This window comes from Bombina bombina, chromosome 3 (assembly GCF_027579735.1).
Source record: "Bombina bombina isolate aBomBom1 chromosome 3, aBomBom1.pri, whole genome shotgun sequence".
Lineage (NCBI taxonomy): Eukaryota > Metazoa > Chordata > Amphibia > Anura > Bombinatoridae > Bombina > Bombina bombina.
Genome location: NC_069501.1, coordinates 97178131 through 97322309, shown reverse-complemented (window position 1 = coordinate 97322309; position 144179 = coordinate 97178131). Strand labels below are relative to the sequence as shown.

The following is a 144179-nucleotide window of genomic DNA, read 5'->3' as shown; positions in this document are numbered from 1 at the left end:
TACATTCTGGGTGATAACTGGATGATTAGCAAATTACCTTACTGATTACTTCACAAGTATGAACAGCCAGTGAATGATTCTAGAGTTATATCATTTAAAGGGACACTGAACCCAAATTTTTTCTTTCATGATTCAGATAGATCATGCACTTTAAAGCAACTTTATAATTTACTTCTAATATCAATTTTTCTTCCTTCTCTTGCTATCTTTATTTGAAAAAGAAGGCATCTAAGCTAAGGAGCCAGCAAATGTTTGGTTTCAGAACCATGGACAGCACTGGTTTATTGGTGCTGTCCAATCAGCAAGGACAACCCAGGTTGTTCACCAAAAATGGGCCGGCATCTAAACTTACATTCTTGCTTTTCAAATAAACATACCAAGAGAATGAAGAAAATTTGATAATAGGAGTAAATTAGAAAGTTGCTTAAAATTGCATGCTCTATCTGAATCACAAAAGAAAAATTTTGGGTGTCCCTTTAACCCCTTAATGACCGCAGCACTTTTCCATTTTCTGTCCGTTTGGGACCAAGGCTATTTTTACATTTTTGCGGTGTTTGTGTTTAGCTGTAATTTTCCTCTTACTCATTTACTGTACCCACACATATTATATACCGTTTTTCTCGCCATTAAATGGACGTTCAAAAGATACCATTATTTTCATCATATCTTATAATTTACTATAAAAAAACATTATAAAATATGAAGAAAAAATGGAAAAAAACACACTTTTTCTAACTTTGACCCCCAAAATCTGTTACACATCTACAACCACCAAAAAACACCCATGCTAAATAGTTTCTAAATTTTGTCCTGAGTTTAGAAATACCTAATGTTTACATCTTCTTTGCTTTTTTTGCAAGTTATAGGGCCATAAATACAAGTAGCACTTTGCTATTTCCAAACCACTTTTTTTCAAAATTAGCGCTAGTTACATTGGGACACTAATATCTTTCAGGAATCCCTGAATATCCATTGACATGTATATATTTTTTTTTCAAAGACATCCCAAAGTATTGATCTAGGCCCATTTTGGTATATTTCATTCCACTATTTCACCGCCAAATGCGATCAAATAAAAAAAATTGTTCACTTTTTCACAAATTTTTTCACAAACTTTAGGTTTCTCACTGAAATTATTTACAAACAACTTATGCAATTATAGAATAAATGGTTGTAAATGCTTCTCTTGGATCCCCTTTGTTCAGAAATAGCAGACATATATGGCTTTGGCTTTGCTTTTTGGTAATTAGAAGGCTGCTAAATGCCACTGCGCACAATACGTGTCTTATGCCCAGCATTGAAGGGGTTAATTAGGGAGCATGTAGGGAGCTTCTAGGGTTAATTTTAGCTTTAGTGTAGTGTAGTAGACAACCCCAAGTATTGATCTAGGCCCATTTTAATATATTTCATGCCCCCATTTCACCACCAAATGCGATCAAAGTAAAAAAAACGTTATTTTTTTCACAATTTTAGGTTTCTCACTGAAATTATTTACAAACAGCTTGTGCAATTATGGCACAAATGGTTGTAAATGCTTCTCTGGGATGCCCTTTGTTCAGAAATAGCAGACATATATGACTTAGGCGTTGCTTTATGGTAATTAGAAAGTCTCTAAATGCTGCTGCGCATCACACGTGTATTATGGCTAGCAGTGAAGGGGTTAATTAGGTAGTTTGTAGGGAGCTTGCAGGGTTAATTTTAGCTTTAGTGTAGAGATCAGCCTCCCACCTGACACATCCCACCCCCTGATCCCTCCCAAACAGCTCCCTTCTCTCCCCCACCCCACAATTGTCACCGCCATCTTAAGTACTGGCAGAAAGTCTGCCAGTACTAAAATAAAAGATTTTTTTTTTTTTTAAGAAAAAAAAAAAAGCATATTTACATATGCTGTGTTTAGGATCCCCCCTTAACCCCCAACCTCCCTGATCCCCCCCAAAACAGCTCTCTAAGCCTCCCTCTCAGCCTTATTGGGGGCCATCTTGGGTACTGGCAGCTGTCTGCCAGTACCCAGTCTGAACAATCAAATGTTTATTTTTTTTTTATTTATTTTTTTCTGTAGTGTAGCTCAATCCCCCAACCCCCCCCCCCCACGGACCAACCCCCACCACCTAAATGACACCTAAGGTTTTTTTTATATATTTAAATTTTGTCCCACTTTTATTTTGGGACACATTTTTTCCGTAGTGTAGCGGTTCCCACCCGCTCCCTCCCCGTGCACGCGCCCGCCCCCGCCCCCTCGTGCACGTGCACCCCCGGACTTACCCGCCCACGATCCCGCCCCCCTCCACATGACCAGGGCCATCGATGGCCGCCACCCACCTCCCACACCGGCTCCCACCCACCAACGATACCGGCCATCGATGTCCGGTGCAGAGAGGGCCACATAACAGGATCGCTTCCAGCTGCTTTCCACACCGAGGACGTGCAGGGTACGTCCTCAGGCGTTAACTGCCTTTTTTCTGAGGACGTACCCTGCACGTCCTCGGTCGTTAAGGGGTTAAATATTTTGGCCTGTGGGCACTGGGCATACTTCAGGATGGCTTCTGATTACTAGTCTGGAATCATCTATTACTTCAGAATAACTCCAGGAAGATCATCTTTTTTGACTTGGGTATGGTAAGTTAGCACATCATTTTGTGGTGGTGTTTGATATGGTGTGGTAGTATATGATTATGGTAAATTAGCGCAATATTTTGTGGTAATGTGCGTTATTTAGTGGTAGTTTATAACCATTGTAATTTATCACAGTATTTTGTGGTAGTTGCTATTCAGTGGTAGTTTATAAGTATTGTAATTAAGCACAGTATTTTGAGGTAGTGTGTTATTTAGTGGTTGTTTAGGACTGTGGTAATTTAGTACAGTATTTAGTGGTAGTGTGTTATTTAGTGGTTGTTTAGGACTGTGGTAATTTAGTACAGTATTTAGTGGTAGTGTGTTATTTAGTGGTTGTTTAGGACTGTGGTAATTTAGCACAGTATTTTGTAGTAGTGTGTGTTATTTAGTGGTAGTTTATAACTATTGTAATTAAGCACAGTATTTTGTGGTAGTGTGAGTTATTTAGTGGTAGTTTATAACTATTGTAATTAAGCACAGTATTTTGTGGTAGTGTGAGTTATTTAGTGGTAGTTTATAACTATTGTAATTAATCACAGTATTTTGTGGTAGTGTGAGTTATTTAGTGGTAGTTTATAACCATTGTAATTTAGCACAGTATTTTGTGGTAGTGTGTGCTGTTCAGTGGTAGTTTATAACTATTGTAATTAAGCACAATATTTTGTGGTAGTGTGTGTCACTTAGTGGTAGTTTATTAATATTGTAATTTAGCACAATATTTTGTGGCAGTGTCTGTTATTTAGTGGTAGTTTAGGACTGTGGTAATTTAGCATATTAAATAATGTAGTAGGTGGGAGGGACCCACAACTTCAACATATATCTGGAGTACCATCTAGAGCAGTGTTTTTCAACCAGTGTGCCGTGGCACACTAGTGTGCCGTGAGAGATCCTCAGGTGTGCCACGGCAGACTGACAACAGTGTGAAATATTTTTTAAACTTTGCTTGTTTTTTACTCCCAGTGCAGGGGTAGTTTGTAGGAGGCATGGCATAACAGCACAGTACATACAGTATGTGTATGTTTGTGTGTATGTGTATATATATATGCTGTATTAGGCTACAATGTGTGATTTTTTTAAAATTTTGGGATGGTGGTGTGCCACAGGATTTTTTAATGTAAAAAAGTGTGCCACGGCAAAACAAAGGTTAAAAATCACTGATCTAGAGCATAGAAATAATAAAGAAAAAAAACAATTTAAAGAGATAGTTAACACCTTATAATTACAAGACATTTCTGTTCCTTTTCTATAGAATAACAAATCAGCCATATTGTTTGCTTCAATTATTTTCAATACCCCCATTTGCCTTATCTGGTGAAGAAAATCAGGGCTTGAGTCTGCAGACAGCAAGGCTAGCTGCTGTCAAATTGCTACTGTAAAGTACATTGTGTCCAGTTATTTTCTGTTAAAACCAATTAAGGAAAGATATGTAGCAGGGTTGGCCTTGATAAATCTATAGTGTGCTTTTTTCATTTCTAAGCTAAATTACAGAGAGCAAAATAAATTATGAAAATATAATAGATGAACCCAATTCACGAACATGATAACGAACATGATAAGTTTCATCAGGAAAATATATCCATTTTTAATGAATTGGCATAACTTTGTAGATGCTAAGATATCAATGTAAAATGGGAAATATTTTACAAAGCTTTGCAAAAAATGTGTATTAAATCAATAAGATTTGTTGAGTAAACAAAAAAATAAGATTGCTGAGTATGGGCAAGTTGTCTGTACAAAAAGGAAATTTGTATAAATAAATACAATTATCCGCTATTTACACCACAATGCTCCTTTGTTTTTATTTATGTATGTATTTATTTATTTATTTTGTGCAGCTCTTAGCAAATTCTTAATGCACTTGATTACTTATATAGAGCTTGAAGATTTATTTTGCAAATGCAATAATTGCGGTCTTGTTTTGTCATTCAATATTAAAGGGACAGTAAAGTAAAAATTAACCTTAATGAATAGAGCATTCAATTAAACAGCTTTCCAATTAATTTCTATAATCAATTTTGCTTATTTCTCTTGGTATTCCCTATTAAAGAGTAATCCTATGTGAGCTCAGGAGCGTGCAAGTGTCTTTAGTCATGTGACAGCAGTGTTTGCAACTGTGTATAGCATTGCTATACATATTGTTACAAACACTTCTGATAGATGGCTAAAGACACATGCATGCTTCTAAGTTTGCCTACAATTACTCTTTAACAAAGGATACCAAAGGAGCTAAACAAAATTGATAAAATAATTAGACTGGAAAGTTGTTTAAAATTTTTCATGCTCTATCTGCATCATGAATGTTTAATTTTATCTAGACTGTCCCTTTAATTTTGACTTTACTGTCCCTTTAACAGTCTAAACTGAAAAAGGTATTGAAGTTAAACTATGCTGAGAGCATAATATTTAAATTGGCTTCTTTAACTTGTCAGTTAAGTCCAGTTACATATAGGAAGGATTAGATGGCAACATAAATGTCTTTGCAGATGATACTGTGTAAGGTGAATTTAATTGCTGATATTATGATCTGGTAAACAGCAAAATAGATTTAACACTCATAAATATAAGCTTTTACATTTCAAAAGCAAAATAAGCACGTTACCTATTCAGGGCTAGATTACAAGTGGATCTCTAATGTTAGCGTTGGCGTAGTATTTAAATATTGTGATTGCGCTAATTTGCCGGTGTATTAAAAGTTGAAAATAAACGCGCATCGCTGAGTGCAATCTCGTCGCGTTAGCGGAACTGAAGACCTTGAGTAAAGTGTTAGAGTTAAAAATAAATGTGCACCAAGCACAACATAACTAAAAAATAAAATGTTACACTCTTATCTACACTATCAATAATATATATATATAAAAAAATATATATATATTTATATATAAATCTATTCATTTTATTTTAATAAAGGTTAAAAGGTATATGGTATATGTTATATGACAAGGTGTTTAAATGGAAAGGGATATATTGTGTGTAAATTTATATATAAATACATTTTTTGTATGCATTTATCTATTTATATATATAAATATATATATATATATATATATATATATATATATATATATATATATATATATATATATATATATATATATATCAGGGATGTGCACTCATAGGAGGCAGGGGAGGCAGTGCCCTAAGTATTCTGAGTGCTCCCAAGCTCTAGTATTAATATATATATATATATATATATATATATATATATATATATATATATATATTATATATATATATATATTAATACTAGAGCTTGGGAGCACTCACAATACTTAGGGTGCTGTGTTATGTGCTTGCAATCCAAATTAGATATATAATAAATTAGAGAGAAAGAGCTCTGCCAAATCTAGAGAGCTAAAGCGGATTATAGGCTGCACCATATACCACCCACACTTATATTAATAGAAACAATATCCTAAACAGGTATGCTGGACATATACATATTTATTAAAACCTCAGCCAAAAACAAATGCTGAAAAAGTAGCCAATAGCAAAAAGTCAAGTGTAGTGCACTACTGAATTGTGATTCGTGCTAGCATATTGAAAATTGGAGCCGGCTCATGAGAAGTTCTCCTCTGTTACCGGGCACTTGAGTGTTAAAACACGCTCCCGTCATTAATACACAAATTGCCTTTCTTGATTCCCTTAAGTAATTTTGTTTCTCATCCAGTACCGGATTCCAAATAATTAAATGAGAGTCAATGTGTGGCAAATAGCTATCAGTCACTCCAATCACATATGTAGTGTTTACAACAATCTTCAGGGTGCAAGGCTTATTGCTGCACGGCTTACCTTCACTATCTTCACACACTCAGCGGGTATTACCTGACCAGATCTCTTCCGCAGTGTGTCTCACTGTGATGTATGCGGCCAATGCAGCTCTTCACTTGCCCAAATTATTACACTTGAAATCGATATCGCCAACTTCACAGCTCTTTGGGAATTGTAAATAGCCATATTTGTATTGTTTAGTTGTATATAATTAACTGCCGTTATTAATTTGTAGCCATTGTATTCAACATGCATAACATCATTCCCCTTTAAATCTCAGAAGGGGTTGTAACATTGTATCTGCACTAACGTTTAAAAACCTGTTCAGTTGTCTAATTTGACACATCTGATGAAGCCCTGAGTTCAGCCCGGAAAGGGGGAGGGGCGAAACGCGTAATGTTTTGAACAGACACCGAGTGGAGGACGCCAGCATGCTGAAAGAGCTGTGAAGTTGGCGATATCGATTTCAAGTGTAATAATTTGGGCAAGTGAAGAGCTGCATTGGCCGCATACATCACAGTGAGACACACTGCGGAAGAGATCCGGTCAGGTAATACCCGCTGAGTGTGTGAAGATAGTGAAGGTAAGCCGTGCAGCAATAAGCCTTGCACCCTGAAGATTGTTGTAACACCACATATGTGATTGGAGTGACTGATAGCTATTTGCCACACATTGACTCTCATTTAATTATTTGGAATCCGGTACCGGATGAGAAACAAAAACAACAAAATTACTTTAACACTCAAGTGCCCGGTAACAGAGGAGAACTTCTCATGAGCCGGCTCCAATTTTCAATATGCTAGCACGAATCACAATTCAGTAGTGCACTACACTTGACTTTTTGTTATTGGCTACTTTTTCAGCATTTGTTTTTGGCTGAGGTTTTAATAAATATGTATATGTCCAGCATACCTGTTTAGGATATTGTTTCTATTAATATAAGTGTGGGTGGTATATGGTGCAGCCTATAATCCGCTTTAGCTCTCTAGATTTGGCAGAGCTCTTTCTCTCTAATTTATTATATATATATATCTATATATCTATATATATATATATATATATATATATATATATATACATATATACACTTTTTTTAATTATTATTATTATCGGTTATTTGTAGAGTGCCAAAAGATTCTGCAGCGCTATAAACATAGGCAGAACACAAGGAAACATTTATAGGGATCAAATGGGTAGAGGGCCCTACCAAGAGTCGCACTGTTGTAGTCAGCTCTAATGAAGGTGATCTACAAACAGCATGGCTCTTAGGCTTAATCAATCAAGGGGATTGCAATGGAGAAGAAGAAACGGTATACAGAAAGGTTAGTGTAGGTTGTATGCATCCCTGAACAGTAGAGTCTTTAGGGAGCGCTTGAAGTTTTCAAAACTAGAGGAGAGTCTTGTGAAGCGGTGCAGAGAGTTCCACAAGATGGGAGCCAGTCTGGAGAAGTCCTGTAAACGGGAGTGTGAGGAGATAACAAGAGAGGAGGAGAGTAGGAGGTCCTGAGCAGAGTGAATGGGACGGGAGGGAGAGTATCTGGAGACAAGGTCCGAGATATAGGGGGGGGCAGTGCAGTTAAGGGCTTTGTTTGTCAGAGTGAGAATTTTGTGTTTAATCCTGGAGGCAAGAGGAAGCCAGTGAGGGATTGGCAGAGAGGTGCAGCAGATGAAGAGCGATGTGTAAGGAAGATGAGCCTGGCAGAGGCATTCATTATGGATTGTAAAGGAGCTATGCGGCAGCTGGGGAGACCAGAGAAGACAGAGTTGCAGTAATCGAGGCAAGAAAGGATGAGAGAGTGGATTAAAGTCTTAGTTGTGTCTTGTGTAAGGAAATGTCTAATTTTAAAAATGTTTTTAAGGTGGAAGCGGCAGGTTTTATCCAAGGACTGAATGTGAGGAGTGAAAGAAAGATCTGAGTCAAGTGTGACCCCAAGACATCGGGTATGCGGGGTAGGGGTAATGATGGAGTTGTCCATAGTTATAGAGAGATTGGGGGTGAAGATTTTGGAAGAAGGGGGGGGGGAATAAGGAGCTCAGTTTTGGAGAGATTTAGCTTGAGGTAGTGAGAGGACATCCAGTAGGAGATGTGAGAAATATAGTTAGTGACATGGGTAAGCAAGGAAGGAGATAGGTCTGGTGCAGAGAAGTAGATTTGGGTAGCGTTGGCATTCAAATGATATTGGAACCTATGGGACTTTATTAGGGAACCTAATGATGACATGTACATTGAGAAGAGAAGGGGACCAAGGACAGAGCCTTGAGGTACCCCAACAGAAAGTGGTGACGGGGCAGAGGAGGCCCCAGAGAAGGCTACACTAAAGGTACGGTTTGACAGGTAGGAAGAGAACCACGAGAGGGCTGTGTCAAAAATGCCGAAGGATTTGAGGATTTGGAGCAAAAGAGGATGGTCAACAGTATCAAAGGCTGCGGACAGATCAAGGAGGATAAGCAGAGAGAAGTGGCCTTTTGATTTTGCTGTAAGTTAGTCATTGGTAACCTTAACGATTGCTGTCTCTGTGGAGTGATGGGGATGAAATCCAGATTGCAGTGGGCCAAGGAGGGAGTTTAATGTAAGGAAATGGGATAGGCGTGCATATACTAGCTTTTCGAGAAGCTTTGAGGGAAGAGCGAGTAGGGAAATAGGGCAGTAGTTGGATGGGGAGGTTGGATCAAGAGACGTTTTTTTTTTGAGAATAGGTGTGACCAGTGCATGTTTCAGAGATGAGGGAAATATACCGGTGCTGAGGGAGAGGTTGAAAATGTGTGTGAGTATAGGAGTAAGGGTAGAAGAGAGGGAGGGGAGCAGCTGTGAAGGAAAAGGGTCAAGAGGACAAGTAGTGAGGTGAGAGCTCAGTATAAGTGCTGAAACCTCTTCCTCAGTAACAGGGGAGAAAGAGCTAAATTTATGGCTATGTGGGTTGTGGTTGATTGAGAACATTTGAGGGGGTGAGAGAGTGAAAGTATGTTGAGAGCTGATTTTGTTTCTGATGGAGTCGATTTTGTTATTGGAAAGGCTGGCAAAGAGCTGACAGAGAAGATGTATTAGGGGGTGGGCGGAGAAGAGCATTGAAAGTGGAAAACAGACGTTTTGGGACAGATCTGCCTGACAAGGCTTTTCTTCTTGGAGTACGGCTGTGATGCCGGTTTGAATTTTTGCAGCGGCTAAGACAGAATAACATATTTCTATTGGAGGAGGCCCAAACAGGGGCCAAAACGTCGACTACTACATTATGAATTAGATATATGACTAATAAAAATGTATGTGAGTGAGTGCCCTTCAAATTCTTTGGTTCATATATATATAATTATAAAAAAATAATAATATTTTCTTCTATGTGAAGAACATTGGATTGTAAAATAGGAATAACTAACGTCGGGTTGAGCGATAAGTAGAAGGGTTTTTTCAGCAGTGCACGCTATTAAAGGTTATGGGGAGCAGAAGTGTATGCGGTTATGGTAATCTAGCCCTTAAAATTGTTAAATATTTACATTACTATCCCAGAATATATATTGCTTATTTAACCTTGCGGAAAATTATCAGAAACTGCATTAATGTTTATGATTACTGCAACAGTGTATATATTAAAAATATATTCCAGATATACCACAGCACATATCCAAATAAAGAGATAAGTGAGTATTTCTTGTTACATCATTTATCATTTCTAATTTCTGCAGTGTGTTTGGAGACTCTGCACCGGCCACTGTTACCTTACAGGGAGTGCCAAGGTTGTGTAAGAGATAGATATATATATATGTATGTATATATATATATATATATATATATATATATATATATATATATATATATATGGCAAAAAATTAGAGATGGCATACACAGTTCAGAACAAATTGTGGGTTTATTATTATTATTATGAATAATAATATTAATAATAATGCATGACAATAGATTACTGGGTGTTAACCCTTTGCACTCCTATTTGTCCTGTGCATTCCTTGATGCAAATCTTACATTCCCTCCTTCTGCCCTAAACGTTCATCAGTATTTTCCTCACCTGCAAATCTCTTCCCTGCACAGACTGCCTGCGATCACACCCTTACTTTACACACAAACAATTAACCACCCATCTCACACCCTAATGTTCACTCTTTTATATAGCCAACACTTTAATTGCTATCAGGTGTAATTGTCACAGTTAATACTGCAGTCCCACATTTTCTTGTCATTGCCTCTGTATTACAACCCCTCTATATTTTGCCACACCTGTCTTAATACCTTTCCTTGTTGACAGCATACTGATTTCCTATCCTTACTGTACATATAGGCCTCTAGTTATCAACGTGTCTACTTACCTGCATTCGCCGGCCTCAATACGCTCGCCTAAGCTCACCTAACATCGCCGCCGCAAACCTGAATACGTTCGCCAAAGTTATCAAGAAAGCTGTCAAAAAGCTGCGCACCAAGTACGACGGTGCGATGAGCAGCGTACAGTTGTTAATTGACAGTCATCGATCTCGCTGCTCATCGGCTTATTTGCAGCTTTCTTGCTAGCCTGTCACTAAGCACCCACACTATACTATACAGTTTTAACCCCTTAACCGCCGCTCCTGGACCCCTCTGCAACTATAATAAATATATTTACCCCTAAACCGCCGCTCCTGGACCCCGCCGCCACTATAATAAATATATGAACCCCTAAACCGCTGCTCCCAGACCCCACTGCCACCTAGATTATACCTATTAACCCCTAATCTGCTGCCCCCTATACCGCCGCCACCTACACAAAGTTATTAAACCCTATCCTGCCGATCCCGGACCCCGCCGCAAATAAATTAATTGTTTAACCACTAAACCGCCGTACCTGGAGCCCTCCGCCACCTACATTACATTTATTAACCCCTATCCTGCCCCCCTACACCGCCGCCACCTACAGTACATTGATTAACCCCTAATCTACCCCCCCTACACCGCCGCCACTATATTAAATGAATTAACCCCTAAACCTAAGTCTAACCCTAACACACCCCTAACTTAAATATTATTTAAATTAATCTAAATAAATATTCCTATAATTAAATAAATTAATCCTATTTAAAACTAAATACTTACCTGTAAAATAAACCCTAAGATAGCAACAATATAACTATTAGTTACATTGTAGCTATTTTAGAGTTTATTTTTATTTTACAGGCAACTTTGTATTTATTTTAACTAGATACAATAGCTATTAAATAGTTATTAACTATTTAATAGCTACCTAGCTAAAATAAATACAAAATTACCTGTAAAATAAATCCTAACCTAAGTTACAATTACACCTAACACTACACTATCATTAAATAAATTAAATTAAGTAACTACAATTACCTAACATTAAATAAAATTAACTAAAAATAACTAAAGTACAAAAAAACCTCTAAATTACAGAAAATAAAAAAAATTACAAGAAGTTTAAACTAATTACACCTAATCTAAGCCCCCTAATAAAATAAAAAAGCCCCCCAAAATAATAAAATTCCCTACCCTATACTAAATTACAAATAGCCCTTAAAAGGGATTTTTGCGGGGCATTGCCCCAAAGTAATCAGCTCTTTTACCTGTAAAAAAAAGAAATACAACCCCCCCAACATTAAAACCCACCACCCACACACCCAACCCTACTCTAAAACCCACCCAAACCCCCCTTAAAAAAACCTAACACTAACCCCTTGAAGATCACCCTACCTTGAGACGTCTTCACCCAGCCGGGCACAAGTGGTCCTCCATACGGCAGAAGTCTTCATCCGATCGGGGCAGAAGAGGTCCTCCAGACGGTAGAAATCTTCATCCATGTGGCAGCTTCTATCTTCATCCTTCCTGAGCGGAGCCATCTTCTATCCAGCCGACGTGGAGCCATCCTCTTCAAACGCCGTCCTAACACTGAATGAAGGTTCCTTAAATGACGTAATCCAAGATGGCCTCCCTTGAATTCCGATTGGCTGATAGGATTCTATCAGCCAATCGAATTAAGGTAGAAATCAGCCAATAGAATGCGAGGTCAATCGCATTCTATTGGCTGATTGGATCAGCCAATTGGATTGAACTTCAATCCAATTGGCTGATTACATCAGCCAATCGGATTTTTTCTACCTTAATTTAGTTTTTTTGTACTTAGTAATTGTAGTTAATTAATTTAATTTATTTAATGATATGTAGTGTTAGTGTAATTGTAACTTAGGTTAGGATTTATTTTACAGGTAATTTGTATTTATTTTAGCTAGGTAACTATTAAATAGTTAATGACTATTAATAGCTATTGTACCTAGTTAAAATAAATACAGTTGCCTGTAAAATAAAAATAAACCATATAATAGCTACAATGTAACTAATAGTTGTAGCTATCAGGGTTTATTTTACAGTAAGTATTTAGTTTTAAATAGATTAATTTATTTAATTATAGGAATATTTATTTAGATTCATTTAAATAATATTAAGTTAGGGGGTGTTAGGGTTAGGGGTTAATTCATTTAATATAGTGGCGGCGGTGTAGGGGGGTAGGTTAGGGTTAATAGGTATAATTTAGGTGGCGGCGGGGTCCGGGAGCGGCGGTTTAGGGGTTCATATATTTATTATAGTTGTTTCAGGGTCTGGGAGCGACGGTTTAGGGGTTAAACATTTTATTTAGTTGTGGCGGGGTCCGGAGCGGCGGTTTAGTGGTTAATAAGTATAAAGTAGTGGCGGCGGTGTAGGGGGGCAGATTAGGGGTGTTTAGACTCGTACATGTTAGGGTGTTTGTGCAGACACTTCCCATAGAAATCAATGGGATCGGGCAGCAGTGAACATGAGCTCTCGCTGCTGTCAGACTCCCATTGATTCCTATGGGATCCGCCGCCTCCAGGGTGGTGATAACACCAGGTACGCTGGGCCGGAATAGTGCGAGCGTACCTGTTGTTCTTTGATAACTTCCAAAAGTATTCAGATAGTGCCGAACTTGCGTTCAGAACATCTGTGACGTAACCATCGATCTGTGTCGGACTGAGTCTGGCGGATCGTAGTTACGTCACTAGATTCTACTTTGCCGTCTGTAGGGCTTGATAACTATGGCGAATCAGCCTCGCCACAAATACGCTGCGGAATTCCAGCGTATTTGAGGTTGACGGCTTGATAACTAGAGGCCATAATCTCCTGGTTTTAGATCACTCTAATCATATACAGTATCTGACTTTCTCTGTAACCATCTATGGTCCAGATTACGAATGGTGTGCTATTGTGTTTATCGCGGCTGTTTGCGGGCGTCAAAGTAGCTCGCATATTATAAATTGAAAATAAATGTGATCACTTGAGAGCAATTTAATTTAACTTGCACTGGGATAGTGCAACATAAGAGCTCTGGTTAATTATTATGCTTGAATAAAAGTGTCACAAAACAGATCAAAAATAAATTTAAAAGTACAGTTTCATGCATAATAACACTATTAAATAAATTTTTTAAAAAAAATTGCATAAAAAAGTTATAAAGGCTCAAATACTTGGTACTTATTTAACTCCTTACAGACTTTCCACACGCAAATATAACTACGGCGAACTAATTAACAATTTCAATCCTGACCTCCTCCTGGTTATTAAAAAATATCTCTTGGTTGGGGAGAATCCAAGCAGCCAAGATGGTTCTGCTGCCCAAAGCTCTGTATTACTCCAGACAGTCCCCATCCAAAACATATCTAGAGAGATAGATACTTACAAAAAATAATAAATGATTACATTTGGCACCGCAGACCACACACATTAATAAAAGCACTATATAATATTACCTACCCAGGTCGTGTTGGCGTTCCTCACCTTAGTTCATATAAGTTAGCTATATATTTTCAAAGAGTTCTGGACTGGTATGGGTACGATGGAGATAAACCTAAAGGGTGGTGCAGATAGAAACCTTTTTGGTGGGCACAGACCATATGGAAGTAAACGCTGTAATTTTTTTGCACTTAAAAATCCAACAGTCTCAAAGTCTTACATATCCAATGAAACGTGGAAGGCTGACTGTTTGTGCCAAATCATCCAAAATGTTTCTACAAAATACTCCCCACTAACTAATCTATTACTAAATCCTGAGTTCCTCCCCAGGTCTCAAAGCGGAGAATAGAGTTGGTCCAACGTTCTTATCTTTAATTCCCATCCATATTCTATAAGATAGTAGTAAAACAAGAGACTAATCTTTTGTTTGCTCCGTGCAAAACTTAGATAATGACATACTGTATAATGATAAAGTGTAACTATGTTTCTCTGCTTTTTTGTTTACTTTTATATATGTGATCTCGAATAAAGATAATTAAAAAAAATGCACACAAACGTAAAGGGCTCAAAGATATGAGATGTCAGATATAAAAAAAAGGCAGGCAAAGATGATATGTATGTGTGTATATATATATATATATATATATAATAATATACAGTATGTATATATATATATATATATATAATTTTATATATATATATATATTTGTGTAAAGATGTATTTATGTATATACACATATATGTATACACATATATATATGTAATATATAATATATATATATACACATATAAACAGCATAAACACATACTATGTATACATATATAGACATATATATAAGTGCATTGAATCCTATGGGGCCGATTTTGAAGGCGTTAATCTCGACGCATTCACGATGGGCTATACGTAAATATTTGTAATATTGTAAATAAATTATTATTCTGAGCAAGAATACTTGCAAATATAACATGTGATCAGTGTATCATATGTTTTTATTTGCAAACAATGAATATTTTAAGAGCTGGGCCAGTTTTCTTTCTGCACCTGTTTTATCACTTCCTAATTGAAGTCTAGTTTTAAACACCACTCCTACACAGGGTTAAAAAATGGGCTGGCATTTAAGATGACATTTCTTAATGAAAATTAAATTCTACAGAAGGAAAATAGGAAGAAATTAAAGAGGTGATTTTAATTTCTGGTGTATCTAATTCATGACAGTTTAAGGATAGGTAGACTATCCCTTTGAGCTATCAGTTTAAGATATATTGAATCAAAAATCATTTGATTATTAACCCTTTAAGGACACAGCTTTCAGTTTGCTCAATTGTTTTATGACGGAAAAATTCCGTCATATGTCCTTAAGATTAAAATTGTTGTCAAAAATATTACACTGTGTGGCCTAATGTCGTCATCATCAATGTTTATCTTTAATACTAATTTCACATATACATACTTTGAAAGTATAATACACAATGTAACAAATAGCACTTACAAGTTATGATGAGTGACACAAGAATAGATCTATTTGATAGTTAGTGATAGTATAAAATGTAAATTTAAATCATATTGTCTGATTTCATTAATCGCGTAATTATGCATTTCCCAATAAAAAGTGGTTGAAAATTTTACAAGTTTGTGATTTATTTAGGAATTTGAGTATTGCATCAAATTTGGTTCAAAGTATAGAGTGGGACTTGTATTACATGCGTTAAACATGTAATGTTGCAACAAGTTTATTCAATAAGATTTTAGTTCATGAACAAGTTTTATTGAATCTAGGCCAATGAGATAAACTTTATGAATATAGACCTAAAAGAGAGACAAACAGTAATGTCATAAAGCTCTACGGCAGTTATTTAAGGCATACAGAACTTACTCTCTAAGCACTAGTCCTGTTGAGAGTCCAGCCATTACTACTATGTATATAACTGGTGTTACTGGGTGTGAGCATGCTACCTGTGATCTAGGTAGTCTTAATTCATTTTAACAATTTATGCATGTTCCTACCACTGTTCAAAATCACTCAGCATGGCCAAAAACAATTAAAAATAAAATAAAAATAAAATATGTGTACCGGGACATTTCCCATTGATTAACTTGAAGCCTTCTTCCCTATGTGAATGTCACAGACCCATGTCGCTGATAACTACAGATATTAAAAAATATGCAAAGATGAGGGCGGAGCCGAGTCCTGAAGCAGCAGGACGCATCTTAATGAAGCTCTCGACTATAGCTTAGTTTTGCAAGATATTTATTATAAAATATTGACTTTATTGCATTGTAATCTACACATATGAAGCTGGAAACTTGTTTCTACTTTTGTCAGGCTTAGAGAGTGGATATCCCGACTGCGACCCTGGCCTATGCGCTTTAGGAATGCCACACGAAGCAGCCATTAATCAGGTCCTGAAAGTTACCTCTAGTGAAGCTCCATGTGGCTAAGGCTGCCCACTGAATCCCCCCCCCCCCCCCAGAGCTCTGGGTTATAAAGTACTGAGAGTTCAATATTTATTTATTTCAGCAACAACAGATATGCCTAATATGAGAATACTTTTCTACTAAGAGAATTGCTCTTCTCACCAAATTTCAAGAGACAATCACAAAGTCCCTTAGAACAAAGTTTAATCACTCTACCTCAACTTTACCTACTGGGATGCCTCAAATTCCCTACACCACTGAGCAAGATGATGACGCCGGTGCCTTGGGGCCCCGGCACTCGCCACCTATTGTGCCCGCGGATGCTTGGATGCAGTGGGAGAGGTCTCTGATTGGGTCGCAGCCGAGGAGCGATCGAGTGGTAGGAGCTCTCTCCACCACTAATGGGGTCAGCTATACTGGAAAAAAACCTGGCAATTACGCTGAAGATTCAATGCAAGGTGTTATGCAGCTCCTTGATGTCATTGGGGAAACGAGTGTCAGAGAAGTGACCCCCACAGGGTCTGCTTTCTACAATGAGAATGTTTGTGAGACACATACAATTTCGGACACTGTGGGGCAATGTGTGAACAGAAACACAGTGTAACAGTGATATAGGCCGATTTATCAATGATGGACGGACGTGATTTGCTGCAGCCAATCACTGTATGTTTATACATACATACACATTTAGACATGTATATATATATATATATATATATATATACTGTATATATATAATATATAATATATACACATATATATATATATATATATATATATATATACCCTATACCTTTAAAACCTTATAAAAAAAATATAATTTTTTAAAAATTTTTTATCAGATAGTGTATAAATGATTGTAATACTTTATTTTAATGTTTTCTTGTTGTGTTTAGTGTAACTTTTTTTAGCCCTAACCCTTTATGTGCAGTTTTCACTAATGCTAACATGAGAAGCACAAATTTAAATGGCGGTGTGTGTTTACTTTCAACTTGTAATATGTGTGCAAGTTAGCGCTGGTACAATATTGCTTATTGCATCCCTTGTTAACAATAGCTTGCCACTTATAATATAGTCCTATAGTGGGTTACTGAGAAATTTATGTAGGATCATATAAATACAGATACACATGTCTACAGAGAGTAATGTGCAACAACATTCAATGCCAATAAGGTATGATATGGACCGATATAAGCTTAACAGTAATAAGCCAGTCAATGTTGCCTCAAATATACAACTAAAGATACTCTCCAACCTGTCTATGAGGATAACAACTAAAAAATAATGTGGGACACCTGTGGTAGACCTTTACAGTATCTAGAGGAGACATTAACCTGTTTCTGTATATCAGTATATAAATGAAAGAAGAAAAAGGTGTATTTTTCCGGACTATGAATTTGTGAAAAAGTTATATCTTGGGTTCATCCTCAAAAACAGAGAATAAATGTACAGTAGATGACCAGTCCTAAACCTTATTAAAGTTATAAATGTTACCTTATGAGCGATTGCTGGCTAAGGTATATTTTTTCCTTCTTTTCGCCTAGATTTAGAATTTTGCGGCGTCTTTTTTTTCTAGCGCTGCTTCTAAACAACGCTGGTATTTAGAGTTCTCTGAAGGGCTGCATTAGGCTCCAAAAAGGGAGCGTAAAGGCATATTTACCGCCACTTCAACTCTCAATGCCAGCGTTGCTTATGGTAGCGGCTAGCTGGAAAAACGTGCTAGTGCACGATTCCCCCATAGGAAACAATGTAAAAAAGCAGCGTTCAGCTCCTAACGCAGCCCATTGTTTCCTATGGGGAAACAGTTTCTAAGTCTGCACCTAACACCCTAACATGAACCCCGAGTCTAAACACCCTAACCTTACACTTATTAACCCCTAATCTGCCATCCCCGCTATCGCTGACACCTGCATTATACTAGTAACCCCTAATCTGCCGCTGCCGGACACTGCCGCCACCTACATTATCCCTATGTACCCCTAATCTGCCCCTAACATTGCCGACACCTACATAATATTTATTAACCCCTAATCTGCCCCCCCAAAGTCGCCACTACCTAACTACACTTATTAACCCCTAATCTGCCGTCCGGACCTCGCCGCTACTCTAATAAATGTATTAACCCCTAAACCGCCGCACTCCCCCTCACAAACACTATAATAAATTGTATTAACCCCTAATCTGCCCTCCCTAACATCACCGCCACCTAACTTAAAGTATTAACCCCTAATCTGCCGACCGGACCTCGCCGCTATCTAGTAAATGTATTAACCTCTAAAGCTAAGTCTAACCCTAACCCTAACACCCCCCTAAATTAAATATAATTTTAATCTAACAAAATAAATTAATCTTATTAACTAAAGTATTCCTATTTAAAACTAAATATACTTACCTGTAAAATAAACCCTAATATAGCTACAATATAACGAATAATTATATTGTAGCTATTTTATGATTTATATTTCTTTTACAGGCAACTTTGTATTTATTTTAACTAGGTACAATAGCTATTAAATAGTTATTAACTATTTAATAGCTACCTAGTTAAAATAATTACAAAATTACCTGTAAAATAAATCCTAACCTAAGTTACAATTAAACCTAACACTACACTATCAATAAATTAATTAAATAAATTACCTACAATTACAAATACGGCGTTAGGAAGATCCCATTGAAAAGAAGGATACGCAATTGGCGTAAGGGGATCTGCGGTATGAAAAGTCACAGCTTGAAAATGAGCATTAGACCTTTACCTACACAACTCTAAATACCAGCGGGCAGCCAAAAGCAGCGTTAGGAGCCCTTAATGCTGCTTTTGACGGCTACCACAGAACTCTAAATCTAGGCATTTGTTTCTATATTTAAAACTTTTCTGGAGTATCAAGGGTAGCTCAGAAATTATATATTCAGTGGAGTTTGAGCTGTTTGGAATTATGCTTTACAAATTTATACTGTATATATATATTTATATATAAGAATAAGTTTGGATTTTGGAATTATGGATTTTGGGATTTGTGCCTGTATTTGCTCTAAGTTAGGATGAGCAGTGACTTCTCCTTTGGAGTTCGCTTTGTTCTGCAAGTAACTGGTGCTGGCACTATATGCAACGCAATCCCGTATATCAGTCCAGCTACATGGATCCTTGTCTACAGATCCCTGCCAGAACTGACGTACTCCATACACCAACTTGTCCTGCAATACAAACCTACCAGATCTGAGACAGACTGAATTTACAAATCAGACTTTGGAACAATACCTGTGGTGTTTTTGCTCATATTTGCAGGATAATTGACTTTACTTCCTACAGCCGAGTTTGCTTACCATAATTATATTCATCATTCCACAGGGATGTCTCCCTTCCTTGCAACATATGGCTTTCATTCTAATGCTCTTCCATATTTACCTGATGTGTCACCTGTTCTAGATCTGAATGAAAGACAAACCTACCAGTCTAAGAATGTTCAGTTGTTATGGAAGACTCTGATTCAGACCAAGAATTACCAGAATTTTGGGGGGATAGGTCTTGTTCTTTTGTTCCTTTTAACATGTGTAGTAGTAACAAACTGTGGCTTTCTTGTCCATCTGTGAAATTGGTGCCACATTTTGTCAGTACTTTGTATGCTTGGACATTCTCTCTAACTGTCAGATTCATCCAGTTTTTCATGTGTCCCAATGCTGTATTTAAAATCTTTTACCTCAATGTCATTCCCCTCCTTCACCACCTGTCTTTGTGGAAGGGTCTGAAGAACTTGAAGTGAAGAAGAGCTTGGATTCTTAAATTTATAGAGGTTGATTGCAGCACCTTATTAAAGGGAAGCATTATGGCTTGGAAGAATGTTCTTGGGAAACTGTGTCTACATACAGTCTCTTTACCTTTTACATGTGTTTCATAGAAAACATCCTTCTCATTCTGTAAGAAGCTGTGTCCTGAGGTCAGGCTTTATGAGGGGGCTATGTCAGGTTCTGAAGCTCTTACTGGGTTGAGACAAGGGAGTCGCTAAAAAAACCTGTTATTAGTGCCATCAACACCAAGGAGGGCACTGGTGTTTCTGTGCTTATGGGAGTGAAGCTAGCTTTGGATGATGTTCCAGGAGCAGGGAACACTCAAGAGGCCTCTGAATATCTTCTGTATTTGTGACCTGTGCTAAATGGTGCACTATTTGTTACCACCAATGTTGGAAGTGGTCCTGTAGCTGACATTATACCAAAAGTTGGACAGGAAGTCTTAAAGGAGCTTTGAGATTGCTATTTAATGCTCAGTTTTCATCATTTAAGTTCCCAGTGTTCATGTTCCTGTTACTTACCTGTTATAATTCTGGCTTGATATAGACTTTGCTCTTTGCTTATCAATCTAACCTCTTTCCTTATTCGGACTGATTACTTTTCTACTTTTTACTGACCCTTTGAAGTGCTCTCTGGACTTCTCTCCTGCTTATCTATAGGGCCTTGTTGCTTGATTTCTGGTTCATTCTAGTTCCTGCCCTGCCATGGCTTTTTACTGCTCTTCTGCTCTACTGAACTTACCAGACAACTGACTACAGACATCTTACGCGGCTGAAGATTCCAGTCTATAGCAACATCTGACCTACAGCAAATTGCCAGCATTAGTGGCTCTGGCCACTCAACAAGGTAATTTTTCAACTATCCATATTTCTACTAATTTGCAAACCTTCGTGAACCTATCTTGACTTCATTCCCATGTCCAGGTATTGTTTACTGTGTATAGAGTTGTGAATTTTGATGGTGTATTACAAATAATTAATCATAATTTTCAGTAATGTTTCCTCTTTCAAATAAGTATTTGTGTATTAGGCTGTTTTTACGAGATAGGATAATATATACAGCCTACAGTCCCAATAAAATAGAACTTCCTGTTGTCTCATTTTTAGGTAATCAATTTAAAATCAATAACAAGGAATGTAGGTGTATTATATAAGTACGTTCCTTATTTTATTAAGAACTTATCATCTAGATAGTGCCATTAGTTAGATAAGAGCTTAGAAAGAACATTTTGTATTCTTGCACCCCTCCCTGGTGTCTAGTGGTGAACTTTATGTCAATTGTTAGTAATCATCTGAGTTTTTGGGTACACTACAGTATTAGAAGGATATTGTATGGAAATATGGGTCTTGAGTCCATCCCCCTTGGCAAGAAACAAAAAAAAAGTGAAAAAGATTTTTAGAAGTCAAATATCCCTCAATCTCAATCTGCTAATGGCCTTGGGCAAATCTGACTCTATTTTGAAATGTAATGAGGATAAAGGTCATAGAGGGGTAAGAAAAGTTAAAAACACACACACATGGAACAGACTACTCTTAAAAGGGGTGACGTGTACTAATCACATAATAAAAGCTGATTTCCTGAGCCAAGTCAATTACAGTTTTAAAGGTACATAACATGTAAAAAGAAAATGCTCTAATGTGTATCTGCATTGTATTATTGTACTTTTTCTTGCATATAACCCTGGGGTTGATTAAAGTCCTTTATAAAAGCTTATCTAATAACTTTTCTATAAAACTCACCTTTAAAATCCATGAGATCTTTTGTAGATAAATCAATTGATAATCTGTTCTAAAGGATCCTCCCCTATGTGTTTAAATCTTTTAAAACGTTCAGCTATAGAGAAAAAAATGTGCTATTAGGATCTAGCGGAACATATCTAGTGAGACAATAACAAAGGCATATGTGTATACTCACCAAACACTAGCTAGCTCCCAGTCATGCAGTACTGCTCTAGGTAGGGTTTTCAATAAAGCTTACCAAGAGAACAAAGTAAATGTGATAATAGGAGTACAATAAAAAGTCTAAAATTGAACACTATATCTAGACCACCAGTTAAAAGGATACTAAACACACAAAGGTAACGACTTTTTAACATGTAATTGTATGCAACTTTCTAATTTACTCCTATTACCAACTTTTCTTTGTTCTCTTGCTATCTTTATTTGAAAAGCAAGTTTAATTTGGACTTTCCTCTTCCTTTAACTGAAATATTACAAGTGTAACTGAATCTTGCTTCTCACTTAAATATGTAATAACAAAACTATTATTATGAACTAGTACTAAAGCCATGTACACGGGCAATTTTTTGCAGTACAGCGGTCCCACCCCTTGCTCTCTCCCCTCTCTCTTTTGCTCTCTCTCCCCCCTCTCTTTTGCGCTCTCTCCCCCCTCTTTTGCGCTCTCTCCCCCTCTCCTTTGCGCTCTCTCCCCCTCTTTTGCTCTCTCCCCCTTTCTTTTGCTCTCTCTGCCCCCTCTTTTGTTCTCTCCCCCCTCTTTGGCCTCTCCCCCCTCTTTTGCTCTCTCTCCCCCTCTTTGGCTCTCTCTCTTTTGCTCTCTCTCCTCTTTGGCTCTCTTTCCTCTTTTGCTCTCTCCTCTTTGGCTCGCTTTCCTCTTTTGCTCTCTCTCTCTTCACCCTCTTTGGCTCTCTCCCCCCTCTATTTGGCTCTCTCCCCCCCTCTATTTGGCTCTCTCCCCCCTCTATTTGGCTCTCCCCCCCCTCTATTTGGCCCTCCCCCCCCCTCTTGCTCCCTCTCTGGCTCTGTCTTTCAAACCCTTTGCCTCTCTGGCCATGCCCCCATTGCGACACCATGCCCGGCCACGCCCCCTTGCGGTTACACCCCGCCCGGTCACACCCCTCTCAGTGCCCGGCCACGCCTCCTCGCCACTTCCGACCACGCCCCTCGCCGCACCCGGCCACTCCCCCATTGCGACGCTCCCGTCGGTCATGCCCCTGACACTCCGCTTCAGCCTTGCTCTGAGCTGAGTGCTGAGTGTCAGGATCCAAATGGCCAGGTATGTTTGTCACGTGCAGTCTCTACTGCGCATGACTGCATCTGACAAACATACTTGGCCATTTATTATTAGGATGAAATAGTGGCAATATATGTCACAATATTTTTTTTTACAATTAACCATTTCTATGACCCGTGAGAGATCAGTGTGTCTCGCAGAGGGGTGTTCCCTGCTTTTAAAGGAATATTACTGTAAAAATATAAATGCACATGGATTATTACATCTTTCAACAGAAACGTATACGTGTATTGGCAAAATGCTTCTAGTAAAAATTACACTGATTTACTGTTTTTCTTTGCACGTGCATGTGAAGCATAACTAGATATTCTCCAGCATTTTAAATACTGCAGCTGCTCAGAGTGCAAGTGGGGCATGTATCATGTCATCAATCAACAAATTGAGTCAAGTTCCTTAGGCTCTCTGAGCAAGTGCTGCGTTTAAAATGCTGGTGCACGGTGCATACATAAATACACTTTTTAAACAGCTATAGCATTTATTAGAAGTATTTTTGCTAAAACATGTATATTACAAAAATGCTTCTATTCAAAACTGTAATGTATCCATGTGGATTCAATTTTGGCTGGAATATTCCATTAAGTGTGTGAAGTTGATGCATACATTACAATAGGACAAAAAATTGTATAAAAATGGTATAAAACCTCTCTGGGAGCTGACTCACGCTGGACAGCAACCCAACAGTTTTTGGCGAAGTTAGACCTTCAATCCTTAGATGCGGATTCAGTAGACGACCTGACTGCTCCTTTCACCCTAGAGGAAATCAAAGCAGCCATTCTGGCCTTAAAGCCCCATAAGGCTCCGGGTCCGGATGGCTTCACGAGCTTATTCTATCGTACCTTTGCCCAACTACTATCACCTATATTGCTTCGTCTTTACGATGAAGTTGTGGGGACAGGGGTCTTCCTCCCCGAATTCCTGGAGGCCAGTATCCTGACTATACCCAAAGAGGGGAAGGATCCAATGCTCTGTGGGAGCTATCGGCCTATCTCACTTATTAATGTGGACGTGAAGGTCTATGCCAAGGTTCTGGCAACCAGACTTGGAAAGCACTTACCCTCGCTGGTCCATTTGGACCAAGTGGGATTCATACAAGGTAGGCAAGGTACAGATAACACCCGCAGGTTACTGAATATATTTATGGAAGCGGCGGATATGGGGCTGCCCCTCCTCACCCTGTCTATGGATGCAGAAAAAGCGTTTGACAGGATGGGGTGGGAATATATGTTTTGTGCCCTGGAGCGCTTTGGGATCCCCAGAGTTTTTCGTACAGCTGTTGCTGCTCTCTACACCTCCCCGACGGCCGTGGTCAAGTGTCTAGGCTTCTGTTCTCCTAAAATTACTATCAGGAATGGGACCAGACAGGGATGTCCCCTGTCTCCACTCCTTTTCGCGTTGGTTATGGAACCGCTTGAGGAGGCAATTAGGAAAAATCCCAGGATCCAGGGTCTTCAGATACATGACACCCTCCAGCAGTTAGCGCTTTTTGCTGACGACCTCACTCTCTTCCTAACAAATCCTGTAGAGTCGCTCCCCCCCTCTTAGAGACCATTGACTCCTTTAGCAGAATATCGAATTATAAGATTAACGTGTCTAAAACAGAGGCCTACATTAGATTAGAACAGGCAAAGCAGAGGTGTCTTAAGCGACTTTACTCGTTCAAGTGGTCGGTGGACAAGATTCGACATCTAGGTGTCTACCTGTCGCATGTCAAAGATACAGTGATACAGGAAAATTATGCTGTCCTATTAAGGGAGGTTGATGCCAGATTGAAATCGAAGAAATATGAGGAAATATCGTGGATGGGCAGAATTGCTGCTCTAAAGATGATGATCCTCCCTAAGTTAACTTACATCATGCAATGTATCCCCATCCCAGTACCGGAGAAGATGCTGCGTAGCTTCCAAGCATCATTTAATTCCTATATTTGGGATAATAAGCGACCGAGAGTCGCAGCAGCCACTCTCCAGGCCCCGATTGACCGAGGTGGGCTGGGCCTCCCCAATGTCCAGCTATATCACCAAGCAGCGATGATCTCACATGTCTCAGCCTGGGACCAGCCCTCCCTCCCACAAGATGGAGGAGTTAGAGCAGGCATCCCTCCCAGCATACATTGACCTCTCGGACTTGTTGTGGATCCCCCCGCACTTAGCTTCGCAAATAACTGTCTCTAACCATCTCATTAAAAACTGTCAATCAGCCTGGTTCCAGTTGAGACACAACCAGTTGATAGCCCCGCATCCTTCCACTATCCACCCGGTCATGACACTCTTGCAAGGGCTACCTAACATCCGGTCACCTCTTTAGGTGACTTCTACTTAAACAATAATCTTCTCTCATCCCAAGACATGATAGCTTTGATTTGACATTCCTCGTCACCTAGAGTTTGACTTTATGAGACTTAGATCCCTTATGAAAGCGTGGGGATTCCTGATCGACAAGACATATGACCTCCTGGGAGGCTGAATTGAGACTTACCTACACGACTCTTGACTGGTCCAAGGCGATACAGATGACTAAAGCTGCGCTCCATTGTGTCACTATGTACAAACTTTACTTTAAGATCATTACCAGATGGCACTTAGTGCTGGCCAAACTTCAGACTCTGTACCCTGGACATTCACCCCTATGTTGGAGAGAGTGTGGAGAAATAGGCACTCCACTTCATGTGTGGTGGTCATGTGACAGACTCCGACTGCTGGGGTCTAAAATTTGTGCGACCTGTACGGCCTTAGAACTCCCGATTCCGGACACACCGGGCCTAGCTCTCCTACATATTGGAGTAAAAAAGCTGCCGATGCATAAGAGATACCTACTTGTTTACTTGTTGACATCGGTCAAGATGCTAAAAGCCAGGAACTGGAAGAAACAGAAGCCTCCAAGATGGCAGGCTGTGGTTGACTACCTACAATACATTAAATCTATGGAAGACTATGTCTTTCGGATGAAAAACCAACCAGGTACCTTTAACCTAATCTGGGGACCCTGGGAGACTTACCTGAAACGTACTCCATAATTGCCCTCTCCCCTGAACACTGGCGACCTACCTCTGACTATATTCCTTCCCTGTCCCTGAGGATGCACCTCACTGTGACTGTCCCGAGGTGCTCCTCATTTACGGATGGGGTCCTCCCCCTTATTAGCCCCCCCCCGATAGTATCCCCTCCCCTCCCCAGGTGCCTTCCCCTCCTCCCCCTGCACCCCTCCCTTCTCAAGGGGGTATGGGTGATTGAGCCCAACAGCATTATTTCCATATATACATACTGCGTATACCTTTTGTCTTGTCTCTCCTAACTGTCAGGCCTATTGAGTATGGCATTTATTGCCATATACTGTCTAATTTACAAAATCTTAAACATTTTCTCAGAATAGCCAATACATAACAAGTGAATTGTGCAAGTACGCACCAGATAATAATTAAATGTTATTAATGACCTCCATGCCATGTTTGCTGATCCTCTTTGAATGTCATTTCTCTCTTGAATAATCGTGTGTACTACTACGCTACCGACTATGTAAAGAGAAAAATGTGTTGTTATGTGGTTTTCGTATATAGTTATCAATAAAAATCTATTTAAAAAAAAATATGGTATAAAACAAACAACAGTAAAATTAAAATAAAAATACACAGTAAAAAGTTGTATAGTTTAATCGCTTAAAAAAAATCATAATCAAATATTGTATTTCATGGAAAAATTCAAATTTCTATTCAAAGTATGCAGGAAAAAACTATTTAAGGTGCACAATAGAAATTGTAATAAAACTACACAGCACATGCAAAAAACACCTTGAAATTAATATTTATATTATGAAACTTAAAATGCATTGTTTGTCTTCTTGTTTAAATTAGTTTCCCCATCTCTGCTAGTGGGGCTGAACAGGGGCATTCTATGAGTGTAGCTGAAATGTCTCCTCAGGTGTGGCGTATTATCTAAACATTTTCCCCTGCAGCCCTTGCTGTTTTTTCTCGCAGATTGTGTCAAAACACAGAAAACATTTAATACCCTAATTAAAAAAACAAATGTATACGAAACTAGAGGTGATTGTAAAATACTATACACTGAAAACAGAGTTTATATGATTTGTATTTCCCTTGTCAGTGAACTCCATTACATTCTAAGGGAGACATCTTGACATTCGCATGGACAGACCCTTTTTTAGATAATTCCATGAGGGCTGCACCTACGAGTGTTAACTTTCAAATGCCTGCCATGGGGAAGAGGTCTTTAGCAGCTCATTAAAAAAAAAATTCAAAGTACTAGAGACTGAATAAAATTTATTTTGCAGTGGACAAGTTATATTTTTAAATAAATATGGAAATGTTGTCAGAATAAACAAGCGAAGTATTGGTTGCCACTGTAGTTTATCTCATAGCATAACACCATAAAGTTTGTATATGGGCCTCTCTTTCAAATATGGCTACCCTTGATGACAATGTAATAGCAACAGTGGTCACCTCACTATTTGCAAAGCTATTTACTAAAATGTTAACACAAATATACTTTTTTTTTTACTTTTTTTTCTGAAGTCTTCTGACATGTCATGAGGAAAAAATAATAATGGCATATTTTTAATTTGATGGTCCTGCTGTTAAAAACAAACAAAAACAATATTATTTGTGTGGGTTATTTACTTGAAATTGGTCTTACAATAGTTTTAAAATGTAAGCAGCAAAAATGTGCTTAGCACAGGGGTGTAAAAAAAGGTTTAGCATTGAAGTGGTTAAAAGATGCATTTAAAACAACATTGGAACTTACTAACATTTCTGCAACAACTGACCCCTAAGGGGCAGCTTCTTCCGCATTCAGATACTAACAAAGTATATAAAGCAGTAGTGTTAGGACCAGTTAACACTGGGACACCATGTAAGTTGGTAACTGCTAAGCAGAATATGGCCATATTGTGTGACTTAGATCCCCATTTTATTATAAAAGTATAGGTGTTTTTTTACTGGCAATATTTGCAGTATTTAAAAATGTTTTGTTAATTTGCTGGTTAATGTTCAAAGCCACCCTGTTTTGTGAAACTATTTGGCCTCATTGGCGGCAACCCCAAAATGGTATTTAAACTCTTTGTGGGCTAAACCAAACTTTGTAGATTTGTATATAGCTAATGGACTTTGCCCCCCACCATATGTTTAACTCCTGCAAAATGGTTAAACACATAGTAGAAGTAGCCGATTCTGCATAAAATGGCCAACTGATCCAATCAGCAGTGCTAGATATGTTTATTAGCAATGTTGACTCGATCAGATGGCAGTTTCTGTTCACCATCAGTGGTACTTCTACTATATTTTGCAGTGGTTAAATACATTCCAGTGCAAAGCCACTAGTCTAATATGATTTCATGAATGGCCCTTAAAGGGACAGTTAACACCAGAATTTTTGTTGTTTAAAAAGAAAGATAAAAAACTCCCCTTATTACCCATTCCCCCAGTTTCGCATAAACAAACACAGTTATAATAATACACGTTTTACCTCTATAATTATCTTGTATCTAAGCCTCTGGCATACTGCCCCCCTTGTTCAGTTCTTTTGACAGACTTGCATTTTTGCATTTTAGCCAATCAGTGCTCACTCCAGGTAACTTCACGTGCAGGAGGCTCATGTTATCTGTATGAAACACAGTGAACTAATGCCCTCTAGTGGTCAAAATGCATTCAGATTGGAGGCAGTCTTCAATAAATTAGCATATGAACCTCCTAGTTTAGCTTTCAACTAAGAATACCAAGAGAACAAAGCAAAATTGGTGATAAAAGATATTGGAAAGTTGGTTTAAATGACATTCCCTATTATAAATATGAAAGATTTTTTTTGGACTTGTCTGGTCCCTTTAAAGTACTTACTAGCAATAACTAGCCAATCATCCTAAACAGAATTACCCCCTCAATCTTTTATACTTTGTGACCTGTTATGATGAAACAAAATATATTGTATCTTCAACAAATTTACATACATAATTCAATTCTTGCTCAGAGGGAGCAGTTTTTCCCCACACATTAACCTCTCTATCATATGGTTTCTCTGCATACTTCCCCGTTACAAAAAAAGAAAAGTAAAAAACTAGTTAAAACCAATACCCAAGACCAACCACATTCCTTCATCATTTCCTTGGAGTCAGGGTGTCTGTGAGGAGCAGTGCAGGGTGGGTTGTTGATTCCAGTAGGTTCCTGTAATAAAACTAAAAGTGAACTAGGCTGTGCCTCTGCTGGAGACTCACTGCTGACATCACAGTCACTTTAATCAGATTCCTTTCCTCTGCTGAGCTTTTCTCAGTCAGGTAATTTTAAACTCCAAACTTGCACTGACTTGTTTCCACAGTGAGTTTAGAAGTGGACTTAGAACTCACCTCATCGTTTACAGAAAAGGCAGGTTTGCCAGTCATGGATTAACTTCTAATGTACAGTGACAACAGACAGGTAAGGGATGACAATTACAGATGTTTAACTTAAAAACAGTTCTTTAAAACAATGAATATTTACATTATACTAAACACCAGTTTTTTTTCTAAACAAAATACAATGAATTTCCAAACAATGTAAATATTCATGAAACTGAAAATAAATTTTATTTCATTTGTATTTGATACAATTTTAGTATTACATGTCTGCTTTGTTTTTCTTTCAGGAATATAGATTATATTTCTACATTGTTATGTGTTACATAAAAAATATATTAAGTCATGTTTTTACTTAATGTTGTTTAGCAACATCCAGAGGGTTTGGTACATTAGGAAATAAGCAAAAAAACATTCACTTAATTTAGCAATGGTGTGAAGAAATCTAGAAAAAAAATATTGCCAAATATATATTTTTTTAAACTAGGTGACTGAAGGTAAACAAGGTGTTGTTTTGATAACTATTGAAGTGAGGGAATTGTATAAGTTGAAATCTTTACATTAACCTCATATTATGGAGTCTGAAGATTTACTAAGATTCAGAGAAATCAGGGTAGAAGAAGATTACTAATTCATAGCATTAAAATTATGAGGTAGCTCTGTAGTATAAGCTTGGAAATTAAGAACTTCTGAGACTGCAGAACTGTAAAAGGGCATCTGTAAAGAGATTATCTGTGATAGATCTTTTACACATTACCTTATTTATAACTTTACCTGTCCTATTATGTTTTGATTATTCTATTCCTTCCTATGGCTGTTATTTCATATGCTTTGCTTTGTCAGTGGTATTTTTATTGGTATTTATGTTTGCTTATGGATGGTTACAATGTTTCAGCATTTTAAAAGTTGTACGTGTTTTTTTTTTTTTATTGGAGAGCATGAAAGTCTAATTATTTGTTATTTTATTAATAATGTTTATAAATAATGAATATACATATTGATGATAAGAATTGTATGAGAGCTGTTTCACCAATACATTTAGTTAAAGGGACATGAAACCCATTTTTTTCTTTCATGATTTAGAAAGAGCATGCAATTTTAAAACAACTTTCTAATTTACTTCTATTTTCTAATTTGCTGCATCTTTAGATTTCCTTTGCTGAAAAGCATATCTAGATAGGCTTTATAGCTGCTGATTGGTTGCTGCACATAGATGCACTCGCTGGTGATTGGCTCACCCATATGCATTGCTATTTATTTAACAAAGGATATATCAAAGAATGAAGCAAATTAGATAATAGAAGTAAATGGCAATGTTGTTTAAAATTGTGTTCTCTATCTGAATCAGTAAAGAACATTTTTGGGTTTAGTGTCCCTTTAAAGCAAATGGTAACTAACAATTAGTAACAAAGTTTAGCAGGTGGAATATTATTTACAACCAATTGTAAATTATTAATATCTTATTTGTAATTTGCCAACAGTTTCAGCAACAGTATATTGGGGGGTACAACAAGAATAGACAGGGAAGGAAACTTGGTCAGAATGATTATTGTTGTATATAATATTGTAGTCATTATTATCACCTATATATCAATTCCTCCCTGGCTTCTCAGTATTCTGGTTGGCTCCAGACTTTCATATGTATTTGGTTGGAGGCCTGGAGCTAAAGTATTCCCTAACCTGTAGAGCTGATAGTCTATTCAGTACTAGGAAGGGTTACATATACCTGCAGGGAGGCAATATGGATGCTTAGGATATTTTCTAATACTGTTAAGTAGAAATGCTACTAATTGCATTTTGAAGAAGAAAATGTCTAGAAAACTATTTCTTTTAAAGTAGTGGTGTGTCTTTGGGTGGGTGTGAGTGAGGGTATGTCTGAGTGTGCTCATGAGTGTTAGTGAGTCATTGTGGTGCACATGTCTGTGGTGTCCTCTGTGGTGAGATGTGTTTGTGTGTGAGTGAGTAATTGTGTTTGTGTGTGGGTCTGTGTGTAAGGGATTTTGTGGTCTATGTGTTTGTGTTCATGAGTGTGTGTGTGACTGAGTGTATGTATGAATGAGTTTGTGTGTGCGAGCGCATGTCTGTTAGTGTGAGTGTGTGTGCTGTGTGTGTGTTTTGTGAGTGTATGTGTGAGCGCATGTCTGTGAGTGATTGGTGCACGTGTCTGCGTATGTGAGTGAGTGTGCTTGTGTGTGTGGTGAGTGAGTAATTGTGTGTGGGTCTGTTGTGGAGGGGATGGGTGTTTGTGCCTGTGTGTGTGCGTGTTTCGTGTGTGTGAGTTTGTGTGTGTGACTAAGTGTAGTGTGTGTGCGAACGATGTCTGTGTAGTGAGGTGTGCGTGTCTGTGTGTGGTCTGTGTTTTGTGTGTGAGTGTGTTTGTGTGAGTGTGTGTGTGCGAGCGCATGTCTGTGTAGTGAGTGAAGTGTGTGTGTGTGTGAGTGTGAGTGTGTATGTGTGTTCTTTAACCATATATATTTTAAAGTAAGATATTTTTTTAAATTGACTTCCAATAGCGATGATAAGGATAAAACATGTAAGGGAATTCAGATATGGGCAGACTTTATGGGCCTTATGTTTGTTAGCATTTGTTCAGTGAGCCAATCATGTAGTGGCATAGCAGGTAGCTGCCAAAAATATTGTCCTATCCAGGACTCAACACTGGAGGGTGAAGAGGTTGTAACTGTGTTTTACCTCTTTGATGGGTTAATCACATAATCAACAACATGATTCATATAATAATAACGTGCTAATAAATGATTTTATTCTTACATTAGATTGTATCTTTAAAACAAGGATACACAATATGATGCAATTTGTCTGACTTGTTTTCCTACACTTTTCACTACTGCAGGATCTTACAACATTCTAATAGGAACACAAAACAAACCCTGCCAGTGCTTGGCGAGGTGGGGGGAAAACGTCACTAACTCTGACTTTAGTTTCCTACATTAGGATGCAAACTTTAGATAACAAACCCTGAAATTCTTGTACAATAATGACTTCAGGGTGTTATCGGTATTAAGAGGTTGTGTTGTAATCTGTTCTCGTGTTGTCGCTAATGATGAATTATATTCTGGTAAGATTACTGTCGGGTGGAAGAAATAAGAACAATAATTAATATGGCTGTAATTAATTAAGGCAATACTCCAAATAATAATAAGCATATCCCTTTTATGGTTTATTGAACAAATTATTATAATTTAAGTTTGGAAATTGATCTGATGATACCAAACCCCATTAGAGATAAATTGTATTAAAACTATAGTTTACTTGTCTGTCTGTCTGGTCTGTCCGCCTGTCCTTCTGTCTGTCTGTCTGTCTGTCTGTCTATCATCTATCTTTGTGATCTGTCTGTTTGTCTGTCTATCATCTATTTGTCTGTCTGTCATCTATCTTTGTTTTTTTATCAGTCTGTCTGTATATCTGTCTGTATATCTATCATCTTTTTGTCTGTCTATCATCTATCTATCTATCTTTTTTATTTGTCTGTCTATCATCTATCTGTCTGTCTATCATCTATTTGTCTTTTTATCTCTTCTTCCTGTATATCTGTCTGTCTGTTTATCATCTATCTAATCTTTTTATTTGTCTGCCTGTATATCTGTCTTCCTGTCTATCATATATCTGTCTGTCTATCATCTATCTATCTTCTTTATCTGTCTGCCTGTAATTTGTCTGTCTGTCTGTCTGTCTATCATCTATCCATCTTTTTTATCTGTCTGCCTGTATATCTGTCTGTCTGTCTGTCTGTCTATCATCTATCTATCTTTTTTATCTGTCTGCCTGTATATTTGTCCGTCTTTAATCTGTCTGTCTATCATCTATCTATCTTTTTTATCTGTCTGCCTGTATATCTGTCTGCCTCTCTATCATATATCTGTCTGTCTATCATCTATCCATCTTTTTTATCTGTCTGCCCTGTATATCTGTCTGTCTGTCTGTCTGTCTGTCTATCATCTATCTTTTTTTATCTGGTCTGCCTGTATACTCTGTCTGTCTGTCTATCATCTATCTTTTTTTTATCTGTCTGCCTGTATCTCTGTCTGTCTATAATCTATTGGTCTGTCTATCATCTATCTATCTATCTATCTATCTATCTATCTATCTATCTATCTATCTTTTTTATCTGTCTGTCTATCTATCATCTATCTATCTGTCATCTGTCTTTCTTTTTTTGTAAATTATTTTTATTATTGGCTATCTGTCTTCCTATCTATCTCTATCATCTATATGTCTCTCTGCCTATCTATTATCTGTCTATCTATCATCCATCTATCTATTATTATTATTATTATTATTATTATTATTATCAGATGTCTGTCTATCTATCTATCTATCTATCTATCTATCTATCTATCTATCTATCTATCTATCTATCTATCTATCTATCTCTATCATCTATCTGTCTGTCTATCTATTATCTGTTTTTCTATCTCTATCATCTGTCTGTCTATCTATTATCGGTCTATCTATCTCTATCATCTATCTGTCTGTCTTTCTATCTATTATCTGTCTATCTTTCTTAATATTTATTATTATTATTATTATTATTATTAAATAATAATTGGATAATCTGTCAGTCTATCCATATTTTTGTCTGGTGTCTGTCCATCATCTGTCTGTATATCATCTGTCTGTCTATCTGTCATCTATCTGTCTGTCTATCATCTATCTATCTTTTTTATATGTCTACCTATCTATCTATCTATCTATCTATCTATCTATCTATCTATCTATCATCATCTATCTTGTATAATTTATGTTGATTATACAGTCACATCAATCTACTGTTTGTAAATGTATCTTACTATTATTAATTACACGTTTTGCTACTTCAGTAACAAATAAGTATGTTATTGTATAATTTTTAGATATGACACTGACAATTTAGCCTCTCTATGAGCTCGATTATCAAGCCCTTTTCCTCCCTTCGACTGCATGTTCTCACAAGAAACCTGCCGTCAGTATTTATCAAGCAGCGGTCATCAGACACAAAGAAACCTGCAGTCAGTATTTATCAAGCAGCGGTCATCAGACACAAGAGACCCTCAGTCAGTATTTATCAAGCAGCGAATCATCAGCACAGAGAACCTGCAGTCAGTATTTATCAAGCAGCGATCATCCAGACACAAGAGAACCTGCAGTCAGTAATTTATCAGCAGCGGGTCCCTCAGACACAAGAGAATCTGCAGTCGGTATTTATTAAGCAGCGGTCATCAGACACAAGAGAACCTGCAGTCAGTATTTATCAAGCAGCGGTCATCAGACACAAGAGATCCTGCAGTCAGTATTTATCAAGCAGCGGTCATCAGACACAAGAGAACCTGCAGTCAGTATTTATCAAGCAGCGGTCCTCAGACACAGAGAATCTTGCAGTCAGTATTTATTAAGCAGCGGTCATCAGACACAAGAGAACCTGCAGTCTGTATTTATCAAGCAGCGGTCATCAGACACAAGAGAAACCTGCAGTCAGTATTTATCAAGCAGCGGCCATCAGACACACGAGAACCTGCAGTCAGTATTTATCAAAGCAGCGGTCATCAGACACAAGAGAACCTGCAGTCAGTATTTATCAAGCAGCGGTCATCAGACACAAGAGAACCTGCAGTCTGTATTTATCAAGCAGCGGTCCATCAGACACAAGAGAACCTGCAGTCAGTATTTATCAAGCAGCGGTCATCAGACACAAGAGAACCTGCAGTCAGTATTTATCAAGCAACTGTCATCAGATACAAGAGAACCTGCAGTCAGTATTTATCAAGCAAACTGTCATCAGATACAAGAGAACCTTCAGTCAGTATTTATTAAGCAGCAGTCATCAGACACAAGAGAACCTGCAGTCAGTATTTATCAAGCAGCGGCCATCAGACACAAGAGAACCTGCAGGTCAGTATTTATCAAGCAGCAGTCATCAGACACAAGAGAACCTGCAGTCAGTATTTATCAAGCAGCGCGTCATCAGACTGCTGCTTCCCTACCCTCTTCTCTACCTCTTAGGTGGAGAATGTCAATCTCCCCGGTCCTCGTCTGACTGGGGAGATTGACAGCTCCTTCCCACACGTGATTGGATGTGCGCGGGCATGGGGCTGAGATGCAGTGAGCGCGAAATTAGCACTTGTGTGCAATGTTAAATTCCGGCAGCGGATTGGTGCCTGCAGAGGAGAGCTGGGGCGGACAGGGGCAAATATAAACCGCCCCATCTGCCCTTAATTAATAAATCGAGCCCTATAAGGCATGATTCTGACAATTGATTTATGAAGTGTTCTGTATCATAGTTTCTTCTTCCATTAAACATATCAGTAAACATCCATTTGTTTGCAAAGGGTTCAATTACAAATGCAAATTAGCATAAATCATTTTTGTTATATGAAATACAGTTTAGCTCTTAAGTCTTTTCGCTTCTAGATGATGCTGCAGTATAAGCTTATTGCGTTGTTTGGAAGCAAAAAGGTTAACAGGCAGAATCTGTTGACGTTTATCAAACATTTCTCATGTTATTTCCTTGGAATATGAGTATACTTCATGTCAAAGAGCAGTGTTTACAAAGGTGTTCTCCAGAATTGCACTTAATTGTGTAAAACATTGTACTTGGTGGCAGCTCATCTCACAGGTAACATTTTCACTGGTTGAGCTTGTTTCAAAGTAACTCTATTTTTTTTTTTTTTTGCTTTAGGTCCTATGTATTTAAGTATATTGCCACAATGACTCACCAAGTGAGCTATTTTATTCTAAAGCTACCAATTATAATAAACCATCTTTAAAACCCCAAAACTGCCTAGTGTAGTTATTTTTGTAGCTTTTTTATTTAATCAAAAAAACTATAAAGCCCGCTATTTTAAAGGGCATTTTGGGGCACTTTTAGAAAATTAACCAAGGTCTAATCTCTGGTTGATTTTCGGATTGCTAATTCATAGGTAGCCATAACCAGCCACTTGTAATGACTGGTTAATTATTGCGTGCCTGCAAATGGACAAATTTGCCCCGTTTGTGTGAGTACAATAATTTAGCGCTCCACTTGTAAATCAGCCCTATATCTGTATATGGCACTGCAACACTCGTAAACTTTGCTACAAGAATGTTTACTTATGGAAGTTTACTGCAGTAATTTTTCAGTTCTGTCTGGCAGTTAAGGGGTTAAAATTTACAAATTGTCACAGTCACCTACACAGAACAAAGTGCTATTTCCTGTTTTTTCTCTTTTTTTTTTAATGAGTAAATATAATAGCCAGACTGTATTCCTTGGAAACAGGTTAGACGCACTCTCTTTGAAGTAACAGACTTTACTAATAGACAGGGCCAATAAAAGCATACACTCTAATTATTTCATAGAGAACTTTGGAAGCATCTTGAACCGGTCTTGGATTGGATTTTTATGCTGTAAAATAATCTTTGATTTGGATTTTTTCTTTGATGTCTCAATTAGTATATTTTAGTTTGCTCCTGCTCCACCTCAACATGCAAAATACTGCTGGAACTATCAAATCATGAAAGCCAAACACATTCTGCCAGAGAGAAAACCGTAAATGTCAAGAATTAAAAATCTGCCTCCCTGTTGTGCTGTATCTTACTATTAATATGGCAAGTCTGAGCTACAACAATGTATTTACCGGTAGCAAGAGCATCATTATCTGTATGTAACCAGTTATTTTATCAGCTTTTACTGGGGATAGATATGCTGCACGTACATCAAAAGCTTTAAAAAATAACAAAAAAAACATTTTTGTTTATTGTTTTTTGTTTATTTTCACTCTTGAAATTACAACACTAATTATCTTTTTACTGAACTACAACAATGGTATCAGAATAATGTAAAACAGAAATGTGATATATAAATTGACAGTAGAAAGGGATATTTACACTTATGCTTCTTTGGGCTAATTCTGCCCCTTCTTTCTAGATTTATCAAGATCCCCTATCATATACTTGATCCACATATGTAGCAATGCATTACTGGAAATAACAACAACTTTAAATCCTAAAAGTGTATTCCTTTTTTTAATTGGTTGAAGCATTTTAGTGTTGCTCTGTCTGTGTGCCTCTGTATATTACCACCCCCCCCCCCTCCCCCCCAGTGGATTAAACACATTAAAACTGCTGTGAGCAGGCAATAGTGTCGCTACTAAACTTGATAAGGCCGGTGAGCCAATCATGAATATACATAAGCGCATAACCACAATCACATTCATATCCAGCACAGGTGCAAACGGTATTGATTACCTAGAACAGATTTAATTGTTTTTAACTTCTTTGAAGGGCCAAGACACAGAACAAAGTAAAAGAGCTCTAGTGCATTACATGCTTTAATATTGCACTTTTATGTTGTTTTAAAGTTTTAAAACATGAAGTACAATGTGCAGACACCCATATAAAACCCTCCATTGTGCTTGTCCTAACACCTAAACTTTCCTTCTTAATTTGCATAATAGTTGCCCCCCTTAACAAAATTCACTCTTCCCAATTCAGAGAAGAGTTACTTATAATCCACCATTAACTGAAATACCAAATTGCATAAGGACATAAGAGCAATCTCCTTGCTATTATGTCCTGAAAAAAATATAACAACTTCCATTTTTTTTCCTCTTTAAAGCCAGTTGTGATGTTGTGTCCTGAGATTCTGTGCCTTCTGAGATTATTCTGTTATGATATTCCATTGCATTGAGGAATTGTTTGATATCAGGTTAGGTTGGGGTTATGGTCCTTTGTAAGGTCTAGGGTGAGATTAGGGATAAAAGTTAGGTTCGGGTTGAGATTAGGTTAGAGTTGAAGTTAGAATAGAAATTAGAGTTAAGATTAGGGTTAGGGTTAAGAGTAGTATTGAGTTTTGGAGATAGGATCAGAAATCAGAATAGGATTATGCCGGGTGTTAAGTTTTAATGAGAGTTCAATCCTTAGGGGCAATATCACCTGTGACATCCTCAATGTCAACATTGCTGCAGCCAGATTCTAGCTAAAGTGACAATGGGGCAGAATTATCAAGCTCCGAATGGAGCTTTATGCCCCTGTTTCCGCACGAGCCTTCAGGCTCGCCGGAAACAGAAGTTATGATGCAGTGGTCTAAAGACCACTGCTCCATAACTTGTCCACCTGCTCTGAGGCCGCAGACGTCAATCCGCCCGATCCTATATGATCGGGCTGATTGACCCCCCTTGCTAGCGGCCAATTGGCCGGTGAATCTGCAGGGGCCGTATTGCAACAAGCAGTTCTTGTGAACTGCTTGTGTAATGATAAATGCCGACAGCGTATGCTGTCGGCATTTATCGATGTGCAGCAACATGATACGCTACATTGGTATGATGTCCTGCTCGCACATTAATAAATTGGCCCCATTGTGTGTAAACTAAAATGATGTTAGTAGTAGTTTATCAAGGATGTAAGATGTGTTCCATGTGGTCTCACGAGTCTATAGTTACTAGTTTGTATGTTATTTTGAGGTATTTATTTCTGAAGTGAGAAATGGGTAACTTTAGTGAATCAAATGCATTAAAAAAACATTGGTGAAACTTTATAGATTTTTATCTATCTATCTATTATATCACTTTCCAGTTTGTTAGATTATGCATTTTTCATGAGTTAGCCAATCAGAGACTGTGTCACCTGAGCCACTATTTTAATGGTGTGTGAAGCTCCCGCAATTCATTGTCAAGAGGGATTGCTGAAACTTTGCAAGAATAGTAGAGCTTTGGTATAGAAACAAGCATTTTACAAACAAAAAGGGGACTCCATTGGCATTTAATTTTTCTTAAACAGTGACAGACAACAGACACAATGTGGGACGCAGTTCATGTGAAGATTTAAGAGATTACATATACATTTATGGCTATTAAACACACAAATAATATACATCCTGAAAATGCCCAGTGACAAAGGACCAGATTTAAGTAAAGCTGCAGACCACCCTATGGGCTTCGTTTATTAACGGTCATATGGACATTTGCTACAGTGAACATGTTCATTGGACATTGCAGTGAGAGGAAAGCACATTTAACTTTGCACAAGCATTTGCTTGTGCTATGCTGCCCCTGCTCAATGGCAGTCAATCAACCACAAGCAGGGGCTGTCAATCATCCCAATTGGATCCGGATTTTTTTAAATCCGCCACATTTTAGGGTGCAGAGAGGTTAACAGTGGTCTTAAGACTGCTGCTACTTAGCTATTGTTTCAGGCGAGCCCACCCACCTGAGTCCCCGAAGTGCACATTTTCATCTGTGTTTTTTCCCTGGACACGCAGACGCTAATGCAGAGGGTGGCTTATGGTCCATGGGCTACAAGTAGATATCCTTGTTTTAATAAAATAAAAATAAAAAAATGAATTTCCTTGTCTAACTATAACTATTAGTGCCCTTTGATAATTCCCAGAGTAACTCTTTGAAATGAACACTGAAAAACAAGTACACCCTTCCATATTCAGATATGTCTGTATTCTAAAATGCTGAAACATGAGAAACCAGTTAGACAAGCACTTCAGTGAATCACTTTACAAAGGAAATTTAGTTCAGGTTTTGTAGAGTGAAAAAAAGGTATAAAAAGACATAAGTCACGTTTCTGCAAAGAAAATATTTGATAAAACGCTGTAAGGATTAAACAAGTTTAGTTATTGTGGGCTTTTTTAATATTTTCCTAGAATATTTTTAATACGCAACTAATGAATAATACAAAAAGATAAAATATTAAAGGGAAAGGTTATTGTTATGCCTGTGTGCAATGGTGTTAACCCCATAGCTGCTGAAAAGAGCTGCAAATCACAGAAATCAGTTATATAGCTATTTTATTAAATCTGTTCTTTATTTGTGTGCTTAATGTTCATGTATATCTACAGCTAAACACTGTGGCTTAGTTGGGCAGCCAGGCTGTGTTCATTTGCTAGCAGTAAAGTGTGTATATTACAAGACTACAGTACCCAGGGGCAGTTGTGGTGAACCTTGTTAACCCTTTGGATCCAAGAAGATGAACACTCCTTTGGGAAACATTGCAGCTATCTCTGGAATCTGAACAATTCCCTTAACAATAACCCTAAAGGGACATAAATGTGCAAGAGTATTGACAAGTTAGAACATTTTATTGTTGCACTATTGCTTGTGTAACCCATCCAAAGGGATTAAACGCATAGTTAAAGTAAGCTCAAGAGCACCGATGCACTACTGGGGTCTAGCAGAACATGTTTGGTGAGCAAATGGCAAGAGGCATATATGTGTAGTCACCAATTAGATAGCTTCTGGAATTGCACTGCTGCTCCCTGGACCAGCATGTAAAGGGATTTCATAAAAATGTTTAAGGTGTTATGTTTTGGCAAACGGAGAAATATGTACATTTGATAACTGAAAATGTGATATTTTGTAATTGTGCACTCTTGTCTGAGTCATAAAAGATTAATTTTTATTTCTGTGTCCCTTTAAAAATATCAACAAGGAAATGGCTCTATCCCAAAGAGATTACTGTAACTCATGAGTAAAGGAGGACATCAGATAAACAATATAAAAACTTTGTTTACCTGATTCCTCACAAGGAGCTAAATTAGACCGTTAGGCCATTAGACCATATCATTTTAAGACTATCATCTGCAAATGGCTTAAACACACAGTAGAAATACTGCCTGGGACATGCAGAGCACCGCTCTTCCCAAGTGGAAAATGCTGCTGATCCAGTCAGTAGTCACACAGCTCAGATGTTGAACAAGCGCTGCGGAATCTGTTGGCGCTCTACAAATACCTGATAATAATAATAAGTGCTGCTGATTGGCTCAGCTGTGTTTTCCGCTCATGACCAGCAGTGAGCTGCCTTTGCAGGGGTTAAACACTCAGTATTCTAGGGTTGATAGTCTTAAAGGGGTATTAAACAGTATAAGATTGACATATAACATGATTAATTATGTGTATTAAAAAAAAAGGTTTTGCAATATGCTTTCATTATTTATTTTGCCCCCTTTTCCTGTAATTTAACTATAAAAATTTGCAGTTTTCTCGTTTCCACTGTCTCTAAAAAGTAATGGGCGATGCCATGGTTGAACTTAAGTTTTCTAATTATATATCTTTTCTTCTGATGACAATTTGTGGAAGATAAAAAACAGGCAAAAAGAGAGACTGCCCAAACAAGGCTGTGTTGTTTGCGCAAACAGAGATAAATAGAAAACTAGTTAAAAACGGTGGCTCCCATTACTTTATACAGGGAGTGCAGAATTATTAGGCAAATGAGTATTTTGACCACATCATCCTCTTTATGCATGTTGTCTTACTCCAAGCTGTATAGGCTCGAAAGCCTACTACCAATTAAGCATATTAGGTGATGTGCATCTCTGTAATGAGAAGGGGTGTGGTCTAATGACATCAACACCTTGTATCAGGTGTGCATAATTATTAGGCAACTTCCTTTCCTTTGGCAAAATGGGTCAAAAGATGGACTTGACAGGCTCAGAAAAGTCAAAAATAGTGAGATATTTTGCAGAGGGATGCAGCACTCTTAAAATTGCAATGCTTCTGAAGCGTGATCATCGAACAATCAAGCGTTTCATTCAAAATAGTCAACAGGGTCGCAAGAAGCGTGTGGAAAAAACCAAGGCGCAAAATAACTGCCCATGAACTGAGAAAAGTCAAGCGTGCAGCTGCCAAAATGCCACTTGCCCCAGTTTGGCCATATTTCAGAGCTGCAACATCACTGGAGTGCCCAAAAGCACAAGGTGTGCAATACTCAGAGACATGGCCAAGGTAAGAAAGGCTGAAAGACGACCACCACTGAACAAGACACACAAGCTGAAACGTCAAGACTGGGCCAAGAAATATCTCAAGACTGATTTTTCTAAGGTTTTATGGACTGATGAAATGAGAGTGAGTCTTGATGGGCCAGATGGATGGGCCCGTGGCTGGATTGGTAAAGGGCAGAGAGCTCCAGTCCGACTCAGACGCCAGCAAGGTGGAGGTGGAGTACTGGTTTGGGCTGGTATCATCAAAGATGAGCTTGTGGGGCCTTTTCGGGTTGAGGATGGAGTCAAGCTCAACTCCCAGTCCTACTGCCAGTTTCTGGAAGACACCTTCTTCAAGCAGTGGTACAGGAAGAAGTCTGCATCCTTCAAGAAAAACATGATTTTCATGCAGGACAATGCTCCATCACACGCGTCCAAGTACTCCACAGCGTGGCTGGCAAGAAAGGGTATAAAAGAAGAAAATCGAATGACATGGCCTCCTTGTTCACCTGATCTGAACCCCATTGAGAACCTGTGGTCCATCATCAAATGTGAGATTTACAAGGAGGGAAAACAGTACACCTCTCTGAACAGTGTCTGGGAGGCTGTGGTTGCTGCTGCACGCAATGTTGATGGTGAACAGATCAAAACACTGACAGAATCCATGGATGGCAGGCTTTTGAGTGTCCTTGCAAAGAAAGGTGGCTATATTGGTCACTGATTTGTTTTTGTTTTTGAATGTCAGAAATGTATATTTGTGAGTGTTGAGATGTTATATTGGTTTCACTGGTAAAAATAAATAATTTAAATGGGTATATATTTGTTTTTTGTTAAGTTGCCTAATAATTATGCACAGTAATAGTCACCCTGCACACACAGATATCCCCCTAAAATAGCTATAACTAAAAACAAACTAAAAACTACTTCCAAAACTATTCAGCTTTGATATTAATGAGTTTTTTGGGTTCATTGAGAACATGGTTGTTGTTCAATAATAAAATTAATCCTCAAAAATACAACTTGCCTAATAATTCTGCACTCCCTGTAGAAACTAAACCTTTACACTTATATTTTCAATATTAAAAAAACTATTATAATTTTAAAAAAATTCACATACATATTATTCCCAGGCTAATCTTTGCTTTGAACATATTATTATGTCTAGCAAGTATTTACTGTTTAAAATTCCTTTAAAATGGCATACCCTATTGGATAAGAGCATGTAATATATTGACTATTATGGCCCTTTATTAATATTTTATGTAAGTTTATAATAAAGATCAAGCAAAAAGCATATATTATAATCACAAAACACACAGATATAGTGGGAGGTTGTGGACTTTAAAGAAACATCTACTCTCCAAGTTAGATTTACCAAAATCCAGAGAGTATTGGTTAGTTGGTATTTGGCTTTCATGGAGTTCTGCCAATTCACTTATGGCCCTCAAAGTTCCCCATCTCAAAATTATTATAAATTATTGGTGTGTGTAACTTAACATTATGACAACACGGGCAGACAATTCATAGCTTAAAAGATGTGCTTTTTTATTAAAGGACCCATAAATACAGTAGGTTTGCATACTTAACAAATGCATAATAAAATTACAATGTTATAGCACTTAGTCTGAAATTTGTTAGAAAAAAATCTACTACTCATTTGAAGTTCAAAGTTATGTCTATTTCAACTGCTTCAGGGTCATGTGACAGCCATCAGCCAATCACTAATGCATATACATATTATCTGTGAAATCCTGCACATGCTCAGTATGAGCTGGTGACTCAAAAAGTGTTAATAGAAGTAAATTGGAAAGTGCTGCTCTAACTAAATCATGAAAGTTTGATAGCAACTTCCAGATCACCCTCTTAGAGTCACCACTGCTCTGATCCGGCTGTCGTTTATGAAAATCTTGCTCTGGTGCAGATGGGCTTTAGTCGCTCAGGTATTTAAATTTAACAAGCAGTGCTATTAACAGGATCTGTCTCTGCCCATAAAGGAATTAAACTGGCTAACTTTTGCTTACAACAAACATGTTAATCAGTTTCTCAAGCTTACGGATAAATGGAAATAAGTCAAAATGAAAGGAACAAGATTGAAGCTTCCACAGGATTCCTTCTTATGGCTGTATTAGGATTTTTCTGTTCTTCACCAATTACTAGATCCCTTGCTAGATAGATAGAGAGATAGATATAGATAGATAGATAGATAGATAGATAGATAGATAGATATACATAGAGAGATAGAAAGATAGATAGAGATAGACATAGATAGATAGATAGATAGATAGATAGATAGATAGATAGATAGATAGATAAAGATGGATGGACAGATAGACAAGTTCAACTGCTATTTTTTAAATCCTTTCTTTTTTTCAAATTGAAACAAATGAAGATCATTTAGTTTTCTTGTCATATAAGAAGAAACTATAAAATGTTGCTCTACAACATATTTGCAAGACAATTTTATTGCTGTTTAAAGTCGATATTGTCTTTAAGTTTAAGTTTGAGAGCATTTTCATAGATGTTTAGCATTGATAATTGCTTTATGTCAGCTCATAAAGAATTCCTGTAAAGAACATTTTTTATGAGTAGTATAGAGTTAATTTGCATTATATAGATACAGATTAATATACAACAAGCTTACAAGGCTATATAAAATGTATTCCAAAAGATATATACACTAACTCTAGATTGAGGCAGTGCTCCAAGACCATTTCACAGAGGTAGAAAAGTGGATCTCAAAAAACAAACTCTTCCTAAACACTGACAAAACTGTCACAATGATCTTTGGAACGGTATCTAAATTACACAGACTACAAAATTCCCATCTACGCATCAAAACAAAATCAATTTGCACACTGACCGCAGTCCACTCTTTCAAATACTTGAGTATGTTGTTAGACCCCAATCTATCTTTTGGCCTCCATATTGAAAAACTTGTACAGAAACAAATCCTGCATAAGCCCTACAGTAAAGTAAAAGATTGTACAGCAAATGCTGATGCCTATCATGGATTATGGGGACATAGTATACGCACCAGCACCGCAAACTCTCCTTAATAAACTTAATACACTGTATAACTCGTTCTGCTGCTTTGTGCTACAATGTAACTACAGGACCCACCATTGTAACATGCTAAAAGAACTAAACTGGCTGTCGCTGGAATACAAACGCACCCTCCATTTTTCCTGCCTTGTGTTTAAGAGCTTTTCTGGGAAGCTCCCACCCTACCTGAGCAGAATGCTCTCCCCGGTTATTCCCACCTCCCATAACCTCCGATCCAGTACCAGCACATTATTTAGTCTGCCTCCTTACAAAAAAAAAGCAGCTCAATCCTCCTTTTCCTACAGAGCACCACAATTATGGAACGACCTCCCGCACACTTTCAAGCCTTCCCCAAGAATAAAATCCTTTAAGAGATCCCTCTCTACATATCTCAAAACAGAATAAACCTGTCATGGTTGATTATATATTTCCTACCTGTTTCTATGTTAAATGTTTGCATATATTATGTATTATTATTGTTTTTGTATTTTATTGTACCCTATTGTATCACTGCAATGTTTTGTGGACCCAGGACATACTTGAAAATGAGAGAAATATCTATGTATCCTTCCTGGTAAAATATTTTATAAATAATAATAATAAATAATTATTGTCCAAATCTCAGTTTATTGCAAATAACCTTTGAAACTATTTTATTATAAAACTGTAATTTATAAAAGCACATCAACGTGTTTGTGTGTGAGTATGCAAGGCCGGATTTGCTTGCAAGGACACCATGAGATTTCCCGGTGGGCCACGGCAGCTGGTGCTGGCCAGCTATAATTTAAAGGGGTGGTGCTGCTGGTACGATGATACAGTGGTATCCTTTCTCTTCTTGTCTGAACTATCAAGGTCATAAAGTAGAGAAGAAATAATGCAATAAGGAAATGCTTTAACAAATTTTCTCATTGTATTTTTTTACACATTCATATAAAACCTTTGCTTTTTTTCTCTTTGGGCCACCACTAATCACTGTTGCTCTGTGACCACAGCCTTTATAACAATTTTTTTCATATATAATTGATAAATACAGAAACTTTTTCACTGCTAACTTTTAGTATTGAAATGTAACTGACCTATATCATGTCTGCCCTAAGAATGTTTGTTTCTAAACCACCTGTCAATCAGATTTCAAACAGATTGCAAAACTGATCAGTCACCATGATGTCCCCATTGTTCACTTTCTGTTTTATTATATACTGCTATAATATTTTATTGCACCAAGTACGTTTCAGGATAAATAAGATCATACGTCGTTATGGAAAGGGCAACGTCCTCTAGGATGTAAATATACTAATTAAAATCGCATGATTAAAAATTATGAATTCATTTTTGAAATCTTGTTAATGGTTTTTCTTTCAGAGAGGCAATATTTTGAAGTCCTCCTTGGCAACAAAAAGTCAATTATATTTACTTGCGAATTATATGCTTTTCTGGTTTCAATAATTATTCATGAAGTTGTTTACTGGTATGGCCAAACTTAGATTATTTATCTAACTTGATTTCTGCCACCACGATGTCACCACTGCCATGTCACCTACACAGAATTCCTGTCTCCCATAATATTATGGACATTGAGATATTAATGTTAGCGAAAAAGATTTGGGTATACTCTGTTAGTTTTAACCTTTGTATTAGGGAGGGGATTAGCGCTGTACATTCCAGAGGGGTGGGGCCTTTTTGTATTATGATATTGGAGTCCTCATGAATAAATGGAAAATAACTAGATTTTTAAGATGAACACATAAAAACAACAACTTTCAACAAGGTTTCAACTAGTTTTTGATACCCTGCTATTTAGATACTGATTTAATTAATACTGATGTGTTCCCTGGTTCGTAGCACCCACCATATTGATTGTATTTGTTCAAGACATCTACAGTAGTTGAATGGTATTAAGGCAAAAGCATATTATCAATGATTGTGTCTATTTTTTTTTTATTTAGCTGCTATTACACCTGTTTGATGGGTTGTGAAGTGCAGCAGCTTATTAGTCACACAAATGCACTGTTACCACAAGTTTATTATAAACGGTATCACATACTTTTACAGTTTATACTGATACTGTTTATTACATGTAAGTGTTAACTTTGAATTTAGACTTTTGGAAAGTTGAAAACTCCTTTGCAAAAGAAAAAGGAAGTTTTTATTTCACATAAACGAAAAAGACCTTAAACGTAGTTACAATATTCTATATTTTATATTTTTGCTGTAGTTTTGTTATAGAGTTGTTTAAATAAAGATGTCCCATATTCTATAATGTTTTAGGTGTGCGCACTGTAAGAAAATATGCTAATAGTTTGTTTTATTTATTTATTTTTTTAAATAAATTTGAAGATTTTTATGCTCTGCTATTTATAAATTGGTCTAATTAATATGGATATGTTCCCTGGCTCTTTGCACCCACCACATTGCTGGCATTTGTTCAAGAAATTTGTTTGAAATGAGGGTAGATTTTTTTTGAAGAAGGCAAAAAGATGTGTATTGTTGTGCAAATCTGTCTCTGTTTATTTAACAGCTATTACATCTCTTTGACAGGTTATGGAGTGCAGCAGTTTACGAGTCATTCAAATGTATTGTTACCACTTGCGTATTATAAAGTTTATTATATACATTTCAAGTTCATATTGATATGATTTATGACACATACATAATGTCATGTGGGTCTTTTGGAAACTAAGTTGGAACCTCCTTTGCAAAGGAAAAGTCAGTTTTGTATTTAATGTATTGAATTTTGTTATAGGATTTTTGAAGGAAGACAGGAAGTTAAAATTAAAAGTAATACATATCTCAATTATTTCTATTAAGTATAATCCACTGCTAAGTGCTTTTTTTTACAACAGTAAAAAACAGACTGTTTCATATCTATTTAACAACAAGGAGCCAATTTATTCTGAAAAATCAATAATTTGCTGCATAAATGTGCAAGGGACATAATATGATGTGTTTCCTTGCCCCATGTTTATATTTCAAAGCAGAGCTCACATAATCATTAGTCAGGCATGGAATTATGTATTTTACTTCATCGAGAATTACAACCCAATTAAACTGGTTTATGTAACAGCAGAAGTTATAATTAAATGTGTGGTTTAAAGTTCTTAAAGTAACAATAACAATGAATGTATTGCTCAACAGCTGTGTTTAAATGTTAACAAGCTGGCAGTCAATCAGAATGGTCAATTGACCTTGATTTGCAGTGATAGAGTGAGAAGGAATGTGCTGCAGAACAGAAGCAAACACGCATGTTGTGCTAAAAGTGGCAGGGAGTGAAAGTCATAATATTGTACAAAGGCAGGGCTGGCATACAAACTCAGTGATCTCATAGAAATCCCATTCATGGTACTTAGCTTTAACATGACAATGTAATATTTCTGTGTATTCTGCATATCATGTGCCCTGAACTGAGCTCCAGAAAATTAAAATTTTAGCTGAAATACACATTATTTTTATGCTATTTCAGCTAATAAACCCCACATTGCAAAAGTTATGCATAGCAATTCTTTTTGTTTTGCCGTGCAGAGGCACAGACCTTGAAAAACTTTAGGAATAGAAATAAATTAAATCATGTATTGATCAAGGAATCACTGTGTAGTGTGTAACATGGAACTCTGAAGTCTATATTTTTGTCTTTAGTCTCTATAGAGGCAGCTACATGTATATGAAACCCAAAAATGGTATTTAGCCACCACCAATCAGGAAGCGCCACCCAGGTGCTGAACCAAAGATGGGCCGACTCGTAAGCTTACATCCCTGATTTCTTAAATAAAGATACCAAGAGAATGAAGAAAAATTGATCATAGGAGTAAATTAGAAAGTTGCTTAAAATTGTTCTATCTGAATCATCAAATAAAAAAAATTTGTGTTTAGTGTCCCTTTATGTTACAGTAAAAATAAGCCAAATCTGTAATAAAATTATATTAACCTTTTATTTTTTACAGAGCATTATTACACATTTAAATATAATCATATATCTGACATCATTTGGATAATCTGCACACCTATGTCTGAATTTTTTTGTGTGGATTTCAGTTCTGCTTTTAATTCTATTGTTTCTGATTTACTTTTTGTTAAATTAAAACAACTTAATGTGCCCTATTCCATATGCCAATGGCTTTATAGCTTTTTAACTAATAGGAAACAATTTGTTAAAGTGAATGGGCTGATTTCTGACCCTGACTTCCTCAATACAGGACAGGTGTCCCACAGGGTTCTGTTCTTCTTCCTTGCACTATTCCTTATATTGTATGCCTGCAAATGAATCTGTGGGGTTATTGAAATTTGCAGAAAACACTTCTCTGATTGGGCTTATCTCAGATGAAGATTAATTGAGCTATACCATGGAAGTAGACAGGCCAATAACATGGAGGGAAGCAAACAAGTTAAATATTCATAAAACCAAAGAGATGGTAATTGGTTTTAGAAAAAAAAGTCTTCATCACCTTCTTCTCTGAAAATTAAAGATTGCCCAGTAGGTTGAGTTACATTGTACAAATTCCTTGGCTTCTACATGATTTGAAATGGTACGTTAATATTTTTAGTATAATTAAAAAGTTGTAACAATGTTTGTACTTCTTAAGGCAGCTTAACATTTTTTGCCTGATTCAAAAACTTTAAAGGGACATGAAACCCAAATTTTTTCTTTCATGATTCACATAGAGAATACAATTTTAAACAACTTTCTAATTTACTTCTATTATCTAATTTGTTTAATTCTCTTGGTATCATTTGTTGAAGGAGCAGCAATGCACTAATTGTTTCTAACTGAACACATTGATGAGCCAATCACAACCAATATATATATGCAGCCACCAATCAACAGCTAGAACCTAGGGTCTTTGCTGTTTCTGAGCTTGCCTAGATAAACCTTTTAGCAAAGGATAACAAGAGAAGGAAGCATGAATGAAACATTTTGGGTTTCATGTCCCTTTAACTTGTTTTTATTCAGCCATCATCAAATCAGTTTTATCATCCTCTATATTAACCTGGTATAGCTGTGCTACATTATCATTAAAGGGGAAACTACACCAAATTGTGAGATCTGCAAAAAAGATCATTGGGTGTCAATTTATTTCTTTTAAGGACAATTATTTTTTAAGGATGAATAAGAGAATCGGAACAATTTCATCTGAGTTCATCTAACTCTAGCCATTGTTTTTTAATCGCCTATCTTTTTATCATAGGCCAAGGTTGAGAGTTTTATGAACTCAGACAAACCATTTTTTAAATAGTTTTTTTTCCTAGGCTATTAAAATAGCAAACAGGAATACTTCTTTTATATCACTTTTGGTACGATAAATTGCACTTTATATATTTAATGATTAGATTTTTACACTACTGGTTGCATTTCTTTGTTCATTGTCACCTGATACCTTTTTCCACATGAAGAATTCCTTTTATTTATATATATAATACTATATTTAAACTATATAATAGTGAGATCCGCGCTTGCAAAGTTATAGTAATAAAGCCAACAGATACAGGTGATTTTCTCCAAGACACCCTAAAGTAACATATAGAGTTTAATGTTGATTGATCAGTACCACAAAGGGTATTGGATCAAATTAACATCTATGGAGCTATAAACAGCTAAACTATAAACTATATGGCCATGTGAATGATATGTCTGAATAGATAATAAGTCTCAATAAATTATATATTATTTATAAAAAGACAGATTGTCTTCAAAAGCAGGGGTTCAATAAAAATAAAATTGTATCTAAACTCTTCAAATAATGTCAGTTCATAAAAAGATATAGCATTTAATAAGCAAAATGAACAAATATTAACCCTTAAAAAAATATCAATTTATACAGTCAGAAGTCGCATTAAAAAAGTCAATTCATACAGTCAATAGGTCACAATACTAATTGCATCAATTCATATGATCTGTTATTGCAATTGCAGTACACAATCAATTATACAAAACAATTCTTAAGAAAATGAAAAACAGTTAGATGCTTCATAAAACATAAGAAATACGCCTAATAGTAGAATGACACATTAAAATCAATGAACATATGGTGGTCTATATCAGACACTCTACACAGATTCAGTGTAGTAAACTGGATTTTCAGTATAAAATTGAGTTCATCAATCTTTACGATAAGACACAATGGAACATTTCCCAGAGTCTTTTTAGGCGTTAATGTTATTCCGGCATTAACAGGTGATTTCCTATGCAGGAGAAGGAATAAACAAGACAAGAAAAAACTTGTCAAAAGCAAGAAATACGTTTCAATAGGGGTGTTTAACATCTTACTTACACCGGGTGGTGTCAGAAGATTCACAGAGCGTGGTCCAAGTGATCTCCTCTTAAATCCTTGCAGCGGGACCTCAGTTCCTTTAGCACAAACAGCTGTGCAATTGCGGTCGAGAACGCCAACGGTTACGGCAATACCGCCGTGGCTTTTCAAATAATAGCAGTGTGTGGAAAAGAGCAGGTATGGATCCTCAAGCGGATCAAACAACTGAGCACAATAGAGCTCTAAAGGAACTGAGGTCCCGCTGCAAGGATTCAAGAGGAGACCACTTGGACCACGCTCTGTGAATCGTCTGACATCACCCCTATTGAAAGGTAATACTATATTTGCCAAATAAATTATCCTATTCAATTCTACATTGCATTAAAATACAGGCACACCTTGTTTTATTGCGCTTCACTTTATTGATCTTCGCAGATAATGCTCTTTTTACAAATTGAAGGTTTGTGGCAACCTTGTCTCGAGCAAGTCTATCATCGCCATTTTCTAAATATATACACATATAAACACATAAATACACATGTATATACATATATATACATGTATAAACCCATATATGCACACCACCAGCAAAAAGATTATGACTTGCTGAAGGCTTAGATGATGGTTAGCATTTTTTTTTAGCAGTAAAGTATTTTTTTAAATGAGGTATGTACATGTTTTTTTAGACATAATGCTATTGCACACTTAATAGGCTACATTATACTGTAAATATAACTTTTATATGCATTGGGAAACAAAAAAAATTGTGTGACTCACTTTACTGCTATATTCGCTTTATTGCGGTGGTCCGGAACCAAATCATTAATATCTCCAAGGTATGCCTGTATATATTTATATTCTTTGGATTATTTAGAATATTTTACAGTATTTTTAATCATTTTTAATAATTGTAATTCTTTTTTTTTATATATATTTTTTTATATTTTATATGTAATATTTCAATAACATGCCTTAAAAATACAAATTTTTGTGCGCTAACCTGATTGCTTTAAGATCTAAATTGAGAACCGATGCCCATATTCCTTATTTTACATTCCTTTGTTCTTCACATAGAATATAAAGTACTTTTTATTATATATATAATATTGTTCATGTAAAATACACTTTGTTTTATATATATATATATATATATATATATATATATATATATATATATATAACAAAGTCCAATGATTGCACTCTCTGGGCTTAACTCACAGCAAACTTTAATATATATATATATATATATATATATATATATATATAGATATGTATTTAAGAATTAAAAGGTCATTATCCTGAAAGTGAAGAACACTTTAAATGTGGAATATATATATATATATATATATATATATATATATATATATATATATATATATAGTAAATATACAGTAAAATACATAAATACATCTGTACACACACACATATACACACAGACATATACATATTTAGACATGTATTTGTATGTATCGCTATGTTAAAGCCCTTTGCTTGCCTCATATCTTTTGATTTTTGTGCAACCCCGACGCACTTTAAATTATATTGCACAGAAGCAAACGTGATTACTTTCTACTTGTAATATGCAAACACCCATGATAAACCCGATATCGCTCGCACAACCTGTTAGCACTCCCCTCGTAATCTAGTCTTTAATTTAGTAATATTATCAGTCAAAAACTGTGCTAGTATTTATTCTTTGCAAACACACATTTTGTTTGGTACTTATAAAGTAAAGCCTAATGCATGTAGCAAGGTTGTTATGGAAAAAAAGTTATTTGTGAGCCCTAGGGTCTAAACACGAAATTAGCTTAAAAAAAACCCAGCTGGTTGAACGTTTACAGCTAAACATTATTAATTAACAATGTTGTTAAGCTTCACTGGACTGTAGTTACTAAAGGTTACCTATTCATTACCACAGAGCTTATACAAGAACACATGTTTCTCCAAGACATGAATACTTTATGCATTTCTGGCTAATTATTAGTCAAAAGTTATTATGCTAACTTTGGACCCAAGAATCTTCCTTACCTGACTTTTTTATATCTGCTTTCTCTTTGTTTACAGACTGTTAAGAGAAAAAAAGGCTGCCAGATTTTCTATTTTAAAGTTAAAACCTAAAGGGACAGTGTAGGGCATGTAATTTTAAACAACTTTCCAATTTACTTTAATCATCAAATTGTCTTTGTTCTCTTGCTATTCTTTGTTGAAAGCTTAACCTAGGTAGGCTCATATGATAATTTCTAACCCCTTGAAGGTCGCCTCCTTTTTTCATAGCATTTTGACAGTTTTTCACAGCGAGGCAGCACTAGTTCATGTGTGCTCACTCCGCCCCCTTCAGATTCACGGCCAATCTGCCACTAGCAGGGGGTGACAATCAACCCAATTGTATTCGATCGGATTGATTTCTGTCCGCGGCCTCAGAGCAGGCGGACAAGTTATGGAGCAGCGGTCTTTAGACCGCTGCTTCATAACTTCTGTTTCCGGCGAGCCTGAAGGCTCACCGGACACAAGGGGCATCAATCCATACGGAGCTTGATAAATCGGCCCTTAAATCTCCTTTCCTCCAGCCTTAAATTGTGACCTCTTGTCACAAACATTTTTCTTGGAATAAACAGAGCTTTCACCATCTCTGTATATGGGCCTTATAAATATATTTATATAAAGTAATCATGTCACCTCTCAAGCACCCATTTTCTAGAGAAAACTAACCCATTTTGGCTAACATCTCCTAATAGCTTAAATTCCCCATTCTCCTTATCAGTTTTGTGGCCTATCGCTGGTAGATTCGTCTCCAGAACTGCATTCCATACTCAAGGTGAGGACTTACCAGGGATTTATATAGTGACAGAATTATGCTTTCCTCCTTTGTATCAATGCCTCTTTTAATATACTCTACTATCATATAAGCCTTAGAAGCTACTGCCCTGCATTGTGCACTCATCTTTAGCTTGTTATCTATTATTACTCCCAAATCCCTTTCCTCCTCTGTTTTGCTAAGTCTAGTTCCATTTAAATAATAGGCTGTTTGCTTATTTTTACTTCCAAAATGTAAAACTTTACATTTTCCAGTATTAAATTCCATTTTCCATTTACCTGCCCATTCTATTGTTTATAAATCCCCTTGTAAAGCAATTGTATCTTGCACTGACCCAATGACCTTACACAACCTTTACCTGATTGTCCAATCTGAGTATGATCCATTTACTACTACTCATTGCTCCCTGTCTTTTATCCAGTTATTTATCCATGAGCTAACATTTTCAGCTATTCCCAGTCCCTTCATCTTGTTCATTAATCTTTTATGTGGCACTGTATCAAACGCCTTTGCAAAATCCTAGTATATCACATCCACTGATTCCCCTTTATCTATTTTTTACTTACTTCCTCGCAGAATTGAATTAGATTAGTTTTAAATTATCTATTTCTCATAAAACCATGCTGATATGAACTTATAATTTTGTTTACACAAATATACTCGTCAATATAACCCCTTATAATCCCTTCAAGTATCGTCCCCACTAACTAGTCTATAGCTTCTTGGAACAGCCCTGTTTCCCTTTTTTAGAAAGTAACACCACATCAGCTTTACGCCAGCCCTGGAGTGCTATGGGCTAGATTTATTAACGCCCTACGGCTGCAAGTTCTCACAAGAACTTGCTCGCCGTCATATATCAAGCAGCGGTCACCAGACCGCTGCTTCCTTAGCCTCTCGTCACCTCTAATGTGGCGGAAAATTTGTATTTATTTTAGCTAGGTAATTATTAAATAGTTAATAACTATTTAGTAACTATTCTACCTAGTTAAAATAAATACAAACTTGCCTGTAAAATAAAAATAAACCCTAAGCTAGATACAATGTAACTATTAGTTATATTGTAGCTAGCTTAGGGTTTATTTTATAGGTAAGTATTTAGTTTTAAATAGGAATAATTTAGTTAATGATAGTAATTTTATTTAGATTTATTGTAATTATATTTAAGTTAGGGGGTGTTAGGGTTAGGGTTAGACTTAGGTTTAGGGGTTAATAACTTTAATATAGTGGCAGCGACATTGGGAGTGGCAGATTAGGGGTTAATAAATGTAGGTAGGTGTCGACGATGTTGGGGGCAGCAGATTAGGGGTTAATACATATAATGTAGGTGGCAGCGGTGTCTACTGCTTGTTTGAAATTCAGAGAAAAATTCAGAGAAAAATTCCTTTTTCAATGGGACTCCCATAGCGCCGGTATTACGGGTTTGCCTGGGAGGCCAAAAAGTAAGTGGTACACTCTATAACCACAAGATCTGTACTGCCATCTAAAGTCACTAGTTATGAGTTTTACGTTACAAAGCTGTAACATAAAACTCATAACTAAAGTGTTAAAAAGTACACTAACACCCATAAACTACCTATTAACCCCTAAACCGAGGCCCTCCCGCATCACAAACACTATAATAACGTTATTAACCCCAAATCTGCCGCTCCAGACATCGCCACCACTATTAAAATGTATTAACCCCTATTCCGCCGCTCCCCGACATCAACACCGCCCTCCTGCATCGCAAACATTATTTAAATATAATTAACCCCTAATCTGCCATCCGCCCCCACACCGCCGCTATAATAAACTTATTAACCCCTAAACCACAAGCCCCCACAACGAAATATACTAAAATAAACTATTAACCCCTAAACCTAATGCCCCCCTAACTTTATATTAAAATTACACTTTCCCTATCTTAAATTAAATTAAAACTTACCTGTCAAATTAAATAAATAAATTTTAATTAACAATTAAAATAAGATAATTATTAAACTACAATTTAACTAACTACCAATTAAATTAAACTAAACTACACATTTAAAAAATCCTAACACTACTCTAAAAATTACAAAAAGTATCTAATTACAAAAAAATAAAATAACTAAATTACAAAGAAAAAAAACACTATATTACGAAAAATAAGAAACAAATTATCAAAAATAAAAAAGAATTACACCTAATCTAATAGCCCTATCAAAAAAAAAAAAAAAAAGCCTACAATAAACTACCAATGGCCCGTAAAAGGGCCTTTTGTGGGGCATTGCCCCAAAGAAATCAGCTCTTTTACCTGTAAAAAAAAAATACAAACACCTCCCAAAAGTAAAACCCACCACCCAACCAACCAACCCCCCAAATAAAAAAAACTATCTAAAATAACCTAAGCTCCCCATTGCCCTGAAAAGGGCATTTGTATGGGCATTGCCCTTAAAAGGGCATTTAGCTCTTTTACATGCCCAGACCCTAATCTAAAAATAAAAGCTACCCAAAAAACCCTTAAATAAACCTAACACTAACCCTTGACGATCCACTTACAATTCTTGAAGTCCCTCTTGAAGGATCCATCCAGCCGGCGAAGTCCTCATCCATGTTGCAAGAAGTCTTCATCCAGGCAGCCTATTCCATCTTCATCCAGCCAGCGAAGTCCTCATCCAAGCGGCAAGAAGTCTTCATCCAGACGGCATCTTCTATCTTTATCCATCCGGCGTGGAGCAGGTCCATCCTGAAGACATTCAGCGTGGAGCATCCTCTTCATACGGTTGCCGCCGTAAACTGGAACTTCAATACAAGTGACGTCATCTAAGATGAGGTCCCTTGCAACCCTATTGGCTGAAAGATTTCAATCAGCAAATAGGATTAGATTTGCTAAAATTCTATTGACTGTTTTTTTATTTGAGCAGCTCTCATCCTATTGGCTGTTCCATGAGTAAGTAAGTTTGTATTTAGCTTACAATAGTTATTATTTAGTTAATAATTGTAACTTTATTTTAGCTGTATTTTAATTATGTTACAGTTAGTCTCAGGGTTACGTTAGGGTTAGGTTTAGGGGTTAATGGATTTATTTTAGTGGTAGTGATGTGGGAGGCCAGAGGTTTAGGGGTTAATACCTTTAGTATAGTGGCGGTGACATCAGGAGCGGCAGATTAGGGGTTAATAGTTTTATGTAGGTGGCGGCAATGTTGGGGGTGGCAGATTAGGGGTTAATAACTGCATGTAGGTGGCAGCGATATCAGGGGCAGCAGATTAGGGGTTAATAACTGTATGTAGGTTGCAGTGATGTTGGGGGAGGCAGATTAGGGGTTAATAACTGTATTAGGTGGCAGCGATGTCAGGGGCGGCAGATTAGGGGTTAATAACTGTATTAGGTGGCAGCGATATCAGGGGCAGCAGATTAGGGGTTAATAACTGTATTAGGTGGCAGCGATATCAGGGGCAGCAGATTAGGGGTTAATAACTGTATTAGGTGGCAGCGATGTCGGGGGCAGCAGATTAGGGGTTAATAGCTGTATGTAGGTGGCGGCGATGTCGGGGGTGGCAGATTAGGGGTGTTTAGACTCAGGGTTTATATTAGGGTGTAAGGTTTAAACGTAACTTTTTCTTTTTCCATAGACATCAATGGGGATGCGTTACGCAGGAGTTAGGCTTTTTTTTTTTGCCGGCTCTCCCCCATTGATGTCTATGTGGAAATCGTGCACAAGCACATCAAAGCAGCGCTTGATTTCGGCGCGGTATGGATCTTAACGCAACCATATCACCTGCACAAGCCTGCTTTTTTAAAACTTGTAATAGCAGCGCTATAGGGAGGTGAAATAACGCCAATTTTGTGGCTGTTGTTAAAATCCCTATAGCGCTCAAAACTCGTAATCTAGCTGTCTGTCAGTAACAAAACATTTATCCTTGCAAAATACATAAAAAGTATAATAAACTGTATCATTTGAACCACACTATATATATTTTTTTAATTACAGTTATTTTAAAACTTTGTCCTAAATTACAGTTTATTATGTGTACAAATATTTGTATCTCCAACCTTTCTGCATTAAATTGTGATTGTCTGGGGGGAAAAACATCTTGTTTTAGCGTAACCATTAGACCCTGCAGTACTTCATATATTCTGGTAAATTGTGTTTGTTTGGAAATCCCCATGAAAAAAAAGTCTGATACCCCTGTTTCCACACGAGCCTTCAGGCTCGCCAGAAACTGCAGTTATAAAGCAGCGGTCTATGAAGCAGCTGTTCCATAACTTGTCCTTCTTCTCTGAGGCTGCGGACATCAATCTGCCTGATCCTATATGATCGAGCTGATTGACACCCCCCACTAGCGGCCAATATGCAGGGGGTGGCATTGCACAAGCAGTTCACCAGAACTGCTTGTGCAATGATAAATGCCGACAGCATCGCTATCGGCATTTATCGATGTGCGGCAGACATGATACGCTACATCATATCACGTCCTTTCACACTTTCATAAATCGGCCCCAAAGCATGCACTTTTTCAAATCTTTACAATACTTTGTTCTCTTGAAAAGCAAAGAGTTCACAGCTTATATATATATATATATGTGTGTATATATATATATATACACATATATTATATACAGGTAGCCCTCAGTTTACGGCGGGGTTAGGTTCCAGAAGGAATGGTTGTAAATCGAAACCGTTGTAAATTGAAACCCAGTTTATAATGTAAGTCAATGGGAAGTGAGGGAGTTAGGTTCCAGGCCCCTCTCAAAATTGTCTTAAGTAACACCTAATACATTATTTTTAAAGCTTTGAAATGAAGACTTTAAATGCTAAACAGCATTATAAACCTAATAAAATAATCACACAACACAGAATATATAATTAAACTAAGTTAAATGAACAAAAACATTTACTAAACAGCATTATAAACCTAATAAAATAATCACACAACACAGATTTCACTTGCATTTTTCTGCAAACAGTTCTTTCTATGCATTCCAATCTGGACTGATTTATAGACAGGAAGATCTTGTTCCTTTGAAATCTGCTAGATAGCTCAGGTCTGGTTAAACTGATTAATTTCAGCTTGCTTGGCTTTGCTGCAACACAAGCTTCTCAATGCTTTTCAATAGCAGTCACATGACTGGAAAAAAAGGTTGTTATTCTGAAACGGTGTAAATTGAACTGTTGTAAAATGAGGGCCACCTGTATATATATATATATATATATATATATATATATATATATATATATATATATATATATATATATATATATAGCCATATAACCTGTTAATGTGATTGCTTGGCTAATGGCCAACTAGGAAAAACTCACTGCTCCTTTGAAATTAAAAGTGAGAATTATTGCATTAGTTGATTGTTGTTCAGTTGTATTTAATAGTCATTTAAATGGACAGTCTAGTCAAAATTAAACTTTCATGATTCAGAAAGGGCATGTAATTTTAAACAACTTTCCGATTTACATTGACTATCAAATTTGCTTTGCTCTCTTAATATTTTTAGGTGAAAGCTAAACCTAGGTAGGATCATATATTAATTTCTAAACCAATTGAAGGCCACCTCTTATCTAAATACATTACAGATTTCCACAGCTAGAGGGTGTTAGTGCATGTGTGCAATATAGATAACATGGAGTTACTTATGAGAGGGCACTGATTGGCTAAAATGCAAGTCCGTCAAAATAACTGAACTAAGGGGTCAGTCTGCAAAATCTTAGATACAAAGTAATCATAGAGGTATAAAGTATATTAATATAACAGTGTTGGTTATGCAAAACTGAGGAATGGGTAATAAAGGGATTATCTTTCTTTTTAAACAATACAAATTATGGAGTAGACTGTCCCTTTAAGTAGCTATACTTCTAATTATTTAGAATGCCATAGAAAGGGAAGTAACCTTGGTAATTGTTTTTACAACAATGTTTGCAATGGTATTTTATATACAGTATATGGTGCTAAATACATGTGCATAGTCCTTAAACTTTATTTCTCTTGGCATCCTGATTTAAATCTTAGCTCTTTCCCAAGATAGGTTAATTTTGATATACATGACCCGTTAACCCCTTCAGGAGCTGGAATTTTAGATTAAAACTTGTCCAAAGTATCAGAGAATCTTTAGCATTTTTGCTATTACTCCAATTAAACAGAAAAAGTCACTGTCTGCATCGGCGGTCTGCCTTTATATGGTAAAGTGAGCATGATCAGCGCTCCCTTACCATATGAAGGCAGATGCATTTTGCCTCTGGCTGTGGTGTTATCTTCCAAAACTGACAGCTTGGACCACAGCATGAGGCAGAAGATGGGCATAGGTACTACGTCAACAGGGTACGCTGAGCAAAGTACCCTGTGATTTAGTAGCTTACATCCAATACTGCAGCTACACACGGCCTTAATTATGTCGTTTTACAGAGGTATAAATGACTTTATTCTGCAGTATACAACTTAAAAGGACATTTAACATTATATTAATTTTAAAAGCCTAGTGTTGACGTTATTCCTCACCTCCCTTTAATCACTATATACAAAAAATTCAAGCAGCACCTCCACTTGTACAAAATTATCAATTTTATTGTACCAAGACACAAAAATCCATGACGTTTCGGGCTCAAATGCCCTTAATCATATGACTTAAACATACTACACACCTCTCTTAAATACCTTATACCACAGGTGTTACTAATTATAACATTAACCAGTATCAAAATTTAACTCTTAAGTGTAAATGCCACCTAGTGGTCAGTATATAAAATAACATACAATATACTTTTCTTGAAAAAAGTCTAACAGTGTTACATATATGCAATGAAGTATACAAGAATACTTTTTCACAGAATTTTTTTACAAAAAACATTTTTTAGAATAGTTACAAATCTGGAGGAATGGGTTTCTTCTTCACAGTGTTCATAATGGGGGGAGTAGAATCTAAAGAAATTAAAAAAAACAATTTAGAGAAAAATATTGAGATCCATTTCACGGTTCATACCCTTTGGGAACATACAATCTAACTTATAGATCCTCATAGATTCTCTTTTCTTTAAAATTAACTCTCTATTCCCTCCTCTACGAGGAATAGGAACATGGTCTATGATTTGAAACTTCAATTGAGCTATTGAGTGGCCTTTGGATAAAAAATGATTAGAGACTGGGGCATTTAGATCTTTGCATCTTATATTTGATTTATGCTGGATAATCCTATCCCTTACCCTCTGGGTAGTCTCGCCAATGTAGATCCACCCACATGGGCACTTAATAAGATAAATCACATAACAAGAGTTACATGTGAGAAAAGCATTAATTTTGTACACTTTGCCTGTGTGTGGATGTACAAAGGTAGAACCCTTTACCATGTTGTTGCAATTCACACAGCCCAAACAAGGGTAACAACCCAGATTTTTTTCAGTAATATAACTCTGTTTCAATTTTTTACTGCCTATATCAGCCCTCACCAATCTATCTTTAATACTAGAGCCTTTCCTATAAGCAGACATAGGGCCATTAGAAAATGATTGTACACCTGGATGACACTCTCTCAACATGAACCAATATTTATTAATAATCCTTTTTATCTTGGAACTTTGATTGTTGTATTCAGAAACAAAAATGATTCTATCCTTCTTATCTTTTACTTTAGTGGTATTGGTACATGTCTCATCACTAGCCCTTTCAACTTCATTTTGCAAAAGATCAGCTGGGTAACCCCTAGCACTGAATTTCTGACCCATTTCTTTAAGCCTTTTAGTAACAAGTTCTTTATCAGACACAATCCTCTTAACCCTTGTCATTTGACTCCTAGGTAGAGATCTGATCAAAGCCGGTGGATGAGCACTTGTAAAGTGCAATAAACTATTCTTATCGGTACTTTTCCTATATATATCATTTTGGTAGACAAATTTTTATTCAAATGCAGACATAAATAAGTTTGCATAGGTAGGGGCGACATTGGACCCCATCGCCGTACCCTTCACCTGCATATAGTAATTGTCCTCGAACAAGAAATAGTTACAATATAGGATTATGGTCAACAAATTCAATAAAAAGTCCTGCTGTGAGTCAGTATATACACCGCTTGTAATCAATATATTCCTTATTGCACCAATTCCACTTTCGTGCTCAATTGAGGTGTATAGACTAACCACATCAAGGCTATAGAGAATGCATCTATCTGGTGTCTTAATTTTATCAAGGAAATCTCCCTTTAATCACTGGTACTGCCAAATTGAAACCTAGCTTTCACTGTATTCCATTGCTAACATGTTTTCACGTGGGCAACAACTCTCCTTCACATACCTACAGTAAAATCTAGGCCACAAAAAATATATTTAGGGCCAGGTTAAAAGTGGAGCTCTAAATATCACTTTTATGAAAGCGATCTTTGTGCTCCACTGTGTAATACCAGCGCACACTAATATGCGCTGGTATTACAAGTTGCTGGGAAGCTCATGAGAGCGCACTTCCATAGGCTCCTCATCAGGCACTTTTCATTGCCATTTTTTTTTCTAACATCTCCAACTCCCACCAACTTTAGCCCCCAAAATACTGCCTAGTGCAGTCATTTTAATTATAAAATAAAGATGCTGCTATGTTTATTTTTAATAACATACACTAGACTGTATTTTGGGGCCATTTGGGGCACATTTTTATAAGCTCTAATTACTACCACAAGCTCACATTAGCAATAATCTGCCACTTGTAATGACTGATTAATTATTGTGTGCCTGCAAATGGGCAAATTTGCTAATTTATCGTTCCACCTGTAATCCAGCCCTTACTGATTAATGTCTCTTTAAAGGGACATGATACCCTGATGTTGAATCACTTGACAGCACAAATCTGGCATGTGCAGGCACAGTCACTTTACTTCCAAATTCAGTTTACTATAAAATATTGCAAGATTTTGGTGAAATCCCATGAGATCACCGTAAAGAAAAGGGAACTCTGCACTGATGAAGCTTTTTCCCCATGCAGATGACAGTAAACTGAGTATCTCAAAATCCCAAAGCACTTACTCAGGTGAGCTGAAGGATTTTTTTGTTAAACTATCTTCCTTTTATACATAAGAATGTTCATGTAATATTTATGTCAGCATTTGAGTAATTCTGTCCCTTATAAGTATAACATATATGTAGAGTCCCACAAAATAAAAATAAATACAAAAATAGCCAGATATTTACATTGCATTGAAATATATTAGGATGATGCCCTTCTTGCAGAATTCATTGTAGACGTTTATTAAAGTGCCATTACAGTGATAAAATGAAATGCTCTATTTTGTTACCACAAGTGACACTGATTGGGTCAGCATTAATTTCCGCTTCAGAATAGTAGTGCTCTGTGGGTACCGAGCTGTACTTTGACTATGTGTTTAACCCTTTAACTAGAATTAAACACATAGCTTTTCAGCATCGCTAGTTATAAAATGACATGCTCTAACAAATTATAATGGCCCTTTAAAATAAAATGAAAGCTGTTTTAATTTAAAGGGAAATTAAACTCGATTATGTTCAATTTAAAGGGATAGGAAACAAAAAAAAATATTTTGTGATTCGTACACAACAAACCATTTTTAAAAAGCTCCCAATTTACTTCTATTATCAAATTAACTTTGTTCCCATGATATTCTGTATTGAAGAGATACCTAGGTAGGCATCTGAAGCACTGCATGATAGGAAATAGTGCTGCCATTTAGTGCTCTTGCAAATGAATAACATTTGCCCTAGGACTGCTCACTGCCTGACAGAGAACTCGCACAGAAAAATAAAAAGTTTTATTCAGCAATTATTATTTTTTTTAAATAAAAAAGCTCTGTCATCATTTTTAAAAAATTATTTTATGAATGTTTAAGCGTTATATCCCTTTAAGTGTTAAAAAAAACTATAGAAATGAAATTTGTAACAGAAAACATATTTACTTTATATCTGATTGGAAAGATCAGTCAGATTCCTGTCCCCCAAGCATCAGTTCTTATACTGCATTAAATATATATATATATATAAAATAAAACAAAAAACAAAGAAATTAAGATTTATTGCTTTTTTTAAGACGGGAAATTGGCTCATTATAACTGTTTTTAAGTTGAATTTTTTTACAAAGTTAAATAGGTTTACAAATGATTGATCTAATCTCCAGTCAAAACGTTACCTTTGTTTTAGTCCAATATTTTTTTTACTACATAAAGAATGAATCATTAGTTTAATTTTATACTTTCAGAAACCACCGCCGTAAAGATATTTTTAATTTAAACATGTCCATCGCGATATTATAAATTATAACAAAGAACACAGTGTCCTAATGATCTACAGAAATAGGAACATTGACAAAAATACACCCAACCGTAGAATTTTGTCCATTTCCTGTATTTTTGCAATATAAACTTTATTCCGTTTTACCTCTTAATTATGAGCACCATTTATGTTCCTAATATTTTTATAGCATTCACTGTAGAAAAAATGTGAATGCAATTGATATTTTTTTTAATTGTATGAATCTTAAAGGAATGGCAAATCCCAAATTAAATTTTAAAAAAAAATATTTATTTAAATATATTTATATTACAAGGAATTCACAAGGTATAAAAACATTATACACACAATAAAAAAAATACAAAATCTAACTTTAACTTTAATAAATTCTCATTGTTACTGTTCTACAAGTATTTAAAATAAAAAAAAATAGTATTATGAATTGGAGTGCACAAATGGAAGAGGGGAAGAGAGACTAAAAAGGATGAAAAATATTAAGCAATTATAGTGTTACTTGTGAAAACTGAAAAAAAACAAAACAAGAAACATTATTTGATTACTTTCAATACTATTGGTAAAAAAATAAAATAATGAAAAATATTAGTACTTATTATTAAGTGAAAATTTTCAATACAACTCAGATTCTCAGTGGAATGGAAAAAGTGCATGCAGTTTTAAACAACTTTCCTAATTACTTCTATGATCACATTTACTTTGTTCTCTTTGTATCCTTTGTGGAAAAGTAACCTAGGCTGCCTAATAGGATCTCAGGAGTTGTCTTTCGCACTGAAATTATTTACACAAAACTACTGCAGTCATGAGAAAAATGGTTGTAAAAGCTTGTCTGGGTTCCTATTTGTTCAGAAACAGCAGACATGTTTTTTGGCAATTACAAGGCCGCTAATTGCAGCTGCGCACCACACTTCTGAAATTATTGCCAGTGAAGGGGTTAATCAGCTTGTTTAATGTTTGCTGTGCGGGATTACCCTACCACCCCCTAATCCCTACCTGATCCTTAGAAACAGCTCTCCTCCCCACTGGTCACACAGTCTGTCAGTGTGAAGCTTAGTGCTTTTATTTTTATTATTCTTTTTTTTATTTTTATTTTTCCTGTAGTGTAGGGATCCCACCTCCCTGATCCCGCAATATGTACCTCTGTGCTGGACATAGACATGTCAGAACAATACTCTGGACTAAATACCTATGTCCATTTGGCACAGGGGGTTAAAATGTACTGATCCTTTAAAATGAGTAGTCATTGTACTATAAAAATAATTGTATATAAGAAAATAAATATAGCTTTTATTTTTATTTTTCCTGGACAGTGTTTCTGATCGGTTAATGAAATGCTTATACTTGAGATAATTGTATTTTGCATACATGATAAACGCTTTCAACTTTCTCCAAAAAATAAAACCAATTCATCTTTTTAGTTTGACATGAAATGAAGAGAAAACGTAGCCCACCAATGAACCATATATTGGAATTTGGGTGGGACCTGGGAAACGCTAAGACTAACATTTTGAATAAACAAATTTTGGTTTATAGAAAAAGTTGAATATAACAAAGTGAATTTTTCAGCTATTCACTCAGTTACAAGATTATGTGACATTGTTCATAAGGGATAATGTACATTATTAGGTGCTAATATCATTACATAAGAATAGTAATTGGTATATGCATTAAAGGGACATAATACTCATATGCTAAAACACTTGAAATGTTTAACTAAAATACAGTATTTGTTTTCTTTTAAATGAAACAAATACCGAATAGTGCAGCCAATGTATATTCTGAGAAAAAGATGTTCCCGAATATTCAGAACAAAAATGTTATCCAAAACAAAATGTTCTTTATTACACTAGGAACCAAAGAGGTCAAATGATTGATGTGTATGTTACTGGCAGCCAAAGGGTAAAATCACTGCTCAGTTTTGAAAAACTATGCATGGTTAGAACAAGAGTGGGGGTTAATGCAGAGCATGGGGGGGCATTGTGTGACCACACTCACCATCGTGCCCAGTCACCAAAAGGTTGTCGAGTATTTTTGAGAAGGACAACTGGTAACGCTACAATGCACTGTGCAGCATGTAGTTGTGTCAGAGATCTGAGGTCTATAAGATGAACTCACTAGTCTCTCTGGGTGCAGAGGGAAAAAAATCTTCAAAGATAAAGTCCATGAAAGCAAGCAATATAAATTATTAAATTATATTGTATATTTTACAAACAGAACTATTCATTTACAGGACAAACATTATTAAACTACAAATATTATTATTATTAATATTATTATTATTATTATCGTTTATTTGTAGAACGCCAACAGATTATGGCAATGATTGTCTCATAGATTTATGGAATGACAAAAAAAATTCTTATTAAACTAATTAAAATTAACAGACTTCATATTCCAGGATCTGAAATGTATATAAGTTAGAGAGACTTTGTACACTAGAATTTTCTTTGCATAAATGTTTTATAGATGATCGATTTATATAGCCCATCTGGGAGTGTTTTATAATAATCTATAGTTTTGCTTAATTTTTTAATAACATTGTGCTCCTAACCAAGCCCCAAAGTATCCGATGTATACTGATGTCTACAGACTACTGATTGCTCCTGTTTGTGCAATGGATCTTTTCATATGCAGGGAAGGGGGAGCATCTGCTCTTTCTGCTTTCTCAGCCCATTTCACTGGGTGTCCCAGCCTAACCTCATCAACAGTGCTAACTTTGGAGCTTCTAAGTCAGTTTTTAAAAGGTTTTATACTGGATTTTTAGATCAGTATCTGTGCATATTCTTCTTTATAGTAGTGTCTAATACATGCAGTTATATGGAACTTTGTGTATACTGTCCCTTTAAACCGCCAAATTAATCTCAAACTAAAAACGTTACTAGTGTTCATTATATATCTGCAGTAGAAAGCGCATTGTGTCTCATGGTCTATTCAGTTATCAAGTTCTGTCTTAGTGAATGTTCAGAAGTGTGATGTAAGGTTGGTGAGTGCATCATCATTGCACAAATTGTCTCTCTCTCCAAACTTAAAGGGACATGAAACCCAACAGTTTTCTTTAATGATTCAGATAAAGCTTTTAATTCTAAACAACTTTCTTATTTAATTATATTATTACATTTTCTTCGTTCTCTTTGTAACTTTTTTTGAAAATCAGGGAAGTAAGCTCAGGAGCGTGTACGTGTCTGGTGCATTCTATGGCAGAACTGTTTCCTGACATGTAGTGCTTCAGACACTTCCCTATGCATCTCTAGAATATCATCGGAACAAATCAAATTATAATTATAGAAGTAAACTTGTTGTACATTGTATGCTTTGTCTGAATCACAAAAGAACATGTTTTTGGTTTCATATCCCTTTAATGAATCTAGCACATTGTCATAATATTTAAAATCATAGAAAAATACTAATAAAGGGATATGCAAATTAACACTAAACTATCCACATACCATATTCACTTAAAAGTATTAAAGGACAAAAAAAAATGACCAGTTAAAGAGTGGAAGTTCATTGTCACTCTTAAACAGACTTTAAAGGGACAAGAGTGTCAAAATGAAAATATCTTGTTTTATAATAGAGCGTGCTATACCTTTCAATGTATTTCTGTTATCACACTTTCTTGGTATCCTTTGTTGAAAAGCATATCTAGGTAGGATTAGAAAAATCAATGCACTACTGTGAGTGAACTGATGATTGGTGGCTATAAACCTAGGCCTTTTGTCATTGACTCACCAGATGCATTCAGCTAGTTAGTTGTATATTGCTGCTGACTTTTACTATGTGTTTAACCCCTTTTCAGTGCAATAATAAAATACGCTTATTCATAAGAACATTTATTTTGCTCTTGTATGTCTCTTTAGCTATGTGTTTAACTCATTTGATAGAGATTAAACACATAGATAGTGATGTCGCAAATAGTTTGTCGGCGAATAGTTCCCGGCGAATATAGCTTGTTCGCGTTCGCTGCGGCGGGCAAACATATGCGATGTTCGATCTGCCTCCTATTTGTCATCATTGAGTAAACTTTGACCCTGTATCTCACAGTCTGCAGACACATTTCAGCCAATCAGCAGCAGACACTTCCTCCCAGACCCTCCCAGCTCCTGTACAGCAGCCATTTTAGATTCATTCTGATCCTGCATTCTTAGTGAGAGGAGGGATAGTGTAGCTGCTGCTGATTTTATAGGGAAATTCATAGCTAGGCTAGTGTATTCAGTGTCCACTACAGTCCTGAAGGACTCATCTGATCTCTGCTGTAAGGACAGCACCCCAAAAAGCCATTTTTAGGGCTAGAACATCTTTTTTTTTGCCTGTGTAATTTTGACTGTGAAACATCAGTCTGCTAGTGTAATCTAATTGCAGTTGCCTGCCTGCCAGCGTGTGTGCCAGGCCCACTTGCTAAGTGCCACCACTCATATCTGTTGTAACAGTAGTGTAAATTTAAAAAAAAAAAAAAAACTTTTTTGACTGTGAAACATCAGTCTGCTAGTGTCAGGGCTGGATTGGCCTACCAGGATACCAGGAGATTTCCCGGTGGGCTGCAGCAGCTAGGGCTGGAAAGCTACAATTTAAAGGGGATATTAATGGTTGCAATTGGGTTGTAGTGTTGCTATATAACATCAATCTGACATTTTTATTTAATACAAAGTAATATAAATTAATTCTGAAAAATATTGGGGAAGGAGTGTTCCAGTAATCCCCTTTGAGAAAAATGGGGCATGTGCATTCTACCCACTCAACAGAAAATTGGACTGGTCGTCATATTTTTCCAAGGCTGTTTTTTATCCCCAGTCCAGCCCTGGCTAGTGTAATCTAATTGCAGTTGCCTGCCTGCCAGCGTGTGTGCCAGGCCCATTTGCCAACTAGTGCCACCAATCATATTTGTTATAACAGTAGTGTAAATATTTTAAAAAAACTTTTTTGACTGTGAAACATCAGTCTGCTAGTGTAATCTAATTGCAGTTGCCTGCCTGCCAGCGTGTGTGCCAGGCCCACTTGCCAACTAGTGCCACCAATCATATTTGTTATAACAGTAGTGTAAATATTTTAAAAAAACTTTTTTGACTGTGAAACATCAGTCTGCTAGTGTAATCTAATTGCAGTTGCCTGCCTGCCAGCGTGTGTGCCAGGCTCACTTGCCAAGTTAGTGGCACCACTCATATTTGTTTGTAAAAGTAGTGTAAATATTTACAAAACATTTTTGACTGTGAAACATCAGTCTGCTATTGTAATCTAATTGCAGTTGCCTGCCTGCCAGCGTGTGTGCCAGGCCCACTTGCCAACTAGTGCCACCAATCATATTTGTTATAACAGTAGTGTAAATATTTTAAAAAAACTTTTTTGACTGTGAAACATCAGTCTGCTAGTGTAATCTAATTGCAGTTGCCTGCCTGCCAGCGTGTGTGCCAGGCTCACTTGCCAAGTTAGTGGCACCACTCATATTTGTTTGTAAAAGTAGTGTAAATATTTACAAAACATTTTTGACTGTGAAACATCAGTCTGCTAGTGTAATCTAATTGCAGTTGCCTGTCTGCCAGCGTGTGTGCCAGGCCCACTTGCCAACTAGTGCCACCAATCATATTTGTTATAACAGTATTGTAAATATTTAAAACAAAAACTTTTTTGACTGTGAAACATCAGTCTGCTAGTGTAATCTAATTGCAGTCAGGGCCGGATTGGCATACCAGGATACCAGGAGATTTCCCGGTGGGCTGCAGCAGCTGGGGCTGGAAAGCTACAATTTAAAGGGGTGATTAATGGATGCAAATGGGTTGTAGGGTTGCTAAATAACATCAATCTGACATTTTTATTTAATACAAAGTAATATAGTTTAATTCTGAAAAAAATATTAGGGAAAGAGTATCCCAGTAATTCCCTTTGAGAAAAATAGGGCATGTGCATTCTACTGACTCAATAGAAAATAGGGCTGGTCTTCATATTTTTCCAGGGCTGCTTTTTATTCCCAGTCCGGCCCTGATTGCAGTTACCTGCCTGCCAGCGTGTGTGCCAGGCTCACTTACCAAGTTAGTGGCACCACTCATATTTGTTGTAACAGTAGTGTGAATATTTAAAAAAAAAACTTTTTTGACTGTGAAACATCAGTCTGCTAGTGTAATCTAATTGCAGTTGCCTGCCTGCCAGCGTGTGCCAGGCCCACTTGCCAAGTTAGTGGCACCACTCATATTTGTTGTAACAGTAGTGTGAATATTTAAAAAAAAAACTTTTTTGACTGTGAAACATCAGTCTGCTAGTGTAATCTAATTGCAGTTGCCTGCCTGCCAGCGTGTGTGTCAGGTTCACTTGCCAAGTTAGTGGCACCACTCATATTTGTTGTAACAGTAGTGTAAATATTTTTTAAAAAAACTTTGACTGTGAAACATCAGTCTGCTAGTGTAATCTAATTGCAGTTGCCTGCCTGCCAGCATGTGTGCCAGGCCCACTTGCCAACTAGTGCCACCAATCATATTTGTTATAACAGTATTGTAAATATTTAAAACAAAAACTTTTTTAACTGTGAAACATCAGTCTGCTAGTGTAATCTAATTGCATTTGCCTGCCTGCCAGCGTGTGTGCCAGGCCCACTTGCCAACTAGTGCCACCAATCATATTTGTTATAACAGTATTGTAAATATTTAAAACAAAAACTTTTTTGACTGTGAAACATCAGTCTGCTAGTGTAATCTAATTGCAGTTGCCTGCCTGCCAGCGTGTGTGCGAGGCCCACTTGCCAACTAGTGCCACCAATCATATTTGTTATAACAGTATTGTAAATATTTAATATAAAAACTTTTTTGACTGTGAAACATCAGTCTGCTAGTGTAATCTAATTGCAGTTGCCTGCCTGCCAGCGTGTGTGCCAGGCCCACTTGCCAACTAGTGCCACCAATCTTATTTGTTCTAACAGTATTGTAAATAAGCTGCTGTATTTTATCTTCGAATGCCGGATGACTTGCATGACTTATCCGCCACCAACTAGTGTTCAAGCCGCAATGTTTTAGGGCACTTTCTGCCATGGAAACAAACATCAATTTTTCTGGCCACTGCTACAGCAGCGGCTGCAACAATACCTAATTTTTCAGGCATGTGTACATGCCAAATTTTTCTGGCCTCTGGTGCTGCACTGTGGCTTCAAAAAACAAAACAAAAAAAAGGCACGTAACAGGGATTAAAGTGATAGGAATAGTACTACTTAACACACCACTCATATCTGGTGGCACAGTAGATTGCACGCGCAGTGCCCCAAATTTGAAGTAGGAGGACCGACCAATCATCTTTTTCCATCTCCCGCCCGGTTCCTAAAATCCATGCCATATACACATCCCCTGGCGCCGCAACTGCCTCTGGGAACCTTACCATGGGTTATCTGGGAGCAGGCACTGATTGGCTAGACTGCAAGTCTGTCAAAAGAACTGAAAAAAGGGGCAGTTTGCAGAGGCTTAGATACAAGATAATCACAGAGGTTAAAAGTATATTATTATAAATGTGTTAGTTATGCAAAACTGGGAAATGGGTAATAAAGGGATTATCTATCTTTTAAAACAATAAAAATTCTGGTGTAGACTGTCCCTTTAAACAGGGAGTTTGGTCTGTCACTGTGAAGCGGGCGTAACCCTTACACTACCTGATCAATACAACATCATACCTGATGTTTTAAAGCATGTTATTCCAAACAATTTAGGAATGTTAGGGGATTTATGCCCTTTATGGCTTAAAACCAGACTCTGCATCAACTATGTACTTTTCCATTTGAGTTTTGCCATGGATCCCCCTCCGGCATGCCACAGTCCAGGTGTTAGTGCCACAGTCCAGGTGTTAGTCCCCTTGAAACAACTTTTCCATCACTATTGTGGCCAGAAAGAGTCCCTGTTGGTTTTAAAATTCGCCTGCCTATTGAAGTCAATGGCGGTTTGCCCGGTTCGTCGGTTCGCAAACAGTTGCGGAAGTTCGAGTCCGCCGTTCGCGAACTGAAATTTTTCGGTTTGCGACATCACTACACATAGATACACACAGTAGCATATTTGAGCATCTTATTATTGCACCAATATGATTTGATGCTAGTGAAAAATGTGACCTTATTTAACTTTTACTTGATACAATCTTTAGCAATGACCTCAGAATGAAATAAAATCAAATAGGGAGGGGAGAAGAAATTAACAAAACAAGATATTTAGTTAATCAGTATATAAACAGGACAATTTGTCATAGGATTTTTAGCGCTCTGTTGAGGATGAATAAGTTATCACCTCCCAGAAGACTAAGAGGTGCAGATAAAGTCTTATGCACTTTAAGCATATCCCTATACCAGTTATAAAAATAAACTGCAGGAAGGCTGTGGAATTAATAACCTGGAAGCAAGAATTGACCCCAGAGAGGCCATTAAGTGAAGCTGGGGTTAGGTGGCGGTAAAAGGGAGGTTAGAGGTGGAGAAGGGAGGTAGAAAATGGAAGAGTTCAGCATTCCCTTACCTTGATTTGAAGATAGCTCCCCCTGCAGGAATGGCTGTCGCAGCTGTGGTGGGGAGTTGTTGTTTTTTTGGAGGCTTTGGAACATGAAACCCAAATTTGTTCTTTCCTGATTCAGAAAGAGCATTTGATTTTAAACAAATGTTCAGTTTACATATATTATCAAATGTTTTGTTTTCTTGAAATCCTTTGCTAAAAACGGATACTTAGGTAGACTCAAGAGCTGCTGATTGGTGGTTGCACATAGATACCTCATGCAATTGGCTCACCCAGTGCATTCAGCTAGTGCCCAGTATTGCAATGGATACAATGAGAATGAAGAAAATTGTATAATAGAAAAAAATGGGAAAGTTGTTTAAAATTGTATTCTGAATAATGAAAGAATCATTTTGGGTTTTTAGTCCTTTTAAAGTTCTTGATAAGCTGGTAGTTCCCATTGGTGTGTTTGTTTGTTATTGGGAGAATGCCTGGCAGTAAAAGGCACTTTCATTTGAGAGAACAAGCACCTTAGGGTATTTAAAGTTTTATTGTTGTGATGTTGAAAGTTATTTATATATTCATAAAATGTTAATAAAATTGTGCTGTGTCTTTTACGCCACATACTACTCTGGAGGAGCGTCTGTTATTTGCGAACATTACTTGAGCCTAATGTGAAGGTTAAAGGGACACTGAACCCAATTTTTTTAATTTGTGATTTAGATAGAGCATGCAATTTTAAGCAACTTTCTAATTTACTCCTATTATCAAATGTTCTTCATTCTCTTGGTATCTTTATTTGAAATACAAGAATGTAAGTTTAGATGCCAGCCCATTTTTGGTAAACACACTGTGTTGTTCTTGCTGATTGGTGAATAAATTCACCCACCAATAAACAAGTGCTTTCCATGGATCTGAACCAAAAAAATAGCTTAGATGCCTTCTTTTTCAAATAAAGAAAGCAAAAGAACGAAGAAAAATTTATAATAGGAGTAAATTAGAAAGTTGCTTAAATTTGCATGCCCTATCTGAATCACGAAAGAAAAAATTTGGGTTCAGTGTCCCTTTAAATAGTATACAGTGCCTCTGAAATATTATAAATGAAAATTGTGCAACATTGTATTGTCCCTTTCTACAAAGCTATGGGTGGGATCGCTCACTGTCTATATCCTTAAAGGGGTGGGAACATATTGAGAGTGCACCCAGATATTACAATTGTAAAATATAAGGCAGGCTCATAAGCACTGAAGAGCATGCATTTGTCTTTAATGATATATCTACTAAATTCCCCCTAGACTTTAACTGGACAATTTTCTCCCCTTTAATGTGTAACATTAGCAGGTTTGCTTTACTTGCAGGCTTAGCTCATTGCTTTGGGTAGGGATGGGCAAATGTTTTGTAACAGTAATATGTTTTCGAATTTTGAATGTTTGTACAGCATTCTAACATTTGTTTAATGTAATAGTATTTCTAATGCTATCTTGAAATGTAATTTTCAATTAAAATGTTTCTAATTTGAATATTGCATAATTTGATTCGAATTATGCAATATTCAAATTAGAAAAATTAAAATCTATGTATTTGTTATAGAATTCCTAATGCTCTCTTTAAATATGATAATGGAATTATGCAATATCCGAAATAGAAACATTTTAATTGATATGTTTGTATCCATTATGTATCAATTTAATAAATTCCCTCCCCCATGAACTATTGAATTTCTGAATATTTTTAGTTACATTGAATATTACATTAAAAATTTCTAATTATGAACATACGAAAATTAAAGTAACATTCAAAAACCGTAAATAACATTTGATTACCACATTTTAATGCATTTTCATTATCAACATTTGATTGTCCAAAACGAATGTCCACAGGACTATTCATTCTACCAAGTGAATTATACCTTCACCATATAAGCCCATCCCTAGTTATGCCCTAGGTGATAATTGTAATGAGAAAAAACTGCTATTTAAAATACAAAACAAACATGAAGGAATAATTTTCTATACATTTAATACTCTGCTGTAAGTATAACAAGTCATTTGGAACACATAAAGAGGAAATACATTTAATAGCACAGTGTCCCTTTAACCCCTTAATGACCGGACCATTTTTCAATTTTCTTACCCTTAATGACAATGGCTATTTTTACATTTCTGCGGTGTTTGTGTTTAGCTGTAATTTTCCTCTTACTCATTTACTGTACCCACACATATTATATACCGTTAAATGGACTTTCTAAAGATACCATTATTTTCATCATGTCTTATAATTTACTACAAAAAATAATAAAATATGAGGAAAAAATGAAAAAAAAAAACACTTTTTCTAACTTTGACCCCCAAAATCTGTCACACATCTACAATCACCAAAAAACACCCATGCTAAATAGTTTCTAAATTTTGTCCTGAGTTTAGAAATACCCAATGTTTACATGTTCTTAGCTTTTTTTTCCAAGTTATAGGGCCATAAATACAAGTAGCACTTCGCTATTTCCAAACCACTTTTTTTCAAAATTAGCGCTAGTTACATTGGAACCCTGATATCTGTCAGGAATACCTGAATATCCCTTGACATGTATATATTTTTTGTTAGAAGACAACCCAAAGTATTGATCTAGGCACATTTTGGTATATTTTATGCCACCATTTCACCGCCAAATGTGAGCAAATAAAAAAAAAACTTTACATTTTTCACAATTTTAGGTTTCTCACTGAAATTATTTACAAACAGCTTGTGCTATTATGGCACAAATTGTTGTAAAAGCTTCTTTGGGATCCCCTTTGTTCAGAAATAGCAGACTTATATGGCTTTGGCATTGCTTTTTGGTAATTAGAAGGCCGCTAAATGCTGCTGCGCACCACACGTAAATTATGCCCAGCAGTGAAGGGGTTAATTAGGTAGGTTGTAGGGAGCTTGCAGGGTTAATTTTAGCTTTAGGGTAGAGATCAGCCTCCCACCTGACACATCCCACCCCCTGATCCCTCCCAAACAGCTCTCTTCCCTCCCCCACCCCACAAATGTCCCCGCCATCTTAAGTACTGGCAGAAAGTCTGCCAGTACTAAATAAAAGGAGTTTTTTTTTTTTTTTTATAAAAAAATAAAATATTTTAGCTGTGATGGACTCCTGCCTTAGTCCCAACCTCCATGATCTCCCCCCAGCTCTCTAACCCTCTCCCCTATCTAATTGCGGCCATCTTGGGTACTGACAGCTGTCTGCCAGTACCCAATTTGCCCCAAAAACAAAAGTATTTTTTCCTCTTTTGCGATTTTTTTTGTTTTCTGTAGTGTAGCAGCCCCCCACAATACCCCTATCCCCCTCCCAGATCCTTTTATATTATTATTTTTTTAAATCTTTCCCCCCCACACTCTTCCCTCCTCATTGGTGTCAGTGGCCAGCTAATGCGCGCGCAAGCGCGCACATGCACGCGCGCCCCTCGCACGCTCCCGGGACCCGGCGTGCACATTGCACTTCTAGGAACCGGATGCCGGGTAGCGATGGGCCGCCCACCCGCCTCCCTGTTACGCTCCCACCCACCAACGAACCGGCACCATCGCTACCGGTGCAGAGAGGGCCACAGAGTGGCTCTCTCTGCATCGGAGTCTTCTAAAAAGGTTTTGCAGGATGCCTCCATATGGAGGCATCACTGCAATACCCTGAGAGCTGCTGGAAGCGATTGCGATCGCTTCCAGCACTCTGTTAGACAACTGACGTACCAGGTACATCCATTGTCATTAACTGCTTGTTAATGCATGACGTACCTGGTACGTCAGTTGTCATTAAGGGGTTAATGGTGATTTTCTAAAGAAAAGCATTAGATACATTTTTGAAAATCATTGTGATCAACCCCATATTTGCAAACACTGCTGCCATAGAGAGCTAAAGACACGTACACACTTCTAAGTTCTTAGGAGCCTACCTCCTGTAGGTATACTTGTTAACAAAAGTTGCCAAGAGAACAAAGCTAATATTATAATAAAAGTAAAGTTTTTTTTAAATCACATGCATTATTTAAACCATTCAAATTTGTATTGTGACTTTACTGCCCCTTTATTAAATTAAGGGGTAAAGTACCTACAAATAATATGGTCAGAAATCAGGTTGCATTTATTTTCTCTGTTCCAGCTTAAATGGACTTGGTAGTCACATTGCAGTAGATTTGAATAGAAGCATGTTTGCAATGCATAAGCACGTGTGCTCTTGCTGAAACAGTGACAGCTTTTACTAGAAGCAGATGTGCTAATACACATGTACTGCAAACGTTTTTCTTGTCAACATAAAAGTACATTGACAACCATGTCACTTTAAAACAAAAATCTTTTGATGATAATTTGACTAATGAACTAGTGTTTAGTAACCACTTGCCATATAACGTATTAATGCTACACTTATTATTTCTGAACTATGCTATGATTAAGAGAACTGTGTGTAAAGTGTCCATCTGTAATGCCCAGTGTAAGATTTGTCTCCCTGCATGAACAAGATTATAAAATGTGTTAGCTCAGCTACTGTTTTGGATCATGTAATATTACTTATTACTTTTTCTTATTAAATACAGGGTTGTAAACCTGGGTCTCATATCATTTTTATCTGTTGTTGTTATTAAGTAACGTTGGCTCAGCTTTCCGTCTGTAAATAACTGGGTGGCCTGCTGAATTTACCAGCAAGTTTATGGATAGATTTTTGCCTTTTCCCACTAAACCTGCATTTTTTTTTTTTAATTTTAAAGTTAGTAACATATCTAATTGGGTTTTTTTTTTAAGGGGGAAGGTTGTTGTTTTTTTATCTCTAAAATGGAAGATGATAATAATAATTTTGAGGCATCAGCCTTTTTAAAGGAACATTGTACTCTCAAATGTTCTCTTCTTTAATGTGTTCCCAAAGGTCTATTTTACCGGCTGGAGTTTATTTAATTGATTGCACACACACATACCTTTATTTTGTCATTTGAAATAGCTATTTTGCCTGTTGTATTCCCACCAATACTGAAAAGATTAAAAAAATTTCTTTGTAGAAAAGCTATGCAAACAGGAGACAATATCACTAATTAATCTTCAAGTGGGGGTAGGAGGGACAGAGAGATTTTGTATCTGAAATAGCTAGTCGTGCTCATTCATCCTCTAGCCATAATTAGCATTTCAATACCTACAGTAACATAGATTGCATTAGCTAGTCTGATTTACTTTCAGGCTCAGCCAATTGTTATGAGTATGTCCTGGGGAGCAACAGATGATAGTTTTAATAAGCAAAGCCGGCTATTTCAAAAAAATTATAAAAATGAAGGAACAAGTTCCCATACATTTAATTCTCTACAGTAGGTACTGTATAACTACAAGTCATTTGGAGCACATTAAGGGGAAACAATTTTTATAGTACAGTGTCCCTTTAACAATGACAAAGTAAAATATGATCCTTGAATAAATATTTGTATTTGTGCACATGCATGCGTGTATGTTTTTGTATGTGTGTGCACACATGTGTGTGTGTGTCTGTGTGTATATATGTTTTTGTGTCTACGTTTGGATGTTTGTGTATGTGTGCGGATGTATGTCTGTCCATTTTTGCATTCCTGTATCTGTGTTTTGGTAAGTGTTCATGTGTGTAATTGGGTATGTGGGTTAGTGTGCACATGTTTGTGTGCATGTGTGTGTAAATATTTGAGTGTGTGTGTGCGTTTTGGTATTTGTGTGTGTGCTTTGGCATGTGTCTGTGTGCATGTGTGTTTGTGTGTCTGAGTGCAAGCAAATATTAGGGAAAAACCTAAAAGAATAAAATAAAAATCATTTTAGAATCTTTACATATTTGTTTCTATTAAAATTTTAAATTTAAAAACTACACTTTTCAATATTGTTATAATAAAATAGCAGAACACAATCATTGACTTAAAGGGACATGCCACCCACATTTTTTCTTTTATGATTTAGAAAGAGAATGCAATGTTAAACATCTTTCTAATTTACTTATATTATCTAATTTGTTTTATTCTCTTGATATTCTTTGATGAAAAGCATATCTAGATATGCTCAATAGCTGCTGATTGGTTGCTGCACATAGAAGCATCATGTGATTGGCTCACCATGTGCATTGCTTTTTCTTCAAATAAGGATATTTTAAAAATGAAGCAAAATAAATTATGGAAGTAAATTGGAATGTTGTTTAAATTTCTATTCTCTATCTGAATCATGAAAGAAAGATTTTAGGTTTAGTGGCCCTTTAAAGGGACAGTCTACACCAGAATTTCTTTTGTTTTAAAAGATAGATAATCCCTTTATTACCCATTCCCCAGTTTTGCATAACCAACACAGTTATATTAATACACTTTTAACCTCTGTGATTACCTTGTATCTAAGCTTCAGCAAACTGCCCCCTTATTTCAGTTCTTTTGACAGACGTGCAGTTTAGCCAATCAGTGCCTGCTCCCAGATAACTTCACGTGCACGAGCACAGTGTTATCTATATGAAATACATGAACTAACACCCTCTAGTGCTGAAAAACTGTTAGTGCATTCTGAAAAAGGTGGCCTTCAAGGTCTAAGAAATTAGCATATGAACCTCCTAGGTTAAGCTTTCAACTAAGAATACCAAGAGAACAAAGCAAAATTGGTGATAAAAGTAAATTGGAAAATTGTTTAAAATTACATGCTCTATCTGAATCATGAAAGTTTTTTTTTTGGCCTAGACTGTCCCTTTAAAATGAGCAAAGACAGTATGTTTACACTGACATTGCTGAACTGCTCCCATTAATAAACATGTATACTTTAGATAACACCTGTTATTGGGGGCATGAACTTTGCAGCAGTAAGATTATTATGAGCATGGATCAAGGTGACATTTATTGGTTTATTAGCTCTGAAAAGCACACGTCTGCCTCTGTTGGAAAAAAAAAAAAAAACTCTTGATAAACTTATCTGTAAATTACATGAAGAACATTAGTTTGGTTTATTAAATCTGTTTATTAACTTTTACTTTCTTGACATACCAGAAAGTGCGCTAAAAGCCAAACTGAGTTTGTGTCATCATCAGATTCTAGATCTTAATATATTAAAATTATAAGGATAAATCAACATTTGTCAAATGCCTTGTGGGACTGGTGGTTTCTAGGCTGTGAGAGAAAAATGGAGTCAATCGTGTGTTGTACAGTGGGGTTGGGTATGATAAAGGTACAGTTGGTGGACCATGGTCCGGATCCTCAAATGCTGAAAAATTTAAGTCAATTGACTTTATATATATTATTTGACTATGCTCATAAGACGCAAACAACTGAAAAAAAATAAGTGAAGACATTACTCAGCAGCAATTTGGCAGCAAAGGTTTGTGGAAATTGTAGTCTTCGCTATTAGTAACTATATGGTGCTGAAAAACTGAGGTCAGTGAGTACCTGCAGCAGTTTTCTGTTTAATGCATAAATAGAAGTCAGACTACGCAAACTCACACACACACACATTAACTGTACAACCACTACACACACAGTACACACATTACTTTCATACTACACACAAACCATACAAACACAAACCACACACCAAAAAATAATGCACAAACATTACTCACTATACAACAAGCATACACTACACAAACAATGCACACATAGAACACAAACACTAGACTATACAAATACTACACTATAGACCCCACACAAACTCTACACTACACATTTCATACGAACATTATAAATAAATTAAGTGAGGTTTCCCATTTTAAATGTAAGATACAAAATAAATTAATATAGTCATATCTGAAACTGTGTTTGTAACACACCAATTCACTTTTGACTAAAATTATTCTGCTTCACTTAACAGGTGTAGCTAGAACATAAATACAGGTTCAATGACATTAGAAGGGTCATAAATAGATAAAAAAAACAACTTTTACAGGTATAATATATAGTGATTTCCTGTCTGAACAATGAACAGATAGTTTATATCATAGGGCAGTCTTTCATTATCGTGTGAAGTTCAACATGAATGATAATCTGTTTCTAAAATGTATTTCTGTATATGATCGTGTATTGCTATATTATAAGGATGCCCAAGCTCAACTTGAAAAACAAAATAAGAAACGTTTGCAATGTAACATTATTGAATGTTGTATAGTATGAAGAGCTTGCAAACTGCAACACTCACCTATTGACATTCACATACACACACAACACTCATCTATTACCATTCACATACACACACATCACTCACCTATTACCATTCACATACACACACATCACTCACCTATTAACAGTCACATGCACACACATCACTCACCTATTAACAGTCACATGCACACACATCACTCACCTATTAACAGTCACATACACACACATCACTCACCTATTGACATTCACATACACACACATCACTCACCTATTACCATTCACATACACACACATCACTCACCTATTACCATTCACATACACACACATCACTCACCTATTAACAGTCACATGCACACACATCACTCACCTATTAACAGTCACATGCACACACATCACTCACCTATTAACAGTCACATGCACACATATCACTCAACTGACATTAACATGCACACACAACACTCACCTATTACCAGTCACATGCACACGCATCACTCACCTATTAACAGACACATACACACATATCACTCACCTATTAACAGACACATGCACACATATCAGTCACCTATTAACAGACACATACACACATATCACTCACCTATTAACAGACACATGCACACATATCACTCACCTATTAACAGACACATGCACACATATCACTCACCTATTAACAGACACATGCACACATATCACTCACCTGACATTAACATGCACACACAACACTCACCTATTAACAGTCACATGCACACACAACACTCACCTATTAACAGTCACATGCACACGCATCACTCACCTATTAACAGTCACATGCACACTCATCACTCACCTATTAACTATCACATGCACATACAACACTCACCTATTGACATTCACATGCACACACATCACTCACCTATTAACAGTCACATGCACACACAACAATCACCTATTAACAGTCACATGCACACACATCACTCACCTATTAACAGACACATGCACACACATCACTCACCTATTGACATTCACATACACACACAACACTCACCTATTAACAGACACATACACACACATCACTCACCTATTGACATTAACATGCACACACAACACTCATCTATTACCATTCACATGCACACGCAACACTCACCTATTGACATTCACATGCACACATATCACTCACCTATTGGCATTCACATGCAAACATATCACTCACCTATTGGCATTCACATGCACACACATCACTCACCTATTGACATTCACATGCGCACACATCACTCACCTATTGACATTCACATGCACACGCACCACTCACCAATTGACATTCACATGCACACACATCACTCACCTATTGACATTCACATGCACACACATCACTCACCTATTGACATTCACATGCACACACATCACTCACCTATTAACAGTCACATGCACACACAACACTCACCTATTGGCATTCACATGCACACACATCACTCACCTATTAACATTCACATGCACCCACATCACTCACCTATTGACATTCACATGCACACACATCACTCACCTATTGACATTCACATGCACACACATCACTCACCTATTGACATTCACATGCACACACATCACTCACCTATTAACAGTCACATGCACACGCAACACTCACCTATTGGCATTCACATGCACACACATCACTCACCTATTAACATTCACATGCACACACATCACTCACCTATTGACATTCACATGCACACACATCACTCACCTATTGGCATTCACATGCACACGCACCACTCACCAATTGACATTCACATGCACACACATCACTCACCTATTGACATTCACATGCACACACATCACTCACCTATTGACATTCACATGCACACACATCATTCACCTATTGACATTCACATGCACACACATCACTCACCTATTAACATTCACATGCACACACATCACTCACCTTTTGACATTCACATGCACACACATCACTCACCTATTAACAGTCACATGCACACACATCACTCACCTATAGACAGTCACATGCACACACATCACTCACCTATTGACATTCACATACACACACATCACTCACCTTTTGACATTCACGTGCACACACATCACTCACCTATTGACATTCACATGCACACGCACCACTCACCAATTGACATTCACATGCACACGCAACACTCACCTATTGACATTCACATGCACACACATCACTCACCTATTGACATTCACATGCACACACATCACTTACCTATTGGCATTCACATGCACACACATCACTCACCTATTGACATTCACATGCACACACATTACTCACCTATTGACATTCACATGCACACACATCACTCACCTATAGACATTCACATGCACACACAACACTCACCTATTGACATTCACATGCACACGCAACACTCACCTTTTGACATTCACAAACACACGCAACACTCACCTATTGACATTCACATGCACACACATCACTTACCTATTGACATTCACATGCACCCACATCACTCACCTATTGACATTCACATGCACACACATCACTCACCTATTGACATTCACATGCACACACATCACTCACCTATTAACAGTCACATGCACACACAACACTCACCTATTGGCATTCACATGCACACACATCACTCACCTATTAACATTCACATGCACACACATCACTCACCTATTAACAGTCACATACACACATATCACTCACCTATTAACAGTCACATGCACACACATCACTCACCTATTAACAGTCACATACACACACATCACTCACCTATTAACAGTCAAATGCACACACATCACTCACCTATTGACATTCACATGCACACACATCACTCACCTATTGACATTCATATGCACACACATCACTCACCTATTGACATTCACATGCACACACATCACTCAGCTATTAACAGTCACATGTGCACACGTCACTTACCTATTGACATTCACATGCACACACATCACTCACCTATTGACATTCACATGCACACACATCACTCACCTATAGAGATTCACATGCACACGCACCACTCACCAATTGACATTCACATGCACACCCATCACTCACCTATTGACATTCACATGCACACACATCACTCACCTATTGACATTCACATGCACACACATCACTCACCTATTGACATTCACATGCACACATATCACTCACCTATTGGCATTCACATGCACACACATCACTCACCTATTGGCATTCACATGCACACACATCACTCACCTATTGACATTCACATGCACACACATCACTCACCTATTGACATTCACATGCACACACATCACTCACCTTTTGACATTCACATGCACACACATCACTCACCTATTAACAGTCACATGCACACACATCACTCACCTATTAACAGTCACATACACACATATCACTCACCTATTAACAGTCACATGCACACACAACACTCACCTATTAACAGTCACATACACACACATCACTCACCTTTTGACATTCACATGCACACACATCACTCACCTGTTAACAGTCACATGCACACACATCACTCACCTATAGACAGTCACATGCACACACATCACTCACCTATTGACATTCACATGCACACACATCACTCACCTATTAACAGTCACATGCACACACATCACTCACCTATAGACAGTCACATGCACACACATCACTCACCTATTGACATTCACATGCACACACATCACTCACCTATTAACAGTCACATGCACACACATCACTCACCTATAGACAGTCACATGCACACACATCACTCACCTATTGACATTCACATGCACACACATCACTCACCTATTGACATTCACATGCACCCACATCACTCACCTATTGACATTCACATGCACACACATCACTCACCTATTGACATTCACATGCACACACATCACTCACCTATTGACATTCACATGCACACACATCACTCACCTATTAACAGTCACATGCACACACAACACTCACCTATTGGCATTCACATGCACACACATCACTCACCTATTAACATTCACATGCACACACATCACTCACCTATTGACATTCACATGCACACACATCACTCACCTATTGGCATTCACATGCACACGCACCACTCACCAATTGACATTCACATGCACACACATCACTCACCTATTGACATTCACATGCACACACATCACTCACCTATTGACATTCACATGCACACACATCACTCACCTATTGACATTCACATGCACCCACATCACTCACCTATTGACATTCACATGCACACATATCACTCACCTATTGACATTCACATGCACACACATCACTCACCTATTGACATTCATATGCACACACATCACTCACCTATTGACATTCACATGCACACACATCACTCACCTATTGACATTCACATGCACACACATCACTCACCTATTGACATTCATATGCACACACATCACTCACCTATTGACATTCACATGCACACACATCACTCAGCTATTAACAGTCACATGTGCACACATCACTTACCTATTGACATTCACATGCACACACATCACTCACCTATAGACATTCACATGCACACACATCACTCACCTTTAGACATTCACATGCACACACATCACTCACCTATTAACATTCACATGCACACACATCACTCACCTATAGACATTCACATGCACACACATCACTTACCTATTGACATTCACATGCACACACATCACTCACCTATAGACATTCACATGCACACACATCACTTACCTATTGACATTCACATGCACACACATCACTCACCTATAGACATTCACATGCACACACATCACTCACCTATAGACATTCACATGCACACATATCACTCACCTATTGGCATTCACATGTACACACATCACTCACCTATTGGCATTCACATGCACACACATCACTCACCTATTGACATTCACATGCACACACATCACTCACCTATTGACATTCACATGCACACACATCACTCACCTATTAACAGTCACATGCACACACATCACTCACCTATTGACATTCACATGCACACACATCACTCACCTATTGACATTCACATGCACACACATCACTCACCTTTTGACATTCACATGCACACACATCACTCACCTATTAACAGTCACATGCACACACATCACTCACCTATTAACAGTCACATGCACACACATCACTCACCTATTGACATTCACATGCACACACATCACTCACCTATTGACATTCACATGCACACACATAACTCACCTTTTGACTATCACATGCACACACATCACTCACCTATTAACAGTCACATGCACACACATCACTCACCTTTTGACATTCACATGCACACACATCACTCACCTATTAACAGTCACATGCACACACATCACTCACCTATAGACAGTCACATGCACACACATCACTCACCTATTGACATTCACATGCACACACATCACTCACCTATTGACATTCACATGCACACATATCAGTCACCTATTGACAGTCACATGCACACACATCACTCACCTATTGACATTCACATGCACACACATCACTCACCTATTGACATTCACATGCACACACATCACTCACCTATTAACAGTCACATGCACACACAACACTCACCTATTGGCATTCACATGCACACACATCACTCACCTATTAACAGTCACATGCACACACATCACTCACCTATTGACATTCACATGCACACACATCACTCACCTATTGACATTCACATGCACACACATCACTCACCTATTAACAGTCACATGCACACACATCACTCACCTATAGACAGTCACATGCACACACATCACTCACCTATTAACAGTCACATGCACACACATCACTCACCTATTACCATTCACATACACACACATCACTCACCTATTAACAGTCACATGCACACACATCACTCACCTATTAACAGTCACATGCACACACATCACTCACCTATAGACAGTCACATGCACACACATCACTCACCTATTGACATTCACATGCACACACATCACTTACCTATTGACATTCACATGCACACACATCACTCACCTATTGACATTCACATGCACACACATCACTCAGCTATTGGCATTCACATGCACACACATCACTCAGCTATTAACAGTCACATGTGCACACATCACTTACCTATTAACAGACACATACACACACATCACTCACCTATTAACAGTCACATGCACACACATCACTCACCTATAGACAGTCACATGCACACACATCACTCACCTATTAACAGTCACATGCACACACATCACTCAGCTATTGGCATTCACATGCACACACATCACTCACCTATTGGCATTCACATGCACACACATCACTCACCTATTAACAGTCACATGCACACACATCACTCACCTATTGACATTTACATGCACACACATCACTCACCTATTGACATTCACATGCACACACATCACTCACCTATTGACATTCATATGCACACACATCACTCACCTATTGGCATTCACATGCACACACATCACTCACCTATTGACATTCACATGCACCCACATCACTCACCTATTGACATTCACATGCACACATATCACTCACCTATTGACATTCACATGCACACACATCACTCACCTATTGACATTCATATGCACACACATCACTCACCTATTGACATTCACATGCACACACATCACTCACCTATTGACATTCATATGCACACACATCACTCACCTATTGGCATTCACATGCACACGCATCATTACTTGAAAGTTTTTATTGTTTAAAAAGATAGATAATGCCTTTAATATCCAATTCCCAGCTTTGCACAACAAACGTCCTCCAAAAGGTGTCAGTTAATGACCAAGGACGTGCCTGGCATGTCCTCTGGGGTTTCAAGCGCTGGAAGCGATCATGATCACTTCCATATGCTTTCAGGGTATTGCAGTGATGCCTCGATATTGAGGCATCCTGCAATACCCTTTTTTTAGCCACCGATGCAGAGAGAGCGACTCTGTGGCCCTCTCTGCATCGGCCAGTGATGGTGCCGATCGTTGGTGGGTGCGAGTCTTAGCAGGGAGCCGGGTGGGCGGCCCATCGCTGATCCACTTCCTCTTCCTGTCAGGCCGGATGATTGTGCCAGTAGCGGATGGCGGGAGAGTGTGCGTGGGAGCAGGTGGGAGCGGGTGGGACTGGAACCGCTATACTACAGAAAAGTGTAAGGGATAGAAGAAGACTGGGGGAATAAATGTTTAGAAAGGGATCTGGGAGGGGGAAGGTATTGAGGGGGGGCAGCTACACTTCAGAAAAATTGTTTTTTGTATAAAAAAATAAATATAAAACCTCAATTTATTTTAGCAAACTGGGTACTGGCAGCAAATAGGTAGAGGGAGGAGGGTTAGAGAGCTGTTTGGGGGCATCAGGGAGGTTGGGGTCTAAGGGTGGAATCCAACACTGCAGAATAACTATAAAAAAATGCCTTTTATTTTAGTACTGGCAGACTTTTCTGCCAGTCTTTAACATGGCGGTGACAATTGTGAGGTGGGGGAGGGAAGAGAGCTGTTTGAGGGGGGTCAGGGAGGGATCAGGGGCTGGGATGTGTCAGGTGGGAGGCTGATCTCTACACTAAAGCTAAAATGAACCCTACATGCTACCTACTTAACCCCTTAACTGCTGGGAATAATACAAGTGTGGTGAGCAGCTGCATTTAGCGGCCTTCTAATTACCAAAAATCAATGCCAAAGCCATATATGTCTGCTATTTCTGAACATAGGGGATACCAGAGAAGCATTTACAACCATTTGTGCCATAATTGCACAAGCTGTTTGTAAATAATTTCAATGAGAAACTTAAAGTTTGCAAAAAAGTTTGCGAAAAAGTTAACAATTTATTTTATTTGATCGCTAAATTTAGCGATGTGCAACAGCACAGAAAGGGTGAGTTTAGCACCCTTTTTTTACTTGGTTGATGAATTCAACTCCCCTTGATTTTTAGTGATGCTAAATCCTAGCGTTTGTTAAAAGCCTGGATTTACCATCACTTTAATATAATATAATTTAATATAATTTAAATTATTTTCTAAAAACACTCCTAAGCACTAGTAGCTATACAGTTAGAAAATATTTGCTCTATAAATGTACAGCAATTTATTTTCTAACTTTAATTAGGTGGCCAAGCAATGAAGTTACTGGACACCTATTGTTTTTGTTAAAGCGATAGTAAAGTCCAAATTAAACTTTCATGTTTCAGATAGGGCATGTAATTTAAAACAACTTTCTAATTTTTTTTTATCATCAAATTTGCTTTTTTCTCTTGTTATTCTTAGTTGAAAGCTAAACTAGCTAGGTAGGCTCATATGCTAATTTCTAAGCCCTTGAAGGCCGCCTCTTTTCTGAATGCCTTTGACAGTTTTTTCACAGCTAGAGGGCGTTAGTTCATTTGTTTAATATAGCTAACACTCGCCTAGATTTAGAGTTTTGCGTTAGCCGTCAAAACCAGCGTTAGGTGCTCCTAATGCTGGTTTTCGGCTACCGCTGGTATTTAGAGTCAGTCAGGAAAGGGTCTAACGCTCACTTTCCAGCCGCTACTTTTCAATACCGCAGATCCCCCTACGCCATTTGCGTATCCTATCTTTTCAATGGGATCTTTCTAACGCCGGTATTTAGAGTCTTGGCTGAAGTGAGTGTTAGAAATCTAACGACAAAACTCCAGCTGCAGAGAAAAGCCAGGAGTTAAGAGCTTTTTGGGCTAACGCCGGTTCATAAAGCTCTTAACTACTGTGCTCTAAAGTACACTAACACCCATAAACTACCTATGTACCCCTAAACCGAGGTCCCCCCACATCGCCGCCACTCTAATAATTTTTTTAACCCCTAATCTGCCGACCGCACACCGCCGCAACCTACGTTATCCCTATGTACCCCTAATCTGCTGCCTCTAACACCGCCGACACCTACATAATATTTATTAACCCCTAATCTGCCCCCCCAATGTTGCTGCCACCTACCTACACTTTTTAACCCCTAATCTGCTGACCGGACCTCACCGCTACTATAATAAAGTTATTAACCCCTAATCCGCCTCACTCCCGCCTCAAAAACCCTATAATAAATAGTATTAACCTCTAATCTGCCCTCCCTAACATCGCCTACACATAACTTAAATTATTAACCCCTAATCTGCCGACCGGACCTCGCCGCTACTCTAATAAATGGATTAACCCCTAAAGCTAAGTCTAACCCTAACACCCCCCTAAGTTAAATATAATTTTTATCTAACTAAATAAATTAACTCTTGTTAAACAAATTATTCCTATTTAAAGCTAAATATTTACCTGTAAAATAAACCCTAATATAGCTACAATATAACGAATAATTATATTGTAGCTATTTTAGGATTTATATTTATTTTACAGGCAACTTTGTATTTATTTTAACTAGGTACAATAGCTATTAAATAGTTAATAACTATTTAATAGCTACCTAGTTAAAATAATTACAAAATTACCTGTAAAATAAATCCTAACCTAAGTTACAATTAAACCTAACACTACACTATCAATAAATTAATTAAATAAAATACCTACAAATAAATACAATTAAATAAACTAACTAAAGTACAAAAAATAAAAAAAGAACTAAGTTACAAAAAATAAAAAAATAATTTACAAACATTATAAAAATACAATACCCCCCCCAACATTACAACCCACCACCCACATACCCCTAATCTAACCCAAACCCCCCTTAATTAAACCTAACACTAAGCCCCTGAAGATCTCCCTACCTTGTCTTCACCATGCCAGGTATCACTGATCCGTCCAGAAGATGGTCCGAAGTCTTCATCCAAGCCCAAGCGGGGGCTGAAGCTATCCATCATCGGGCTGAAGAGGTCCATGATCCGGCTGAAGTCTTCATACAAGCCCAAGCGGGGGCTGAAGATATCCATCATCGGGCTGAAAAGGTCCATCATCCGGCTGAAGTCTTGATCCAAGCGGGGGCTGAAGATGTCCATCATCCGGATGAAGTCTTCTATCAAGCGGCATCTTCAATCTTCTTTCTTCCGGATCCATCTTCATCCCGCCGACGTGGAACATCCATCCTGGCCGACGACTTCCTGACGAATGACGGTTCCTTTAAGGGACGTCATCCAAGATGGCGTCCCTCGAATTCCAATTGGCTGATAGGATTCTATCAGCCAATCGGAATTAAGGTAGGAAAATTCTGATTTACTGATTGAATCAGCCAATCAGATTCAAGTTCAATCTGATTGGCTGATCCAATCAGCCAATCAGATTGAGCTCGCATTCTATTGGCTGATCGGAACAGCCAATAGAATGCGAGCTCAATCTGATTGGCTGATTGGATCAGCCAATCGGATTGAACTTGAATCTGATTGGCTGATTCAATCAGCCAATCAGAATTTTCCTACGTTAATTCTGATTGGCTTATAGAATCCTATCAGCCAATCGGAATTCGAGGGATGCCATCTTGGATGATGTCCCTTAAAGGAACCGTCATTCGTCGGGAAGTCGTCGGCCAGGATGGATGTTCCGTGTCGGCGGGATGAAGATGGATCCGAAAGAAAGAAGATTGAAGATGCCGCTTGATAGAAGACTTCAGCCGGATGATGGACATCTTCAGCCCCCGCTTGGATCAAGACTTCAGCCGGATGATGGACCTCTTCAGCCCAATGATGGATATCTTCAGCCCCCGCTTGGGCTTGGATGAAGACTTCAGCCGGATGATGGACCTCTTCAGACCGATGATGGATATCTTCAGCCCCCGCTTGGGCTTGGATGAAGACTTCAGACGGATGATGGACCTCTTCAGCCCGATGATGGATATCTTCAGCCCCCGCTTGGGCTTGGATGAAGACTTCAGCCGGATGATGGACCTCTTCAGCCCGATGATGGATATCTTCAGCCCCCGCTTGGGCTTGGATGAAGACTTCGGACCATCTTCTGGACGGATCGGTGATACCCGGCGTGGTGAAGACAAGGTAGGGAGATCTTCAGGGGCTTAGTGTTTGGTTTATTTAAGGGGGGTTTGGGTTAGATTAGGGGTATGTGGGTGGTGGGTTGTAATGTTGGGGGGGTATTGTTTTTTTTTTTTACAGGCAAGAGAGCTGTTTTCTTTGGGGCATGCCCCGCAAAAGGCCCTTTTAAGGGCTGGTAAGGTAAAAGAGCTTTTAAATTTTTATTTTAGAATAGGGTAGGGAAATTTTTTATTTTGGGGGCTTTGTTATTTTATTAGGGGGCTTAGAGTAGGTGTAATTAGTTTAAAATTGTTGTAATATTTTTATAATGTTTGTAAACTATTTTTTTATTTTTTGTAACTTAGTTCTTTTTTTATTTTTTGTACTTTAGTTAGTTTATTTAATTGTATTTATTTGTAGGTATTTTATTTAATTAATTTATTGATAGTGTAGTGTTAGGTTTAATTGTAACTTAGGTTAGGATTTATTTTACAGGTAATTTTGTAATTATTTTAACTATTAACTATTTAATAGCTATTGTACCTAGTTAAAATAAATACAAATTTGCCTGTAAAATAAATATAAATCCTTAAATAGCTACAATATAATTTTTTGTTATATTGTAGCTATATTAGGGTTTATTTTACAGGTAAGTATTTAGTTTTAAATAGGAATAATTGATTTAATAAGAGTTAATTTATTTCGTTAGATTTAAATTATATTTAACTTAGGGGGGTGTTAGTGTTAGGGTTAGACTTAGCTTTAGGGGTTAATCCATTTATTAGAGTAGCGGCGAGGTCCGGTCGGCAGATTAGGGGTTAATAATTTAAGTTAGGTGTCGGCGATGTTAGGGAGGGCAGATTAGGGGTTAATACTATTTATTATAGGGTTTTTGAGGCGGGAGTGAGGCAGATTAGGGGTTAATAACTTTATTATAGTAGCGTTGAGGTCCGGTCGGCAGATTAGGGGTTAATAATTGTAGGTAGATGGTGGCGACGTTGGGGGCGGCAGATTAGGGGTTAATAAATATAGGGGTCGCCGATGTTAGGGGCAGCAGATTAGGGGTACATAGGGATAACGTAGGTTGCGGCGGTGTACATAGCGGCATATTAGGGGTTAAAAATAATATGCAGGGGTCAGCGATAGCGGGGGCGGCAGATTAGGGGTTAATAAGTGTAAGGTTAGGGGTGTTTAGACTCGGGGTACATGTTAGGGTGTTAGGTGCAGACTTAGGAAGAGTTTCCCCATAGGAAACAATGGGGCTGCATTAGGATCTGAACGCTGCTTTTTTGCAGGTGTTAGGTTTTTTTTCAGCTCAAACGGCCCCATTGTTTCCTATGGGGGAATCGTGCACGAGCACGTTTTTTAAGCTGGCCGCATCCGTAAGCACCGCTGGTATTGAGAGTTGCAGTGGCGGTAAATATGCCTGTACGCTCCCTTTTTGGAGCCTAACGCAGCCATTCTGTGAACTCTAAATACCAGCGGTATTTAAAAGGTGCGGGGAAAAAAAAGCACGCGTAGCTAACGCACCCCTTCTAACGCAAAACTCTAAATCTAGCCGACTGTGCTCACACGCACGTGAAGTTATTTAAAATGCAAGTCTGTCAAAAGATCTGAGATAAGGGGGCAGCCAGTAGACATGGGCATGGCGAAAAAATTCGGTTTGGTTCGGATCGATTTGGATGTTTTTGAATTTTGGTTTGGATCAATTCGAATTCGGAAAAATTTTAATCAATTCGGTTCGGATTCGTTTCGAATTCATTCGGATTCGAATAAATTTGGCTGGATTCGGTTCGGTTCGGTTCAGAATTTTGGTATGTGTTAGGTGGGATGCGCTGTGTATTAGACTAGTATTATGTACTGTATATTAGGTGTAACCCATAGCAGACTGATACAACCTAATAAACTGTACAATACTAGTGTAATCCATGGCCATCCAAATCTACCGAATAAATCCGAACTAATTCGGATTTATTCGGTAGATTCGGCACTATTTCAATTCGGAAATTGGAATCGATCCGAATCTCAGAATTTAACGAATTCGGACGAATTTCCGAATCTAACCGAAACGAATCGCACATTTCTAGCAGCCAGCAGAAGCTTAGATACAAGGTAATTACAGAGGTAAAAGGTATATTTTAATAACAGTGTTGGTTATGCAAAACTGTGGAATGGCAAATAAAGGGATTATCTACCTTTTTAAGCAATAACATTTTTGGTGTTTACTATCCCTTTAAGATTATTATTATTTATCCACTTCTTTTTTCAAATGCTTATAATACTTACACCGTAACTCAAAAACTTGCCACAATTATAGAGCACTATGCTGTGCATAATCTTTTGCAACATAAAGGTCATAGGTCACATCATCTGGCAGCCATCTTGGAATGTACAATATTCAAACATTCTCCAGAACCGTGAAAGCTACAGATGTGCAAATTGCTGTGTAATGTGACGCTGTGACCTAGACTCAGATTTGATAATTGCAAGTCAATTGACCACATGGTTCAGCAGCCATATTGGATTGTCAATATTTTACAAAATCTTCTTTTCGGAAACCAACAATACAAAATTTAGAGCACATGTCCTCGGCTACATCGTCAATCACGATTATTGAATGCAATTCAATATCAAAATAAATATGGCCACTGCAAGCAAAACACATTTAAATATTATTATTCTTGCCTTTTTTTCAAACTCCTATAATAACGACACCGTTACTCAAAAGCTAATGTCACTTTTCAATGATGTAAAACAAAAACAAAAACAGAGGCGCCACATGTGTAGATCAATATAACCAGAAAATCCAATTTATTGGATTTTCTGGTTATATTGATCTACACATGTGGCGCCTCTGTTTTTGTTTTTGTTTTACATCATAGAATACATCATCCAGTTGGGTGAAGACAGAGAGCAGCCTGTTCAAGTACTGATGGACATTTGAAGAAACTTGCTGGACTTTCCAGATCTGGTTACCTATACTATTGATTTGTATACATTTTATATTTTTACTTATCTCATACTTAACGTACTGTGTGGGTACATTGGTGCCAAAATATTGTCATTTGCTTCATTGCTAGCTGATATTCCTCTATATTCCACGCACTAGCGCATATTTCTTAATATCTGCTTCCCCTTTTTTTTATAATTCTCGTAAGAGTTAAGCGCCTCCTATAGAAGCCCAGTGATAGTATTATCACGGTGACTTCTGTTCAGTTCAATGTCACTTTTCACAATGGTAGAGATCATGTGCATAATCTTTTGCAACATAATTGTCATAGGTCACATGCTCTGGCAGCCATCTTGGTTTTGGCAACCATATACTGTGCAGTATTCAAACATTTGCTTCTCCGGAACTACTAAAGCTACAGATGTACATATTGCTGTGTAAGGCTATGCTGTGTTCTAGTCTCCAATTTGTTTATTACAAGTCAATTGACCTCATGGTTCGGCAGCCATTTTGGATTGTGCAATATTCTAAAAACATCTCTTTGTCAGAAACTGTTTGTCAAAATAATACAAAATGTGGCACACGTGTCCATGACTACATCCTCTACCACTATTAGTCAAAGCAAGACAATACCAAAATCAATATGGCCGTTGCAAGCCAATCACCTTTAACATTGCAGCAAGTTGCATAAATGGGCATTTCCATCACTATTGAACTATGTCAAAACCTGTGAAGCATATGATTACTCAATAGCATAAGTACCAAATGCCATCTAGGGGTAAAATTTCACAGAGGTTGACAGCAATTTTAAACTTAAAATTCATGAAAATGTGCAGTTGTATTGATCTATAGTGAGATACTATATAGTTTATGAAACATAGAGGTCATATGTCACATTGTACAGCGACCATTTGTGCTTGGCCACCTCTACCATAGGAATCAGTTATTTGGTTTGGCAGCCATTAAACAAATGTTGCAAAGGTTTAAATATTATTCAAACATTACTATGTTTTTTTTTATAATCACTTTAAATTCACAACTGCTTAATTACAACATATGATTTCTCAATAACATAATTGCTAAGTCACTAAGGCTAGTGGGCATTTTGAATTTGCGAAAATGTAAAAATTCATGAAAACATGCAATTGTAGAGGTCTAGAGTGAGATACTATACACAATCTAAAATATTGAGGTCATATAATGTCACATAGCACAGTGGCCATTTTGTTTTTGTGCACATTTTTACAAAACTATACAAATCTTCTTCTATGAAACTACTTATGCACCAGATATGAAACTGAGCTTTGTTGAGCTTTATTATGACTAAAATTTGCATGTTCTTCCTGAAACATGAAAGCTGAATTTTAACTTTCATGTTCCTTCAAAGTATTTCTCAAGGAACATCACAGCGCTTACAGTGATTGACTGATCAGTGCAGGATCCTAACTTTGTAAGAAGTATCTATTGAGATTTTAATAAAATCTTTGCATTAAACATATTATATCTAGAGTGTTTTATGCCCAATAAGATAAAAAAGGAAAATTGTGCTACTTCCGTGAGGTATTAACTGTGTTGGGGTTCATTGGTATCAAAAATTGGATGCTTATGCTTGGACATGTAAAATACATGTATCCTCTCTCTCACCCCCTTAATCATCATGATAAAAACTTTCCATGAGGTGTGTTTTTGAACTGCAAAACAATGCAAATTGTACTTACAGGTTAAATGTTTTTAAAATATTTATTTTGTATGTAATTCATTACGTACATGAAGTGAATGTAATGCTTGTTTAGGCTGTCACACAATGTTCTGTTGCATTATTAGTTAAATTTCACATTTTCATCTTGATCCAAGAGTTATTTTTACAGACAAACAGAGAAATATAGATATCTAGATAGATATATAGATAGATAGATAGATAGATAGATAGACAGATAGAAAGATAGATAGAAAGCAGACATCCCAACTATCTCTATTTGAAAGGGACAGTCCAACCCAGATACACCCACAAACTCCTCAGACACACCCACTGGCCACCCAGACCCACCCAGTGACTGCCCAAACACACCTAAAATCCCACCCACTGCGGCCATGATCGGTTGCACTTCATGAAGCTCTCTGGACTTTTCCTTGTTAATTCCCCAACTACTCAAGGGTATAAACCCCATCTTACCCCATTTTTGTGTTTAGCAATCATATTAGATCGGGGTCAATCTGGCATGCTGTGAATATTTTATTTGGACTCCCAGAGATCTGATTTAGCCCATTGGAAACACAGGCTGAGGCCCTCACACAACATCTAATCCCCCCCCCCCCCGGCCATAGTTCTGCTGAAAATCTGAGACCATTCTATCTTTCAGTGCAAGCGCTGCTTAGAAAGCTGGATCAGCAGATGTGGGGCAACTTTCACGATATCATGCCTTCCATAAGAGACCTATGTAGAAAGGAGAAGACTACCATACTTAAGATGGCGGTGAGGGGAGATGTCACCACACAGCACATGGAATCTCAAGTCACTGCCAATAACCTCTATCACTCGGCAGTTAACTACAGTCTTGCGAGACAGAAGAGGAGCAAACTCTGCTCAAGAGTGAACCTAGGGATCCATATCCCTTAGCTGTATCAACCACCGTCACAAAACAAAGGAGATCTCAAGCAGTAATATAAACATAACTGAAGTCTTGAGTACACACAGTCAGACTCCAGCTGAACTGGGAGAGCGAGAAGAAACCCGGCTTAAAGGTGGTAACTATAAGAAGCAAAATAGTACAGGATGTGGGATGCATGTTAGTTTTGGCCCACTGCCCTATGGCAATCTCAGAAGACTGAACCCATTTGCACAGTGGCAGTCCATATCCCAACTGTTTGAGACTATACCGTAGCTCTTCTACATACAACATGCGAACCAGGTTGAGGTCTCTGGAGTGGGTTAAGCAGAGACGGTTACTTCATAAAACCCAGTTCAGTTGTATGGTCTCATTTAGACTTCAAGCTGTTCTACTCTATGGAGTTGAGGGACCTTTACAATATCCGATGTCTCAGGGCACATTGTTTGATTTGACTTGTTATTTGTTATACACCATGTTTGAATTGCTGAGCTATGCTACCTCAGTTCTTGTTTAAATTTACTTGCAAATGTTTTTACAGCTACGAATATGAGTACATCATTTTTCCTTGCTTAGACCTCTTTGTATTTGATGTAGCAGCACTTTCTAATACAACTTACATAATTGTTAGTAATTATGCTGTTTAGCCCTTTCTAATATTGGCCGGTTATATTAATAGATATTTAATTATCCTCCTGCTTCATGAAACCTATTTTAACTATGCGGTCTCATATAGACTTAATGCTTTATTATTCTGCGCAGTTGAAAGACCATCATAACACCCACTGTCTCAGACCACATAGTTTGACCAGCGTTACTATTTTCTCTTTCCCATGTGTGAAATACTGAGCTATACTGCCCCAGTTTTTGTTCATATATTTATGCAAATATTGCTACTGCTATGAAGGTAGGCGCAAAATTATTCTTTACTTAGACCTCTTTGTATTTGACTGAGCAGCGCTCTCTAATACATCTCACATAATTGATAGCAGCTACTTTTGTTAGCCCTCCCTTCTATAGATCTGGTATTTTGTTTAATATTCAAATATCCCCCTTACGCACCCGATCTGTGTGGTGGAGGTATCTTCTTTTGCTACAAGCAGATACTAAATCACACTGCAGACAAGTAGAACTGATATACGTATACCTAGTGAAAAACTACTTAGGTACCTGTATAATACATTTGTTACAACTAGGCCCAGAGTATACATCAGGCTCTCATCTCACTGTTTGATATTTTTACTATAAACATGTAATTAAGACATACTAACTATTTATAATCCTTATTTATAGCCTCCCAGATTGGGCCTTGATATCCTACTGGAGATCAGCATGTGACTCGTGCCTTGGCAAAAGAGAAGTTATAACTAGAAGGGGAGGGAAAAAAAGGGGATTGATACAATAAAAATACACTTCTGATTATGTGACTTCTCTTTAACATTTCCAAGCTTAATCATAGCTTGTATATACTGTTTATAGTATAGTATTATATGAATGTTCAAAAACCCCCTAGACTTCTCATGAGTGGTACTCTTTTATTACTATATTTCACTTGTATTCTTATATATTATATATTTATATATTATATTATCTCACACTTATTCTACATTATCTCAAGCAGTGCTTATCCGCTAAAACACTTTCCTGAAACTAATATGTGTCATTAGACCCAAAAGGGTCTTCTATAGGACTAACATTCCCTTACTAGTTTTACTTACATTATTATTATTATCATTTATTTGTATAGCGCCGCCAAATTCCGTAGCGCTGGGTACAAAGGGTCCATAAGTGACCAGCTCATTAGTCACTTAGGAAAACTACCAAAAATTATAAAATAGAGGTTTCAGATGTCTACTGATACTAGTAATCATCTTACTTCCTTTTTATATCTTTGTACTGTAATTCATGAAAATGCTGTTATGTTACGACATTTATTATGTCTATCATTTTCTCTTACGCAAAACCCCAATAAAAGATTATTAAAAAGAAAAAATCCCACCCACTAACCACCCCCTATCCCACCCACTAACCACCCCCTATCCCACCCCCTCCCAACATGACTCCTCTATCAAAATGTTCCCAATCAGCCTCCTGAGTCCCTGATACGCAGCTACAAATGTTGGGAGGTATGAGATAGATAGATTGATTGATAGATAGATAGATAGATAGATAGATAGATAAAGATTATTAAGGGGGCTCTGTACCTCCTTTCATTACTGTTGTACCCCTAAACTTAAAGATTTCAGTTGCAGTAAATTTGCAAGGTTTTTCACATGTCTAGTGAACAATGCAATGGTGTTATTTATGACTGTTAGAAGGGAACATTTTTTTTATGTTATTTATAAATGTTAGAAGGGAACACTTTTTGGTGTTTTTTATGAATATTAGAAGGGAACATTTTTGGGCGTTATTTGTGAATGTTAGAAAAGAACATTTTTTGGCGTTGTCTTTGAATATTAGAAGGGAACATTTTTGGTATTAATTATGAATGTTAGTAGGGAACATTTTTGTAAGATTACTCAAATGGGGCAATTATATTCATGCTACTAAGAGAAGTAAAAAACCTGTCTTACAACATTACTCCATACCTGCAGGTAAAGAGAGCATATGTGGGCTAAGGTTAAGGTCACACACACAAATGAAAAAAAGAGAGAGTTTGAGAGTGTGAGAGTGTGTGTAAGAGAGAGAGAGAGAGAGAGAGAGAGAGAGAGAGAGAGAGAGAGAGAGAGAGAGAGAGAGAATTCCTTTACTACCCATTTCCCAGTTTTGCACAACCAACACGGTTATATTAATACTTTTTGCCTCTGTGATTACCTTGTATCTAAGCTTCTGCAGACAGCCCCCTTATCTCAGGGCTAATTATTTATTATCAATTGGTTTGCATTTTAGACAATTAGTGCTGTGTCCTGCACAACTCCACGGGAGTGAGCACAATGGTATCTATATGGCACACAGGAATTAGCAGTGACTTGTTGTTAAAAGCTAATAAAAAAGCATGTGATAAAAGGCTGTCTGTATTGGCTTAGAAACAAGCAGAAATTTAGAGGTTTAAATGTTATAAAGTGTTGGTCGTGCAAAGCTGTAAAATGGGTAGTAAAGGTGTTATCTTAGCTTTTTGAACAATACCAATTTTACTGTAGACTGTTCCTTTAAGATCTCATTATTCTTATCTACAAGATAATTTTACAAATAGGTTGAGTTAATTGTTGTTATATTTTGTGAGAAAGAGAAATATTTTATAAAACTGTAAACTCAGTAATAGTAGACTAGACAGTAGACCTGCTCCCCTGGAGTAATATAAATAAGTATCAGAATCTTCCAGAACCAACCTATATTCAAGAAGGTGCTAATAATTATTTCCAGAATTCACCACTGTTGTCCTATTCCAGCCTTCCCTCTTTTTCCACCATGTCATGTTCTATGTAGGTTGGGTTGTGTCAATGTTCTCTTATCTCCCATGACTTCAGGAACAGAGAATTAAGACTTGCCCTCTTTATCTACCTGTCTATCAGATTTGTAGATCATAAATAGATAGATAAGTATATAGACAGCTTATTGCCTTTTAAAGAAAATATTGTGCATGTTAAAAGAGAAAGGTCCATTGTATTCATATAGCAAGATATAGGAATGCATACACTTATTTGTATGAACTGAGATCTATTGCCACCAAAACTCCTGGAAGACTGCTTTCAAAAAATTCTGTACCTTCCCCTGAATTTTATCTGGTTCTTATATGACCTCTCTGCTACATGTAACCAGCAGACGTCAAGGCAGAATATTAATATAATAAAATTAACATTAGTTTAGAAATAAGGACAGAGTAGTGACAGTGGGTTTGTAGTAGCTGTATAATAAGCCTCTAGGGCTGTTCAAGTTATCGCTGCTAATGTGTTAAAAAAAGAATTACAAAAAATTAGTTGTTTTCATCAAAGACTTCAGAACATGTTTGTTTTGTTGTTGTTGAGGAGTATACCTAGGTATGCTGAATGTGCACTGGCCTTGAGCGCAGTATGGCAGATGTTCTTGCAAACAATACTGTCCTCTAGTGCTCAACAATCTATAAAATTGTTAAAAACAGTGTTACAAATGCTGCGGCTGCACAGTGCTTAGGACACATGCATACTTTTGAACCTATTTAGGTATGTTTCTGTTATACATTTTAAAACATAAGTGAATTGGAAAGTTGTTTAAAATTGTTTAATCTTGACTTTTATGGCATTTTTTTGAATTTTGGTTTCATATACTGTGATAATAAGGCATTAATATTGAGAGCATATATGGGCACATCTAGAATGTGTTTATTATTGTCCATTGAGATCCCAAAAGTTCACACATTAAGATGCCACAGTATTATTTAATCTTACTTTTTCCATATTGTTTATCCTTATTGTTATAGAAACCATTTTCAAATTTAAATTAATATATTTTTCATGCAGTAAATCTGTGTACATTTTTTTCTATTGTGTTCCCAAATAGATATTGCCTGCTGGTTGTATGCTTTTGATAGAAGGGAGCACAATGCTTCTATTATGTCACTTTAATCTAAACCACCTTATTATACCTTTTAATAGCATTTCATGCTATGCAGCACTATTAAAGCCAAATTAAATAGTGTAAAGAAATTACATAAATATAATTTTAAAATAATACAGCTATGGTGATTTCTGAAATCAAATATTTAAAAAAAAAATGCAATTATCATACCAGTATCAATAAATTAATGAACTCAATTCTGTTGATTGCTTTGTGGTTCTACATAAAAATATTCTTGGTTAACAAAAAGGGCAAGTTTACATTACAGATCCGGAAAAAAAAAAAATAGCACTATCTGCGAATTTACAAATCTGCCAAATTACAGAAATGACAGGTCGATAGGAGCTAAGAAAATAATCATTTCCTTGCAGTTTATACAGAGTCTATTACCCGATTTTTGCTTTTCATATGTTGCAGCTAATGGACTAAGGGTTCATTAGCAGCTAAGGATCCAGATGCCCTTTGCAACTAATATTACAAAATGTGAAACTTTTTAATATGTAAAGCACACACATTCAACAAAACCTTATGCATAATTAGAATTATCTTTACTTTATTGTTATTGTTGTTATTTATAATATCAGAGTTGCTAAGCAACATACTTCTGAGATGCTAATTTTTATTCTAATAGCCTCCAAGTTGCCGAATGATAAATTAGGAGTAGGGTTGCACTTAACAATTGACAACTTTTTTATGTAAAGAGGTAAGTATTAAAACCAGTGGATAAAAAGAAGCCAATATCACTTTACGTAAGCTGAATGATTTAACCCTTTGCGTTTCACCACAAATGTCAACTCTCCCAAAGTCTTTATAGGACCAATATAAATACAATTATGAAATTTTATACATGAAACTCAGTGTATCCGCTTAGTGCTCCATGTATACTGAGAAGATGTCCCAGTCCATCTTCCGGACTACATATCCCAAGATGCACTGGGCTGCAATTTCAACATAGAAAATAGAAATTGCTGTATTTGGTTTTGACCAAACATTAAAACAAGTCTTTATTAAACACAAATGTAATACATGGTTATGGAGGACAGCTTACCATAATATTTTTTTTTTTAATATCTATATAATATTTTATGCCTACAGTTCTATGCTTGCTAGCAGTTTGCCAGATTTTGTTTTTATTTTTATGATGTTTTCTTTGCTCAAATTACAGCAACACAAGTCAAAATGAAACTTTCATTCAGGTTCAGATAGATGCAGTATTAAATAACTTTCCTAGTCTTTAATATGCACATATTCTTTTTTTTTTTTTTGTGATTCAGATAGAGTATGACATTTTTTTTTTTTTATCCTTTTTATTTATCGCCAGTAGTGTACAATATTATAACAAAAAAAGAAACACAAAAGCACACACGCTTTATCCTTTGCGCCACACAGGGCCGAGATGTCAAACAAAATAGATTATCTCATTAACCTGTATGGTTACATACTTATTGCTAAATCAAAAGAGCTTCATATTTGTACACAACACTGGATTTTCCAACAATTTTTATACCTCAAGCATACAGACCCCACACACACAAAAAAAAAAAAAAAGGGAAAAGAAACACAATACAAATCTCCCCAGCTCTGCCCCCCTCCCTACCGGCCGGCCTAGGGGCATATCCATTCTCCCCTTAAGTTAGACTCCAATATAAACACTGAGTCTCTAAAGGGGGAGATGACCAACTTCCTGGTGTTGGTATCCAGCGACTTAATATAAATTTCCCATTTAGCAAAAAAGGCCTCTATGTTTATTTCCATTTGAACTTTAATCTGCTCTAGGAATAACTGATAATGTATACTTTTCTTAAATTCTGCAAATTTAGGCTCTTTATGGGATCGCCAGTTTTTCCAAATTGTTTTCCTATCTAAAAGAATGGCCGTATTTATTAATAAGGGATTCTGCCCCACTTCCTCATACGTGGTTAAAAAGAAAACATTCTGACATGTGATGTGCATATGACGCTGAGAAATTTTTGTTAACCAAAATTAAATTTTACCCCAGAATCTCTGAATCACCGGACAAGACCAGAACATATGATATATATCAGCTAAGTCTAATTTGCATCTAATACAACACAAACTATCTCTTCCTTTTACCCACGATGAGAGAGACTTTGGGGTAACATATACCTGATATAAGATTTTAGTTTGTTGTTCTCTATAGTATTCCCCTTTCATAGCTTTTGCTTCTCTTTTGACTGAATTAATCATAAGCTCTGGCTCTATTGAAATAGTCGGGCACTCCCTCCATCTTAAAGTAAGATATCTAATATTACTCAGATCTTGATTAGCTAGTAAGGCCCCATATATAGGTGAGATCTAAAGTTTCCCTATACTAAATAAGCAGAGGATTTGTTTTAAGGCTTTATTATCCCACTCCAAGTTGGGCATCTTCAAAAATTGTTCAGCATAATGCCGAAGTTTCAAAAAAGCAAAATATTGGGAGTTGGTAATACCAAATTCTAACTTACATTCGTTAAAGGTCTTAACTCTATTCTCCACAATATTAACTATTTGAATCATATATTTAACCCCAGCATTAGTCCATTTCCTGAATCTTGAAGAGTCATATCCCTCCGAGAACTCTTGGTTCCCTCTAATAGTTAAATATGGGGATACCCTAAAGTTCGAGCCCGTTCTCGCACAGAACTTGCACCAGGCTCGTATCGGTTGTTCAATAATTATTAATTGTTTGATCCTTTTAGGGATTTCAGGTGGGGACATATGAGTTAGGGCTTTCAAAGAAAACGGTGCAGCTAGCCCTTCCTCTATATCATAGACAGAGAAATGCAGCTAAGTTGTAGGCTTCGAAGTCCGGGACGGCCATTCCCATCCCCTTCTTCCCAGCGGACATACGCTTCATGGCTATCCTGGATCTACTATTCTTCCAGATGAATTGCCTAATATATTTATTAATTATCAGGCTATCCCTCTTTGCCAAGAGAAGTGGCATAGCCTGGAATACGTAAAGAAATTTAGGTAATGAAATCATTTTAATTAACTGAATCCTACCGGATAGAGACAGAGGCAAATTCATCCACCTGTCTGTGTCTTCTTTGAGTGACAAGATAAGTGGAAGAAAGTTTAAACTATACCACTTCCCTGGATCGCGTGAGAATTTCAGCCCCAAATATGAAATATATTCTTTTGCTTCCATGAATGGTGTTGTAGGAGAGTCCTTATTTCTAATCAGCCACAATATTTCTGATTTACTCTTATTTATTCCAAAACCTGTGAAGGTCTGGAATCTATCCAGCACATCGACAATTAATGATAGATTATTTCCCACATTTTGTGTAAAGATAAGCAAATCATCCGCATAGATTGCCTGTTGTATCCTAAATTGTCCTATATCTATTCCTTCTAGATACTCTCTGAAATAAATGGCTAAGGGTTCAAAAGATAAATTGAATAGCAGGGGTGAAATAGGGCACCCCTGCCGTGTCCCCCGTTGTAGGTAGAATTTGTCCGAAAGAGTAGAATTGATAACTACAGGGAGTGCAGAATTATTAGGCAAGTTGTATTTTTGAGGATTAATTTTATTATTGAACAACAACCATGTTCTCAATGAACCCAAAAAACTAATTAATATCAAAGCTGAATAGTTTTGGAAGTAGTTTTAAGTTTGTTTTTAGTTATAGCTATTTTAGGGGGATATCTGTGTGGGCAGGTGACTATTACTGTGCATAATTATTAGGCAACTTAACAAAAAGCAAATATATACCCATTTCAATTATTTATTTTTACCAGTGAAACCAATATAACATCTCAACATTCACAAATATACATTTCTGACATTCAAAAACAAAACAAAAGCAAATCAGTGACCAATATAGCCACCTTTCTTTGTAAGGACACTCAAAAGCCTGCCATCCATGGATTCTGTCAGTGTTTTGATCTGTTCACTATCAACATTGCGTGCAGCAGCAACCACAGCCTCCCAGACACTGTTCAGAGAGGTGTACTGTTTTCCCTCCTTGTAAATCTCACATTTGATGATGGACCACAGGTTCTCAATGGGGTTCAGATCAGGTGAACAAGGAGGCCATGTCATTAGATTTTCTTCTTTTATACCCTTTCTTGCCAGCCACGCTGTGGAGTACTTGGACGCGTGTGATGGAGCATTGTCCTGCATGAAAATCATGTTTTTCTTGAAGGATGCAGACTTCTTCCTGTACCACTGCTTGAAGAAGGTGTCTTCCAGAAACTGGCAGTAGGACTGGGAGTTGAGCTAGACTCCATCCTCAACCCGAAAAGGCCCCACAAGCTCATCTTTGATGATACCAGCCCAAACCAGTACTCCACCTCCACCTTGCTGGCGTCTGAGTCGGACTGGAGCTCTCTGCCCTTTACCAATCCAGCCACGGGCCCATCCATCTGGCCCATCAAGACTCACTCTCATTTCATCAGTCCATAAAACCTTAGAAAAATCAGTCTTGAGATATTTCTTGGCCCAGTCTTGACGTTTCAGCTTGTGTGTCTTGTTCAGTGGTGGTCGTCTTTCAGCCTTTCTTACCTTGGCCATGTCTCTGAGTATTGAACACCTTGTACTTTTGGGCACTCCAGTGATGTTGCAGCTCTGAAATATGGCCAAACTGGTGGCAAGTGGCATCTTGGCAGCTGCACGCTTGACTTTTCTCAGTTCATGGGCAGTTATTTTGCGCCTTGGTTTTTCCACACGCTTCTTGCGACCCTGTCGACTATTTTGAATGAAACGCTTGATTGTTCGATGATCACGCTTCAGAAGCTTTGCAATTTTAAGAGTGCTGCATCCCTCTGCAAGATATCTCACTATTTTTGACTTTTCTGAGCCTGTCAAGTCCTTCTTTTGACCCATTTTGCCAAAGGAAAGGAAGTTGCCTAATAATTATGCACACCTGATATAGGGTGTTGATGTCATTAGACCACACCCCTTCTCATTACAGAGATGCACATCACCTAATATGCTTAATTGGTAGTAGGCTTTCGAGCCTATACAGCTTGGAGTAAGACAACATGCATAAAGAGGATGATGTGGTCAAAATACTCATTTGCCTAATAATTCTGCACTCCCTGTAGGGCAGCTTGGGGTGTATTATCTAATAGTGTAATAATGTTCACAAAATTACCCTTGATTCCAAAATTTCCCAAAGTGGTAAACATGTGATCCCAGATTAGAGAGTCAAAAGCCTTCTGTGTCTATAGATATAATGGCAGCATCCTTAGCTAGGAATGATCCCCCTTTATTCGCTATATCACAATAATTTATTGCAAGTTCTAATTTTCTAATATTCTTTACCAACGTCCTACCTTTCATAAATCCGGTTTGATCTGGATGCACAAGTGGACCAATGGCTATCTGAAGTCTATTCGCCAGAATATGTGTTAGTATCTTATAGTCCACATTCAACAGGGAAATGGGTCTATAAGACTCAATATGTTTTAAATCCTTCCCCTGTTTTGGTACCAGGACAATCCTGGATTCATTAAAGTATTTAGTTGGACTGTTCCCACCTATAAGAAAGGAGTTATACATATCCCTTAATGTTAAAATGATTTTATCCCCAATAATCTTATATAACTCCCCAGGAATGTCATCAGGTCCCGAAGCCTTATTGAGTTTTAGTTTGTTAATAGCCTTACTAATTTCCTCCTGGGTTATTGGGGTATTCAACATTTCGAGATCCTCCTTCTTAACTTGGGGGGGCCTGATACTACCCCAAAACTGCTCCTTGTTACAATATTCCACTTCTCTCACCTCCTACAATTTTTGAAAATGTTGTTGGAATTCCTTAATAATTTCCAGTGGCTGAGTAATGACTTTACCTTCCACTTTAAAACTTGTTATATTTTTACTAGATTTCTGAAAGTTAATCATTTTAGCCAGGAATTTTCCTGTCTTATTACCATAAACCATAAACTTGCTGTTCCGCCTTGTTTCTGCTTGTATTTCTCTTGATATACACCAATCATCCCTCTGTTTCTTAGCCTCTAAATATTGTTTCCAATTCTCACTATTATTATTCTGTATATATATTTGAAATTTATTAACAATCTGATTCGTGAGTTGCAACCAGCGATTATTAATATGCACATATTCTAAGGCACCAGCTCTTACTGAGCATGTGCAAAGTTCATAATGTATACATATATGAGTCTATAATTGGCGGATGACTGTCACATGGTACAGTGGGCAGGGAAATGAAAACAATCTTTGAAATCTTTGATATCTCTTAATAAAATCTAGTTATAATCTCTTAATAAAATTTGTTGAATTGTTTTTTTATTGTACATGTGTGGATTATTCTATTCTACTGTATTTATAAAAGCATTTTTTTCAATCTGTTTATTAGATTTTTTTATTATTTTGTAGGTTTATTGCATATGGCCTATATTGACTAAAAAAAAAATAATAATTGAAAATAATTATTACAAGACCATTTAAAGGGACAGCAAAGTCTGAATTAAACTTGTATTATTCTAACAACTTTCCAATTTACTTTTTTTTTTTTTTATAAAATGTACCTTGTTCTTTTGGTATCCTTTTTTGAAGAACATACCCTGGTAGAATCAGGGGCAGCAACACACTGCTGGGAGCTAGATTGTGATTGGTGGCTGCACATATGCCTCTTGTCATTGGCTTGCCAGATGTGTTCCTCTAGCTACCAGTAGTGCTTTGCTGCTCCTAAGACTACTCTTCAAAAAAAAAATACCAAGAGAACAATAGTTTAATTTTGACTTTACTGTGTTTAGGTTTAAAATGTTATAAATGTAACAATATATTTGATGTACATTGTAAATATGTATAAAATAAATACCTGATTAAATATTATTTTGTATTATTTAGTCTCTTTAAGACATAGTCTATCCAGCATATTATTGTTTAAAAATGTATATCATTTTTAATTTATGAAAGACCAGCTGTATGACATGATTTTTTAAAGTATAATGACCAATACTTATTTAGATTGGATATGTGCACTGAAAAGTTGTTAGTTATTTAATTGTATGACATTTTTTAGATTAATATGCTAATTATGTAAACTACTGAGGTCAAATTCCAAATAATCAGAGTAATAAAATAGAGCCAAGATCCAGAGGACGCAGAGTACAAACTTAGGCCTAGATTTGGAGTTCGGCGGTAGAAGGGCTGTTAACGCTCCGCGGGCTTTTTTCTGGCCGCACCATAAATTTAACTCTGGTATCGAGAGTTCAAACAAATGCTGCGTTAGGCTCCAAAAAAGGAGCGTAGAGCATTTTTACCGCAAATGCAACTCTCGATACCAGAGTTGCTTACGGACGCGGCCAGCCTCAAAAACGTGCTCGTGCATGATTCTCCCATAGGAAACAATGGGACTGTTTGAGCTGAAAAAAAACCTAACACCTGCAAAAAAGCAGCGTTCAGCTCCTAACGCAGCCCCATTGTTTCCTATGGGGAAACACTTCCTACGTCTGCACCTAACACTCTAACATGTACCCCGAGTCTAAACACCCCTAACCTTACACTTATTAACCCCTATTCTGCCGCCCCCGCTATCGCTGACCCCTGCATATTTGTTTTAACCCCTAATCTGCCGCTCCGTAAACCGCCGCAACCTACGTTATCCCTATGTACCCCTAATCTGCTGCCCTAACATCGCTGACCCCTATATTATATTTATTAACCCCTAATCTGCCCTCCCTAACATCGCCGACACCTATATTATATTTATTAACCCCTAATCTGCCCTCCCTAACATCGCCGACACCTACCTTCAATTATTAACCCCTAATCTGCCGAGCGGACCTCACCGCTATTCTAATAAATGTATTAACCCCTAAAGCTAAGTCTAACCCTAACACTAACACCCCCCTAACTTAAATATAATTTACATCTAACGAAATAAATTAACTCTTATTAAATAACTTATTCCTATTTAAAGCTAAATACTTACCTGTAAAATAAATCCTAATATAGCTACAATATAAATTATAATTATATTATAGCTATTTTAGGATTAATATTTATTTTACAGGCAACTTTGTAATTATTTTAACCAGGTACAATAGCTATTAAATAGTTAAGAACTATTTAATAGTTACCTAGTTAAAATAATAACAAATTTACCTGTAAAATAAATCCTAACCTAAGATATAATTAAACCTAACACTACCCTATCAATAAATTAATTAAATAAACTACCTACAATTACCTACAATTAACCTAACACTACACTATCAATAAATTAATCAAACACAATTCCTACAAATAAATACAATTAAATAAACTAGCTAAAGTACAAAAAATAACAAAGAACTAAGTTACAAAAAATAAAAAAATATTTACAAACATCACAAAAATATTACAACAATTTTAAACTAATTACACCTACTCTAAGCCCCCTAATAAAATAACAAAGCCCCCCAAAATAAAAAATTCCCTACCCTATTCTAAATTAAAAAAGTTACAAGCTCTTTTACCTTACCAGCCCTGAACAGGGCCCTTTGCGGGGCATGCCCCAAGAATTTCAGCTCTTTTGCCTGTAAAAAAAAACATACCATACCCCCCCCCAACATTACAACCCACCACCCACATACCCCTAATCTAACCCAAACCCCCCTTAAATAAACCTAACACTAAGCCCCTGAAGATCTTCCTACCTTGTCTTCACCATCCAGGTATCACCGATCCGTCCTGGCTCCAAAATCTTCATCCAACCCAAGCGGGGGTTGGCGATCCATCATCCGGTGGCTGAAGAGGTCCAGAAGAGGCTCCAAAGTCTTCCTCCTATCCGGCAAGAAGAGGACATCCGGACCGGCAAACATCTTCTCCAAGCGGCATCTTCGATCTTCTTCCATCCGGTGCGGAGCGGGTCCATCTTGAAGCAGGCGACGCGGATCCATCCTCTTCTTCCGTTGTCTCCCGACGAATGACGGTTCCTTTAAGGGATGTCATCCAAGATGGCGTCCCTCGAATTCCGATTGGCTGATAGGATTCTATCAGCCAATCGGAATTAAGGTAGGAATTTTCTGATTGGGTGATGGAATCAGCCAATCAGAATCAAGTTCAATCCGATTGGCTGATCCAATCAGCCAATCAGATTGAGCTTGCATTCTGTTCCGATCAGCCAATAGAATGCGAGCTCAATCTGATTGGCTGATTGGATCAGCCAATCGGATTGAACTTGATTCTGATTGGCTGATTCCATCAGCCAATCAGAAAATTCCTACCTTAATTCCGATTGGCTGATAGAATCCTATCAGCCAATCGGAATTCGAGGGACGCCATCTTGGATGACGTCCCTTAAAGGAACCGTCATTCGTCGGGAGACAACGGAAGAAGAGGATGGATCCGCGTCGCCTGCTTCAAGATGGACCCGCTCTGCACCGGATGGAAGAAGATCGAAGATGCCGCTTGGAGAAGATGTTTGCCGGTCCGGATGTCCTCTTCTTGCCGGATAGGAGGAAGACTTTGGAGCCTCTTCTGGACCTCTTCAGCCACCGGATGATGGATCGCCAACCCCCGCTTGGGTTGGATGAAGATGTTGGAGCCAGGACGGTTCGGTGATACCTGGATGGTGAAGACAAGGTAGGAAGATCTTCAGGGGCTTAGTGTTAGGTTTCTTTAAGGGGGGTTTGGGTTAGATTAGGGGTATGTGGGTGGTGGGTTGTAATGTTGGGGGGGGGTATGGTATGTTTTTTTTTACAGGCAAAAGAGCTGAAATTCTTGGGGCATGCCCCGCAAAGGGCCCTGTTCAGGGCTGGTAAGGTAAAAGAGCTTGTAACTTTTTTAATTTAGAATAGGGTAGGGAATTTTTTATTTTGGGGGGCTTTGTTATTTTATTAGGGGGCTTAGAGTAGGTGTAATTAGTTTAAAATTGTTGTAATATTTTTGTGATGTTTGTAAATATTTTTTTATTTTTTGTAACTTAGTTCTTTGTTATTTTTTGTACTTTAGCTAGTTTATTTAATTGTATTTATTTGTAGGAATTGTGTTTAATTAATTTATTGATAGTGTAGTGTTAGGTTAATTGTAGGTAATTGTAGGTAGTTTATTTAATTAATTTATTGATAGGGTAGTGTTAGGTTTAATTATATCTTAGGTTAGGATTTATTTTACAGGTAAATTTGTTATTATTTTAACTAGGTAACTATTAAATAGTTCTTAACTATTTAATAGCTATTGTACCTGGTTAAAATAATTACAAAGTTGCCTGTAAAATAAATATTAATCCTAAAATAGCTATAATATAATTATAATTTATATTGTAGCTATATTAGGATTTATTTTACAGGTAAGTATTTAGCTTTAAATAGGAATAAGTTATTTAATAAGAGTTAATTTATTTCGTTAGATGTAAATTATATTTAAGTTAGGGGGGTGTTAGTGTTAGGGTTAGACTTAGCTTTAGGGGTTAATCCATTTATTATAGTAGCGATGAGCTCCGGTCGTCAGATTAGGGGTTAATAATTGAAGGTAGGTGTCGGCGATGTTAGGGAGGGCAGATTAGGGGTTAATACTATTTATGATAGGGTTAGTGAGGCGGGTTAGGGGTTAATAACTTTATTATAGTAGCGGTGCGGTCCGCTCGGCAGATTAGGGGTTAATAAGTGTAGGCAGGTGTCGGCGACGTTGAGGGGGGCAGATTAGGGGTTAATAAATATAATATAGGGGTCGGCGGTGTTAGGGGCAGCAGATTAGGGGTACATAGGGATAACGTAGGTGGCGGCGCTTTGCGGTCGGAAGATTAGGGGTTAATTATTTTAAGTAGCTGGCGGCGACGTTGTGGGGGGCAGGTTAGGGGTTAATAAATGTAATACAGGGGTCGGCGCGGTTAGGGGCAGCAGATTAGGGGTACATAAGTATAACGTAGGTGACGGTCGGCAGATTAGGGGTTAAAATATTTTAATCGAGTGGCGGCGATGTGGGGGGAGCTCGGTTTAGGGGTACATAGGTAGTTTATGGGTGTTAGTGTACTTTAGGGTACAGTAGTTAAGAGCTTTATGAACCGGCGTTAGCCAGAAAGCTCTTAACTCCTGCTATTTTCAGGCGGCTGGAGTTTTGTCGTTAGAGCTCTAACGCTCACTTCAGAAACGACTCTAAATACCGGCGTTAGGAAGATCCCATTGAAAAGATAGGATACCCAAATGGCGTAGGGGGATCTGCGGTATGGAAAAGTCGCGGCTGAAAAGTGAGCGTTAGACCCTTTAATCACTGACTCCAAATACCAGCGGGCGGCCAAAACCAGCGTTAGGAGCCTCTAACGCTGGTTTTGACGGCTACCGCCGAACTCCAAATCTAGGCCTACGATAAGCAATCAATAGCAACGTGTTAACTCAATACCCATGTGCACATAAATTCATTTTTATTACTTTTCCATATGGTTCATATGTTTTAAAATTATTTCTTTTGTTAGCAAAAGTAAGTTTACAAGGTTTTGCAAATAATGAACAGTTAAGGGATAAACCTCTTAACCAGGAAAAACTATATCCCTGGTCATCTCTGATCTGACCAATTAAGGACAGGAGTTAATCAGCATTTGCCCTGAACTAACCAATGACTGTGTTGCAGGCTTGGTTGTTAGAATATTTAAAGTAATTGTAAATCCTAGCATTTGTGAAATGCTAGGATTTACAATTGGAACAAATAAAGGGGACTTTCATTCATGAAATATAAAATTCTTCATGCTGAAAGCTCCTTTATTTGTGAGAAGCATTCGCCGCACTGATCTGCTCAGGGAGCCCACCGGCAAAATGCTGTTTTATTGAGAGGTGACTTTTCCACCCTCTTAGCCAATAGCCATGCGGGCTATTCGGCTTGGCGCCAGCTGGAGCACACAGCTATTTGCTAAGAGGTGGAAACGTCACCTCTCAGCAAAATAGCATTCTGCCGTGGGCTGCCTGAGCAGCTCAGTGCGGCCAACGCTTCCAACAAATAAAGGAGCTTTCAGCATGAAGTATTTTTTACTTTATGAATGAATGTCCCCTTTATTTCTTCCAATTGTAAAACCTAGCGTGTCACAAACGCTAGGATTTACAAAAAGTTTAAGTATTTTAGAGGCACTCTAGGTTCTCTTAGGGATATGGACAAAGTTGTTTTTCAGTGGTATATTACAACAAAACAAGTAATATAAATACTGGAGGTATGCTGCAATGTTATTTTGTTTTTTTCCCAAATTAAATATTTAGCGTTTAGCAATATTGAGTTAAATGTTCTTTTGAAGGTAGCCAATACTGCAGTATCACAATTTTTAGTAGATGGTGGTTTCATGGAAAAAGCAGCTATTTAAAATGACAAAATATTTGAAACATTTTGAATACTTTATTTGAAATGTTGATTTGATGTTTATTAGGACACATAGGATTGGTCATAATTCTTTAGAAAAGCTTCTCAAATTATCTACAAAAATCTCCATAGACTTTAAAGGTAAATTGTGTAGAAAGTATTATGATTAACCCCCATGATCTGACATGTTAGATGTGCCCATGGAACAGCGTTGGGAAATTCAAACACTAGTATGAAGACCAGATCCAATTTCATGCATGTTTTTTTACTTCTCTGTAAATCTTATGAGCATCAAATAACAATATGTCATTATGTTAATATACTGGTTCTAATTCTGAGTTTAAAACCAATGATTCCCCTATGTTATGAACCAGTATGAAAACAAATTGTGCAATAAATTCAAGTTATAGGAAATGATTGATTAATTCATTGGGCAACGCGAGGTTTGATATTTTGCTGTGTTGGTAGAATATTCTGTTTTCTTATTTAATTATAATTTAATACAATCTTCTGTGTAGTAGACCACTGTAGGAGCATATATTGTAGTATTACTGTTAAACAGTATATAAATAAATCACATAAAGAAGCACTGCTGGAGTTGACATGTTGATATGATATTGTTAAATTATTATTATCATTTATTTGTATAGTGCTGCAAAATTCCGTAGCGCTGGGTACAGAGATAGGGGTATACAATGACAAGGATTTGTGATAAAATGCAAAACTTAACAAACTTAACAAATCTAGTACAGGAAGTAGAGGTCCCACTCCCTGGTCCAGAGAGCTTACAGTCTACAGGTTGAGGGTGCAGAGACATAAGGTTTGGGGTAGCTTGTTACATGGATTTTAGTTGAATCGGTGAGTCAGGCAGTTCAAGAATTATTTATGTTAGGATGAGAGATGGAGGAGAGATGTTAAGCCTATCTGAATAGGTGTATTTTCAAGGAGCGTCTGAAGCTATACAAGGTTGGAGACAAAGAGATTATAGGAGTGAAGAGACATAGGTCAGAGGTTGATCGAAGAGGATGGGTTGGGGAATATTTGGAGATGAGAGAGGAAATATAGTTATTGCTAAATAATGGTTTCTGAGATTTACTATTTCAGTTTTGGAAAATATGTCAAATCGTTATGTGATAAATCATACATGTTTTGCATGTTTTACTCTACACATCATATACTTTAATATATAACTGTTTTTATTCTTCTAGAACTCAATCAAGACTGAAGATGTCAGTAACTGACACAGATTTGTCAAGCTGTCCACTAGTGGTGGGAGATGTCACCAGTGAAGTAAAATTAGACAGACCAAGGGTGATATCGAAAAGTGGCCATAGCAATGTGAAGCTAGATAAAGTAGATGGTGTCTTTCTCCTATACCTTCAAGATTTGTGGACCACTGTGATTGACATGAAATGGAGATATAAACTCAGCTTATTTGCTGCTACTTTTCTGGTGACATGGTGCTTTTTTGGAGTCATTTACTTTGTCATTGCATATGTCCATGGAGACATGAAAAAAGAACAATTTTCCAACCACACACCCTGTGTAATGAATGTAGACTCCTTCACCGGAGCATTCCTCTTCTCTATGGAGTCTCAAACAACAATTGGCTATGGGTTCCGCTTCATTACAGAAGAGTGCCCATTTGCAATTTTTCTTCTTGTTGTACAACTGGTTCTTACAACTTTAATTGAAATTTTCATCACTGGCACTTTTCTGGCAAAAATTGCACGACCAAAAAAGAGGGCTGAAACTATCAAATTCAGCAACAAGGCTGTAATAACTAAACATAATGGAAAACTTTGCCTAGTTGTCCAAGTCGCAAATATGAGAAAAAGTCTTCTCATACAATGTCAACTTTATGGTAAACTTCTTCACACATATGAGACCAAGGAAGGAGAAAAAATCCTTCTTAAGCAAGCCAACATGAACTTCCATGTGGATTCCTCCTCAGAGAGCCCATTTTTAATCTTGCCTTTGACATTCTATCATGAACTTGATGAGAACAGCCCATTGAAGGATCTTACTCCACAAAATATCAAAACTAAAGAATTTGAACTTGTTGTTCTTTTAAATGCAACAGTGGAGTCAACTAGTAGCGTCTGTCAGAGCAGAACATCCTATCTTCCTGATGAAATCTACTGGGGCTATGAGTTTGTACCAGTTATTTCTCTCTCTACAAGTGGGAAATATGTAGCTGATTTTAGCAATTTTGATCAAATTAGAAAATGTTCTGTAGAACCTGTATATTATAGTAATTTTGAGAAGCAGCGATTGGAAGAATTGTATAGACAAGAAGCTCTAAAGGAAAGAGAAAAACGATCTACAATGTTAATACAAAGTAATGTTTAACTGTTAGGATTAGGCAGAGCAATACAACTATGAAATATACACATTCTAAAAAAGGTCTGTGAATATGTTGGGTATATAATGTGCTCTGTTATTACATGATGGGTACAGGCATTTTTTAACACATTTATTTATGTGAATTTATATTATGTTATCTATGCACACTTACCTATGAACAAGCCAATAAGGAAAGAGCAATTTAATTTATTTGAAGAAAAAGGAAAATTAAAGGGACACTGAACCCAATTTTTTGCCTTTCATGATTCAGATAGAGCATGCAATTTTAAGCAACTTTCTATTTTACTCCTATTGTCAATTTTTCTTCATTCTCTTGCTATCTTTATTTGAAAGGCAATAATGTAAGTTTAGAAGCCGGCCCATTTTTGGTTCACAACCTGGGTTTTCCTTGCTGATTGGACAGCACCAATAAACAAGTGCTATCCAGAGTTCTAACCAAAAAAGGCTGCTTAGCTTTATCAAATAAACATAGCAAGAGAACAAAGACAAATTGATAATAGGAGTAAATTAGAAAGTTGCTTAAAATTGCATGCTCCATCTGAAGCATTAAAGAAAAAATTGGGGTTTAGCATCCCTTTAAGCAAAAGCTATAAACATTAATATATCAAGTAAATATGTGAATATATCACGGCAAGTGCCAGCAAGCAGAAAGCATTTTGTTTGTGTGTTCAGCATGTTAGAGAAGTATATATATATATTTTTTGGTGCCAGCATGTTGTGAAGGAGATTGTATGGACCACATCCACTGCTTGGTACAATTTTTTTTTTCACTGTGTGTGGGTGGTAACTACTCACTGTATGTTTTGTACTGTAAGTCTTATGTTTGTATTTACATTTTGTATTATATTGACATTTGTCTAATGTTTTTGTGTGTGCAAGTCAAAACTCAGAATAAATGTTGTGCACAATTATGTGACTTAAAGGGACATAAAACACCTCACAATAGATGTTTATAAGTTAACACACTAGTAGATTGTGAATATTCTTGGAATGCATTAACACATTGTTTGCGGCAATTGTTCTGCAGTAGCCAACGTTCACCGTTTGCCCTATTTGGAAGAGCCAATCAGGGCTTGTTACCAGAGTAGACAAGACTTGCCACAGTTATGTTGTTAGTAAAGCTAGTAGTCTTTTGAAGTTCCTTATCCGATGACATCTGCTGAGGCCAATTACAGAGATATGTAGCAGGGTTAGCATTGGGACATCTGCAGTGTGCACTACCTATTATCACAATACAATAAAAGGGGCCAAAATAAATAATTAAAGAAAGCAACGTTGGTTTATAATTCATAATTTAACATTTTATATTACAGTCTTAGGGGCTGATTTAACAAGGGCCGAATGGCCCCTAATCGCCCTGTTTCCGCTGCTCCTTAACTCGTCCGCTGCCTCTGAGGCTGTGGACATTAATCCGCCCAATCGTATACGATCGGGTTGATTGAAACCCCCTGCTAGTAGCCGATTGGCCGCAAATCTGCAGGGGGCAGCATTGCACAAGAAGTTCACCAGAACTGCTTGTGCAATGTTAAATGCCGACAGTGATGTCTGGCGGACATGATACGGTACAGCGTATCATGTCCACCAGATATTAATAAATCGGCCCCTAATGTGTTTCAGATCCCTTTTAAGATGGTATTTGAGTGTTAAGTACATAAACAATGTGGTATGGTGTGGTAGGGTAAACTGATATCTATGTTGCATTTATATTTTTGCATTAATGTATGATTTATTTTTAACCTTACCGCTGGGTCATTACTTGGTAGCTAGCCCCTGTATACAGATAGAACTTGCATATTAGTCATGAATAGCAAATTGTAAATGTTTAGAAAGCAACAAACTGTTTTGTTTTTATTTTTGCAAGCTGAAATAAATTTGAACAGATCAGACTGTGGAACTAAACATAATAATAAATGGATCTATTTGATATTTCTAAACAACATATTGACATCTACAAAAAGGATCAAATATTCAGCACTAGATAGACTGATAACTCTGAATGTTATATACAACTCTTCAAAAACATTACCTAGAGCTAGATTACAAGTGGAGAGCTATATATAATTTCCATGAAAGTAATATAAGCGCTCTACTTTGTAATACAGGCGCACGCTAATGTGCTCTGGTATTACAAGCCCACATTAGCATTGCTAGGAAGCATTGCGCTCACTAGAGTTCGCTTCAATAGGCTTCTATGGAGTCTCGTTCTGACGCCGTCTGAGACGACATCAGAACTTCAGCGCCAACTAAGCGGGTAAGTCGTGTAGCAATGGGAGCAAGTATAAATATATATGTATATATATGTATATGCTGATATACATATATATTTACGAGTTAATATGTGTATAAACACATATTAACACCAAAATATATATGTATATAAGCATATACATATATATTTACAGGGAACACAAAGTTCCCATTGACCACAACCCCCCACTCCCACCAACTTTAACCCAAAAATACTGCCTAGTGCAGTAATTTTATTAAAAAATAAAGATGCTGCCATCTTTATTTTTTAATAAACTACACTTGACAGTATTTTTGGGGCAATTGGTGCAGATTTATAAAATAAACCAGAGATCGGATCTCTGGTTAATTTTGTAAGCGCTAATTACTACCTCGAGCTTGCGGTAGCAATAACCAGCCACTTGTACTGGCTGGTTAATTAATTGCAAACTGGCAAATTTAGATAATTTAGCGATTCACTTGTAATCTAGCCCATAGAGTTTAAAAGTATGTACTATACATATAATAAACATTGTATAGACTTAATCAGAAATATCTTATTGCCGGAAAGATAATTATATAATTTAAAATCACATACTGTTAAGATCAGTTAACAAAAGGCTGATCTGCTGCTAGTATTTAAAAATATAAAAGTAAATTATAATCACTGTAAGATTGTTTTTACATGAATATATATTTTTCAATATTTTTGATGTAATTATATTTGCACACTTTTATATTTTGTTGTCATTTGGTGGAGGATTCACATTTGAGTTTAACGTTTTAATGTCATATTTTATATTTACATAAACAAGTTGTATATACTTTTTAAATCTTTTTAACATTGTAAACTCAACTGCCACGATATAATAAATATGTAATAAAATGTTCTGTGGTTTTTAAATTAAAATCAATGAAAATATTCTTTTTAGCTATTATCATAAATACATGTTATTGAAGTGAGTTAAAAATAAAAAAAATAAAGTATATTTTTTTAAAAATGGATTTAGTGTACTTTGAAAATTGTGTTGTGATTTATTTTTTTGACAGCAGCTCAATGATTGCTGCCATACGCTAATTAACCCTTTTGCTGCTGTAATTTAATGCTCCTATAGGAAAGCTTTTTTTCAGTCATTTACATTTATCACGTGCAAATATCAATTTCAGAGCTTTGTCTATGAGGAACAAATGATGCCTTCTTTTCTGTAGACCAAGCAGTTTTAGAAAATAACTTTAGTTTGCATAAATGCCTAAACATAGGAAAAGGCTACAATATAAAAAAATAGATGTCCTATAGCATACATAATAGCAAATAGCATAATAGGCACTAGAAAATGCAGATATTTGATTGGGTCAAAAGAATGACACATTGTCACCCTTCTCCTTTGCAGTCTATGGGCATTGCAGAGGGTTATAACAGATCTTCTCAATTAAAAGGTTAAATAGTTATTATTTAGTGACAACATGCTATTTGCATTCTACTAAATGAAAGAGGCATCTTACATTGGGGTACAATTACTAAACCTGTGAGGAGCTTCTGTAATCTTTAATACAATTAAGCCTAAACATGGACCTCCCTACCACAATAAACACTAAATGCAAAGGCTATAATCCAACTACAGATCCCCAGGTCCTTGCTAGCCTACCCTGGCTCCTAAGTAGCCTGCTTCATGACCTCCACACTACAAACCACCTAAACACCCAAGAGACCCTAACACGATCCTCTATCAAATTTCACAAAACATGACCAGCATAGTGGAAACCCTCCAAACACCCAAGGACATCTCAAAATAAGGAAATCATCCCTTAAAGGGGTCATTAACTACCAATGAACCCCCAAATCCCATTGCCAGATTCAAAAAAACAAGACAAAACAAACAATAAAAGAACCTAAAAGTTATTTTTCAGCCACATTAGAAGGGTCCAGATCCCTCTAAAACATCTTCCTTGGGTTATTCAAGTGTTCAATGCTTATATTTCATGCAATTCTGATTAATTAAGAGGTTACTCGCTCAGAATTGCGCCTATATAGTTTGCTTCCAATAGTTTTTTTTGTTAATCAGTTTGGAATTGTTTCATTTTTATGTGGAAGTTCATTTTTGGAGGTTGTTTAATGCTCTGAGAGGGGACATTTTGGTTTTGGGGGTCTCTTGAATATTTATGAGTTTTCAGGGGGATTATGTAATGGGGGCTCTTCAACGTTAGGGACATGTTTTGGGGCATTGTGTAGTGGTTCCTTTAGGTGTTAGTGGGTTTTGAATTGGGGTCACAGTAATATTGTTAACACAGTGCAACAGATAATTTACATTTTGATCGTCCACACTGAATTTTCTGATTCTTTTCCAAGAACATCATATATGTTTTACACCAATTTTCTTTTTTATGTTACTTCAGTTTTCTTCAAAATATTTATTTTGTCCCCCCCCCCTCTCTAAACTTACCTTCTTTTTTCTACTCATCATTTCTATCCTCAAGGGAAAAAAATCACAAGCATCAAGCAGAGTTTCTCATACTCATGCATTTTTCTTCTATACCTTTGACACCTCCCTTTCCTTTCTTGCCCTTCTTCCTCCATAGAAGCCAAGATTGATTCCCAGTTACTAAGCCCCCAGGAAAATAAATAACTGGATCAATAAGGTTTAATATAGAGGACATGGATTGACTTGAGACATTTTAATGAAATGGATAAGCTTGTGATCTTTTTAGATGGAAAGAACAGATATAGATTTTGTGTAAACAGCAACACTTTGCCACCTGCTTTGTATGTAGGCATTGGATACCTGTGGAGATCTACAGATGTTTTCATCAAGAGTTTATCAAACTAGAGTGACTGCTAAAGCACTTGAAAAACATGACACAACAGAAATTTGAGTTTAGGCAAAAATATCCAAATGAAGGTGGGTACAGAAATTATAACTAAAAACAGTGCTTGTTATGTGCAGAAATGACCAACATCTTTTTTATTGAGCCAAAAGGTCCAAGGCTTCAATAGAAGGAATTAGAGAGCTTTCAGGCAAAAAACAAACAAGCATCTAAATTATTGAAGCAGAGACCATAATCTCAATTAAATTCACTTTTTAATTTAGTAAATAGATTAAATACGTGCCACCAAAGTTCATTTAGACTGGAGGTTTAGATAAGAATATCATATAAATGTAACTTTATTTCCTCAAAAAACTCATTAACAAAATTCTGAAAAAACTGTATCGTGTTGTAGAAGTCAGAGGGCAAACCCAACTGAAATGGCTATAATTGTTTCTTAAAGCTTTATTCTATTTAGCTTCTCTTTTCCAAACCAGATTGTATGCACTGTATATATTAACCACTTAAATGTGACGGACAATTTAGTGTTGTTCCCATCTCTGGGTTTTCTCTTAAACAAGACAGTATCCTACATTGAGAGCTGCAGTGTCTGTTCAGACTGGCATGATGTGTGATATTGATCAATTAGAAATACTAAAAAGCATCCTCTAGCACTCATTATAAACTAAATGATGATATCATAACAACATCAAGTCACCAAATGCTCTGAGTAGTCTAAAAGTAAAACTAAACTGCATGTAATTCACATTATTTATAAATGATCTGCCAAATGTCTGCAAATCCTCAACTGTACACATGTACGCAGACGACACGGTAATCTATGCAAGCAAACCCGATCTGCCGCAGCTTGAGGCAGTGCTCCAAGACCAGTTCACAGAGGTAGAAAAGTGGATCTCAAAAAACAAACTCTTACTAAACACTGACAAAACTGTCACAATGATCTTTGGAACGGTATCTAAATTACGCAAACTACAAAAGTACCATCTACACAAATTAAAACAAAATCAAATGGCATACTGACCGCAGTCCACTCTTTCAAATACTTGGGTATGTTGTTAGACCCCAATCTATCTTTTGGCCTCCACATAGAAAAACTTCCATCTAAACTTTATCCAAAACTAGGTGCCCTGTACAGAAACAAATCCTGCCTCAGCCCTACAGTAAAGGAAATGATTGTACAGCAAATGCTGATGCCAATCATGGATTATAGAGACGTAGTATATGCACCTGCAACGCAAAGTCACCTTAATAAACGTAATGCATTGTATAACTCGTTCTGCCGCTTTGTGCTACAATGTAACTACAGGACCCACCATTGTGACATGCTAAAAAAACTAAACTGGCTTTCACTGGAATCCAGACGCACACTCCATCTTTCCTGCCTTGTGTTTAAGAGCCTTTCTGGGAAGCTCCCACCCTACCTGAGCAGAATGCTCTCCCCGGCTGTTCCCACCTCCCATAACCTCCGATCCAGTAGCAGTACATTACTTAGTTTGCCTCCATACAAAAAGAAAGCAGCTCGATCCTCCTTTTCCTACAGAGCACCACAATTATGAAGCGACCTGTAAAAGAACAATAAAAGAATTATGAGAAGCACTCGAGTTGGAGCAAACAAACGAATTTAATGGACAGTTCCATATGACAAGTACATCAAAAGCGTGAGGGGTGCATACCCCCAGATTACAAGTGCAGAGAAAAATGGTGTGAAAAAATCATAAGTGCAGGGCACCCAAACAAACGGCTTACGCGTTTCGGCCTAAGCCTTACTCATAGCCTATTAAAATGTGCACCAAACAAGCGTGCTATAAAAACTAGCCCACACTTTGATTGGCTGCCAGACAAGCTTCCTTTTTGGTGACTGGCCAATCACGGTGGTGTAAACACACACACCTACATTACACTCATTAGTAGCCCCTTCCCTCTCTATAGCTGTCAGGTTACCAAACCTTGTATCTACATACCTATATCGGCACTAGCGCCAGATCACATAATAGACAGCGGGGCATCCGCTCCCTTCGTGCCGAGTGCGCATCCAATGGCGCCGCAACACTATGATGTGGAAGTAAGCGGCGTCAGGAGAACGAACAATCCGTGACCCACGGATCATGTACAACCATTGTGATACGCATCCAGCACGAATATAGAGTCAGTCATCCTAGTGTATAAGGGCTGATTGTAAACAGCACTGTGCGGCCATAGAGCCCAAATATGTATCCTTGCGCTTAAGCAAATCCGCACAGCCCATACACTGTGAGGTGGCCCCGGGGGGGATCCCCAGCCCTAGGAACCTGTACACTTAGTCACTTTAGTGGGATGTAAGGGATCACAAAAGAGAAAACTGTAATAAACCAGTAATAAGGTTAATTAATGGGATGATGAAACATTGCAATTTGTTCCCTTTGTATGTAAAGTGGAGATGAATTGTAGACAAGTGGTTTCATTGGATTTAATAACAACCTTGAGCATCCCCAGAAAGCAAAAGGCCCCCAGGTTGGTCCAACGTTACCTTGCAAAAGTATAAATAAATAAACCAAAAAACCACGAGGTGAGACAAAATGCCTGGGCGAGAGAGGATTCCTAGACCGACCAAAAAGTTGCCTGTAAAATAAATATAAATCCTAAAATAGCTACAATATAATTATTATTTATATTGTAGCTATATTAGGGTTTATTTAACAGGTAAGTATTTAGCTTTAAATAGTAATAATTTATTTAATAAGAATTATTTTATTTCGTTAGAATAAAATTATATTTAACTTAGGGGGGTGTTAGGGGTTAATACATTTATTAGAGTAGCGGTGAGGTCCGGTCGGCAGTTTAGGGGTTAATAATTGTAGGTAGGCGGCGGCGACGTTGGGGGGGGGCAGATTAGGGGGTAATAAATATTATGTAGGGGTCGGCGATGTTAGGGGCAGCAGATTAGGGGTACATAGGGATAATGTAGGTAGCGGCGGTGTGCGGTCGGCAGATTAGGGGTTAAAAAATTTTAATAGAGTGGCGGCGATGTGGGGGGGCCTCGGTTTAGGGGTACATAGGTACTTTATGGGTGTTAGTGTACTTTAGAGCACAGTAGTTAAGAGCTTTATGAACCGGCGTTACCCCAGAAAGCTCTTAACTCCTGGCTTTTTCCTGCGGCTGGAGTCTTGTCGTTAGATTTCTAACGCTCACTTCAGCCAAGACTCTAAATACCGGCGTTAGAAAGATCCCATTGAAAAGATAGGATATGCAATTGGCGTAGGGGGATCTGCGGTATGGAAAAGTCGCGGCTGGAAAGTGAGCATTAGACCCTTTCCTGACTGACTCTAAATACCAGCGGGCGGTAAAAACCAGCGTTAGGACCCCCTAACGCTGGTTTAACCGGCTAATGCAGAACTCTAAATCTAGGCGTTATTGTTTACAAATGCTTAATAGTGATGGGTGCGTGTATGTATCATTTATTCCATAATGTCAATGGAAAGTTTTTACAAACTCACATGTGAGTGCTTGTGTCTGCTATTACTGCGTGTGTGTCTATCTATCCCTGCCTGTATGTGTGTATCTGCCTATAACTGCCTGAGTGTGTGTGTGTGTGTATGCCTATCTATCCCTGCCTGTGTGTGTGTGTCTGCTATTACTGCCTGAGTGTGTGTGTGTGCCTATCTATCCCTGCCTGTGTCTGTATCTGCATATTACTGCCTGTGTGTGCATGCATCTGCCTATTACTGAGTGTGTGTGTGTGTATGCCTATCTATCCCTGCCTGCGTGTGACTGCTATTACTGCCTGAGTGTGTGTGTGCCTATCTATCCCTGCCTGTGTGTGTATCTGCCTATTACTACCTTAGTGTGTGTGTGTGTGTATGCCTATCTATCCCTGCCTGTGTGTGTCTGCTATAACTGCCTGAGTGTGTGTGTGCCTATCTATCCCTGCCTGTGTGTGTGTATCTGCCAATTACTGCCTGAGTGTGTGTGTGTGCCTATCTATCCCTGCCTGTGTGTGTGTGTATCTGCCTATAAGTGCCTGAGTGTGTGTGTGCCTATCTATCCCTGCCTGTGTGTGTCTGCTATTACTGCCTGAGTGTGTGTGAGTGCCTATCTATCCCTGCCTCTGTGTGTATCTGCCTATTACTGCCTGTGTGTGTGTATGCATATCTATCCCTGCCTGTGTGTGCATGGATCTGCCTATTAGTGCCTGCTGTGTGTGCATGTATCTACCTATTACTGACTGTGTGCGTGTATGCCTATCTATCCCTGCCTGTGTGTGCATGTCTCTGTCTATAACTGACTGTGTGCATGTCTCTGTCTATTACTGCCTGTGAGTGCATGTATCTGTCTATTATTGTCTGTGTGAGCATGTCTATGTCTATTACTGCCTGTGTGTGAATGTCTGTCTATTACTGCCTGTGTGTGCATGTCTCTGTCTATTACTGCCTGTGAGTGCAGGTATCTGCCTATTATTGTCTGTGTGTGCATGTCTCTGTCTATTACTGCCTGTGTGTGCATGTCTCTATCTATTACTGCCTGTGAGTGCATGTCTCTGTTACTACCTGTTTGTGCATGTCTCTGTCTATTACTACCTGTTTGTGCATGTCTCTGTCTATTACTGCCTGTGTGTGCATGTCTCTGTCTATTACTGCCTGTGAGTGCATGTCTCTGTCTATTACTGCCTGTGTGTGCATGTCTCTGTCTATTACTGCCTGTGAGTGCATGTCTCTGTTACTACCTGTTTGTGCATGTCTCTGTCTATTACTACCTGTTTGTGCATGTCTCTGTCTATTACTGCCTGTGTGTGCATGTCTCTGTCTATTACTGCCTGTGAGTGCATGTCTCTGTTACTACCTGTTTGTGCATGTCTCTGTCTATTACTACCTGTTTGGCATGTCTCTGTCTATTACTGCCTGTGTGTGCATGTCTCTGTCTAATACTACCTGTGAGTGCATGTCTCTGTTACTGCCTGTGTGTGCATGTCTCTGTCTATTACTGTCTGTTAGTGCATGTCTCTGTCTATTACTGTCTATGAGTGCATGTCTCTGTCTATTACTGTGTGTGTGCATGTCTCTCTCTGTCTATTACTGCCTGTGTGTATAGTATATTTGCAAATTATTTATGTGCAAAAATCTCATAGACATTAATAGTGCATTTTGTAAAAAATACACCCAGTGACAGTCTATTGGAAGTTTTGTAGATACATTTTGGATAAGAATTTAAAGGGATTGATATGCAATAAACAAATAAATATGCATAGCTATAAGAAAAAGTATAAATACAATGGCGATTTTGAAATATATAAAGATATTTTTAGATAATATCAATATATTTGGAAAAAACATTGTACTAGAAAAAGGACATATTTAAAGGGATAGGAAAGTCAAAATTAAACTTTCATAATTCAGAATACACCAAAAAAAAATAAGACAATTCTATTATTCTTGTTCTCTTGGTATCCATTGTTGAAAAGCATATGTACATATCCTTAGCAGCAGCAATGCACTACTAGGAGCTAACTGGTGGTTGGCAGCAACACACATTTGTCTCTTGTCATTTGCTCACCAGATGTGTTCATCTAGGTCCCAGTAGTGCACTGCTGCTTTGGAGCTTACCGCTAAATGACAGAGTGACATGCAAGGTCTAGGAGGGGGACTTTAGAATCTGTGAGAGGGCGCATTTTGGAATTTTGCCCTGGGAGCTAGATTCTCTAGAAACGGCCCTGAGTATATATCTAAAACTTTGGGGCTTGGTTAGGAGTCTTAAAATCAGCACAGTCACCTAGATTACAAGTTTTGCGCTTAACAGGGTGCAAAAATAACGGCAAAAAATATGCGTTATTGCACTCTCTATAGCACTGCCATTACTAGTTACTGAAAAGCCTCCTTGTGCTGTGCGGTATGGTGCGTTAAGCCGATTTATCAAGCTCCGTATGGAGTTCATACCCATGTTTCTGCGTGAGCCTTCATAACTTGTCCGCCTGCTCTGAGACCGCAGACAGAAATCAACCCAATCGTATGCAATCGGGTTGATTGACACCCCCTACTAGTGGTCGATTGGCCGCGAATCTGCAGGGGGCGGCATTGCACCAGCAGTTCACAAGAACGATGTGCAGTGGACATGTTACGCTACATCGTATCATGTCCGCTCGCACTATGATAAATATACCCCCATTTCTAAACATCCCTAATCCGCCGCCCCCACATCGCTGGCACCTAAATAAAGTGATTAACCCCTAATCCGCCACTCCCCGACATCGCCAACACTAAATATAATTATTAACCCCTATTCCACCGCTCCTTGACATCGCCGACACTAATAAAAGTAACTTTGGTCATATTGTGTGACTAAGATCCCAATTTTAAAATATGAGCTTAGGTGAATTTTTGCAATATTTAAAATGTTTTGATAATATAGAAGTGGATGTGCGGCAATATTCTATTTTGTGTAATTATTCAGTTGTTTGCTTGCACCCCTAAGAAGTAATATAAATAAAATAATTTTGTAAGGTGTGCAGAATCATTTGTATATATATATATATATATATATATATATAAATACATATATATATATATATTGATACATATATATATATTGATACATTTACATGTCTAAATATGTTTATATATATATATATATGTGTGTACAGATGTATTTGTATGTATATTTATTTACATACATATATACACACACATATATATATATATATATATATATACATATAAATAAAACACACAGAGAAAACCCTGCACAAGCTCACAGCTAAGCTAAGATTTAAAAGCAAAAATGGAAAGGTTAGTTACCGCATCTGGCCAAATGGGACAAGCCCAGGTACCACGTCAAGGTCACAGGCAGTTAACCCCAGACAGGTCTGGGTGCAAGAACCATAGGGGAAATTACAAAACAAATTAATACAACACCCAGAGAAAACCCTGCACTCACCAGCAAGCTCACAGCTAAGATTTAAAAGCAAAAATGGAAAGGTTAGTTACCGCATCTGGCCAAATGGGACAAGCCCAGGTACCATGTCAAGGTCACAGGCAGTTAACCCCAGACAGGTCTGGGTGCAAGAACCATATGGGAAATTACAAAACAAATTAATACAACACCCAGAGAAAACCCTGCACTCACTAGCAAGCTCACAGCTAAGATTTAAAAGCAAAAATGGAAAGGTTAGTTACCGCATCTGGCCAAATGGGACAAGCCCAGGTACCACGTCAAGGTCCTTTTCTCTGTGTGTTGTATTAATTTGTTTTGTAATTTCCCCTATGGTTCTTGCACCCACACCTGTCTGGGGTTAACTGCAGGTGACTCTGGTGATAGCACAGCTTCTTGTGAGTGCCACTGAGCACCCAAGGCCGAGCATGTTACAGGGTCATGGGATGTGTACCCAGTCCGGTCTAGAAGTGCAGTCCCCTTCTGTGTTTTGTATATTACTGGGGTGATTACATAAGCCTGTTCACCCTTCCCTTGTTCCCAGTTTGTTTGGATTTGAGAGCTTGCATTGTGTGGCTGTTTTAGGGTCCCAGGTATTGGAAAGGACCTTGACGTGGTACCTGGGCTTGTCCCATTTGGCCAGATGTGGTAACTAACCTTTCGTTTTTTGCTTTTAAATCTTAGCTGTGAGCTTGCTAGTGAGTGCAGTGTGTTGTATTAATTTATTTTTTAATTTCCCTACGGTTCTTGCACCCAGACCTGTCTGGGGTTAACTGCCTGTGACTCTGGTGAGTGCCAAGCACCCAGGGCTGAGCATGTTGCAGGGTCATGGGATGTGTACCCGGTGCGGTCTAGGAGGGCAATCCCCTTCCGTGTTTTGTATTTATATATTTATACATCTCTCAGAGTAGCAACATCACCAGCATGATGTCCCAAAGGAAATCATTTTAAAAGTGCAGGTATTCCGTGTTTTATAGCCCTATCTATGTGAGCAATCATTTTGCAACACTTGTTCACAGGTGCATAATCAGGAGAAGCCCTCCGTGTTCAGTCTCTCACATCCATCTCACTTCTGGGTAGATATCCCATCTGATTAGATAGTGTCAGCAGTCAAGGGAGCCAATGCGTAGTTAAGACGAAGAACAGCATGGTTAATTTGCATATTCACTTCAATATGAGCACGCCCATATGACCTATGCCTCTGTGCTGTATAATGAGATGGTCTTTCAGGATTGAAACTTATAACGATCACATGATACACATGATTGAACTTATTGTAACACAACATCCTCTTTGGGAAACTAATCTCCATATTCATGCCCTACATTCACTGAGCGGGTCATCTCGTAGTCAAAGACATCCATCTCTTCACACTTAGCCGTTTGAAGAAGCCATTTTCTTATACTGATAATAAGTGAGACATAAAGATCTTGAGAAAACTATTCATGCTTAATCCATCTTCTAGTTGGATTGCTCACAATAGGGGTACAACACTCATGGAATGAAATATTAAACAAAGATAAAAAAAGGTAAAAAAGTTAAAAACAGTCAATCTCACATTGCACACAATAGGATATAACCTACATTTCAGAGGAGCCCTAATAATTGAGACAGAAAATTTGACCTTAATGGCAGTAATCCATTACAGATTAAGTAGTAAGTGTCATGATGAACGCATTACTGCTATTCTCAGCCAGTGAAAGGTCCAAAGTCCAATTTTACGTTGAAACCCTTAGGGAACACAGTGTCCTGCATGAAGATCCATCTGGACTCCAGTTGGAGTAACATTCTAGCACGGTCCCTTCCTCTCTTTTGGTGAGGAACATGGTCGATCATCATGGTGCGCAAACTTGACAGATTGTGTTTGTGAGTGGAAAAATGTTGTGCCACTGGGAGGTCTGATTCTCCCTTTTTTATCACCTCCATGATGGAGCATCTATGGTTGGCCATTCTTTTTTTGTAGATTGTTGTTGTATCTCTTATTTTTATGTGGATGTTGGAAAGTGTCCCCCACATGCATACTGTTACACGTGACACAGTCTCCGTAACCGAAACACCCCACTCGTGTAGATTTAAGATATGATTCCTTCTGGTAACATTTCTTAATGTCTGTTTTGACTAAAAGGTCATGGACAATTGATACCATTATACTGTGTGAAATAACAATAGCAATTTACATGTGTGAAATTAACCTTTTCACTCCCAAAAGGATAGCAAGACTTGTAAATGAATTAGTCACATATTTGATCTGGGACATTAAGGATATGCAGTACGAGTGTGTATGCTGTGTAATTTACGTGTTATACTGTAAATTGTTCATTATTAATGTTTTCTAAGTTTGTTTATTCTAAAAAAAAACACTTGTATGTTGTCAAGACCACATACAAATATAAAACATACTAATTTTCTTTCCAAATCAAGTTCAGATCCAGGTTTTACATTTTTCTAGACAGGTATCCGATACCAAATTTCAGTTTCAATTTTTTTTTTAATTAAATTATTCTGAAAATATTGTTTAAGTTGTTTAATACAGAAATCCTCTTTAAAAATGATAATGGATCATTGAATATTATATTGCTGTGGGAGTATGGAGGATAGTCTTCTGCTGCTCAAATGTTTCACCATCTCCAACGTTACTTTACACCTAGCAGATATTTTGTCTTTCTTAAGACAGTGCTGGGGAAGCCCTTACTTCTCCTTTTCTTGCCATACAAGGTGACTGCTTTTAATACTGCTGTCTTCCCTGAAAGTGCATTTTTGAGGTTTATTTACTATCAGGCTTACCTACTTAGTTTAGTAAATCTGCTGCCTGCTGCTTCTACTTTCACTTCTGCCTCTGCCCTTCCTGCTCTGTGGTGGTCATCATCCCTCATTGCCAAACTCTTAGGTAACTGCTTGACACTGTGTCCAAGTGGCTCTAGGTCCTGTCCAAGAGGCTCTAGGCCTTGAAGGTGTATTTTTGAGGTGTATGTACTGGCAGGCCTACCTAGTTCAGTAACTCTGCTGTCTGCTGCTGCCACTCCTGCTTCTGCCCTTTCTGCTCTGTGGTGGTGATCATCTGCCAATGCCAAATCCTCAGGAAACTGTAGTGTCCAAGGGCATCTAGGCATGTGTTGCCATCCTCCTCTCTTGGAGGTGTATTTTTGAAGTTTATTTACTGTCAGGCCTACATACCTAGTTCATTAACTCTGCTGCCTGCTGCTGCCACTCGTTCAATGCCAAACCCTCAGGGAAATGCTGGGTATTTTGTCCAAGTGACTCTAAGCACCTGTTGCCCTCATCCTTCCTGGTGGTGTATTTTTGAGGTTTATATACTGTCAGTCCTACCTACCAAGTTAAGTAATTCTGCCTCCTGATGCTGCCACTCCTGTTTCTCCTCGCCCTACTCAGTGCTGGTCATCATCTGTCAATGCAAAACTATCAGGGAACTGCTGGCTGCTGTGTCACAGGAGCACTAGGCACCTAGAGGTGTATTTTTGAGGTTTATGTACTGTCAGGCTTACTTACCTAATTCAGTTACTATGTTGCTTGCTGCTGCTTGCTTCTCCCAATCCTGCTCCTGCACTCACTGGCTGCTGTGTCTAAGGGACTCTATGAATACATCCAAAAAGAAAGGAGGGACCAGTGTTTAAAGCATTATATTTGGATGTCATTATGGTCGCTTCCAGTTTACCAATATCCTTATTACTAGCCTGTTCTCAAATTAGTCTCACATTAATTTGATTGTATCCAACGACAAAGTTTTAAGGATCCTATTTAAAATTCAGGCAACTGTATTCTCATTGTATATTCAGAAAGTCACAGAACTTACTAACGGCTAGATTTGGAGTTTTGTCGGTAACGACCCGAAAAACTAACGCCGGCTTTTTTCTGGCCGCACCATAAAAATAACTCTGGCATTGAGAGTCCACATAAAGGCTGCGTTAGGCTCCAAAAAAGGAGCGTAGAGCATTTTTAACGCAGCTTCAACTCTCGATACCAGAGTTGCTTACGGACGCGGCCAGCCTCAAAAACGTGCTCGTGCACGATTCCCCCATAGGAAACAATGGGGCTGTTTGAGCTGAAAAAAACCCAAACACCTGCAAAAAAGCCGCGTTCAGCTCCTAACGCAGCCCCATTGTTTGCTATGCGGTAACCCTTCCTACGTCTGCACTTAACACTCTAACATGTATCCCGAGTCTAAACACCCCTAACCTTACACTTATTAACCCCTAATCTGCCGCCCCCGCTATCGCTGACCCCTGCATATTATTATTAACCCCTAATCTGCCGCTCCGTAAACCGCCGCTACTTACATTATCCCTATGTACCCCTAATCTGCTGCCCTAACATCGCCGACCCCTATATTATATTTATTAACCCCTAATCTGCCCCCCACAACGTCGCCTCCACCTGCCTACACTTATTAACACCCTAATCTGCCGACCGGACCTGAGCGCTTCTATAATAAAGTTATTAACCCCTAATCCGCCTCACTAACCCTATCATAAATAGTATTAACCCCTAATCTGCCCTCCCTAACATCGCTGACACCTAACTTCAAACATTAACCCCTAATCTGCCGACTGGAGCTCACCGCTATTCTAATAAATGTATTAACCCCTAAAGCTAAGTCTAACCCTAACACTAACACCCCCCTAAATTAAATATAATTTAAATCTAACGAAATTAATTAACTCTTATTAAATAAATTATTCCTATTTAAAGCTAAATACTTACCTGTAAAATAAATCCTAATATAGCTACAATATAAATTATAATTATATTATAGCTATTTTAGGATTTATATTTATTTTACAGGTAACTTTGTATTTATTTTCACCAGGTACAATAGCTATTAAATAGTTAAGAACTATTTAATAGCTAAAATAGTTAAAATAATTACAAATTTACCTGTAAAAGAAATCCTAACCTAAATTACAAATAAACCTAACACTAGACTATCAGTAAATTAATTAAATAAACTACCTACAATTACCTACAATTAACCTAACACTACACTATCAATAAATTAATTAAATACAATTGCTACAAATAAATACAATTAAATAAACTAGCTAAAGTACAAAAAATAAAAAAGAACTAAGTTACAAAAAATAAAAAATTATTTACAAACATAAGAAAAATATTACAACAATTTTAAACTAATTACACCTACTCTAAGCCCCCTAATAAAATAACAAAGCCCCCAAAAATAAAAAAATGCCCTACCCTATTCTAAATTACTAAAGTTCAAAGCTCTGTTACCTTACCAGCCCTGAACAGGGCCCTTTGCGGGGCATGCCCCAAGAAATACAGCTCTTTTGCCTGTAAAAAAAAACATACAATACCCAAGCCCCCCAACATTACAACCCACCACCCACATACCCCTAATCTAACCCAAACCCCCCTTAAATAAACCTAACACTAAGCCCCTGAAGATCTTCCTACCTTGTCTTCACCATACCAGGTTCACCGATCGGTCCAGAAGAGCTCCTCCGATGTCCTGATCCAAGCCCAAGCGGGGGGCTGAAGAGGTCCATGATCCGGCTGAAGTCTTCATCCAAGCGGGGCAGAAGAGGTCTTCCATCCGATTGAAGTCTTCATCCAAGCGGCATCCATCCGGAGCGAAGCGGCAGCATCCTGAAGACCTCCACCGCGGAACATCCATCCTGGCCGACGACTGAACGACGAATGACGGTTCCTTTAAATGACGTCATCCAAGATGGCGTCCCTCGAATTCCGATTGGCTGATAGGATTCTATCAGCCAATCGGAATTAAGGTAGGAATATTCTGATTGGCTGATGGAATCAGCCAATCAGAATCAAGTTCAATCCGATTGGCTGATCCGATCAGCCAATCAGATTGAGCTCGCATTCTATTGGCTGTTCCGATCAGCCAATAGAATGCAAGCTCAATCTGATTGGCTGATTGGATCAGCCAATCGGATTGAACTTGATTCTGATTGGCTGATTCCATCAGCCAATCAGAATATTCCTACCTTAATTCCGATTGGCTGATAGAATCCTATCAGCCAATCGGAATTCGAGGGACGCCATCTTGGATGACGTCATTTAAAGGAACCGTCATTCGTCGTTCAGTCGTCGGCCAGGATGGATGTTCCGCGGTGGAGGTCTTCAGGATGCTGCCGCTTTGCTCCGGATGGATGCCGCTTGGATGAAGACTTCAATCGGATGGAAGACCTCTTCTGCCCCGCTTGGATGAAGACTTCAGCCGGATCATGGACCTCTTCAGCCCCCCGCTTGGGCTTGGATCAGGACATCGGAGGAGCTCTTCTGGACCGATCGGTGAACCTGGTATGGTGAAGACAAGGTAGGATGATCTTCAGGGGCTTAGTGTTAGGTTTATTTAAGGGGGGTTTGGGTTAGATTAGGGGTATGTGGGTGGTGGGTTGTAATGTTGGGGGGCTTGGGTATTGTATGTTTTTTTTTACAGGCAAAAGAGCTGTATTTCTTGGGGCATGCCCCGCAAAGGGCCCTGTTCAGGGCTGGTAAGGTAAAAGAGCTTTGAACTTTAGTAATTTAGAATAGGGTAGGGCATTTTTTTTATTTTGGGGGGCTTTGTTATTTTATTAGGGGGCTTAGAGTAGGTGTAATTAGTTTAAAATTGTAATATTTTTCTTATGTTTGTAAATATTTTTTTATTTTTTGTAACTTAGTTCTTTTTTATTTTTTGTACTTTAGTTAGTTTATTTAATTGTATTTATTTGTAGCAATTGTATTTAATTAATTTATTGATAGTGTAGTGTTAGGTTAATTGTAGGTAATTGTAGGTAGTTTATTTAATTAATTTATTGATAGTCTAGTGTTAGGTTTATTTGTAACTTAGGTTAGGATTTCTTTTACAGGTAAATTTGTAATTATTTTAACTATTTTAGCTATTAAATAGTTCTTTACTATTTAATAGCTATTGTACCTGGTTAAAATAAATACAAAGTTACCTGTAAAATTAATATAAATCCTAAAATAGCTATAATATAATTATAATTTATATTGTAGCTATATTAGGGTTTATTTTACAGGTAAGAATTTAGCTTTAAATAGGAATAATTTATTTAATAAGAGTTAATTAATTTCGTTAGATTTAAATTATATTTAATTTAGGGGGGTGTTAGTATTAGGGTTAGACTTAGCTTTAGGGGTTAATACATTTATTAGAATAGCGGCGAGATTCGGTCGGCAGATTAGGGGTTAATAATTGAAGTTAGGTGTCGGCGATGTTAGGGAGGGCAGATTAGGGGTTAATACTATTTATGATAGGGTTAGTGAGGCGGATTAGGGGTTAATAACTTTATTATAGTAGCGCTCAGGTCCGGTCGGCAGATTAGGGGTTAATAAGTGTAGGCAGGTGGAGGCGACGTTGAGGGGGGCAGATTAGGGGTTAATAAATATAATATAGGGGTCGGCGGTGTTAGGGGCAGCAGATTAGGGGTACATAAGGATAACGTAGGTGGCGGCGCTTTGCGGTCGGCAGATTAGGGGTTAATAAGTGTAGGCAGGTGGAGGCGACATTGAGGGGGGCAGATTAGGGGTTAATAAATATAATATAGGGGTCGGCGGTGTTAGGGGCAGCAGATTAGGGGTACATAAGGATAACGTAGGTGGCGGCGCTTTGCGGTCGGCAGATTAGGGGTTAATTAGTGTAGGCAGGTGGAGGCGACGTTGAGGGGGGCAGATTAGGGGTTAATAAATATTATATAGGGGTCAGCGGTGTTAGGGGCAGCAGATTAGGGGTACATAAGGATAACGTAGGTGGCGGCGCTTTGCGGTCGGCAGATTAGGGGTTAATTATTGTAGGTAGCTGGCGGCAACGTTGTGGGGGGCAGGTTAGGGGTTAATAAATATGATATAGGGGTCGGCGGTGTTAGGGGCAGCAGATTAGGGGTACATAAGTATAACGTAGGTGGCGGTCGGCAGATTAGGGGTTAAAAAATTTTTTCGAGTGTCGGCGATGTGGGGGGACCTCGGTTTAGGGGTACATAGGTAGTTTATGGGTGTTAGTGTACTTTAGAGCACAGTAGTTAAGAGCTTTATAAACCGGCGTTAGCCCAGAAAGCTCTTAACTACTGACTTTTTTCCTGCGGCTGGAGTTTTGTCGTTAGATGTCTAACGCTCACTTCAGAAACGACTCTAAATACCGGAGTTATAAAAATCCCATTGAAAAGATAGGATACGCAATTTACGTAAGGGGATCTGCGGTATGGAAAAGTCGCGGCTGGAAAGTGAGCGTTAGACCCTATTTTGAGTGACTCCAAATACCGGCGGTAGCCTAAAACCAGCGTTAGGAGCCTCTAACGCTGGTTTTCACGGCTACCGCCAAACTCCAAATCTAGGCCTAAGAGAATGATTCCCTCTGGGGTACGGTCTTAAGGTGCTGCAGTCATTCCTGCGCTCTCACATGCCATAAAACTTCAACTGACTCCTCAATTAGGCACATCCTCCTCAGTCCTCCGTTACAAGTTTACTAACCTCTAAAGTATCGTGTACAAGGGAGTCCGGTAACAGGGTGAAGCTCCATCAGCTTATTCACCCTCCTCAGTATTCCGAAGCACCTTCACCATTATCAAATGCTGCTACTATGTATTAACCAGCAGCACAGATCATGACAGTCCAATGCAAAGTCCACAAGCCAAGGAGCACCAGAACCAGTTTATTCAGTTAAAAGTGAAAGTCAAGTTAAAATTGCATTTAATAACTTTAAAACAGTGTATAAACATTGCGAAATAGATGTGCTTGCTGGTCAGCTCATAGTGAGAGGATATACAAAATGAGTGTAGGCAATTCTGACAGAGGTATAGGAAAAGAGTGTAAGAAAATAAATAAAAATGAAACTGAGTCTAAAGGGGTAACACTTGTCACTGCATACGCAGAACTATATCATGAGATCTGTGCCACCGTTGGGCAACATTTTCCAATTTTAATGGCAGATAATGACTTGGTACCGTTGGTTAAGGAAGGGTGCAAATTTGCTTATCAATAAGGGAGAACAATAGGCAATGTACTTTCACCAACACAATTGAATACATTAACTACTTCACTGAGCTCTTGGTGAGAGCATGTTCAGATGTGGTACTAGTCACTGTAAAGCATGTAAATTAGGCAGTAATTTCCAAAGTTTAGTAACAGGAGAGATTTTTACAAAGAAGGATTGCATGAATTGCAGGTCTACATATGTGATTTATTCAATCACATGTGTGAGCTGCAATTAGCAATATGTAGGACTCACTACAAAAGAAGTCAGGACATGTATTAGGGAGCACCCCTCTAATATCAAGATCGGTACTTATTCCACCCCACCCCATACAACATGTTGTACTGAAACATCAGAAAAAAGTTAATAAAATGAGATGGACGGCAATAGAAAACATCGTAGCCCCAAGGAGGTGAAGGGGGATGAAGAGAGGATCTTGGGGAAGAGGGAGGTCTTTTGGATTTTCCAGGTAAAAAAACAGAGATCTGAAAAGACTTAACTCTGAGGGGGATATCTATTTAGCCGTCAACTGCAAATACGCCAGAATTCTGCAGCGTAATTGTGGCGAGCTTGATTCGACCTAGTTATCAAAGCCTACAGACCGGCAAAAGTTGAAATCTGTAACGTAACGTACGATCCGCCGGTCTCAATCTGACACAGATCGATGCTTACATCATTACAGATGTTCCGAATACACATTCGGCACTAGTTGACACTTTTTAAAAGTTATCAAATAGTTAACCGGTACGCTCACGGCTATTCCGGCCCAGCGTACCTGGTTTTCAATCCGCCACCCTGGAGGCCGCAGATGCCATAGGAATCAATAGGAGTCTGAAAGCAGCGAAAGCTTATGTTCGATGCTGCCAGATATCCCATTGATTTATATGGTAGAAAACCAGTTACATTTACACCCTAACATAAGCCCCGAGTCTAAACACCCCTAATCTGCCACCCCGACATCTCCGCCACCTAAATAATTTTATTAACCCCTATTCCGCCGCTCCCGGACCCCGCCGCAACCTAAATAAAGTTATTAACCCCTATCCCGCTGCAACTAAATAAATGTATTAACCCCTATTCCGCCGCTCCCGGACCCCGCCGCAACTTAAATAAAGTTATTAATCCCTATCCTGCCGCAACAAAATAAATGTATTAACCCCTATTCCTCCGTTCCCAGACCCCGCCGCAACCTAAATAAATGTATTAACCCCTAAACCCCTGGCCTCCCACATCACTACGACTAACTAAACCTATTAACCCTAAACTGCCAGCCCCCCACATCGCCATAAACTAAACTAAGCTATTAACCCCTAAACCTAACAACCCGCTAACTTTACATTAAAATTACAACATCCCTATCTTATAATAAATTAAAACTTACCTGTAGAATTAAATTAAACTATATTAAACTATTAATTAACCTACCCTAACTATTATACTAAAATTACATTAAACTATCAATTAAATTAACTATATTACATATTAAAAAACGCTAACCTTACTAAAATTATTTAAATATACTATTAAAAATGACTAAATTACAAAAACAAACAAACACTAAGTTACAAAAACAAACAAACCACAGTATCAAAAATAAAAGCGAATTACACCTAATCTAATAGCCCTATTAAAATAAAAAAGCCCCCCCAAAATAAAAAATAACCCTAGCCTACAATAAACTACCAATGGCCCTTAAAAGGGCCTTTTGCGGGGCATTGCCCCAAAGAAATCAGCTCTTTTACCTGTAAAAAAAAATACAAACACCCCCGAACAGTAAAACCCACCACCCAACCAACTAACTCCCCCAAATAAAAACCCAATCTAAAAAACCTAAGCTCCCCATTGCCCTGAAAAAGGCATTTGTATGGGCATTGCCCTTAAAAGGGCATTTAGCTCTTTTACATACCCATACCCTACTCTAAAAATAAAACCCACCTAAAAAACCCTTAAATAACCTAACACTAACCCCCAACGATCCACTTACAGTTTTTAAAGTTCTGCTTGAAGGATCCATCCAGCCGACAAGAAGTCTTCATCCGGATGGCAAGAAGTCTTCATCCGGGTGGCCTCTTCCATCTTCATCCAGCTGGCAAAGTCTTCATCCATGCGGCCTCTTCTATCTTCATCCATCCGGCGTGGAGCGGGTCCATCCTAAAGACATCAGGTGCGGAGCGGGTCCATCCTGAAGATAACCGGCGAGGAGCTCCTCTTCAATATGGTCTCCGCCGTAAACTGGATCTTGAATGCAAGTGACGTCATCCAAGATGGCTCCCCTTGCATTCCTATTGGCTGAAAGGTTCCAATCAGCCAATAGGATTAGAGCCGCTAAAATCCTATTGGCTGTTCCAATCAGCCAATAGGATTTGAGCAGCTCTCATCCTATTGGCTGTTCCAATCAGCCAATAGGATTTAACTCTTTTATTTAGTTGCGGCGGGGTCCAGGAGTTGCGGAATAGGGGTTAATACATTTATTTAGTTGTGGTAGGGTCCGGGAGCGGCGGAATAGGGGTTAATACTTTTATTTCATTGTGGTAGGGTCCGGGAGCGATGTGATAGGGGTTAAACATTTTAGTATAGTGGCGGCGTTTAGTGACAGGGTATAAATAAAGTTGGAAAGAAGCCGAATAGCAGCGAGAACGATGACAACAGTCCGATGCTCATCGCCCCATACTTGGTGGCCGGCTTTTTTATAAATATGGAGAGCGTATTCAGGTCCGCGGCCGTGATGTAGTTGGACATTAGGCAAGTGTATTGGTGCCATCGAATGCAACAAAGTTGACGGCTTGATAGATATCCCCCTGAGTATGACCTTATAAACTTTTAGAAGTTATTTTACGGTTTCAATATAACCTCTGTCTTTATGTGAACATCACCCTAGTGGGAGACATGAAATAAGTCATAACCCCTAGAATATCAATTGGATATACTATAATTATACATCAAACGTATTTTATTAAGTTAAATGTAAGAAAAAAGTCTGGACACTATCTCACCCTCTTAGCCTTTCAAGTAAGACTAAGATCTCTCAACTTAGTCTGATTAATTTTTATTTAGGAACTACAGAAATATGAAAGGCGCTGGGAAGCTGAGGGTTAATATAGATAAGTTTAAAGAAATATATTTGTAACTATTCGTGAATTTTGGAGAATTAAAGATTCGTTGTTTAACAAGGTTTGAATATGGGTGAATTGTATCACATATGTAGTAAAAACAGTTATTCATATAGCAAATTCCGTTAGGATAATCAACCCAACAACTAGGTAAAATAAACAAATGTGATTTAATAAAAAAATTTTAACATATAAAAAATACAGTAAAATACAGTTGTGGCCACAACTACAATAAAAATGATATTTCGAAGACAGTATCAAAAATATATACACAGTGAATGTGTTGTTTTTTTTTGAATATTCCTTATAGGCTTTGGCCTGACAAATCGTTTAGGATTTATGATTTTGAACACTTAGTAGTAGAAATAAACATGTGCTAAGAAATTATATAATCAATAGTGAAGTGTAGTATTTGGTAATGCAGATATTTAAAAGTCTTATGAACGATAATCCTAAATTACTTAGTAATTCCGGTGGTGTTAGTGCTTTGTATCCAAACACTCATATGCTGATAGCACAAGATGTTACGGGTGATGTGAGAAAAAAGCAATTCTTCAGTGTCAGATTTTTTTCAAGTGATGCGATATGTATCCAAAATAAAAGGTGACTTTTCTCAATACATTGTTACTTGTATCCAAGTGTAACTTTTCTAATGTGCAGTGTTGCTCCGATTATATGATATATACAGCTGTGTGTTGCGTGGGAAACGATAGTTGGTTCAAAGTCAGTTGTTTGTATTCCTATGAACGAAGTGCAATAGATATGGCTTGAGACAGACTTACCTGGCTGCGCTCCCTGGCCGGCGTTGTCCTTGCACGGCGGAAGTACTCGCAGCCGCTTCACTGTCGGATGTAGCCCATCCGACAGTGAAGCGGCTGCGAGTACTTCCGCCGTGCAAGGACAACGCCGGCCAGGGAGTATATATTTTTGATACTGTCTTCGAAATATCATTTTTTATTGTAGTTGTGGCCACAACTGTATTTTACTGTATTTTTTATATGTTAAAATTTTTTTATTAAATCACATTTGTTTATTTTACCTAGTTGTTGGGTTGATTATCCTAACGGAATTTGCTATATGAATAACTGTTTTTACTACATATGTGATACAATTCACCCATATTCAAACCTAGTTAAACCACGAATCTTTAATTCTCCAAAATTCACGAATAGTTACAAATATATTTCTTTAAACTTATCTATATTAACCCTCAGCTTCCCAGCGCCTTTCATATTTCTGTAGTATTTTATTAAGTTGTACCACAAAAATCATATAGGTTACATGTGTAGGATTGGAAGGCATGCCAAGGGAAGATTGACAATAGAATTATTGCTACAATAGAATGTAACATGGTTAATAAATAATGAATCTAACCCATTAAACAGTTTACCATTAGCAAGCTTCCTATTTATTTATTTATATAATTATTATTAATAATTAATTTATCAACGGAACATTCATTCACTAACCCTACTCCTCCATAATTTAGAGATACGTGCGTAAAACTCCATCTCTCAAGATTACTTTTAGTTGAGGCTCTTATAAAGTATAATTAAATATATTTTGTCAATTAGTTTGTTCCTGGGCTGTTGATTTGTTCCTTTTTTGCAATTTTTTTTTTATACAGGATTGAGATAAATATATTACAGGACAAAGATGTATTATTAATTTTTATAGGACCGAGTATAATCTTTGTTTCTATACAAGAGTCTAATGTTTTCCTGATAATGTTAATGTTAATATATAAATATTCCCACATCCACGGAATATAGGACTAGTTACACAATGGTTTAAAGTGACTTTTCAATTTTGGGCCCAGAATGTAAATGGTTAACATGGGCAGAGTTTGCAGCAACCAATGGGAGATGTTTTATGTGTATAAATGTTCTTAGTATGAAGTTTAATGTTAAGCAGCTATGAGTACATAACTTTTGCCAAAATGCGTAAGGTGTGTATAATCCAGGTTGCCAGTGTTTGTAAAGGATCACAGTCTTTCTCCTTGTTTATTTAAAGTTTTAAAGATATTGAATATAATTTAACTTTTAACTTTAAACTGAAGACACTGGTTCTGGTTCTCCTTGGCTTGTGGACTTCACAAGGACCTCTAAACATATGTTTGTCCTCCTTCCTTGGAGGTGTATTTTTGGGGTTTATGTACTATATTATTATTATCAGAAGCTTAGATCAGTTAATTTGCTTCCTGCCTCTCCTGTTCATGCCGTTCTCTGAGTTGATTCTTCAAGGAGAATTATAAACTACAATCTTGTTATGGAGCAGGTGTGTGTGAAAGGAATGTGGGTACTTAATGCAATGTAACGGATTCCAAGCAAACAAAATCATTGTCTTTTATATTTAGACTAGTCCTAAAGCCCATGTACACAAGATATTTTTTGCGGTCCCACCCCTTGCTCCCTCTCTCTGTCCCCCTCTCTTTTATGCTCTCTCTCTGTCCCCCTCTCTTTTGTGTTCTCTCTCTCTGTCTTTCTCTCTTTTGTGCTCTCTCTCTCTCCCCCTCTCTTTTGTGCTCTCTCTCTCCCCTCTCTCTTTTGTGCTCTCTCTCTCCCCCCTCTCTTTTGTGTTCTCTCTCTCCCTTCTCTTTTGTGCTCTATCTTCCCCCCCCCCCTTTCTTTTGTGCTCTCTCTTTCCCCCTCTCTTTTGTGCTCTCTCTCCCCTCTCTCTTTTGTGCTCTCTCTCCCCCCTCTCTTTTGTGCTCTCTCTCCCCCCTCTCTTTTGTGCTCTCTCCCCCCTCTCTTTTGTGCTATCTCTCCCGCATCTCTTTTGTGCTCTCACTCCCCCTCTCTCTTTTGTGTTCTCTCTCCCCCCTCTCTTTTGTGCTCTCTCTCCCCCCTCTCTTTTGTGCTCTCTCTCTCCCCCCTCTCTTTTGTGCTCTCTCCCCCTCTCTCTTTTGTGCTCTCTCTCCCCCCTCTCTTTTGTGCTCTCTCCCCCCCTCTCTTTTGTGCTCTCTCTCCCCCCTCTCTTTTGTGCTATCTCTTCGCATCTCTTTTGTGCTCTCACTCCCCCCTCTCTTTTGTGTTCTCTCTCCCCCCTCTCTTTTGTGCTCTCTCCCCCTCTCTCTTTTGTGCTCTCTCTCCCCCCTCTCTTTTGTGCTCTCTCTCCCCCCTCTCTTTTGTGCTCTCTCTTTCCCCCCTTTCTTTTGTGCTCTCTCTCTCGCATTTCTTTTGTGCTCTCACTCCCCCTCTCTTTTGTGTTCTCCCTCCCCCTCTCTTTTGTGCTCTCTCCCCCTCTCTTTTGTGCGCTCTCTCCCCCTCTCTTTTGTGCTCTCTCCCCCCCCTCTCTTTTGTGCTCTCTCCCCCCCTTTCTTTTGTGCTCTGTCTCCCCCCCTCTCTCTTTTGTGCTCTCTCTCCCCTCTCTCTTTTGTGC

The 144179-nt window shown here is 37.6% G+C and overlaps 1 protein-coding gene across 2 annotated transcripts; it reads left to right on the top strand.

The window, feature by feature from the left end:
* The first annotated feature begins 29562 nt into the window (after positions 1 to 29562).
* Positions 29563 to 120002, top strand: KCNJ15 (potassium inwardly rectifying channel subfamily J member 15). 2 transcript variants are annotated; one of them, XM_053705932.1, is made up of 2 exons: positions 29563 to 29624; positions 115613 to 120002. In XM_053705932.1, the coding sequence occupies exon 2, from the start codon at positions 115632 to 115634 to the stop codon at positions 116754 to 116756; it is 1125 nt and encodes a 374-aa protein (XP_053561907.1). In that variant the 5' UTR covers positions 29563 to 29624; positions 115613 to 115631; the 3' UTR covers positions 116757 to 120002. The 2 variants fall into 2 exon arrangements, with proteins under 2 accessions (XP_053561907.1, XP_053561906.1); XM_053705931.1 differs by lacking the exon at positions 29563 to 29624 and adding an exon at positions 29641 to 29763.
* Positions 120003 to 144179: the final 24177 nt, after the last annotated feature.

Excerpts from the sequence above, each read along its gene's own strand:
- KCNJ15 (XM_053705932.1), top strand. The coding sequence starts at position 115,632 with ATGTCAGTAACTGACACAGATTTGTCAAGCTGTCCACTAGTGGTGGGA.